A 107,015-nucleotide genomic window follows, 5' to 3' on the forward strand; every position below is an offset into this window, starting at 1 on the left:
GGGCGGCCAGAGGCCAGTGGGCAGCAATAGACACACGCGGACAATCTTGGAGGAAATGAGAAAATGGGCTGGGGAGGAAGCAGGCAACTTGGAAAGCTTTATTTGTTGTTTGATGTGCCTTAAAAGGAACATTTGAATTACACAAAAACTCGTAGCACGACATGTCTGTACCTTATATGGAAATTAACTAATGCTCTTGAAAGCCTTCGGAGGCTGCCTTATGGTTGTGCTTTCAAAATACCGTGTAGGGTGGGGTAAGCCGAAGAAATCATAGAGGAAAATATTCTCTTTCTTCTCGTTTATGTCTTTCAACAAGGGTTTAATAAGCACACACTAAGTACCAGGAATTATGGCCGGTGCTGGGGATAACGAACCAGACGCAGGTTGTGCCCTCAGAGAGAATGCTCTGGTCTTCTTCAAATGGGCACCCCAGTAAGTGGTGGTGACGGGAATGCTCTATTCTGTCTCTCTCTTTAGTAGCACATGGTCGTAAGAGAAGATAAATTTAGGTTGAAGCTCTATTTAATTTAAGATCCAAGTCAGCGGGGCCAGAAATATTTACTGAATGGTGTTAGGGTTCTCTCTCTTTTTTCCATATATTCCTGTGGTCAGGGCACCATGGGTGGGGTTGGCAGAGAAGCTGTTCGATCACAAAACCACCAAACCAGCAGAACACAACAGAACACCCTAGTCCGGCTCAGTCCCTCTTCTTCATACGCTAACTTGGCTCCAGGGGTGGGGGGAGGGAGGGGACATCGCGCAGAGGGAGGGGGGACATCGCGCATTTCCCAGCTACTGGGAAAAGAGGCGCAGTAATCTGTTTAAAAGCTGTCATTGCTATGGAAACGGTTTCCACCATGGCTGATGGCCGCATACGCGTCCTCTTGCATTCAAAGGACACGCCGCAACTTGCCATCAGAGCATCAGTACAATGCCACCAGGCAGTGGTTTCCTTCTTAATGTTTTCTCCAGAAAACTGCCTTGATTTGGTCACCCCTTCCCTGGAACCAGCGTGCCCTGTGCCCAGAGGGAGGGAGCAGTAGCTGCAGCAGCCCCAAGGGCTGGGAGAGGCTGTAGCCATCGGAGCGTTTCCCCAGACAGACTCCAGGATCTCCCAAGGCCTCCGGATTCCAAATCCAGGGACTCTTCCCATGCCTCGTCCTTCCTTATGGGGGGGGGGGGGTACTGCAAGGGGGGGGCTGCAGCACTGGATACCGTGTTCACACGCCCCCTCCGTGCTTCCCGCAACTCTTCCCCCTCCAGGTGGTGATGACCCAGCTCAGCCCCCTCTCTCCCCTACCCCTGCTCCTCCTCTGGAACACTCCAAAGATTCTGTCTGCCAGCACCAGCCCCAGGAGTTGAGAGCGTGTGGCTTGCCAAGGAGGCCAAGCCCACCCACCTCCAGGGAGACACCCTGGAAAATCCTCCCTTTGGCCAGCGTGTCCTCAGACTTTTAAAGCCCTGCGAGGATTGTGTTTTCACACACACACGCGTGCTCACACACACACCAAATTCTATGGGTGCTGAAATTAAATCTTTGCGGACTTTCTGACTGCAAAATTCCGCCGATCCAGAACTCATCAAAGCAAGACCTCCTCCTTCCTTCCTCTTTTTACGTGTGTTGCACCCCAGCTTTGCCTGGGCGTCCACCCACATGCACCCCGTCGGGGAATTTCACCCTGTCCTGGATGCGCTTCCAGACCCGTGACCCTGAAACTGCAGCAAACTGTTGCCGCACGGAAACCCAACCGCTCTCGTAAACTCGTTTATGGCCTTGGCAGAAAGCGGACTTCAGAACAAAGTCCAAGTCTGCTCAGGAACACCCAAGTGATGTGCAGATCACGGGACTTCTGATAAGACGTGACACAGGCCAGTGACGTGTTAAAAAGAACAACCACCCACCAGAGAAAGCACACGGGGCTGACCTTGAGTTACTGTGGGGCAGGAAGTTTTCTGGGGTTTTTCTAAGCATGCTGACACTTTTGTTTTCTTTTCTCGGTTACACACTGACCTCACCCGTACACCATTCTCCAGTTTATTCATCCGACTACATTATCTCTAACTGCTCTGGTGCCAGTTCACAGGGATATTCTGCCGCCCCGCCTCTCCACCCCTGTGCTTCACACAACAAATGTTTAACAAATAGCTGGCCCCTCTGAGGGAGCGTGTGTGGCACCCACATGGGGGCCCAGAGTCTACACCCACAGACACTCACTGCTATAGACTGAATGTCTGTGCCCCACCCCCCAGGTTCTTGTATTAAATCCTCATGCCCCAGTGAGATGGTATTCGGTGTGAGACCTCTGGGAGGTGATTAGGTCACAAGAGCAAAGCCCTCATGAAAGAGACTGGCTCCCTCCCCCATTCCACCACGTAAGTGCACACTGAGAAGCTGACTGTCTGTGAACCAGGAGGCCCTCACAAGACTCCAAATCTGGGGGTCCCTGGGTGACTCAGTCGGTTAAGCATCCAACTTTAGCTCAGCTCACGACCTCCTGGTTTGTGAGTTCGAGCCCCGCATCGGGCTCTGGGCTGACAGTGCAGAGCCTGCTTGGGATTCTCGCCCTCTCCCTCTCTTTCTTCCCCTCCCACATGCGTGGGCACACGCGCGCGCTCTCTCTCTCTCAAAATAAAATAAATTTGTAAGAAAAAAAGCACTTAAAAAAAAAAAAAAAACAAGGGGCACCTGGGTGTCTCAGTCGGTTAAGCATCCGACTGCAGCTCAGGTCATGATCTCACGGTTCGTGGGTTCGAGTCCTGCGTCGGGCTCTGTGCTGACAGCTCAGAGCCTGGAGCCTGCTTCCGATTCTGTCTCCCTCTCTCTCTGCCCCTCCCCTGCTCACACTCTGTCTCTCTCTCTCTCCCTCAAAAATAAATAAACATCAAAAAAAAAAAACATTTTAGGGGCACCTGGGTGACTCAGTCAGTTGAGCATCTAACTTCAGCTCAGGTCATGATCTCACGGTTCATGAGTTGGGGCCCCGCATCAGTCTCTGTGCTGACAGCTCAGAGCCTGGAGTCTGCTTCGGATTCTGTCTTCCTCGCTCTCTGCCCCTCCCCCCGCCAAAATAAATAAACATTAAAAGAAAATTTTTAAAAACACCAACTCTGTTGGCACCTTGTCCTTGGACTCACAGCCTCCATAACCGTGAAGAAATAAAGGCTTGTTGTTTGAGCCCCCGGTCTATGGGTCGCTGCAGCCTAAATGGGCTCACATATTCTTGTGTCACAGAAGCACACCCAACACACATAAACCTATGTGGATTCATAACACCGTGTAGGTTTCTTGCCCCAAATGCAAGGGAATAATTGAGCTCATTTGCCACACACCCCTCCCCCCGCCCCACTCCCATGTCTACCTCCAAGTTCAGAGACAGGACCTGAGCCTGCCTGGTTCCCAGCTGAACCAGAGAGGCTGGCAGTGGGAAACTGAGTCTCTGAAGGGTTGAAAGACCTGCCTGGGCTTCCACAGCTGGGAAGCATTGTGAGCTGGGGCTTGAATCCACCTCTCTGGATTCTAAATCCTTCCTTCTCTCTCCTACACCCGGTGGCTTTCCGTAAATATGAACACACACACAAGGACTTAAGGGTGAGCAAGCCTGCTTTCCACACCAGGGAAGATAACCACGTCTACACATAGGCATGCCGTCACCTGTGTACATGGAGTCACAGGTCTACATGTACCTTCGTACAGACACCTGTGCCACACAGGCAAAGATTGTAAACCCTAGGCGCGGCTCACAGACCCCTGGGCTGGAAGCCAATTAGTAGGCTGAAGGATCAAGGGCTGTACCCTGAGGTCACACTTACTGCTCATCGGCACAGGTGGCCCCACGGACACTCCAAAGTCCTGGAGTAGGAGTTCTGTCCAAGTTCAAAGCCTTCAACCTGGGCTCCCACAATGATGTGGGTCCCACCCACAGCTCACATCCCCCACATACAGTGTAGTGAGGGTCTTCTTGGGAAAGACCCTCCACCTCCACTGGCCAGACTCAAGTGGGGGACAAGGCTGTCATCTCTTCTTTCAACACCAGACCCATCCTCTACCCATGCCCACCTCTCAGGTGTTAGATGGTAACAATTCAAGGTATTCTTTCTCCTTTCTGGGGCTCCTAATAGGCTCTGAGCGCCAGAAGGGACCTGGAAGTATCTAGCCCCACCTCCTGCATAGGACTCTTTTATGCCACATTCCCGCAGGGCAGACTTAGAACCCCTGCTGGAACATTTCGTGGAGTGGGAGCTCACCACCCTTCAAGGCAGAGCATTCCATTGTCAGCCAGCCCAGATTTTAAGGAAGCCCTCCTTAAAGCTAAGCTCAGCTCCTAAGCTCAGCTGAGACGGAGCTTAAGTCACCAGCGGCCGTCCTGCCTACCCCCGAGGGGAGGCCGTGTCACCCCTTAAGCAGTCTCTGTTCCAGTCCATCGTCCCCATCACCCCGGTATCTGGGCACCTCCTCTGGATATTCCCCTGCTGGTCCTTGCCCACTTCAGAACGTGAGGCTTAGGCCAGGACAGAGGCTCCAGCCAGGGCCCAACCACGGCAGAGCATGGCGGGACCTCTGCACGAAGCCTCAGATCACAGGGACATCTGAGCAACCACATGGCACCGTTGGGGGGCCAGCTCTGCCCGGGCCGACCTGCAGCATAGAGGGGTGGACTTTGACCATCTGCTTGTTCCTTATTGTCGCTGCCAGACACACTTATAGCTGGTGCTTATTTTCCAAAGGTCGGGCATTTGCACGTCCTGAAGATCTTTCAAAACCCAAAAGAACGAGCTCCCCGACGGCGGAACTTCAGGCGCTATGATACACCGTGGGGCAGACTTGGGCCGGTGCAGTGGGGCCCTCGTTGCCAAAGCTGGAAACCTCCTAAGAGGACTAGACTGCGTTCTGCTGATGCCCCATCCTGTCCCTACCCCATTGTGTCCTCTCTCCAAGACCACAGGCAGTGCAATGCTATAATCCCCCCTCAAATCCCTGTCAGAGCAGCAGGCCACCAGAACTCTTCACAAAATCTTCTTGTCCTTGGACGAAATTCCAAGAACATGATAGAAACCGAATCCAGCCATGGGTAACAATAACACCTCCTGCTTAGGCAAGGTTTCCCTTCGCTATGTACCTTCACATAAAGTCTACGACTTGACCTCTACAGCACTCAATAAAGAAATGAGCAACAGTCGGGACACTTGGGTGGCTCAGTTGGTTAGGCGTCCGACTTCGGCTCAGGTCACGATCTCACACTCCGTGAGTTCGGGCCCCGCGTCGGGCTCTGTGCTGACGGCTCAGAGCCTGGAGCCTGCTTCCGATTCTGTGTCTCCCTCTCTCTCTGCCCCTCCCCTGCTCGCGCTCTGTGTCACTCTGTCTCTCAATAATAAATAAACGTTAAAAAAAATTTAAAAAAAAAAAGAAAGAAATGAGCAGGAGAGATAGGTCATGCTGCTCCCATTCGACAGATGAGGAAACTGAGGCTCAAGGAAGTGAAATTCCTTGCTCGGGGTTGCTGGGCTAGTGAGTGGCAGGGCTGGGACTTGAATTCAGAGCTTGTAAGTCCGGCTGAGATGCCTTCACTGAAGTCTGCTCTTTCTAAAGATGAGGACACTGAGGCCTAGAGAAGGCCCAACAAGCTGGAGCAGAACTGGGGTTAGACTCAGGGTTTGAGTCTTGGGTCTGCTCTACTTTTAGGACCCCCAAGATGTCTACCCACTACTCCGGCCCCCTAAGGAGAGAGTATCGTCCAACGAACCTCAGACCACAGAAGTCGCTCTTTTCTGTCGCAGGACACCTTCGGCCAGGACCTCCAGACCAGGGGGTTCTACGTCGGGTACCCTCGCATCGTCTGGGTCCGCTCCCTGTCGGCTGGAAGTCGTATCGAAGGGGAGTCCTCCTCACTCTCCCAGGAAGGAGATGCCGCTATTGCTGTTGTCACTTTCCAGTGTTTCAGAAGATGCTCTGGCCCCGGTCCCATGTATATATATCCTAACTTCCAGGAGCTGAGCTCACGGGCAGCCAATCCAGAGAGCCGAGGGCCAGTGCACGGCAACCTTGGCCAGTTACGGCCCCGTCCCGTCCTATCACGGGGCTGCTTCCTGCTCTTCCAGCGATAGGAGGCTTACCTCAGCTAGGAGAGAAACGGTTTCACTTGACACTTCCCTATCACACCCAAACCTCAACAAGAAACCAGTGCTCAGAAAAAAAACAACCTTAGACCTGGCTGGAGGAAGGCCAGTCCTTGGAAAAGAAAACAAGTCCTTATGGGGAATGCAGGTGGCGGGGGGGGGGGGGGGGGGGGCGGGGGGGGGGGGGAGAAGGACGAGGTAGTTTTTATCACCTCCACCTTCAGTTCTCTCCAAAGAGAGAAGGCTCTAGAAAGAAAGGCCACTGAATGCGACACATCCATCCTTTGAGCTGGAGGAAAAACTCAAAAGGAGGAGTTGATAAGGGGCACGTTTTCCAAATCCCGCCATCCCTGGATAGAGTCGCCATGAATCTTGACAGAACATCTTAAGAAGTCTTTGGGGGGTGTGGGGGGGGGGGGTGCCTGGGTGGTTCAGGCGGTTGAGTGTCCGACTTTGGTTCAGGTCATGATCTCACAGATAGAGAGTTCGAGCCCCGCGTCGGGCTCTGTGCTGACGGCTTGGAGCCTGGAGCCTGCTTCGGATTCTGTGTCTCGCTCTCTCTGCCCCTCCCCTGCTTACACTCTCTCTCTCTCCTTCAAAGACAAATAAACATCAAAAAAAAAAAAAAACAAAAGCATTTTAGGGGCACCTGGGTGACTCAGTCAATTGAGCATCTGACTTCAGCTCAGGTCATGATCTCACGGTTCGTGAGTTCGGGCCCTCGCGTCGGGCTCTGTGCTGACAGCTCAGAGCCTGGAGCCTGCTTCGGATTCTGTGTCTCCCTCTCTCTCTGCCCCTCCCCCGTTCATGCTCTGTCTCTCTCTCTCCCAAAAAAATAAATAAACGTTGAAAAAAAAAATTAAAAAAAAATAAAAAGCGCTCATTATTCCAAGACAGAGACGGCGGAGCATGAAACCCACTGCAGGCCTTTCTGAGTGCCAGCCTTGTGCCACTGTACAGGTCACAGGGCCACGGAGGGGACTCTGATGGGGACAGTTCCCAATCCGTGTTATGAGGAAAGTAGAAGAAGGGAGAGGGGGGAAACTGAGACAGAATAGTTTTTGAAGATTGTATTTAAATATAACCTAGAGAGGGGGCACCTGGGTGGCTCCGTCGGTTTAGCGACCGACTCTCGATTTCGGGTCAGGTCATAGTCTCAGGTTCATGAGTTCAAGCCCCGAGTCATGCTCTGCTCTGCGCTGACGGCTCGGAGCCTGCTTGGGATTCTGTCTCCCTCTCTCTCTGCCCCTCCCCTGCTCATGCTCGCTGTCTCTCCAAATAAATAAACGCTTATAAGTAAATACATAAATATAACCTAGAGAAAAGCGCACAAATCATAACCACCGAGAATTTTTACGAAGAGAATGAACGTGTGGAACCAGCGCCCCGATCAGGAAACGGAACCCAGCACGTGCTTCCCCCCTGGTACCGCTACGGGGACCTCTCACGGTTTAGATTATTTTGGCCCGTTTCGGGGCACGGGAACCAGGCTGCATGTTTGTTCACGTCTGGCTTCTTTCTCTCTAGTGCAGGTTTCAGCCCCGCTGCCCGGAGCCACATTTGTGCGTTTCTCAGACTGACAATACCAAGTGTCTGCGAGGATGCGGGGGGGCCCAGAACTCTCAGGCGCTGCTGGAGACCGTGGAAACTGATGCGACCACTTCGGGAAATTGAGGGGCAATGTCTCCGAAAGCTGGACAGACACCCACCCCTCCGGCGGGGGCACGTCCGTTCCTAGATGCAAACACAACAGAAACGTGTGCGCAGGCTCCCCCATAACAACACTTACAAGAGGGCTTATAGCAGCACTATTGGGTAATAGCCCCAAACTCAAAAACTTGAAAGTACTCCAAGGCCCTGTAACAATAAAATGAACAACAGTGACGTATTCACAAAATGGAGAATTTTCTCCCCCCTCCCCCCGAGAGTCTACCTAGTTGTTTTTTCAGAAAGACTATTTACCCTCTGCTGTGGCCTCCGTATGCAACACGGGGACACAAAAGATAAACTTGGTCTCCAGCGAAAATTAAGGTATTGATTTAAGAAGGGCAGGTAGAGGAGAGTGCTCTAGTTTCAGGAGCCAAGAGAGGGGCAGTTCTGAGTGATGTATTTAAAGAAGAATTTTCACGAGAGGCGCTCAGATCTGGGGTTAGAATCCCAATTCCCAGAAATCCAACTGTCATCCCAGCAAGATAATTTGCCTTATGGAAATGGTGATTCCCGGGAGCAAAGAGCAGAGATCGCGGACACGCCCTCCTTCCCAGGGGCACACCCTCTGCCGGGAAGCCACCAATTCAAAGTCCAGCTCCAGCCCTGTGCGGGCCCTCCACTCACAGAGCTTCCTGGAAAGACATCTTCTTTGCCCTCAGTGAGAGGTACCTGGACACTATGACCTCACACTTTCCCAAGCCTGGTCAGGGACCAAGGACCAAAGTCTTCTGGCCTCAGAATTTCTTTAGGCTTCTGCACAAAATGACTGAATTTAGGTGCTGGGCCTTAGTGCTCCATGAATCTCCATTCCCATCTGTTCTCCCCTGCCTCAGTGACTCTTTCTGTCCTCCAGTGGCTCCGAGAATCTCCCCATCCTCAGTTGTTTCTGGGTCCCCACGGCAAGTGGGCAACTCAAGGGACCATCGTGATGGCATGGCTTTGACTTTGGACAGAGCTGTGCTGCAGGCCAGCTCCTCGCCTGTGGTGGGCATACCAGTAATAGTAACAACAACAGCCGTTTGTGCAATGTTTACTGTATGTCGGGACTCGTACTAAGCGCTTTTACGTGTGTTATTTATTTTTGTCCCCACAACAAGGTTTATAAAGTTGATATTGTCATTTTACAGACCTGGAAAGTGACACGCAAAAGCACAAAATGTTTAAGGGACATGGTTAAATGGCAAAAGAAAACCTGTCCGTCTCCAAACAGGTCATTAACCGTGGCCCCCTAGTGTTCTGAACCTCAGTTTCCATAGCTGTGCAATGGGAATAAATGATACCTACCGACTTGGCAGAATTGCCAGGAAAGTTCAAGAAGGTGATTCTCATGAGCACCTCACCTGAGGTACATAGTAGGCATTCGGGCAGTGGCGACACTGGGTGTAGAGGAGCCCACGATGAGGTCTCAGCTGAGGGGCTGTGGACCACACCTCTCTCCTGGGGCTCTGGCCAGCCTTTCACCCTCTCTGTATCAGTAACGATACAATTATTGGTCAACATTGGTGAACAATGTCTTATACCTTGGCTCTCACCTTGGCTCTCCTGACATTTGGGGCCAGATAATTATCTGTTGGGTGGGCTGTCCTGTGTATGGTAGATCCTGGCCTCTACCCACTAGATGTCGGGAGTCATCCCCTTTCTGGTAGTGAAAACCTAAAATGTCTCCAGATATTGCCAAATGTTCCCTGGAGAGCGAAATCACCCCCAGGGAAGAACAACTGGCTTAAGCAATGACATGTAATGATCTTAACCAACTGGGAGTCCCTGAAGGGAGATAGTTCCAGGTGTGGTGCAGCAGCTTGATGATGCTAACAAGGACCATCACCTCATGATCACAAGATGGCTGCCACAGATCCCACTGTGCCACCATCACATTCGAATTCCAAGGTAGACAAGAGGATAAAAGTGATGGTGTTCTGTGAGGCTTCACCTTTAATCTGAAGAGTTTCCCCAGACACTTCTCAGCAGATCTCTTCTATGTCTTGTTGACTAAAACTGGTTGTATGTCCATCCTTAGCTGCAAGGGAGCCTGGGAAATGACCAGGCAGCCAGGGAGAAGTGGGTAGGAAATGATGTGGGTCCCCCCTGACATGGCGCTATGGGCACTCTTCATACCTGTGAAAATTGTTTTTCTGTCTGCTTTCCTCACTTCACGACAGGGACCTCCTCAGGTTTTCCTCTGTGTCCTCAGAACTTAGTGCTCAGCACTGAGAAGGTACTCAGTCAATGGTCATTGAATGAATGAGTGAACCAATCAATGATTTCTCCTCCCTCTCTTCTTTGCTTGTATCACTAAGAGCCCTATGCAGGCAATTATTTATTCACATGCAAACTAAACTTGGCTTAACTGCAAACAAGCCCATAATGCAAACGATAATGCAAACATCTCCCAGTTCCTTCAACAAGCAGGGATCCTCTGGTCATCTGACTTGCTGTTCTCTTTGCCCAGAATATTCTTCCTGCCACCTCCAACCTCCCCTCACCCATCTTCACGCGGCCAGCTCTTTCTTACTCTGTAGGTGTCTGCTTACACGTGACCACCTCCATGAGCTTTCTCTTATCTCCCCAGTGTGGCTCAGAGACCTCTGCTATATTCCCCTGGAGCACCCCCCCCCATGTTGTCTCATCCTAGGAATTGTCACCCTGGGTTGTGACTTCTCCCTGGTAGGACAGTAATCGCCCATGGGGACCAGAATAGCACATTCTTCACTAGTAGGTTCTCCATAAACTTTTGTTGATTAAAAAATTTATACCAGGGTTTGGCAAAGCTTTTCTGTAAAGGCACAGATGGTGAATATGTTCAGCTGTGTGGGCCACAGGACCTCTGCTACAACTACTCAACTCTGGGAACAGAGTGAGTGAGAAAGCAGCCATAGATAACATGTAAACAAATGATCATGGCTCTGTTCCAATAAAACCGTATTTATGGGCACTGAATTTGAATTTTATGTAAGTTTTGCATGCCATGAAAGATTATTCTTCTAAAAAATCTTTCTTTCGACCATCTAAAAATGTAAAATTCAGGGCGCCTGGGTGGCTCAGTTGGCTGAGCACCTGATTCATGGGTTCGGCTCAACTCATGATCCTGGGGTCACGGGATCGAACCCCACATGGGGCTCGGCGCTGACAGCGTGGCACCTGCTCGGGACTCTCTCTCTCCTCTCCCCCTGCCACTCTCCCCCACTCCAGCTCTCTCTCTAAAATTTAAAAAAAAAAGTAAAAATCATTCTCAAAAGCTCTTGGGCCATACAAAAAACAGGTGATAAGCCATAGTTTACCGACACTAATGGATACTGAGATCACATGCTTTGGGTTTTCCAGGTCACTCTCAGGGATACATCAGAGTCACTGACAGCAGTAATACAACCGTATTTCTTAATATCAAGCAATAAATTAAACTTAAAAGTATATCATATGACTTTGCCATAACATCCAGTAGACTGTGTTTTAAGAAATCAAGGACTTGGGGCGCCTGGGTGGCGCAGTCGGTTAGGCGTCCGACTTCCGCCAGGTCACGATCTCGCGGTCCGTGAGTTCGAGCCCCGCGTCGGGCTCTGGGCTGATGGCTCGGAGCCTGGAGCCTGTTTCCGATTCTGTGTCTCCCTCTCTCTCTGCCCCTCCCCCGTTCATGCTCTGTCTCTCTCTGTCCCAAAAATAAATAAACGTTGGAAAAAAAAAAAAAAGAAATCAAGGACAATTTAAGATTAAGAAACTGCTACTGTCAGGGAACCATGTCAGCGGGCTTAAACAAAATTGACAATTTCTATAGGCAATCCCAATGGGGATTTTTTTTTTCAAAAGATGGATTTTTTTTTAAAGTTTATTTATTTATTTTGAGAGAAAGAGAAGGCATATGCAAAGGGCAGAGAGATAGGGAGAGAGGGAGAGAATCCCAAGCAGGGTCTGCACCAGCAGCACGGAGCCCAACGTGGGGCTCGAACTCACGAATGTGAGATCATGACCTGAGCGGAAATCATGAGTCTGATGCTGAACTGACGGAGCCACCCAGCAGCCCCCTGCCAGGGGGATTTTTTTTTTAACTAAGAGGCTATTTCTTTTTCATGATAAAATTATTTATCTTAAAACATATCCAAAATATGACTTAGATCAATGAAAGTAACCACCGAAAAAAACAGTGCTTTGGGGCGCCTGGGTGGCTTAGTCATCGGGTGAGCATCCAGCTCCTGGTCTATGCCCAGGTCATGATCTCACAGTTGGTGGGATCAAGTCCTGCATCAGGCTCTTGCACTGTGCACAGGGATTCTTGGGATTCTCTCTCATTCTCTCTCTCTCTCTCTCCTCTTGTTCTCTGCCTCCCCCCACTCTCTTTCTCTTTCTCTCTCTTTCTCAAATAAACTTTTTTTAAAAAAGAAAAAAAACGTGGTTTTTTAAACTGGGTTTCATGTGTTACACGACTCTGAAGCACTGAATGGTAGTGAAGCGATGGGGATACCGGAGTTTCCATGCTCTGCTGCGGATACGGGGCACATGGACTGGTGTCCGTGGTACCAGGATGTAGCAATTCTACTCCTAGAAATTTTCACATGGCTCTTTAAGGGCATGTGAACAAAGGGGCTGCCGCAGCACTATTTGTGGTAACAGAGAGTTAAAAGATCCGGGGAGGAGGACAGATAAAATTCTTCTACACCCTGAAGAATTATTTCCACAATTAGAGGCATCTGATTGGAAGAACAAATAGCAATATGGAAGCATCCTAAAAATGTAGCGAAAAAAAGTGAGAAACAGAATGAGATGTTTGGCGAAAAAAAGTGAGAAACAGAATGAGATGTACCAAATAACACTATGGAAATGAAGAAGATAAGCAGGCAAAGTGACAATGCTGGGTTTGTAAGAATACATGGGAAAAGATACCCATTGAATAGACGAGCAGGGTTGTTTGGCGGAGGAAGGGCTAGTTTGGCAGCGGAAGATACACCTGGGATAAACGCACATAACACAGGGGCACCTGGGTGGCTCAGTCCGTTGAACGTTGGACTTCAGCTCAGGTCATGATCTCATGGTTCGTGGGTTCGAGCCCCACGCTGGGCTCTGTGCTGACCGCTCAGAGCCTGGAGCCTGCTTCCGATTCTGTGTCTTCCTCCCCTGCTTGCACTCTGTCTCTTTTCCTCTCTCTCAAAAATAAATACACATTTAAAAAAAAAAATTTTAACATATATAACACATGCCAGAGGGGGTCTTACAGGCAAACGAGGTACCACGAACTGTACCTGAGGGCCAGGTAAAACAAAACAAACACACAAGCAAAACGAAAATAAGCAAGAAGGACATAAATCTCTCCAATCTGCACGCATCATTACACGATAGTGAAATATCAGAGGTATTTCCAGTTGAAACCAGGAAGAAAAGAAAGAGCCAATTATCTCATAATTGCTGAACATTGTTCCGGGAATTTCTGACCAACACAGCAAGACCCGAGATGGAAATAAAAGTTATACATAAAAGGTAACTAGGTAGGTAGATGGGTAGATAGATAGAGATGCAGATACGCACATACGCACAGATACAGATTTTATCAGCTTCCAATGTAGCCAACTTATGCCCATGGAGCCACTTAAAAAAATCTTTTCAAATATCTTGTCAGGTTTCAGCCAGGATGCACAGTGAATATTCCTGGCAGTATTTAACAACGCCACGGACCCAAGGGGCATTCCCCCAAAGGCTGCGAAAGATGATACCTGCCAAAGATCCAAAGCCACTCTCCAAAGGTAGTTAAATAAATGAAAGACTTAGACGAGTCCCCCTGGGGCTGGCAATAGACCCTGCCTGCAAATGGGCTGCAGCCCACATTCCTGTCCGGCCATATTTGGGGACCTCCAACATGATGGCTGCCAAGTTCTTAGGACACAAAACAAGAAAGTAACAGCTACCCAGGAGGAAAAAGGATCAGTAACCAATGGATTTGGATTTGGAAAGGAAGAGACAATGTGAAATTTGATCTTCGTCTCTCAACTGAGCAGGGCAGGGATTCGGGAGAGCTGACCCTCGTGAGAATTCTTACCTTTTGCTGGCTGTGGCCAGCTTTCCTACGATCCCATCGACAGGATCTAAAGCAAGTGGGGTTTAAAGTATGGAGTGTGTGAGGCGCCTGAGTGGCTCAGTGGGTTGAGCATCTGACTTTGGCTCAGGTCGTGATCTCACAGTTTATGAGTTCAAGCCCCACATCAGGCTTGCTGCTGTCGGCACAGAGCCCATGCTTCAGATCCTCTGTCCCTTTCTCTATGCCTCTCCCCGCCTTGTGCTGTCTCAAAAATTTAAAAAGATGATAATAAAAAAATTTTTAAATCCCAGAAATTAAAAAAATAAATAAATATTAAGTACAGGGTGTGGCTCTGGCATCTAGCCAGAAATTGGCAAGATTTCCCATTTATTTTATTTTTTTAAGTTTATTTACTTTGAGAGAGAAAGAGCAAGTTGGGGAGGGACAGAGAGAGAGAGGGAGACAGCGAATCCCAAGCAGGCTCCGCGCTGACAGCAGAGAACCCAACGCAGGGCTGGAACCCATGAACCATGAGAACATGACCTGAGCTGAAGTTAGACTCTTAACCAGCTGAGCCCCGCAGGTGCCTCTCCATTAACTTTCATTTTAATTTCCCTTGACCGTTTAAATCGCTGGTAGCAGTTTACCAGAAAATCCCTCAGATCCCGTCCGCCCACGGGAGGGGGTGTCTTTGAGGGGTCGACACGGGGGCATCTGTAAGACCACCAACAACCGACTTTTGTTTACAGTACTGTGGTCTCTTCAGAGTGGAGACCAATCAGACGAAGGACCGGTAGAACAACGACTCAAGCGAAGGAGAGTAGAAGGAGAAGGGGGAGGGACGTCAGTCTCACGGCCCTTTGTGTTAGGTACCTCATGCCTTTAATTTTTCATTAGCCTTTTGCAATGAATATTTCAATAAAACTGTTTTGGAAATTTGAAGCCCTCCAGGGGCTTCTGCATGCCAATTAAAATAGGTGTTCCTTGGGGCGCCTGGGTGGCGCAGTCGGTTAAGCGTCCGACTTCAGCCAGGTCACGATCTCGCGGTCCGTGAGTTCGAGCCCCGCGTCAGGCTCCGGGCTGATGGCTCGGAGCCTGGAGCCTGTTTCCGATTCTGTGTCTCCCTCTCTCTCTGCCCCTCCCCCGCTCATGCTCTGTCTCTCTCTGTCCCAAAAATAAATAAACGTTGAAAAAAAAATTTAAAAAAAAAAAAAAAAAAAGGTGTTCCATGTCCCATTCTGTTTGTTTGATTTGGGAACCCTCGCTTTCGGATGCAAGTTTTTTTTGTTTTTGTTTTTGTTTTTGTTTTTTAGAGAGAGAGAGAACGCACGAGCAGGGGAGAAAGACAGAGGGAGAGAGAGAGAATCTTGAAGCAGTCTCCACACTCAGTCAGCACAGAGTGGACTCGGGGCTTGATCCCACGACCCTGAGATCACCACCTGAGTGACATCAGGAGTCAGACGCTCAACCAACTGAGCCACCCAGGTGCCCCTCGAGTGCACTTTTTATTTTTTTTATTTTTTTTAAACTTTTTTTTTTCAACGTTTATTTATTTTTGGGACAGAGAGAGACAGAGCATGAACGGGGGGAAGGGCAGAGAGAGAGGGAGACACAGAATCGGAAGCAGGCTCCAGGCTCTGAGCCATCAGCCCAGAGCCCGACGCGGGGCTCGAACTCACGGACCGCGAGATCGTGGCCTGGCTGAAGTCGGACGCTTAACCGACTGCGCCACCCAGGCTCCCCTCGAGTGCACTTTTTAAATGAATGATCCTGTCTAATTGGAACATTTCTCATAATGTCTGTTGTTCTAGGTTGTCTTCCGTGAGATTAGTCCATGCACATGAAGAGAGACCATAATTGTTTTAACATGAAACCAGCCATAGTTGCTAAGGAGGCATCCTTTAAGCCATCCTTAAAGCATTTAGATGACTGGGATCCCATTTTTGAAGTTTTCCGGAGAGCAAAGAAAAAAATCTTAGATTGCCTAGGGGACATGCCCGACTGGGGTTGACTTTGGTTTTGTCTGACAGTGTGCCTTTCACGGGATACTCCTTTTTCCTGGCAGACAGCCTCTGCCCTAGTTATCTGACCTGTGCCCAGGTGTCCCTCGTTGCACAGCATTTTCTTGCTGGTGGCAAGGGCCCTACCGTGAAACTTGCTCATCCATGATCACCTTATCTTTACCCCACAGCCTTGTGCTGCAGAGATGGCTCTTTCTCCCAGAAAGGCAGCACGTGCTGTAGCAGCATCGAGGTGCTCAACCCATGCCCATCGAGTTTAGTTGAATCTTGCTCTCAGGAAAACTCACAAGTTTAAATCTAAACCAAGCGCATTCTAATTCATAAACCAAGCACATTCTAAAATCAGAAACCAAGCGCATTCTAAATTCAGAAACCAAAAGAGTACTCACCAGAAGGACAATCTGTCCTTATCCAAATCCAAAAAAAAAAAAAAAAAAGAGAGAGCTCAACCAAAAGGAGAGAGCTCGAAATCAGAGAGGAGACTCACAAAACTAGAAGCGGAAGGCCACTCGTGAAAGCGTTGAGCTCAAAGGGCTCAGTGCAGGCGACTTTCTTGATTCTGAGGCTCTTCTTCCCTGGGGCAGGAGGGCCATGGCTTTCCGATCTCACTTTTGACACCATTGAATGTCAGCCTAAAGAAGGAGGTCAACTGAGGCAAGCTCAAGTGATCAGAAATTTGAGTTTATTTTGGAATAGCAGAGGAATTGCAATTCAAGAAATATATGCCTTAGCAAGCTTCGGGGGAGACCGCTGAGGGCTTGGGATGGGCTGTATTTCCGGTCAAGGAGCACATAGACAGGAGGTGCAGCCAGGGTCCGAGCAGTGGCTTTCACTGGCTTGAGGATAGGGAGAGATTCTTGGCAGATGTTCATGGATTAGGACATAAGTCTTGGTCTTCTGTAAGTCTGGCATTTAATGGTTCTTAATTTCTGTTTTTCTGAGGGTGCATGTGTGAGATTCTCCGTTTCATATCCTTTGGTTCTATTTTAGATTGAAATCCTTTCATAATTTAGATACAGAAAGGCAATATCATGATCACTTGCAGAAATATAATTATACAGCCAAAAAACTGGGGTCAGTTGAAAATTTTTAGAATTAATAACACAAAAGAGCCTGTGTGCAAAATAAATACACACACAAAAAGTCAAGTTTTTCTAGTTAATGTTATTTATAATATTTTCTATTTACTATTTAATTTCTATAGAACCAGCTAGAAGGTGTGATGGCAGAAAACATTGCAGCCACAACAGCAGTGTATGAAGATTGTATGAAAAGAAAGTACGAGATCTATAAGCAGTATAAAAGATGTGAGAAAATACAGAAACATCCATATTCTTTTTTTTTTTTCCAACGTTTATTTATTTTTGGGACAGAGAGAGACAGAGCATGAATGGGGGAGGGGCAGAGAGAGAGGGAGACACAGAATCGGAAACAGGCTCCAGGCTCTGAGCCATCAGCCCAGAGCCTGATGCGGGGCTCGAACCCACAGACCGCGAGATCATGACCTGGCTGAAATCGGACGCTTAACCAACTGCGCCACCCAGGCGCCCCGAAACATCCATATTCTTAAAAGAGAATCTTTTAAGAATCTTAAAAGAAACATCCATATTTCTTAAAAGAAATAAAACCTCCAATTCTCTGCTGGTTAATTTATAGTTTATCATAGTTTCAGTTAAAATTCAAAAGAATTTGACAGAATTGTAATTTATTTAAAAAAAATTTTTCCTTTATCCAGCAAGTCTGTCATTTAGAATAGAAGGAGAGATAAAGGTCTTCCCAAACAAACAAAAACTGAAGGAATTTGTCACCACTAAACCAGCCCTACAAGAGATCCTAAGGGGGACCCTGTGAGACAAAGTCCCAGAGACATCACTACAAGCATAAAACATACAGACATCACAATGACTCTAAACCCGTATCTTTCTATAATAACACTGAATGTAAATGGATTAAATGCGCCAACCAAAAGACATAGGGTATCAGAATGGATAAAAAAACAAGACCCATCTATTTGCTGTCTACAAGAGACTCATTTTAGACCTGAGGACACCTTTAGATTGAGAGTGAGGGGATGGAGAACTATTTATCATGCGACTGAAAGCCAAAAGAAAGCTGGAGTAGCCATACTTATATCAGACAAACTAGACTTTAAATTAAAGGCTGTAACAAGAGATGAAGAAGGACATTATATAATAGTTACAGGGTCTATCCATCAGGAAGAGCTAACAATTATAAATGTCTATGCACCGAATACCGGAGCCCCCAAATATATAAAACAATTACTCATAAACATAAGCAACCTTATTGATAAGAATGTGGTAATTGCAGGGGACTTTAACACCCCACTTACAGAAATGGACAGATCATCTAGACACACGGTCAATAAAGAAACAAGGGCCCTGAATGAGACATTGGATCAGATGGACTTGACAGTTATATTTAGAACTCTACATCCCAAAGCAACAGAATATACCTTCTTCTCGAGTGCACATGGAACATTCTCCAAGATAGATCATATACTGGGTCACAAAACAGCCCTTCATAAGTTTACAAGAATTGAAATTATACCATGCATACTTTCAGACCACAATGCTATGAAGCTTGAAATCAACCACAGAAAAAAGTCTGGAAAACCTCCAAAGGCATGGAGGTTAAAGAACACCCTACTAACGAATGAGTGGGTCAACCAGGTAATTAGAGAAGAAATTAAAAAATACATGGAAACAAACGAAAGTGAAAATACAACAATCCAAACGCTGTGGGACACAGCGAAGGCAGTCCTGAGAGGAAAATACATTGCAATCCAGGCCTATCTCAAGAAACAAGAAAAATCCCAAATACAAAATCTAACAGCACACCTAAAGGAACTAGAAGCAGAACAGCAAAGGCAGCCTAAACCCAGCAGAAGAAGAGAAATAATAAAGATCAGAGCAGAAATAAACAATATAGAATCTAAAAAAAACTGTAGAGCAGATCAACGAAACCAAGAGTTGGTTTTTTGAAAAAATAAACAAAATTGACAAACCTCTAGCCAGGCTTCTCAAAAAGAAAAGGGAAATGACCCAAATAGATAAAATCATGAATGAAAATGGAATTATTACAACCAATCCCTCAGAGATACAAACAATTATCAGGGAATACTATGAAAAATTATATGCCAACAAATTGGACAACCTGGAAGAAATGGACAAATTCCTGAACACCCACACTCTTCCAAAACTCAATCAGGAGGAAATAGAAAGCTTGAACAGACCCATAACCAGCGAAGAAATTGAATCGGTTATCAAAAATCTCCCAACAAATAAGAGTCCAGGACCAGATGGCTTCCCAGGGGAGTTCTACCAGACGTTTAAAGCAGAGATAATACCTATCCTTCTCAAGCTATTCCAAGAAATAGAAAGGGAAGGAAAACTTCCAGACTCATTCTATGAAGCCAGTATTACTTTGATTCCTAAACCAGACAGAGACCCAGTAAAAAAAGAGAACTACAGGCCAATATCCCTGATGAATATGGATGCAAAAATTCTCAATAAGATACTAGCAAATCGAATTCAACGGCATATAAAAAGAATTATTCACCATGATCAAGTGGGATTCATTCCTGGGATGCAGGGCTGGTTCAACATTCGCAAATCAATCAACGTGATACATCACATTAACAAAAAAAAAGAGAAGAACCATATGATCCTGTCAATCGATGCAGAAAAGGCCTTTGACAAAATCCAGCACCCTTTCTTAATAAAAACCCTTGAGAAAGTCGGGATAGAAGGAACATACTTAAGGATCATAAAAGCCATTTAGGAAAGCCCACAGCTAACATCATCCTCAACGGGGAAAAACTGAGAGCTTTTTCCCTGAGATCAGGAACACGACAAGGATGCCCACTCTCACCGCTGCTGTTTAACATAGTGCTGGAAGTTCTAGCATCAGCAATCAGACAACAAAAGGAAATCAAAGGCATCAAAATTGGCAAAGATGAAGTCAAGCTTTCGCTTTTTGCAGATGACATGATATTATACATGGAAAATCCGATAGACTCCACCAAAAGTCTACTAGAACTGATACAGGAATTCAGCAAAGTTGCAGGATACAAAATCAATGTGCAGAAATCAGTTGCATTCTTATACACTAACAATGAAGCAACAGAAAGACAAATAAAGAAACTGATCCCATTCACAATTGCACCAAGAAGCATAAAATACCTAGGAATAAATCTAACCAAAGATGTAAAGGATCTGTATGCTGAAAACTATAGAAAGCTTATGAAGGAAATTGAAGAAGATTTAAAGAAATGGAAAGACATTCCCTGCTCATGGATTGGAAAAATAAATATTGTCAAAATGTCAATACTACCCAAAGCTATCTACACATTCAATGCAATCCCAATCAAAATTGCACCAGCATTCTTCTCAAAACTAGAACAAGCAATCCTAAAATTCATATGGAACCACAAAAGGCCCCGAATAGCCAAAGGAATTTTGAAGAAGAAGACCAAAGCAGGAGGCATCACAATCCCAGACTTTAGCCTCTACTACAAAGCTGTCATCATCAAGACAGCATGGTATTGGCACAAAAACAGACACATAGACCAATGGAATAGAATAGAAACCCCAGAACTAGACCCACAAACGTATGGCCAACTCATCTTTGATAAAGCAGGAAAGAACATCCAATGGAAAAAAGACAGCCTCTTTAACAAATGGTGCTGGGAGAACTGGACAGCAACATGCAGAAGGTTGAAACTAGACCACTTTCTCACACCATTCACAAAAATAAACTCAAAATGGATAAAGGACCTGAATGTGAGACAGGAAACCATCAAAACCTTAGAGGAGAAAGCAGGAAAAGACCTCTCTGACCTCAGCCGTAGCAATCTCTTACTCGACACATCCCCAAAGGCAAGGGAACTAAAAGCAAAAGTGAATTACTGGGACCTTATGAAGATAAAAAGCTTCTGCACAGCAAAGGAAACAACCAACAAAACTAAAAGGCAACCAACGGAATGGGAAAAGATATTCGCAAATGACATATCGGACAAAGGGCTAGTATCCAAAATCTATAAAGAGCTCACCAAACTCCACACCCAAAAAACAAATAACCCAGTGAAGAAATGGGCAGAAAACATGAATAGACACTTCTCTAAAGAAGACATCCGGATGGCCAACAGGCACATGAAAAGATGTTCAGCGTCGCTCCTTATCAGGGAAATACAAATCAAAACCACACTCAGGTATCACCTCACGCCAGTCAGAGTGGCCAAAATGAACAAATCAGGAGACTATAGATGCTGGAGAGGATGTGGAGAAACGGGAACCCTCTTGCACTGTTGGTGGGAATGCAAATTGGTGCAGCCGCTCTGGAAAGCAGTGTGGAGGTTCCTCAGAAAATTAAAAATAGACCTACCCTATGACCCAGCAATAGCACTGCTAGGAATTTATCCAAGGGATACAGGAGTACTGATGCATAGGGGCACTTGTACCCCAATGTTCATAGCAGCATTCTCAACAATAGCCAAATTATGGAAAGAGCCTAAATGTCCATCAACTGATGAATGGATAAAGAAATTGTGGTTTATATACACAATGGAATATTACGTGGCAATGAGAAAAAATGAAATATGGCCTTTTGTAGCAACGTGGATGGAACTAGAGAGTGTGATGCTAAGTGAAATAAGCCATACAGAGAAAGACAGATACCATATGGTTTCACTCTTATGTGGACCCTGAGAAATTAACAGGAACCCATGGGGGAGGGGAAGGAAAAAAAAAAAAAACAGGTTAGAGTGGGAGAGAGCCAAAGCATAAGAGACTGTTAAAAACTGAGAACAAACTGAGGGTTGATGGGGGGTGGGAGGGAGGAGAGGGTGGGTGATGGGTATTGAGGAGGGCACCTTTTGGGATGAGCACTGGGTGTTGTATGGAAACCAATTTGTCAATAAATTTCATATAAAAATAAATAAATAAATAAATAAATAAATAAATAAATAAATAAAATTTTTTTTTTCAACATTTATTTATTTTTGGGACAGAGAGAGACAGAGCATGAACAGGGGAGGGGCAGAGAGAGAGGGAGACACAGAATCAGAAACAGGCTCCAGGCTCCGAGCCATCAGCCCAGAGCCTGACATGGGGCTCGAACTCACGGACCGCGAGATCATGACCTGGCTGAAGTCGGACGCTTAACCGACTGCGCCACCCAGGCGCCCCGACAGAATTGTAATTTAGAAACTGGCAAATTTTCCATGGCTATATTTCACTGGAAAACTTACAGGTAAGTTTACTGTAAAATTTTTGGAAGATAAAACTAACTGAGATTGGGGCGCCTGGGTGGCTCAGTCGGTTGAGCAGCTAAGTCCTGATTTCGGCTCAGGCCCTGGGTTGGGCTCTGTGCTGAGTGCAAAGCCTGCTTGGGATTCTGTCTTCCTCTCTCTCTCTCTCTGCCCCTCCCCTGCTCACCCATGCATGCTCTCTTTCTCTCAGAGTAAATAAACATTTTAAAAGATGAAATAATTTGCAGATGCATTAAGGCATTACATGTAAAAATAACGCCACTTAAAAAAGCTTAAAAAATAAGTACATAATTAAATTTGAATGAAGGACTTTGTAAGAATAAAAATCATAAAGAAGGACACCTGGCTGGCTCCGTCAGTCAAGCATGTGGCTCTTGAGTCATGAGTTCAAGCCCCACATTGGGCCTAGAGCTTACTTAAAAACAAAACAAAACAAACAAACAAAAAAAAACCACACACACACACACAATGAGAAGAGTCATAGAAGAAAAGAATGATAGATTTGACTTAGTCAAAATGATAAGACTTCTGCAAATCAGAAACACTATCAAAGGTTAAAAGGCGATCAACCAGGGGCGCCTGGGTGGCGCAGTCGGTTAGGCGTCCGACTTCAGCCAGGTCACGATCTCACGGTCCGCGAGTTCGAGCCCCGCGTCAGGCTCTGGGCTGATGGCTCGGAACCTGGACCCTGTTTCCGACTCTGTGTCTCCCTCTCTCTCTGCCCCTCCCCCATTCATGCTCTGTCTCTCTCTGTCCCAAAAATAAATAAACGTTGATAAAAGGCGATCAACCAAACTAGGAAGAACTATTTGCAACAAATGATACAGGCAACGGGTTACTCTTCTTATTTTAGAAAGGATGAAAAATGAATACAAATTTAAAAGTAATCAGTAAACACATAATACATGTTCAACTTCACTGTTAATGTATAGTTACACCTTATATACACTGTGTATTTCCATTACATATGTTATGACACATTAAGTAGAAAACTCGGGATACAAAATTGCACATGCAGAATAATGTAAATGATATTACAGCATGCACGTGGGTTTTTTTAATGGAAATATAATCACTTCAATATTTTAAATGACTTTCATTTGGAGTGGAATTGCAGGTGATTATTTTTTTTTCTTTTGCCAAATGTTCCACATTTTCTATAATACATATGTGTTACTTACAGGCCACACTTTTTAATGTTTATTTTTTTAAGAGAGGGAGAGAATCAGGCAAGGGGCAGAGAGAGAGAGAGGAGACACAGAATCCAAAGCAGGCTCCAGGCTCTGAGCTGCCAGCACAGAGCCTGATACGGGGCTCAAATTCTCGAACCGTGAGATCATGACCTGAACCGAAGTCAGACACTTAACCAACCGAAGCCACCCAGGCTCCCCTATATGCTCCATTTTTTTAAATTAGTTAACAGTATTTTCCTGGCTTGGTCCCCCCACCAGGCAAACTACAGAAATGGGTACCCACTTCGGTAAAGAGGGTGTTAGGGGGGGATTCCTGGAGTATCTCACTCAGCGACAGCTTCCAGGTTGCCGTGCCCCATGGAAACTTCCTTCCTGTCCACCCAGGGCCTCAGACACGCTGCCCTGGGTCTGCAGGCCAGACCTTCTCTGTCATGATCCTACTCCCAAAGAGAAGGCCACGTGGTGTCTCCAGACACTGAACAAACCCAGCTCAAGCCTTCCCATCTGAGAGCGTTGGTGGGCATTCCCCACCAGCACGAGGAGGCCAGGGAGTGGACTTTGGATTTCCAGAGGGGAGGAGGGGAGCAGAGGGGAGGAGGACTTTCGAGAAGGCCCTTGCTCCTCAGAAGCTGACCACCGGCCCCAAAGTGCCCATCTACTTCCCCGTCTCTTAAGCGCCCTGGTGTCTTCTGCAAAAGGGCCCCACTATGCCCACCTTCCAGCCAGGTCTGAACTGGCTGAAAGGCTGCACCTTGGCTCCAGGAGCTGGCAGCTCTTTTGCAAATATGAGATCATGCAAATTATTAGAGAGAGATTTGCGGCATGCCATGACCAATCCCCGTAGCCGGAAGGGCAACGAAAGCAGAAGCAACGTCCCTCTGTCTCTCCCTCCCTCTCGTTCTCGCTCTCGCTCTCGCTGGGTCCCTGTCTGTAGTGAGTTGAATATTGACCCCCCCGAGAGGATATGGCCAAGGCCTAACCCTTGAAACGTGGGAATATGACCTTATTTGGAAAAAGTCTTTACAGATGTAATTGTGTCGAGAACCTCAAGATGAGATCATCCTGGATTTAGAGGGGGCTCTGAATCCAATGGCAGATGTCTTTAGAAAGACAGAGTCGCTGGGGCGCCTGGGTGGCGCAGTCCGTTAAGCGTCCGACTTCAGCCAGGTCACGATCTCGCGGTCTGGGAGCTCGAGCCCCGCGTCAGGCTCTGGGCTGATGGCTCAGAGCCTGGAGCCTGTTTCCGATTCTGTGTCTCCCTCTCTCTCTGCCCCTCCCCCGTTCATGCTCTGTCTCTCTCTGTCCCAAAATAAATAAACACTGAAAAAAAAAATTTAAATTAAAAAAAAATTAAAAAAAAAAATAAAAGATTCGCGAGTCACGGAGGTACATGTGCATCTACAAACCGAGGAATGCCAGGGCTTGCTGGCCACCACCAGAATCTAGGAGAAAGGCGTGGAATCCACTGCCCTCAGAGCCTCCAGGGGGAACCGACCTGCTGAAACCTTGATTTTGGATCTCTGGCCTCTTACAAAAGAATGTTTCTGCTGTGTGAAGCCCCCAAGTCTGTGGTAGTTTGTCACAGTAGCTACAGGAAACAGATACACTCTCTTTCACACCCGGCTGTTCAGCGATCTGGGTCTCCAGGTTCCGGAACCCCCACTGGAACTCTCATCCAGGCTCAGGGTTCATCTGCCCTTCTCCTCCGAGTCAGGAACCCACTGGAATATTCCCCTTCCTGCTAGAAGGGAGCACTCAGAAGCGCCCTGAGTCAATCACCTTGAGGGTCCTGCAGAAGGGTGCATGCCGGACAAATGACAGTACCGTCCTGCCACTTTCAAAGTGTTCCCTTCATGGCCCTAAAAAATAAGCAAATACAATGAGCTACGAGGAAAAATAATTAATGTTGAAATTTAAAAAATGTAAAACCAGTACCAAAGAAACCAAAGCCAAGGCAAGACATTACTCACAGGTCTGTCTGCCCTTATGACAAGGTTCTTAGTCAGCTCTGACCTTCCCACTAAGTTCAAGGCAGGACCAGGTTTTCACCTGCAGGTGTTGTCCACAAGGTGATACTTGAGGGCCAGTCCTTTCTGACTGCTTTGGAATTCCCTGGGGAATTTGATCGGCTATTAGGATCTTGGATACTAGGCCCAAGCTGGAATAAGCCACATTTCAGGGAAGAGGCAGGATTTTACACTGGCAGAATAAGGAAGATCACTTCACTCCCACCGGGGAACCCGAAACCAAGCAGTCCAGGGCAGACTTTGAAGGTCTTATCTTATCAAAACAACAGCCCCCTGACGGGCAGGGAAGCCTGTGGGCCAACTTTGCTGGGGGCAAAGCAAAGAATAATGTACGAGAATAAATGTGTCTGTGTGTAACTTAATACACTGGAGGCCACCGGCCATGTAACACCCCCCCACACACCTTAGAGATAGCCATTGTTTTGAATAAGCCCTTCTGGGATCGTTTTTTAATAGCAAATACCATAGCATCACATAATGCTATTATTACATTCACAGATAGGAACATCTAGGATACACTGTTTCACAACTCGTCCTTTCTTTCTTTTATTATTTTTATTTTATTTTATTTTATTTTGAGGGAGAGAGAGAGAGCACGTAAGCATCCACACAAGTGGGGGAGGGGCAGAGAGACAGAGGGAGAGAATCCTAAGCAGGCTTCACGCTCAGCACAGAGCCCGACGGGGGGCTCAATCCCACGACCCTGGGATCATGACTTGAGCCAAAATCAAGAGTCCAAAGCTCAACCGACTGAGCCACCCAGGCACCCCCCAATCGCCCTTTCTTGTTTATGTTCCTCTGTGGTGGTGATTCCACAATAAATTCCACAATAAATTGTGATTCCACAATAAATTGTTTCTTAAGGGAGTTTGGGCCCAAAGAGTAGGGGAGATTCCTTCTTCCTTCCAAGCTCCAAAGAATTTTTTTGAAATTTTTTTTTAACATTTATTTATTTCTGAGACAGAGAGAGAGCATGAACAGGGGAGGATCAGGGAAAGAGGGAGACACAGAATCTGAAACAAGCTCCAGGCTCCGAGCCGTCAGCACAGAGCCTGACACGGGGCTTGAACCCACGGACTGCGAGATCATGACCTGAGCTGAAGTTGGACGCTCAACCAACTGAGCCCCCCAGGCGCCCCCAAAGAATTTTTTTTAACTGAATGAGTGAAAGGGTTCAGAACTCCAAGAGACCGTCAATACCCAGGACAGGAGTTCAACAATGTCCCTGTATTTCCCATGCATTTTAGAATATTTAGAAGAATATTGCATTTCACCCACATTGGCTTCTCAGCCTTCCACTAATGACCTTTCTCCTTCTAAGAGCTGGAGTGAAATTCACAGGCCCCACTTGCACCCCAACCTAGACAGGCAGGGGTGTGGGGAGAGGGTGAGGAGGTGGATCAAAACCAGCTGTCGGGAGTTGGTCCCTGCTTCCCTCTCCAAGGCTACACCCTTCCCTCTTTTGAACCCAAGGTATTTGACAATTAAGACATCCAAGTTCAACTTCTCCTTTCTCACTGGGGGCACTGAGAGGTGAGGAAGATCCTCATGACTTCTTGGAGGACACAAAGTCTAGAGAATATCCCGTGCTTCCAGTCTGATTCCTTGGTATAATTTATATCAACTACCTCGCAGAACAAAATAGTATTCCACTGTATTTATTTATCCAAACCTTACTGCTGGTCATTTGGGCTTTTCCCAAGTTTTTGTAATTGTAACCCAGGGCTCCAGGGACTATTTCTATAAAGATATTTTTGCTTGTATGTGAGAACATTTCTGAAAGGTGTTTTCTCAGAAGCACCTCCTTACCCTTCCAGCCGTGGTCGCTGAGAGTGGCTGGTTCTCCACGGTCGCTGAGAGTGGCCGTGGATGTGGGTCGAGGCAGCTTCACTGTAAACGTCTTTGCCACAGACATCTCTACCGCAAGCATTTTCACTGCATAACTACTTGGCTGAAGGCAACGTTGCCATAAAGATAAAATAATTCAAAATGAAAGAGGGACATTCAAAAAGACAGAATGAAACAGGAAAAAAATGAATAGAATCACCATAAGGCAATCTGCTGCCAAAAAATAAAAGAGGAACATTCATTAAAAGGCATAACAATGAAACTCGGAAAATGAATAATGGAATTAAAAATATTGTGAAATACAAAATATTTTGAACACATTCGAGATACCTAGTGTAGATTCACAGCAACCCTGCACAATTAATAGATTTTGTTTTGTGGATTGTACCTAAGTACGCGCCTGTCTTCAAAGTCTCTCATTCACAGGAACACAGGGGTCCCCCCCTTATCCACGGGGCGTATGTTTCAAGACCTCAGTGGTTGCCTGAATCCTAGGAGAGTACAGACCCCTATATATATGATGTTTTTTTCCTATCCATACACACCTATGACAAAGTTTCATGTATCAATTGGGTGCAGTAAGAGATTAACAATGGTGGCTCATAATAAAACAACCACAACAATATATTGTAATAAAAGTCATGTAAATGGGGTCTCTCTCTTTCAATGTATCTTACCACGCTGTGCTCACCTTTCCTCTTGGGATGATGTGAGATGATAAAATGCCTACGCGAGGAGACCGAGCGAGGACAATGACATAGGCGCTGTGACACCACAGGAGGCTACTCTTGACTTTCCAATGACGTAGGAAGGAGAATCATCGGCTTCTGCCACTGTTGACTAGGGTAAATGAAACCGGGGTTAACCAGGATTGTGGAAGGCAAAACTCCGGACAAGTTGGGGGGGGGGGGGGGGTGGCAAATATGGTGAAGCTGCCTTGACCCACGTCCACGGCGGGAGTGGGTGTGGAGAACCAGCCACTCTCGGCGACCACGGCCGGAAGGGTAAAGAGGTGTTTCCGGGAAGACATTTTTTTTTTTTTTTTTTTTTGCTTGTTGATTCATCTCCTCATTCTGCATCACGGGGTTTCTTCTGCATTAAAATTTATTTTCATTAAGAGAGGCATCAGTTTCCAAATACTAGGATGCATATTTGTAACTGAGCTCTGTGTCGCGTCGTGAAAGCCTTCCACACTGTTCTTCGTTCTTGGCATATTGGTGCACGTCTGTCGACAGAAATGTGGAAGAAATGCCAGTGCTGGAAAGCATTTCTAACTGAGCATTGTGATCACTGTAACTGATACGTTATCAGTTTCTGGTGTAGTATAGTGTGCGGTCTGCTTTACACGCTATTTCACACTTGCCAGTAAGCTTTCTCACCGAACTTTTTATCAAAGAGCTATACATAGTTGTTATCACCCACTATTTTAAGACCACCATCTCTACTCAACACTGTGTAGACCATTAGGAGAGCGAGCGAAGTTTTATATAACATATAAACGGGAAATGTGTCTGGGGCGCCTGGCTGGCTCAGTCGGCTAAGTGTCCGACTTCGGCTCAGGTCATGATCTCAGGTTTGTAGGTTCAAGCCCCGCATGGGGCTCTGTGCTGACAGCTCAGAGCCTGGAGCCTGTTTCGGATATGTGTCTCTTTGTCTCCGTGTCTCCCCCACTCACATTCTGTCTCTCTCTCTCTCTCTCTCTCTCAATCTCAAAAGTAAATAAAGCTTAAAAAAAATTTTTTTTAAAAAAGGAAATGTGTCAATGGAGAAATGAAACCAAACGCCAACCAGTTGTTTCATCTCCTATGGCAAAATCACCTTATGACCAGTTAGTTATGTGACAAAAATGTTTGCAGCGAAAACTCTTGCCGCAAAGATGCTTACGGCAAAAATACCGGACACAAGTAGACACTATTGAGCCTGTTCATTGTTGTTGGTATGATGAGCCACTCTTGTTCCTGATGCGCTTTTAATTATTCACGAAGCGAAGCATCTTCTCAGATGCTTCTTACCGCTGAGTTTGTGGTTGAGCAGTTGTTGGTTCTTTACTGAAAAAAAAAAAAATTCAACATATTAAGTTATATTGTTTCCTCCGGGAAGTGCTCATTATCCTCAAGAGAATACGTGGAAGCTCTTACTTCCTATAACACACAGGAGTTTCGCACTTCCTGCAGAAAAGGAGACTATTCATTTCAGCAACAGCCAAACACAGAGCACTTGAAGTCACATCCGAGGACTCATCAGAGGAAACCACTTCTCCTGGTTTCAAGGGCTTGTGTTCGCAGGGCTTCAGAGGTAAATTTAAAGACTCCACACACAGGAAAAAGTCATTTCACGCTGCAAATATAAATTTTACACAAGAAAAAAAGAAGAGAGAGAACATCAGTTGTTCAGTGCAAGTGAGTTTTGAGCCAAAGGAAATGTCAAAATCTTGATATAAGGAGGCTGGTCTTTTTTTTTTTTTTTCAAGTTTTTATTTAAATTCTACTTAGTTAACATATATGGTAGAATTAGTTTCAGAGGTAGAATTTAGTGATTCATCACTTACATACAACACCCGGTGCTCATCCTTTAAGTGCCCTCCTTAATGCCCATCACCCATTTAGCCCATCCCCCACCCACCTCCCTCCATCAACCCTCAGTTTGTTCTCTATAATTAAGAATTCTCACAGTTTGCTTCCCCCTCCCTCTTTTTTTCCTTCTCCTATGTCCATCTGTTTTGTTTCTTAAATTCCACACATGAGTGAAATCATATGGTATTTCTCTTTCTCTGATTGACTTATTTTGCTTCGCCTAATACACTCCAGCTCCCTCCATGTCGTTGCAAATGGCAAGATTTCATTCTTTCTGATGGCTGAACGATATTCCATTGTATATATACCACATCTTCTTTATCCATTCATCAGTCGATGGACATCTGGGCTCTCTCCATAGTTTGGCTATTGTTAATAGTGCTGCTATAAACCTCCAGGAGCATGTGTCCCTTGGAATCTGTATTTTTGTATCCTTTGGGTAAATACCTTAGTGGTGTAATTGCTGGACTGTAGGGTAGTTCTATTTTTAATGTTTTGAGGAAGCTCCATGCTGTTTTCCAGAGCGGCTGCACCAGTTTGCATTCCCAACAACGGTGCAAGAGGGTTCTGAGGAGGCTGGTCTTGATGGATTGCCCCCATTCATGTCCATGCCTTCCTTTACCTCACAGGCTGAAAAGCTGAAACGTACACTTCCCACCCTCCTTTGCTGCTAGAGTTTCAGATGTGAATGAGGCTCTGACGACTAGATGCTGTGGCCCAAGATTTGGGAGGAGCAGGTGAGATGGGATGTGGGGACAAGCAAGGTCAAGAGAAACTGTGTTCTTCAGCATTCCAGCCTGTGGGCACCCCTTCATGGAGCAAGGGTAGCCCTTGATGCCCAGGTCACAGGAATCATGGTGGCGTTCCAGATCGCTGTTGGGGGGCCACAACTCAGAACCCACTCCTCCACCCCTTCTGATGACTTTAAAAGCCTCTAATTCCTTTACTGCTACAACCAGCTGGCACAGCTTCTCTTTCCCCCAACTGCACCCGGACTGATACAGCTCACAAATTCTTAACTCCACGGAGCCGGGCAAGATACGAGGAAAAAAAAAAAAAAAGAAAAAAGCACGGACATAAGGCAATGCTGTCATGAGTCATGCTTAGTATGGATTTCCTAGTCAACACTCTAGTCAGATGACCTCGTCCCCGTAGAAAATTTGACATGTGCAGGAAAGGCCGAAGAACACAATCAAAATCATCTGTTACTCCACAGAGATCAAATGTTGATGAGAAGCAAACATCCAGCCCCACTGAGATGTGGTCCCAATGGGCCTGGCTGTTGCTGCTGTATGCAGAATCACTGGGCTGGTTTGGGGGCTCACGCTTACTATCGAACGCAACGCTACGGAGCCGCGCCCAGCCCCTTCCCAAGAGTAAGGGAGAAAAGTTGGGGCACTAGAATGTGACAAAATACGCTATCTGCCTCCTAGTTCTAACCCACTTGGTGATGGTACCAGGAGGCTGAGTATCTGTGCTCTTTCCCTCTCCAATCACCCCCCGCTGGCTCCCTTCCTGGAGGGGGTCCTCCATAACCCTCTAGCTCAACCTACAACCTAAAATCGATTTGTCTCCTGAGTTCACCTGGGCCTCTTCTTTCCACCTTTCATCCAAGGCCAGAGTTTCCTTCCAGAGACCTCTTTCCTCTCTGTCCAAGAGAAAATAATGTTAATAATAGCCGTCATCTATCGGATACTCTGAGCCACGGAGCAGGTACTCCTTGTAAGAACCCTACAAAGTAGAAATTATTCTCAGGTTACAGATGAGAGGCTCAGAGAGGTTGAGTCAATTTCCCAACACTCTACAACTCCTAAGAAGTAGAAACAGTGTTCAAGCCCACAACCATCAGGATGACAAGCCTGGTTTTTTAATCCTTGGGCTCTGTCCCACTCTTAGGGGCCCGGCAAAGTGCCTCTGACCTGCCGCTGTCTTTGGGGAAGCTGTCGCTCCACACAGACGTCTGTTTGCTCACACTTTTTTTCCCCTTAAGAACATCTTTATTGAGATCTAATTCACATGCCAGAAAATTCACATGCCATAGTTCTTAGTATATCCAGAGTTGTGTATCAATCGCCACTATCAGATTCCAGAACATTTTCACGGCTCTGAAAAGAAATCTCATTCCCATGAGCAGTGCTGTCTAGGACTCCCTCATCCCTCCCTCATCCCTATAGTCCCTGGAAACCACTCCTCTACTGTTTGTTTCTATCGATTTGCCTATCTGGACATTGCGTGTAAATGGAATCACACAACCGGAACTTTATTCCTTTTTATGGCCAAATAATACTCCATTGTACAGATTCCCACATATTGTGTATCTGTTCATCAGTGGATGGACATCCAGGTTGTTTTTACTTTTTGGCTGTTGTGAATCATGCTACAAGGGGCATTTGTGTATGGATTTTTGTGTGGACCTATATTTTCAATTCTCTTGGGTATGTACTTAGGAATGGAATTGCTGGAGCATATGGTAAATCTATTTTACCTTTTTGAGAAATTGCTAAACTGTCCTCTATAGCAGTTGGACCATTTTACATTCCCACCAGCAATGTAGGAGGGTTCCAATTTCTCCACATGCTTGTTCCCATTCATCTTTGTTTTAAAGTTTATATTTATTTAATTTGAGAGAGAGAGAGAGAGAGAGAGAGAGTTCATGTAGGAGAGGGGGAGAGAAAGAGGGAGAGAGGAAATCCCAAGCAGTCTCCACACTGTTAGTGCAGAGCCTGATGCGGGGCTCAAACTCATGACCTGCAAGATCATGACCTGAGCCGAAGTCAGACGCTTAACTGACTGAGCCACACAGGTGCCTCACCATCTTCATTGTACCACCCTTGTAGGTGTGAGGTAGTATCCCACTGTGCTTTGGTCTGTATTTCCCTAATGATCAATGATGTTGAGCATCTTTTCATGTGCTTTTTGACCATTTGTATATCTTTTTTGGTGATTGTTCATTGTCTCTTCAAGTCCTTTGCCTGTTTTTAGTGGGGTCATTTGCATGTTTACTATTGGTTTGTAAGAGTTCTTCATATTTCCTGGGTATAAGTCACTTGTCAGATATAGGACTTGGTAATATTTTCTCCCATTTTCTGTTCTGTCTTTCCAACTTCTTATTTTGATGAAATCCAATTTACGTTTTCTTTTGTTGCTATGCTTTTGGGGTATCATTTAAGAAACTGTTGCCCAATGCAAGTCATCAAGATTTACTCCTGTGTTTTCTTCTAAAGGTCGTATAGTTTTAGCTCTCATACATATGTCTTTGATTCATTTTGAGTTAATTTTTGTATTAAGTTGGATTTTGTATTGAGTTAAATTTTGTATATTGGTGTGAGGTAAGGTTACAGTTTCACTCCTTTGCGTATGGATACCCAGTTGTCTCAACACCATTTGTTGAAGAAACTATTCTCATTGAATAGTCTTGACACCCTTACCAAAAGTCAATTGCCATCGATGTATGGGTTTATTTCAGGATTCTCAATCCTATTTCATTGATCTACATGTCTAGCCTCATGCCAATACCACACCGTTTCCTGTAGCTTTGCAATAAGTTTTGAGCCTGGGAAACGTGGGTCCTCCAACTTTGTTTATCTTTTCAAGATTGCTTTGGCTATTGTTCTGGCTATTCAGGGTCACTTGCAGTTCCACATAAATATTAGTATCAGCCTATCCATTTCTGTAAAAAAAAAAAAACAGTTGGAATTTTTATAGGGATTGTATGGGATCTGTAGGTCAATTTGTGAGTACTGCCATCCTAACAATATTAAGTCTTCTGATCCATGAACATGGGATGCCTGCCCATGTCTTTAGGTCTTCTTTAATTTCTTTTAGCAATGATGTATAGTTTTGAGAGCATATTTCTTGTTCTTTATTTGAGTTTCTTTGTAAGTATTTTATCCTTTTTGATACTATTGTAAATAGAATTGTTTTTAAATTTCATTTTCAGACTGTTCGTGTTAGCATATAGAAATACAGTTGACTTTTATAGGTTGATCTTGTATCCTGCACTTAATTGTTCTAATAGATTTTTTTCCTCTGCCCTTTTCATATACGATATCATATCATCTACGAACAGACATAATTTTACTTCTCCTTTTCCAACCCGAATGCCTTTTATTCCTTTTTCTTGCTCAATTTCCCTGGCTAGAATCTCTGACATGAGGGGGAAAGTATCTACTCTTTCACTGTTAAGTGTGATATAGCAGCAAAGTTTTCATAGATGACCTTTACCAGATTGAAGAAGTCCAATTCTATTCCCAGATAGGAATATGTTTTTCATGAAAGAATGTTGTATTTTGTCAAATGATTCTTCTGTGTCTGTTGAGATGATGATGTGGGTTTTATCTTTCACTGCATTCGTATGGTATATTACATTGATGTTCATAAGCTCTTAGTATATGGGTTTGAGAGAAAAGTAGAGCTGTATTTAAACAGTAGGCCTCTAATCCCTGACAGGAGGAGACTGTACACAATGGAATCAGTGACTATTCCTGAAAATATTTGATGTCACACAGTTAACTGCCCCGAGTGCCAAAGCAACAGTTCTCCGATTCATCCCAGACAAAGGACAACCCCCCTCTCTGTCTGAAAACCTCTAGTGATAGGAAACTCACCTTCTAGGACAGACAGAAGTGGCAGGCCTGGGAGCAAACTCGAAGTGTGCCAAACAATTTTTTGACAAGAGTCAGAGCATTCTTCATTGTGTAAGACAGAAACCCCAACTCAAACCAACTTAAGTGAAAGGAGATTCGTTAGAAAGCTATTGGGGTTGTCAAAGAATTGAAGGAAGATCTTCAGGGATCGCGACAGCTCAGGGCTCCCAAGGACTGGAAACGGACAACAGGTCCTGTCATGACTTCCTCTCACCTCCCTGCTTCTCCGTAACTTCCCTGCCAGCTCTAGTCAGAAAAATGCCAGGGAAGGACTCTGATTGGCCTGTCCTGGGTCACATGCCTTCTCTGGAACGATCGCTGTGGTCAGGGGAATGAGTTTTTCTCAATGGCCCCGCTCGGGTTGCGAAGGCTTTTCCCAATGCCAGGGGCAGGAGGCTGTGATGGAGTAGGAGAGAAGTTGCTCCCAGAGGCAAAATCAGTTGCAGGAGGATGGCAAGAAGGATACTGGGCTGACGCCCGCATCATCCTCTTGCCAATCCCTTTTGGGCATCACCCTATGAAGACTCACTCTTCAAGTAGAGATGTGATATGAAAGGAAATTCGAGGAACTCCCTTACCTCCACTGAAACGTCATCAGGTGACTTTATCAAAGAACTGAGCCCTAACACAGAAAAGCTTACAGGGTAGGACCCAAGGCGGCACACGTATTAGTTTTCTAGGGCTGCCATAACCAAGTTCCACAGACTGGGAGGCTTAAGCAACACAGATTTACTTTCTTTTGGTTCTGGAGGCCAGAAGTCCAAGGTTAAGCTGCTGGCAGGGCTTGGTTTCTTCTGAGGCATCTCTCCTTGGCTTACGGACGGCTGCCTGCTTGCTGTGCCCTCACAGGGTCTTTCCTCCGTGTGCACACATGCCTGGTGTCTCTCTGTGTGTCCTAATCTCCTCTTCTTGTAAAGACACCAGTCAGATTGGATTAGGGTCCACCTTAATGGCCTCGTTTTACTTTAGTTACCTCTTTAAAGGCCCTATTTCCAAATATAGTCACATCCTAAGGTATTGGGATTTAGGGCTTCAAGAGATGGATTTGGTGGGGTGTGGGGAGAGGCGCAATGTTATCCACAGAAGGAAGTTAGAAGATATGTAGCAAGGGGTACTTCATGAGATTACTTTTATTTTGGAGCCAGCAAGAGAAACCTGCACTTGAGTTCATGGGTAAGGAGCCAGGTAGCTCAGGACAACCAAGATACCATTTGCAGTCAGAGAGGCCCAGGCAGAAAAGCCAAAAAGCACAAGGGTCAGAGTCGATGGGGCAGAGACAGGTGCCCAGCAGAGAGCCCCTTCCATACTGTGAGGAGAGGCACCCAGGCTGGGACTCCATTCCCTAGCCCCTCTGCATCTATGTGTGCCCACCTGCAGCGGTCAGGATCACGGCAGGAAACGGAAGGCACACTCATACCGGACAAGTATGAAAAATGTAATAATGAGACCATTTACAAGGACGCATGCAGGGCGTAGGGAGAGCAGCAAATGATGGTGCAGTTTCCTGGGGCTGCCAACAGTGGGCAGTGGTTACCACCCTTCAGTCTAAAAGGGCAAGCGGAGGGAATGGGAACACAACTTGGAGGGAGTGACCATATGGAGAGGGCAGTGACAGAAAAGTGGCCTTTAGTAGAAGAACATGGCCAACCTATAGACCTGGTTGGGACTGGGGGAAAGTCCCCAGTCAAAGAGAGACCGGAGGAAATACACACCTTGGCCACACTCTCCGGTTTTTCTGCCAGTGACTTCCTTGACCAAACCCAACTCAAGCAGAAGACCAAAGAGCCCTTTGGTGCAATCCGTACAGGTCCGTCTCCTGGCCACGGAGCAGGATAAAGAAGGCTGGAAGTGGAATGAATAAAGGTGGAAAGTCATTCAGTAAGAGCAGGAAACATATCTGTATGCTACTTGCCTGAGTTCTGACAATGGAATGTGGGCAGAAATGATGGATGCCCCCCCCTTGCTCTAACCCATGAAAACACCCTCCCAATCTTCTATGCTCCCCCCCCCCCCCACCTGCTGGCTGGAGGTCAAGCCCCCATGGCAACCACATGAAGAAGATAATAGTGGTGCCTCCATCGGCCTGAGTCCCCAGATGACTTCGTGGAGCGAGGATCCCCTCCCCACCCTACCAACCAAACTTTGCATGTTAAATGTCTACCATCTTCAACCACTGAGACTCCAGTTTATGTGCCACAGCTAGTGTTACCTTAACTAATACAGTAGAAGCAGATTAATCAGGACTGACTTGCTTAGAAGAGGAGCCGGATTCTGATCTGGGCATGTCCAAGTTACTATAAAGTCAATTGAATGAATTTACATGATCAGAAAGGCACTTCATCAGGCTGAAAATAAAGATGTGGTTGAGCCACAAAGCCTTTGTTTCTGCTCTTTCTTTGGGCACCTGCCGTTGGCTCTAGATCAGATCTTCTGCTTTGTCAAAGGTCCTTTTCTCTTTTTGTGGCTGATCGAGATCCAAGCTGGTGAATCATTCACTCTTCAGCCAGGAAAACATAACATTCTTTATTGCAAATCACTTTAGAGTTTGTGCAAGGCTGGAGTTGGGATGATCTGCTCCAAGGGTTGGAAAGGGCCCTGGATGAAAGCCAGGACCCAGACCCTCTGGCTCCCTTGACACTTCTGATCTTCAGTGGTCCCATCCCTCAAACAGGATCAGATCATCATCCTCATAAGGGATCGTAGGGAGAAAAGTGCTTTGTCAGATGCTTCAGAATCTGTCTGGAGACTTACACACCATGTCCAGCCACCTCCAGCCATCTGCTCCCTGATAATCTATCTACCCTCCATCCCAGGCCACAGGTAGAGAACCTGAGGGTGTCGCTAGCCAGAGTGTGTGACTAAAGGGAAATCCCTTCCTGATAAGCACTGCTGGGATTTCAAGAGCCATACTTAGAACTCTGGGGCTTTCCAGCCAGAGTGCTTTCAGTAAGACACAGTACTTTCTTGAGTTGAGATGTTTAGATGGGCCTGACCTGGAGGGTTGAGGCGTGTTCAGGAGAATTTATGACCTCATTGGCCTTAGCTTGTGGTTCTCGCACAGGCAAAAGAGGCAAACAGAGCTCTGCGTCAATCTGATCATGTCCTCCCAGCCAGCCCACATTATTCATATCCATTAAGATTGCATCTGACTGCACGTAACAGAAACTAATAGAACAGTGTCTAGCTGAAAAAACACTCAGAAAGTCTATCCCACTTTCACGATGGGAACCGCTGGCCAAGGAAAAGGGCTCGGAGAGACAGACTACAGGGGGAAATTGCAGTAAGTGAAAAAGATTTGCTCAGACTTCCCCATTTGTCACATCTCTGACCGCTGAATTTAAAATTGCCCCCCCCCCACTTGACTCTATTGTATTAAAATTGCCCCCCCCCCACACTTGACTCTATTGTATTTTCCTTCCGGGCACTTACCACACCACCTGACATCAGATGCAGTATTTATTGCTTACTTATCTGTCTTCCCTAGTTTCTAGAACAGTGCCTACCTTACAGTAGGTACTCAGTAAATATTTGTTACATAAATGAATACATCATTTCATTTACAGTTTCTCAACAACGGAATGTGGCAAGCAGGATAAAAGATGCCGTTAGCCACTTTACAGATAGGGAAACCGAGGCCCAGAAGGTTGACTTCAGAAAAGCCACCAGAGAACTCAGGTAGCCCCAGTCCTTTTGATTCCTAATCAACCTTCCCCTCCACCACCACTGCCTCCCCGGAAGCAGGGGAGGGGGGAGGTAGAGAGGCTTTTGACACGCCCCAGACTTATGAAAGATCTCATCTGGGCTCTGCTCAAAAATTTGATAAATTACTCAGGGATAAGGTGATAAGAGAAGGAGACCCAACAAAGAGCCTGGGACTAGGGATTTTAGAAGCCAGTGGCCTGAGGGTTGGGAAAGGAAAGGGGACATTATCCCTGAACAGGTAGCTTTTTGGTGCCCTCGATTCCACCCCCACGCCCCCAACCCCCACTATTTGCTCCCAGAGGTGCTGAGCTCCCCATCTGCGGACGTGTTTAATCAAGGGCTGGATGTCCACTTACGGAGTAGACCCGGGCTGGAAATGTGTATTCACACCCGCAGAGAAGGCGGGCTCACGGCAACACAGGATACTGTCAACAGGCAGTGGGCTCCGACACCCGCCCCAAAAAGAGGCCTTGCGCCACCTGGTGGACGGGACTTTAAACTGCAGGCCTTTCCAGGGAGAAAAGCCCACCGCCCGAGTGTCCCCAGAATCCTGGGCCATGAAGACACGATAGAGGCTCTCCCAGTTTCACAAGGACCTGCATTCATTTGTGAGAGCTCAACAAGGCCTCTGCGCTGGGTCAGGCACCAGTAGGCTTCAGAGAGGCCACTGTTACGGGGAGGATTTATTCACGGGACTCAGGGCTTGCTAAGGCATGTCCCTGGGATTGGAGGGAACGCATCCCTCCTAAACTTTATTCCAGATTCCTGGGAAGACAAACTGAGAAGCACTTGGCAGGAGGAGGCTCATTTCTTTGTTCTGCTTGTCTTTGGATTTGGGAGTGACCTTGAATTGTCTTGGCCAGGAAGTAAGGTTTCCCAGTTCTGTTCTGCACGAGAAGCCACCCACCACACACACACACACAAAGTAACAACGATTTAAAAACAAACAAAAAATGCTGGGCGTCTGGGTGGCTCAGCTGGTTAAGGGTTAAGCACCCGACTTCAGCTCAGGTCATGATCTCTCGGTCCGTGAGTTTGAGCCCCACGCCGGGCTCTGTGCCGACAGCTCAGAGCCTGGAGCCTGTTTCAGATTCTGTGTCTCCCGCTGTCTCTGACTCTCCCCCCGTTCATGCTCTCTCTCTGTCTCAAAAATAAATAAACGTTTAAAAAAAATTTTTTTTAAAAACAAAATTTTAGGGGCCCTTGGGTGGCTCAGTCAGTTAAGCATCTGACTTCAGCTCAGGTCATGATCTCACGGTTCATGAGTTCAAGCCCTGCATCAGGCTCTGTGCTGACAGCTCGGAGCCTGGAGCCTGCTTCCGATTCTGTGTCTCCCTTTCCCTGTGCCCCTTCCCCACTCACCTTCTGTCTCTGTCTCTCTCTCTCGCTCCCAAAAATAAACATTAAAAAAATTTTTAAAAAACTCTTTTAAAAGCTTTTGCCCCGTGGACACCATATCCTGAAAGATTCTGTGTACCACAGTGCATATTTTCATTATGTTTATTATCCTCTTGCATCATTATTGTCATCAAAGGCCTTTACAGCCACCAGTGGGAGCCACCGAGGGCCTCAGCCATCAGCATTACCACAGGGCGTTCATTTAATTGAGCAAAAGTGTAGACATTTGAAAGCTCAGTGGGCCAGGGCCGTCCCATCTGAGGGGAGTGCTGGGTTCGTTCAGCCCCCCTAAAACACTGAAGCGGGCTCCGGCTCTGGGCCAGGCTTCCTTCTGCTCTGGGTGGTGACGCCCAGGGGGCCCAAGGGCAGTGGGCGCCCTGCCCCAGGCCAGCGGCTCCTCTCACCACTTCTTCTTTTGGTTTCACTTCAGTTCTGGGGAAAAGGGCATGGTTTTAATTAACCATGCATCCCAAGCCTGGTCCTGGGCGTTAGAGGCCAGCCTGGTTCCCTTGAGGCAGGACAGGCTGCTAAGTCATCCGGTGGGTGAACACTCGAAGGCTCCCTGTGGACTCTAAATAATGATTTTTCCTCACAGCATCCGCCCCGTGATGTGGGGCATGTGCAGTTGGTGCTGTTGGGACCCAGAGGTCCTCATGGGTCAACCACGGGACGGCCCCTCCCTGTCCCCAAAGGCTGTCCCTTCACCCTCATGAGGGTGTCAGCCCCAACCCTGGTCTGCTCTCCTGCCTTAGCAAGCAAGGTTGAACCAAGCACATGACTTGGGGACCCTTTTGCACCCCCCACCCCCCCGCAAGGGATGGGCTTCTGCATTCAGCCCTGCCACTGATTCCCCTGGCCCACCCTCAGCTTATGGTGATCAGAAAGCCCACAGCCCCACCACACACCCAGGCCCCCCAGAAATGGGGCAAACAGAGACAGAAGCCCATAGGATCCTTTTTTTTTTTTTTTAAGTTTATTTATTTAGATGGGGTGCCTGGGTGACTCAGTCAGTTAAGCATCGGACTTTGGCTCAGGTCACGATCTCAGGGTTCGTGGGTTCGAGCCCCTCACATAGGGCTCTGCGCTGACAGCTCAGAGCCTGGAGCCTGTTTGGATTCTGTGAGTTCTGCCTGCGTGCGTTCTCTCTCTCTCTCTCTCTCTCTCTCAAAAATAAACAAACATTAAAACAAAAATTTTTAAGTTTATTTATTTTTGAGAGAGAGAACGCACCCGAGCAGGGGAGGGGCAGAGAGAGAATCCCAAGCAGGCTCCATGCTGTCAACACAGAACCCAACTCAGGTCTCAATCCTGAACCATGAGATCAGACCTGAGCCTAGATCAAGAGTGGGACACTCAACTGACTGAGCCACCTGGGTGCCCCTGAACCTTCTTAGACACCCCCTGTCTGGCACCTCCCGAGCAGAATTCACCCATGCCACTTTGTCCACCACTGTCTCCGGTGGGCATGCCTCTCACTGAACCTCTCCCTGGGGACTGCGACAATGTCTGTGTGAACTTCCCAGAGGCAGGGCCACACTCTCTTCGTATGCCACCAGCATCCCTCCCCCTATCAGCAGTTAACTCACAGTGGTTTTGGAATTTTTAAAAATTTGGTTCATCATTAAAATATTTTTAAAATACGCACATTCTGATTTCAGAACAACATACTTTCTGTATATATATAATTTTGTTAATGTTTATTTTTGAGAGAGAGAGAGAGACAGAGTGCGAGCCAAGGAGGGGAAAAGAGGGAGACACAGAATGTGAAGCAGGCTCCAGGCTCCGAGCTGTCAGCACAGCACCTGACGCGGGGCTCGAACCTACGGACCGCGAGATCATGATCTGAGCCGAGGTCGGACACTTAACCCACCGAGGCACCCAGGCGCCCCAGAACAACATACTTTTTTTTTTTAATGTTTATTTATTTGGGGGGAGGGTGCAAACAGGGGAGGAGTGGAGAGAGGGGGACAGAGGATCTGAAGCAGGCTCTGCACTGACAGGCTGACAGCCGAGAGCCCCACGTGGGGCTGAACTGCGAGATCACGACCTGGGCAGAAGTCAGATGCTCAACTGACCGGGCCACCCGCGTGACCCCAGAACAACATACTTTTTAAACTCTTCCCCCAAATCGTGGAGCTATCCCTGTGGCAGATGAGTCCAGAAGTCCCAATGAGGGGCCAAGCCAGCACAGAGGAGGGGACCGGACTCCTTCTGAGCCAGGAGCACCTTCACGTTCACCGCCAGATGCTGGAGAGTTGGGGGTATGAAGACCTTACTCTGGAAACGTACGTGTTTTCTGTTCAGGTCTACAAAACTTCAGAGAGAACACTTGGGTAGAAAATGTGGATTAACCTCACGGGGAGGGACCAGAGGAAGAAGCCAAGAAAGGTCGTCGCCACTAGGCTCCTCCGCGAGAGATGATGGGTCACCGGCATCGAGGAGCCCGAAGTGCGGCAGAGTCACCAGGGTTGAAGGAAGCGCTAGATGTCGTCACAAACGTACACCGTGTTACATGTCAATCATCCCTCAGTAAAGCCAGGGGGGTTGTGGAATTTCCTTGCGAGGGAAAAAGACTGTTGGCAAGAATCCACATAGCAGAGAAAATGGAGAACAATGGAGCCTGTGCTCCTGGGTTAGTGCGGTAAGTGGTTTGACCGGACGGAGAGAGTGACTGGTGTCATTTATTTCATTAATGAACCTCTTAACACACTCACTTTTGAAATAAATTGTTTATCGGCTGCTGACTTTAATAGTATCTGGCAAAAAAAAGAAAAAGAACAAGACAGACATGGCTGGCTCCTTTTTCAAATCATGAGAATATATTTCCTGCTCTGTAAAATCATTTGTGAGGAAGCCCATTCTGACATGGTTCCAGTGACCCATCACTTTTCAAGAATCCGACTATGGAAGAACTGGATGTAAACCCAGAGCCTCCCCTGACGCCAGGTACACAGCAAGTGCTCCATTGATGCCGGTGGAGGGAAGGGCTGAATGAATCCTTTCATTCCTGTCACCGAGGTGTATGTCCCAGACTAGCGCCTGGGGAGATGGGGAAAGGGTGGAGATCCCCCTCCCCGGGAATGAGTGGAGAGGCCAGGGCTCCGGGCTCCTCCGGGCTCCTCCGGGGTGGTAGACTTCTGCCCAACCCAGGCCCCAGTGGTCCCAGCACTGGGGTGAGATTCATCACCCCCTGGGTGAAGAAGACACAATCACTGGGATGAGCAGCTGTTAACAACCATTAACAAACACATCCGCAGGCGATTGCCAACGGTTCCCTGGAAGAAGTAACCTATGAGACCCCATTAGGAGTCAGCAGGCTGAGCTGGGCTGCGTGTCCTTGAGCAGGTCAGTCCCCCTCTCTGGCCTCAGTTGCCTTTTATCAATAAAAGGAGTCTGGGCACGCTGACTGTGACAGTCTTTCCCAGCCCAGTTGTGTAGTTCTGGGTTAAAGAGGATGAGAAAAGCTATGGGGCATGGGTTCATCCTGGAACAAAGTCAAGGAGATGGAACAGTCTGAAGGAAGATGACAGCGGCCAAGGATTTTCCTACTGAACCTTTTGGACAAGGCCACTTGCCCGGCCTCCTCTGGTGTGGAACTGTCGAGGGCCCCGGAATGGCGGGGGGGGGGGGGGGGAGGGGGGGCGGGGAACTAAGCCAGGACATAAGCCCCGCTCAAGAGTGGTCACAGTTCTGAGGGCTAAAGTCTGAGAATCCTTATCAGCTTCTGCACAGTGATTCAAAGCCAGTTCAGGCTCAGCCAGAAGGGGGATTTCCTGGCCTGCTGGGGGCGAGACGCAGGAGTGGTTTCCTCCTTCCAAGAAAGAAGATGTGACTATAAGAAGTTCTGTTTTCAGCGAAGTGAAAACACTCCCTTCCCTTTCTCCCCCAAACCTTACTGGAGGGATCGCCGGGCAGAGGTTCTGACCCCCTCGGGAGGCCCCAGCCAGTTTCGAGGCAGGGGGAAGGGGGGGGTATGGAGCAGAGAGAAGCTGAACCCATAGCACAGAGGCATTTCCCTGCTTTAGAGCAGCTCTGGGTTTGCAGAGTCCTCTTGGCTAACACGGATTCCGTACTCCTTACAGAGCAGGTGCCCACTAAGCATGTCACAGACGCTGTCTTAGGAAGATTTCCTGCAATGCTAAGAGGTCAGGGCAGGACTAGCCTCTGCATTTTGTGGCTGAGAAGCCTGAGGCTCCAGAGAAATGAAACAACTTGCCCAAGGTCACACGGCAGGTCCAGGAACGGGACATAGGAAACCACAGGTGGAGAGGGAGTGGAGATCTTCACTCGGTCACTGTCACAGAGGCACCAAAGTTCCGAAAACTCGGGAAATGGAGGTTGGGCCAAGTGAAATGAACTGTTCAGCAGAGACGCTGAGGGCAGAGAGGTAGGGCCACGGCCTCTGCTTGAGAAGTGCCCAATACATTCAGAGTCACTAAAACCAACCAACCAACCAAGTAATAGCACTGGGTTTTGGAGACACATCCCAGCTCTGCAAACCTCTGCCTCCATTTCCCCATCTTTACACTTCAGGGGTTTGGAGTGTGAATTGAATGACATAAATTATAGGAAGGACCCTTAGCACAAGGCCTGGCACATAGTAAACACTTAAATGTCAGTTACCATTATTATTACTAAGACTGACAAAACAATACTCCTTTTTCCCAGCCAGGATCAGCCCCCTGAGGTCAGGTTGTCATGAGCTCGTCCCTTTCACAGATGAGGAAACTGAGGTCCAGTAAGGGATCTCCGCTTCCTTCTTCTGTAAGTTGAAGGAATTGGGCTGGATGCTCTCACTCCCAAGCTGGGCAGGCAGCAAGGGGTAGGGCAGAGAGAGGGATCACTCCCTGCACTCCACTGAGCCCCAGGGCTGCCCTACCGAAGAATGATGCCCCCCCCCCCACCATGTCCTGAATGTGAGGCTTCCCAGTTCCCAGCCTCCCAGGTGCCCAGGCAGCTTTGAGGTCAGAGACAACAGCTGTGATCCCTTGAGTGCAAAACCTGCTGGGGATCCCTGCTGCCCTGGGAGGGAGGAGGAGGCCGCCGTGTGGCCAGGTGCCTTCCAGGGAGACTCGGTTGGTACCCAGAATCCACCTGCCCCTCAGGGAGAGACTTGCAGCATCTCCTCGTTGAAATCCAACCTGCCCTGCTCCGGGCTCTCTGGTTGCTCCCTGTCCTGGACGACCTTCCTGGGCGTCTTCAGAAATCTGGAATTTGGGCCCCAGGAGCAAATCAGCCCTTGCCCTAGCCGCAGAGAGTTTCCAGTCCACCCAAGCCCAGCCCTGCTTCCCCTTTTCACCTCGGCCCCTAGGCTATTCACCTGAACAGGAGCTTCTGCCCAGGTTCTTTCTTGATGATGTTCAGCTTATAGTAGTGTCGCAGGGCACGTGACATCTTCTCGTAGGTCATGTTCACCCGGTTCTAGAAGGCAAAGCAGTCCCACGTCACCCTCCGCTCCCTCCCTTGCTCCTTCCTGGCCTTGGTTTCCACACCTGGAAAGGAGCAGGTCCAACTGGACGGTTTCTTAAGCCCCTCAGCCCAGGGTTCTGTGAGGGGTTACAAGAGTTCTCTTGAGTTTGGGAGGAGAAAGGCAGGGGAAGGTCGGAGGACAAATACGGGGCTGGGAACCACGGGGCAGGAGTGAGTCACACATTGCGTTTAAATAGCCAATGTCACAAGTAGTAACAAATAAGTATATATCTAGTTGGAAATGACGACAGCTAGCTCGGTAAGGGGCATATAGTAAGAGTAGCTCCCCACAAGCTGCGCGACTTTAGCCAAGGTATTTCCTTCTTCTCTCTCTGAGGGGTGGGCAGTGCAGAGGAAGGGCAAAGAGGCTGGGTTTGGGGGTCAACATAAAGCAGCTGCGTGACCTCGGGTAAGTTTCTTTACCTCTCTGCATCTGGTTCCCCGGGTTTAAATGAGGATAAGAACATCCATCCCACAGGTTTGTTTGAGGATTAAATTAGCTAATCCATAGAGCACTTAGCACAATGCTTGGCAGGTAGTACACGTTCATGGAATGGAATTGCTGCTCTCTGGGCCTCAGTTTCCCTCCCTGTACTATTTGGGGATTGGACCAGGTAAGCACGCCCGAACTTTAGTCCATTGCATCCTTCCAGCCCCCAGACCACTGAGAGGCAACAAGAGGGGAGCATTGAGCCACACTCTCTGTGTTCAGCCCCCGCTCTGCCATCCACTGCCTGCAAACTCTTGGAAAAACTGCTCTGTGCCTCCATTTCCCCTCTGACGCCTACCTCATGACGTCTCCTGGGAATTAAATGAGTTACTACAGGGAAAGCTCTCAGAGCAGCGCGTAGCAATCAAACGCTATGCCATTTTAAGAAATGCTATCTCCTGTAGATCACCATTATCGCTAATAGTTTTTTTTTAAGGCTCCTTTTTTAGTTAAATGACTTTATTTATAGACAAGGACACTTGCTTTATATCACCAGTGTCAATCAAGAAACTGACATCGTAGTTAAAACTTTTCATCTTCAGGGGCGCCTGGGTGGCTCAGTCGGTTGAGCGTCCGACTTCAGCTCAGGTCACGATCTCGGGGTCCGTGAGTTTGAGCCCCGCGTCAGGCTCTGGGCTGATGGCTCAGAGCCTGGAGCCTGTTTCCGATTCTGTGTCTCCCTCTCTCTCTGCCCCTCCCCCGTTCATGCTCTGTCTCTCTCTGTCTCAAAAATAAATAAATGTTAAAAAAAAATTAAAAAAAACCTTTTCATCTTCATTCTTACTAAAATAAATACTTAATTATTAGATTTGGAGTCAACCACCTAAAGTCGTCTGGCAGGTGCCCTTTTTAGGTATAGGCGTCCCTCACACTGGGAATGCTGGCCCCAGGGGTTCCCAGGCCTTTCCAGCCCTGACGCCTGATGCTCCCGCAGGGCCTGAGACCTGGATCTCTACCCCAGCTGCCCCCCAGAAACCAGTTTCCTCATCTGGCCCAGCCGCCCCGCAGCAGACGTGGCATCACTCATGGAAACATGCTTTGAAGGTCTCATGGGGCGCCTGGGTGGTTCAGTCGGTTAAGCATCTGACTTCAGCTCAGGCCATGATCTAGTGGCCTGTGGGTTCAAGCCCCGCCTCGGGCTCTGTGCTGACAGCTCAGAGCCCGGAGCCTGCTTCAGATTCTGTGTCTCCCTCTCTCTCTGCCCCTCCCCAGCTCACACTCTGTCTCTGTCTCTGTCTCTGTCTCAAAAGTAAATAAACATTAAACAAAATTAAAAAGGTCTCAAGTGCTAAGCAAGTAGAAGGCAAGATCCCTGAACTTCCCCATCCTCAAGAAGTAACTTCCTGTCCCTCAGTCTCTCCTAAAATAAAACCATCCCGACACATCTGGAGCTGCTGGTGAAGCCCCCGTCCATTGAGGACCATCCCTTAGTGCTGATGGGTCCACTCTGACCCCCTACCCTGTCCTCTTCTGGATGTGTGGAGGTCATCCCACCTGGTGGGTGAGGTTTACCTTGTGGTTTCCCCAGAGTCTGGCAAGCCCGTTTGGATCCACAACTCTGAAGATCTTGGCGTTCTTGTCTTCCCACCTGATGTAGGGCTCGTACCTGGTGTCAGAGAGCAGCTGGTACACATAATCCCACAGCAGCCGGCAATCTGCAATAGAGCACAGAAGGTAGGGACAGGGCACTCTCCTGGAGCTGTGAGGACAGGCATTAATTAGTAAGGTGCTTTGGGGCTCATAAGGCCCGGGCCCAGCCATGCGGCAGGATGGTCAAGACGACAATACTACCAGAAACAGCCACTTGTGGGGCGCCTGGGTGGCGCAGTCGGTTAAGCGTCCGACTTCAGCCAGGTCACGATCTCGAGGTCCGTGAGTTCGAGCCCCGCGTCAGGCTCTGGGCTGATGGCTCGGAGCCTGGAGCCTGTTTCCGATTCTGTGTCTCCCTCTCTCTCTCTGCCCCTCCCCTGTTCATGCTGTGTCTCACTCTGTCTCAAAAATAAATAAATGTTAAAAAAAAAAAAAAAGATCAAATACTTGTGTCTCAGTGACCCCCAGTTGTTTTTGATCCAGAAGCCAGGCTCCTGGCGGCAGAGGGAGCCTGGGAACAAAAGCTTAAGTCCCCCTACCTGGGCCACCTGGCTGGGTCATTTCAGGCAGGTTACCTAACCTCTTCCGAGCCACAGTTTCCTTGTAGGGGATGATATGACAATTAAGTAACATAATATATCCCAAACTCCTTAGCACGGTACCTGGTACAGAGTAAGTGCTCAAAGAATGTTAAGCACTATTCTGTAAAAGATCAAATACTTGGGGCGCCTGGGTGGCTCAGTCGGTTAAGCGTCCGACTTCAGCTCAGGTCACGATCTCGCGGTCCGCGAGTTCGAGCCCCGCGTCGGGCTCTGGGCTGATGGCTCGGAGCCTGGAGCCTGTTTCCGATTCTGTTTCTCCCTCTCTCTCTGCCCCTCCCCCGTTCATGCTCTGTCTCTCTCTGTCCCAAAAATAAATAAACGTTGAAAAAAAATTAAAAAAAAAAAAGAATTGGGCTCAGAGAGGGGTTGGACATGTCCCGGGCACGGAGCTCCTCAGCGGCAGGCAGACCAAGGAGTCTAACTGTTAAACCCATCCTGTCAAGCACCCTGGTGAGAGGCCTGGGAAAATCAAACATGCCATCATGGAGAGCAAGCGGCAGAGGGAGCCTGGGAACAAAAGCTTAAGTCCCCCTACCTGGGCCACCTGGCTGGGTCATTTCAGGCAGGTTACCTAACCTCTTCCGAGCCACAGTTTCCTTGTAGGGAGATGATATGACAATTAAGTAACATAATATATCCCAAACTCCTTAGCACGGTGCCTGGTACAGAGTAAGTGCTCAAAGAATGTTAAGCACTATTCTGTAAAAGATCAAATACTTGGGGCACCTGGGTGGCTCAGTCGGTTAAGCGTCCGACTTCAGCTCAGGTCATGATCTCGCGGTCCTCGAGTTCGAGTCCCGCGTCGGGCTCTGGGCTGATGGCTCAGAGCCTGGAGCCTGCTTCCGATTCTGCGTCTCCCTCTCTCTCTGCCCCTCCCCTGTTCATGCTGTGTCTCACTCTGTCTCAAAAATAAATAAATGTTAAAAAAAAAAAAAAGATCAAATACTTGTGTCTCAGTGATCCCCAGTTGTTTTTGATCCAGAAGCCAGGCTCCTGCCCCCTCTGTGGTCGTCTTAGAATAAATGGAGTTACTCTGCCATGGCTAACCAACACACCTTTGGAAAGGCAGCCCGTTTATCTGTCAGTCTGTCTGGCAGCCTGCTAGTCAGCCCTTTAACGATGAATGTAGAAGGGAAGTGTGGCTCTGGAGCCAGACCGCCTGGGTTCACGTCCCAGCTCTGCCACTTATTGCTGTGTGATCGATCGTGGGGGAGCCCCTGAACCTCTCTGTGCCTCATTTTCCTTACCCGTAAAATGGGGCTAATAATACCAGCCTCAAAAAGCCAACGTGGGATTAAATACAAGCCTCAGAATCGCACGTGGCACATAGGAAGCACCCAACCATTTATAGATAGATGAATAAATAAATAAATAAATAAATAGCCAGGGTGGCTTAGTCAGTTGAATGTTCGACCTTGGCCCGGGTCATGATCTCGAGGTTTGTGACTTTGAGCCCCACATCGTTTAAAGGAGAGGAATACTCCCCCGTTTTGCACTGCTGGTGGGAGTGCAAACTGGTGCAGTCACTCTGGAAAACAGTTATGGAGGCTCCTCAAAAAATTAAAAATAGAACTAACCTATGACCCAGCAATAGCACCACCAGGAATTTATCCAAAGGCTACAGGAGTGCTGAGGCATAGGGGCACGTATACCCCAATGTTTACAGCAGCACTTTCAACAATAACCAAATTATGGAAGGAGCCCAAATGTCCATCAAGTGATGAATGGATAAAGAAGATGTGGTGTAGGGGCGCCTGGGTGGCTCGGTCGGTTGGGCTTCCGACTTCGGCTCAGGTCACGATCTTACGGTCCGTGAGTTCGAGCCCCGCGTCAGGCTCTGTGCTGACGGCTCGGAGCCTGGAGCCTGTTTCAGATTCTGTGTCTCCCTCTCTCTCTGCCCCTCCCCTGCTCATGCTCTGTCTCTCTCTGTCTCAAAAATAAAATAAAAACATTAAAAAAAAAAAAAAGAAGATGTGGTGTATATATACAATGGAGTATTACTCGGCAATCAAAAAGAATGAAATCTTGCCATCTGTAGCAATGTGCATGGAACTAGACTGTATTATGCTAAGCGAAATAAGTCAGAGAAACATAAATATTATATGAGTTCACTCATATATGGAATTTAAGAAACTCAACGGGTGAGCATAGGGGAAGGGGAGCAAAAATAAGATAAAAACAGAGAGGGAGGCAAACCGTAAAAGACTCTCAAATACAGAGAACAAACTGAGGGTACCTGGAGGGGTGTTGGGTGGGGGATGGGCTAAATGGGTGATGAGCATTAGGGAGGGCATTTGGGAGGGGCACTGGGTGTTCTCTGTAAGTGATGAATCACTAAATTCTACTCCTGAAATCATCATGACACTATATGTTAACTAACATGGATTTAAATTAAGAAGAAAAAAAGAAATTTCACTGAATATCTAACCAAAAACTAAAATAAAATATGTAGAAAATAAAAAAAAAACAGATTTTAAAAAACAAAAACAAAAAAATAAAGGAGCGGAATACTCACCCATGCCAAGCCCACTGTCTGACTAGGACTGGCTGAACTGGAGACAGGGTGGGCTTGGCAATCCTGGGCAGCCCTGACTGCTGTGGCTAGATTGTGGCCAGTACACAGGACAGTCACCCCGCACTCCAATAGCCCAGCACAGACCCTCTCATCACCCAGCTCAAAACAACCCTCCTCCCTGTCACTCGTAACCCTCTGGGACTTGGCCTCCTCCCTCCTGGCCAGGGGCACACAAGCCTCCTACTCACCAGCGATCCTGCCATCAATGGGAGCCTCCGGCATCATGGGGGAGGAGCAGGCTCCCTCAGCCCTGCAGCTGAGCTCTGAACAGTGAGATACGTTGAGGGAGTCCTCCCTGCCAAGGGGCCACCTGGCCAGGTGGCTCAAGGAGCTGGCAAACCCCAGGTGTGGTGGCTGCTGCAGGAGACCCGTTCGGGGGGCCAATTGAGGTCGCCCAGTCCCCTCTGTAAGCAGATGAGCACCGTTGATTCTGCGGGCCCAGGGCCTCCCCCAGCCCCTCCATGCATGCCTGGGATCCCCGTGGGGCAGCACTCCTAATGCTTTTCGTCTGTCCAGTTCCCAGCTGGAAGGTCAGGGAGGCAATGGAGGACATGGGGGAGGGCCAGACAGCCCAGTGCTAACCCCAGCTCCCAGCAGGCGAGTGACATAATCTCTCAAACCTGTTCCCTCATCTGTAAAGTTGTTTGCAAAGCCAAGGGGTGACAGAGCCACATCCAGAATCCAGGTGCCTTGTATCTCAGTCCTATGTCCTCTCCATCCACCCAACAAATATTTACTGAGAACCTTCTGTGAGCCAGGCATTGTTCTAAACTTCTTGGGGACATATCACTGAACTCAAAACAAGCCCCTGCCCTCATGGAGCTTATATTCTAGCAGTGGGGGAGTGGGAGATTGGAAAGGGAGGGAGATGGTTGAAATAAAAAAGGAAATAGAAAGAGTACACAATGGGGCAGGGGGCGGGGGGCGGGAATAAAGCACTCTAAGGCAGATAGGGAATCCCAGGAAAGATAGAGAGCTACGTGATGGTAAGGGAAGGCCTCACTGACGTGTTAACATCTAACAGACATCTGAAGAAAGTAGAGGAGTGAGCTATGTGGGTATCAAGAGGAGCGAATGCCAGGCAGAGAGAGCAGCGAATGCAAAGGCCCTGAGGCAGGAGTGTCTCTGGTTTGTTCCATGAACATGGAGGCCAGAGTGGCTGAAGCAGCAAGAGCAAAAGGGAGAGGGGCGGGGGAGGACAGCAGAGGGCAGGAGGTCATTGTAAAGACTGTGGCTTTGACTCTGAGTGTGAGGGGAGCCATTGGAAGATTTGGAGCAGAGAAGCGACACGATCTGCCTTATGAATCTCTCTGGCTGCTCTATTGCGGATAGATCATAGGAGGTCAAGAGCAGAGCAAGGAGACCAGTGAGGAGGTTCTCTAGAGGTGATAGAGGCTGGGCCACGGACAGCAGTGGAGGTGTGGGAAATGGTCTGATTCTGGATAGATTTTTTTAAGTTTATTTATTTTTGAGAGAGAGAGAGCAGGGGAGGGGCAGGGGGGGGCGGGTAGTGGGGACAAAGGATCTGAGGAGGACAGCAGACGGCCCGATGCGGGGCTCAAGCTCACGAACCACGAGACCATGCTCTAAGCCAAAGTTGGACACTCAACCAACTGAGCCACCCAGGCACCCCTGGATAGATTTTGAAGGTCGAGTCAACAGGACTTGTTGATGGTTGGGATTCTGTGATTTGGGCAGGAAAGAGAGAAAACAGTCAAAAGTGACATCCAACGTTTTGGCCAGAGCAATTGGGAGCATGAAGCTGTGGTTTGCTGAGACAAGGAAGCCCAGGAGAGGAGCAGGGTTGGGGGGAGGGACAAGAATCAGGTGTTTGCTTTAGGAGCTTTTAGGGTTGAGATGTCCACTGGACATTCCAGGGGAAGTGTGGGGTGCAAACGTCTGGAATTCACAGAGGTCCGGGTATCTGTAGGAATCATCAGTACCAGATGGTATAAACGCCCAATACTACATGAAATTACCTAGGTCTGAGTGCAGATAGAGGAGAGACCCCCTGAGTCTGGGGCTACCCCAACATTTAGAAGTAGGGGAGCAAATGAGAAGCCAAGAGGCCGAGAAGGAGTGACCGTGGGGTGTTCTGGAAGCCAAGGGAAGAGTCTGAGGGGCGGTCATGAGAGGTGACAGTGAATGAGGACCAACATTGGACGCGGACATCCCCACGTTCAGGTCTCTAGAGTCCCTGACAAGGGCAATTTCCACAGGGAGATCGGGAGGAGAGGAAATAGGGACACCAGAAAACAACACTTGGCCAGAGAGGAGAGCAGAGAACTGAGGAGATGGGAGGCTGCAGCCTGGAGGGCTGCCAGGAGGCTCACAGGGGCCAGAGGTGAGGGTTGAGGAGGCAGGGCAGAGGGAAGTGGGGCTCGGCCCACACAGCTGCCTCTTCCATTCCTTTGCCTGGAGGAAGCCCTGCCCTCCCAGAGGTCGACTGAGGGGAGGTCCCAGAGCTCCAAGAAGAGCCTCCCTCACCTTCCAGGAGGGAGGGGCAGCGCTGAGGGGGCATCTTCTGCCTGAAGTCCCCTCCGAAAAAGGGCCCACACACCAGGGCTTGCCGCCGGGTCTTGATGTACTGAAGCAGCTCATACAGGACGTCACCTGGGGGTGGGGGCAGGGGGCAGGTCAGTCACCTGCCTCTCAGGGGGCGTCAGCCACAGCTTCATGCAGACGAGATGAGAGGTGGCAGGATGGAAATGGGTAGGGAAGATGAGAGCCACGGGGAAGGGGAGGGGAAGCGACAGCAGGACAGGACACTGGGGACTCTGCAAACAACAGCCAAACAGCTTCCTGCAGGCCCGCTCTAGCGAGGGGCGCCCCGGGAAACATTTACGGAAAAGGGGACATCCGCCATGCTGGGAGGTGAGCAAGCTCCTCCAACCAGTGCGTCCATCATCCCCCCCCTGGGCCTACCTGGGTCTCTGTCAGCACGTTTTAGAGGGAAGCCAGCGAGTTTCCCTGACCTGAACCAGGTGCACGAAGCCGGAAGTCATCCTTGGTGAGGATGCAGAGGGCTCGGCCGTTCATCTCGAAGCCGTGCTCCCCCGTGCGCTGCAGCGAGTACTCCTGCTCGGCCCAACGCAGCCAGTGCAGCACGTCCTCCCTGCTCCAGAGTGCCGGCTGGATGCCTGCAACCACCGTGAGGACGGGGACTGGGAAAGGGCACAGGGTGGGGGCAAGGGCTCTCCCCTCAATAATCGCTCATGCTTGCACTTCAGGAGTGTCACCTCCGCCGAGAAGCCCACCCTGAACGCTACACCTGAGCAGATGCTCTTCTGTCCTGCCCCCCACTTTGTCACCACGTCCTGTTCTCTTCCTTCCTGGCACCTTACTCTCCTTGTCATTACATTTGACGTACATGTTTAGGTCATTACATTTGACGTACATGTTTAGGTTTGTCATTATGCCTTATGTTTGTGTTCAGTTATTTTTTTTTTTTTAGTTTAGTTTTGAGAGCGTGCGCGAGAGAGCATGAGCAGGGGGAGGGGCAGAGAGAGAGGAGACAGAGAATCCCAAGCAGGCCCCGTGCTGTCAGCACAGAGCCCTATATGGGTCTCGAACTTACAAACAGTGAGATCGTGACCTGAGCTGGAGTCAGGAGTCAGACGCTTAACCGACTGAGCTACCCAGGTGCCCTGTGTTTGCCTATTTTGTTTTTGGTGGCTCCTCCTACCAGCCCAGCCTGCTTTCCAGCTATTAACTCAGCAAATGTTTACTAAGGAACTATTATGTGCCAGGCACTGGGCGGGATGTGCTGGGGCACGTTGTTGTATGTATTCAGCACCCAGGACGGTGCCTGGACCATAGGAAGTGCTCCCTAAACAGGTGTTGACCGATTGCATGTATGATTAAACGGTCCTACAAAGAACGTGTGTTGCCGTTACTGTTTTCCCAATGAGGAAGCTGAGACTCCCAGAGGTTAAGTGACTAGCCTCGGGTGACACAGGTAGCACAAGGTACGGCCGGGCCCAGAATCCAAGTCCGTCTGGCTGCCGCACCCTTCAGCTCTAATGAGCCAGCTCAGGTCTGGGCTTGCTCAGGGAACCGCCCAGCGGACAAGGAAGTCTCCTGCACCCATTTCAGCGTGTGTGTTCTTCTCTCTGGAAATACCCAGACAAGCAGTTGCTTTATTTGATTCCTTCCTATGCTTCTACTCCGCCTGGGTCTATTAGGCAGCCAATGCCAAATATTTACCCCACTAATCTGGGTTGTGTTTAACAAGGCCACATTATGGCTTTCTGGACCCTTGGGACTCTTGCCTTCCTAGGCCCCTTCCTCCCCTAAAAAATATTTAAAATTATATTTTATGACTGCATTGCATAAAGACGAGTGCATCGTGATATATTAAAACGTTTTCTTCTGCCTAAAAGTTCATATTTTTTCTCTTGACTTCATTTTATTTTTTAAATTTGTTTAATGTTTATTTATTTTTGACAGAGAGAGAGAGACAAAGTACGAGCAGGAGAAGGGTGGCAGAGAGGGAGGGAGACATAGAAACCGAAGCGGGCTCCAGGCTCTGAGCTGTCAGCACACAGCGTGATGTGGGGCTTGAACTCATGAACCGTGCGATCATGACCTGAGCCAAAGTTGGAAGCTTCACCGACTAAGCCACCCAGGTGCCCCTCTCTTGATTTTAAAAGCAGTCAGAACATTTTTGTGGGCCCCTAAACGTATTGGAGCCCCCCAGCCTTGTGCCCACTGTGACGGCAGCCTGGTGCTGCACTTTGTGTGGTTCTTGTCCTCCCGAGAGCTTTTCAGCCCTGTCAGGACCCTGGCCACGTGACAGTGGAAGGCGCCCAGCTCATCAGGGCTGGTGTGACAGGTAGGAAAACTGAGACGGAGGAGGTAACTGTCCAAAGACTAAACCAACCTGTGACTGCCTTGGTCCCAAATCAGCGCAAGAGAGAAAAACAGTTTTCCCGTTTACCAAAAAAGAAAACGTGCATCTGCTTGATCATCGATGCAGCCAATATCGAATGAGCACTGGCCATGTGCCAGGCGCTGTGCCACAGCTGGGGACATGGCCCAGGGGGAGGCTGGCAGGAGCGAGGCAACCAATGACTAAGGACCATTCCTGCTCAGCTGCACAGAGGGACGGGGCTCCAGGCTACAAACGCAGAAAGCAGGGCAACACAGCCCGGCTTGGGTGGAAGGAGAGGCTCCCCTTACTTTATTTTGGGACCTGAGAAGGAATAATAAAGAGGAAATATCTGAAATTGAGTAAAAAATTAAGGGGAGAAAAAGAATAGAAGTGGCAACTGACCTTTGCGGTGTGCAGTACCATCAAGATCTGATGCTGTTACCTAAGTATCATTGGGACAGATCACTGGCAAGTATCATTGGGACAGAAGGAGCCAGGAGATGTGTGTATGCTTGCACGCGTGCACACGCGCGTGCGTGCGTGTGTGTGTGTGTGTAAATTTAATACATGATAGAGATGGGATTTTAATTCAGTGGGAAAGGATGGTGAACTTAAGACAGGGTAAAACCATGACTGGTTTGCCACCTGGTGAAAATATATTTGGATCTTCACCTGTCACCATTTATCGAAAGCCGTTCCAGGTGGATTAAGACCTAATGAATACAACGATAGAAACCTGAATAGAAGTGGAAATAGGGGGTGCCCGGCTGGCTCAGCCAATGGAGCATGTGACTCTTGATCTCGGGGTTGTATGCTCGAGCCCCACACGGGGTGTGAGGTTACTTAAAAATGAAATCTTTTAGGGGCGCCTGGGTGGCTCAGTCGGTTAAGCGGCCGACTTCGGCTCAGGTCATGATCTCGCGGTCCGTGAGTTCAAGCCCCGCGTCGGGCTCTGTGCTGACAGCTCGGAGCCTGGAGCCTGTTTCAGATTCTGTGTCTCCCTCTCTCTGACCCTCCCCCGTTCATGCTCTGTCTTTCTCTGTCTCAAAAATAAATAAACATTAAAAAAAATTTTTTTTAAATGTTTCAAATAAAATCTTTTACTTTTTTAAAAAAGTTTATTTATCTTGGGAGAGAGAATGGGAGCAGGGGAGGGGCAGAGAGAGAGGGAGAGAGAAAATTCCAAGCAGGCTCCGCACTGGCAGTTCAGAGCCCAACGCGGGGCTCAAACACACAAACCCTGAGATCATGACCTGAGCCAAAACCAAGAGTTAGACATTCAACTGAATGAGCCACCCAGGCACCCCTTAAAAATAAAGTCCTTTTGTTTTTATTTAGAAAAAATTCCTTAATGTTTTATTTATTTTCAAAAGAGAGAAAGAGGGAGAGTGAGCAGGGGAGGGGCAGAGAGAGAGACACACACAGATCTAAAGCAGGCTCCAGGCTCCAAGCTGTCAGTACAGAGCCCAACGTGGGGCTCGAACCCAAAAACCCACAAACCGTGAGATCATGACCTGAGCCGAAGTCGGACACTTTACCAACTGAGCCACCCGGGTACCCCTAAAGTCTTTTTTTTTAAGTGGAAATAGGAAACCCATATGCATTAAACATGGGTAGGTGAGCCCTCAACCACGACAGGAAATTCAGAGGTTATAACAAGTGAAAGATACATTTGATTACGTAAGTTGTGTGTGTGGTAAAAGACACCATAAACGAAATTAAAAGAGGACAGAATAAAGGGAAATATTTACAATGCAGACAACAGATAAAGGGCTAATGTCAGGGCGCCTGGGTGGCTCAGTCGGTTAAGCATCTGACTTCAGCTCAGGTCATGATCTCAAGGTTCACGAGTTTGAGCCCCTCGTCAGGCTCTGTGCTGACAGCTCAGCGCCTGAAGCCTGCCTCAGATTCTGTCTCCCTCTCTCTCTGCCGTTCCCCTGCTCTCACTCTCTCACTCTCCCTCTCTCTCTCAAAAATAAATAAACATTAAAAAAAAAAAAAAAGGGCTGGGACGCCTGGGTGACTCAGTCGGTTAAGCGTCCAACTTCCACCCAGGTCATGATCTCACAGTTCGTGGGTTCAAGCCCGCTTCGGCCTCTGTGCTGTGTGCTGAGGGCTCAGAGCCTGGAGCCTGCTTCGGATTCTGTGTGTGTGTGTGTGTGTGTGTGTGTGTGTGTGTGTGTGTGTCTCTGCCCCTCCCCCGCTCATGCTCTGTCTCTCCCCCCCCTCTCAAAAATAAACAAAGATTTAAATAAATAAATAAATAAGTTTTTAAAAGGGCTAATGTCTATCACGGAGGAAGAGCATCTCTACACTGATTTTTTTTTTAAGACAAAAAAAATCTTACCAGCAATTCACGGTGGAGCAGGATTTCTCAGCCTCAGCACTACTGACACTTTGTACCTGATAATTCCTCCCTGTGGAGGCTGTGCTGAGCTTTGTGGAAGGCTTCCCAGCATCCCTGGCCCCCTGCCCACTAGATGTCAGCAGCAAACACACACACACACACACACACACACACACACACTGCCCAACAAGAGTGACAACCAAAAATGTCTGCAGACATTGCCACATGTCCCCAAGGGAGAGGGGCAAAACCAATGCCAGTTGAGAACTTCTGCAGTAGAACAAATCCACTAATACTCAGGTGGCAGGACGTGACACCTCACTGGTCCCCGACAGGCACAATCAGAGAAGAGTGAGATATCATTTGAACGATAGCGCCCACAGCTGGCAGGAATGCAGGGAACAGAATGCCTGGCTGATGGAAATAGAAATGAGGAGCCTCCGCGGGAGGTCTGTCCAGTGGCTGCAGAAGTGACCGAGACACAAAAGCTGCGTGGTGTGAAAGCTGGAGGCCACCCGACAGTGAGATTCAGGAGTGCCAGGGGCAGGCCTATGAGCCAGCCAGGGCTTCTGGGGCTCTGGGGGCCAACTGGCCATTGCATTTTTTTTGTGGGATTGCCTATTCCATGATCTTGGAGGCTGTCGACCTGAAAATTCAAAACTATGATCCTGAGTCAGAAGGGTGCGTTGTCCCGTGTGTGGCCAGAGGGCTGGGATGGATCCCACACCCCTCTCGCTGTCCTGCCTCCATGGAAACACTAACACTGCACGAAGGCGGGGACATCGTGAACTTGGCAGACAATATCAACCACAGGTATGGTCCTGCTACCAGGTCCAGAGACATGGGCAGGGGACTTCCCATGCTGTCCCCGAGGGACTCTGAGGTCCCACAGTAGCACTTGAAAATGAAGCCTGTCATCACCCTGCAGTGGGATTTGGTTTTTCTTTCACTACCTCTTGCTCACTCCTACCCTCACCTTTCATCCCTTTACTGCCAGCTTCTCAGGTCCAATAAATACAGAAAAGGGACCTTCCTGTTCCTTATGTCTTCAAAGAATCCCCAGGTCAAAAGGCTTTCCAGTAGGACTCGAGACCCCAGGGAAGGACCAAGTTCCAAGCTCGGATGAGCCACCCAGCTCTGGGCTAAATCTCCAACCCCAGGATCTGGGTCCCAGCTCGGCCCCTTGCTAGCCAAGTCACCTACAAGCTGCTCAGACACTCTTAGCCTCAATTTCCCCCTCTGTGAAATGAGATAAAACACTGCCTCACTGGGCTACTGTGCTGTTTGAGGGGCAGGGTGGCGTAGGGGTTAGGAGCCCAGGCTACATCTGTACAATCCAGCAACTCACCCCTGAATGAAGACCTAAGAGCCGTGGTGGGAATACACCCTCCGGAAGACATGTATGCGAAAATCCGGTGGCTCTATTCATAGTAGAAAAGAACTGGAAACATCAGGCAGAGAACGGACAATCAAATTGTGATGTTTGCGGACAATGGAATGCTGCTCGACCATAAAACAGAGTACAAGGGGCTGCTACATGTGACACGTGGATTAAAGCTCACAGATACTACGGTGAAGGAAAGAAGCCAGGTGTAAAAACACAATCAAGAATAGACGCTAGTCTAGGGAGAGAAGACAGAATAGTGGTCGCCCTTTGGAGGGGAGTGGCCTGGGGAGAGGCGCAAGGCACCTTCCTGGGGCGCTGGAAATGCTCTAGCTCCTGATCTCAGTGGTGGCTGCTCAAGTGTATACATGCATAAGCATTTGTACACTCAAGATTTGTACACATGACTGTATGTAAAGTATGCCTAAAAAAAAAAAAAAAGGAAAAGGAAAACCATGCAACAGTAAGGATCGAAGCTGGTGCCAGGCCAGCTGGAAGCTGGCTAAATGACCGTGTTTCCATTTCTTCACCTGCAGATCAAGGGTGACAAATACAGTACTAGCGACGTGGGGCTGTCACGGGATTCTATGAGATAATCAATTTGAAGACCAGGGCCTGGCAGGTCGTATGCACTTTCCAAGGTGAGCGGAGCTCTTGCTGTTAGCTGGGGTGACACGGGTAAAGTGCTTGGCACAGGGCCCAGCACACCTCAGAGCTCAGCAATTGCTGGCCAGTGTGACCTAAGGTGCCCACCGCCCCCGCCCTCCAAGACGTCTTCCTGACCTGGTTACTGGGATGAGCCCAACTGAGTCTCCCCTTACTGGTACAACCACACCCAGGGGCTTCACCCCAGAGCAGCCCATGCTTCTCCCTCTCTTGGCTGTGACCCACCGTATTTTCAGTTCCTCACACCAACCATCTTTGCCTCTCAAGACTCCAGCCTGATTATCACTTTCCTCTCCCTGCCCCAGCCACTGGCTCCCTGGGGATTTCCAGCTTGGCTAGTTCTAAGCTTCTGGGACAGATCTGGACAGAGACCCTAGCAGGGGAAGCCGGAGGGGCTGTGTATCCAAGACACCATTGGGGGGGTTGCGTATCTCCCTAAAGAGTTAGCACTGTCTCCCACGCACACCCAGAACAGGGTGGGACTTGAAGGCCCCCCTCCCCATCCTGGGCTGCATCTCCCTCCACTGCCCTTATCACTGAGCTTCCAGCTTCCTTATGTAGTCACTGCAGCCCCCGCTAGAATGTCAACTCCTTGACCACAGACTTTGCCAGTCTCAGTCACTGCTCTCTCCAGCACCTACAGCAATGCCCGGGACATAGTAGATGCTCAATAAATATAAATGGCCTACATGATTGCGCTGAAAGACTTCCAGGCATCCTGATCTACCCCTCTCTGGCACCCTAGTCCCACCCCAACCAGGTCTCTCTTCCCACAACACCCCTTTCACTCTTTTGCTCAAGAAACTGACGTGGCGGAGCGGCTGGGTGACTCCGTCAGTTAAGTGTCTGACTCTTGATTTTGGCTCAGGTCATGATCTCACGGTTTGTGAGTTCGAGCCCCGCATCTGGTTCTGCACTAACAGTGTGGAGCCTGCTTGGGATTCTCTCTCTCTCCCCCTCTCTCTCTGTTCCTCCCCCACTTGTGCTTTCTCTCTCTTTTTAAAATTAACTTAAAAAAAGGAAGGAAGGAAGGAAGGAAGGAAAGAAGGAAGGAAGGAAAAGAAAGAAAGAAAGAGAAAGAAAGAAAGAAAAGAAAAAAGAAAAGAAAACAAAACAAAACAGAAGAAAAGAAAAGAAAAAAAAAGAAACTGACATGGCTCTCAACTCTCCACCCCAGCAAGTCAACACTCCTCTGTCCTTGTTTCAAGGGAGCTGCCCCTCCCCCCCATCAAAGCTATTTCCCGGGTACTCTCCTCACCACACCCCCACAGTCTGCTAGACAGAGTGACTTCCAGAACAACAGAGCTGGGCCTACCTTTAACAATCAAATCAGAACTAACAGTTGGCTTCTACCTGGCAGGGTTCCAGGAGGAACGTGGGAGACGGTAAAGTGCTTGGCCAGTCCTCTAAAAATGGGAGCTGTCATCATCCCACATTGGAGGCTTTTGCTCAGACTAAGTGACAGCCGCAGGTTTGGAGGTACCTGGGTTTGAATCCCAGCCCCACCAGTTTCCTGGGGGGTGACTATGGAGAAGGTAATTGTCCCGATTCCAAGCCCAGTGTTCACATCTGTAAGGTAGGAATGATAAAAGAAGCCACTCTCCAGTCCTATTTAAGTGTACTCAATCAGTGCGTATGATGTGCCCGCCGCAATGCCTGGTCCAGAGTAAATACTCAGCAAATAGTATTCACTATGATTATCAGCATCCTCACTGGTGGAGCCCGCCTGGAAATAGAGGGACTAGCTGGTTTCTCTGCCACAATGGCTGCAGTTTAGCAATCACCATTTTCCGTGGTTTACTGAGTGTCACTGTCTGTCCGGAGTCCCCTCAAATCCATCACCCTATTGTCTATCCTGGTCGTCCTGGCTGATATCGCTTTTCTTGGTAACCACATTCAGTTTCATGGTCACCAGGCCGTGGGGCAGGGCCTGCGCATACGGTTGTGTGGTGTCCTACACAAAGGCACCACTAGAGAGAAGGAATGGGAGGGTATGGGAGAAGCCAACCCACGCCCCGGCTGGGTGTGGCTTGGCTTCTTCCCAGAGGAGGGGTCTTTTCAGTCTGCACAGAGATGCGCATGGTCTAGCCCAGACCCCGACTTTAGGGAGCAGGAGGCTCTTTGTCCCGAAGTTGCTGGCTTTGGGAATCTCCCATCCGTTTGTGGTTTGCCATATTCCCTTTCCCTGTCAGGTGACAACATCACTGTCAATACTCAAAGCTTCCCAAACACCCACTTCTAGTCTCCAGCCTCCCCACTCCACCCCACCCCGCCTCTCCCTTGGCTCCTGCTTCCACCTAACTTACTGCTTCTCTTGCCTTGATCTAGGGCAGTTCCTCAGACCATTCTAATTGCAACCCGCAGTAAAAAAAAAAAAAAAAAAAAAAATGCATTTTACATCATGACCCACACAAGCATGTACTTATAACGAGCCAAAACAAAGTGTTCATGAGATCACAGCTACCTTTACTATTTATGATGTACTGTGAAATGTTCTATTTCATTAAAAAAAATTTTTTTTAATTTTTTAAAATTTATTTTTGAGAGAGAGAGCACGAGTAGGGGAGGGGCAGAGAGATAGGGAGACAAAGGATCTGAAGCAGGCTCTTCGCTGACAGGGGCAAACCCGATACGGGGCTCGAACCCACGAACCGTGAGATCATGACCTGAGCCGAAGTCGGACATTCAACCGACTGAGCCACCCAGGCGCCCTGTTCTATTTCATTTTTTTTTAAATGCTTATTTTGACCCACTAAACTGATGTCACTCCTTAGTCCTGGCCAAATGCTTCGTTTTTTGTTTTAAGAAGATAGAAGTTTATTGAATACACCGCAACGAAGGGGCAGGCAGGACAGCAGAGGAGGGGCTGTCTGCCCTGACCAAACACTTGGGAAAGCACTGTTAGGACACAGCTTTATAAAATGCGGCCCTTGAATGTATTTCCAGGAGCAGCGGTGTCACCCAAGAGTTTACTAGAGGTATAGCTTACTGGAGGCTCACCCTAAACCTACCGAATCAGAATCTACATTTCAATAACGCTCCCAGGAGACTCACGTGCACGCGAAAATTCGAGATGCCCTGGTCTAGGATGGCAGGAAGCCACTCTGTCAGAATTGACTGTTGGGGCGCCTGGGTGGCTCTGCAAGTTGAGCATCCCGCTCTTGATCTCGACCCAGGTCATGACCCCATGGCCATGGGTTGGAGCCCTGCGTCAGGCTCCATGCTGACAGTGCGGAGCCTGCTTGGGATTCTCTCCCCCTCTCTCTGCCCCTCCCCCACTGGCACTCTCTGTCTCTCTCAAAATAAATAAATTAATTTAAAAAAAAAAAGAGAATTGTACACATTAACATAAGTGCCTGGGGACTCTCTATAAGTGAAGGCTATGAACTTGAGCAGCAGCGTGAACACCTGTCGGAATACCCCAAGGGACCTTCTCCTGTGTTGTATGCTGCGAGGGCGTTGCAGAAACGTGTCCTCCCTCTGCCCACGACGTCTGAAAATCAGACGTGGCGCTCTATGGTCTCTGCCCGTGGCTTGTTTACAACTAGGAGCTTTGAAAGTCAATTTCTAAACGCAGAGATCTCAATTCTTCTGCAGCCAACCATGGGAAGTTCACAGAGATTTTTTTTTTTTTTTCCCCAGAGAATCAGCTCCAGGAAAATGTGGCAGCTCAGGACCAGGAACTAAGAGTCTGAGGCATGAGGCCCCATCTGGCCGCTAGCTGCACAGAGTCTCAGTTTCTCTGTCCTCAAACGCGGCTGTGCTGGTGACCATCTCAAAACTGCCTCCTCAAAATCCCCTGAGCTGCATCACCACCCCCAAGACCCACTCCCTGGGACCTCAGCCCGGCTCCCGCAAGTGGTCCCAGGACCTGTACTGCCTTCACGGCTCCCGACTCACCCCTGACCTTGGGGAGACCCTCTTGGATGCAGCCTGGGGGAGGGAAGGTATGAATCCCCTTCCACTCTCCACTTCCGCAGAGGGAAGCCTCATTGTGAGTCTCCTTTTGTGCGTGCAGAGCCTGGGGGATCCAGCCCCTCCGTCTCAGCCCCCTTCCTGTCACTAGACAGGACAGTCACCCCCAGAGTGGACTCTGCCCTGCTCTACCGCACATCTTTGTCGGGCAAGTAAACACGGAAACGTAAGCTCTGCAGGGAACTTGTGTGAGCCACTTGGCACCCACTCACAAAGCTAAGCAAGATTTGTTTTGTTCGTTCACCTTCCTGCTGAGGCAAATCACCCTGCTGATGAGAAGAGGAGCTGGAGGTGGAGGAGGGAAGGGGGGTGGGTGACGGGGGGAGGGAAGGGGGGTGGGTGACGGGGGATAAATGTCAGAGAGATGCCCAGCGAGGGAAACTCAATTGCCAGAAATGTAAGAAAGGGGCATGACATCACCACAGCCGTCTGAAAGGTCAACCCCTCACTGGGGGGTCAGCAGTTCGCTCATCTGGGACGCTGTTGACAGGAAAATGAGTCATTTAGCGCTCCCAGTCTTGGAAGACGGCTAGATATTTACCAAAGGCCAGGACTTGTTGCCTGAATACTTTCAGAAGTAAATATGAGTCATGAAATCTAAGAAGTACAGAGGACGCTGCTGGTGCCCTGCCCATGGCCCCTGGCGCTCACCTCTACTCTCTGATGGCCGCCAGATGTCGAATGTCAGCACCTGACTCTGCGCCTGACTTAGCCAGCGCAAAGGGCAACTTGGAAAGGGAAGGTGGGGATGAAGCCGAGCCAGGCCGGCTGGGTTTGCTAGCTCCTTCCCAAAAGGGGGTCTTTTCAGTTTGCAGTGGAGTCAGTGGAAGCAGCCTCACCCCATCACGGATGGGAGGCAGGTGAATGAAAACCCAGCTTCCTTACCCCCGGGCTGGGACAGCTCAGGGTGTGCTCTCACTGTCCCCAACAGGTCCCCACTGGTACTGAGCCCCAGTTGCCCACCGTGCTACAATTTACATTTAAATTGGATTTCAGGAGCACCTGGATGGCTCAGCCGGTGAAGCCTCCGACTTCGGCTCGGGTCATGATCTCACAGTTCACGAGTTCGAGGCCCCCATCAGGCTCTGTGCTGACAGCTCAGAGCCTCCTTCAGATCCTCTGTCCCCCTCTCTCTGCCCCTCCCCAACTCGCACGCACACACACTCTTATTCTCTCTCAAAAATAAATAAACATCAAATCAAATAAAAAATAAATAAATTGGATGTCCTTCGCTCCTCTGTGGGGAAGTACTTCAGGGCCTGTTTCTGGAGAAATGTAGCCGAAGGCAGTAGGACTAGTACCCCAGGAGGTCTAAATCGGCACCCTGAGTTGAGTAACCAGGGAACAGGCTGGCTGAAGAGAAGAGAAAATTCTTTTTTTTTTCTTTTTTTTTTTTTAATTTTTTTTTCAATGTTTATTTATTTTTGGGACAGAGAGAGACAGAGCATGAACGGGGGAGGGGCAGAGAGAGAGGGAGACACAGAATCGGAAACAGGCTCCAGGCTCCGAGCCATCAGCCCAGAGCCCGACGCGGGGCTCGAACTCACGGACCGCGAGATCATGACCTGGCTGAAGTCGGACGCTTAACCGACTGCGCCACCCAGGCGCCCCGAGAAGAGGAAATTCTTGTCACTAGAAACGTGCAGGAACGCCTGGTGACCGTCTCAGAGCGGCCCCACCGAAAGGGGCTTCAAAAAATTAAAAGTCTGGTGTAGTTGTATTTGCCAAGGTGATGACTACATTTTCTAAAGCCCCACTCCTCTTATATCCTCTTACCCAGTAACTCTGAGCTAGGCACCCCAAAAGAGGGAGGTAACTGAAGGTTACTTGACTTTGGGCAGAACACAACTTTCTGGCCCCCAATTTCCTTATTTGGAATACAAGTGAATTACCTGAGGGACACCTCAGGTCTCTACAGTGTTGATCTTCTAGGACTTGGTGTGCCAGTTAGGAGAGTGGACTTTGAATATGGGGAGGTAACGGGGGATGATAGAGGGCCTCGTGGGACCTGCAAATAAGCCCCCCCAACCACCACCGAGGCTTGGTGTCCTCAGCTGCCATGAGATGTCATCAAAGGTCCTTCTTCACAGCAACACTCAGGGTCTTCAGCTCTGTCCCCAAAGTCCCATTTTTCCTCATCACCACGGTTTGGGTTGTGAACAGAACCCAAATCCTACCCTCTATGTAACTGTTGCCAAACATCTCCTTGGAACAGCCCTGAGCTCCAAGCTACCTACCGGTCAGGGCTTGCACTCGGACAAGACGAAACAAGAGAGGTTCCTCACAGAGCCCCTTGCCCCTGTCCCCACACCACACTCCCGCTTCCCTCCACTGCTGCTCTGAGGCGTGAGGGCACCCATGTTCTGTGGTTCTCTCGTATCCATGAGTCCCCGTCTTCCCACAGGCTGCGTTCCTCGCTAAGAGAATGCCACACTGTTTCCGGCAAAGGCAGCCAGGTCCCCCCAAGGCCTGTGAAGTCATGCCCGCTGCTCGGTCCTGTCAGCAGCTCAAAAGGTAGGTCGTGGCCAGGAAATCAGAAGGGTATGAAATCAGTTAAACAGTGTTCCAGCCCCTGGATGAGCCGAGCAAGAAGTGGCCTGGATGCTTCACAATCCCAGTCAGATGGACCCGCCCACAGCCGCCCCAAGAACCGCCTCCCCCGACCCCAGATTAAGACCTCCCACTGGCAGTCAGCTTGCTGCCTATCTTACGATTCCCTTGGCTTAGGAAGTACATTTAAAAATCTCTTAGAGGGGCGCCTGGGTGGCGCAGTCGGTTGAGCGTCCGACTTCAGCCAGGTCACGATCTCGCGGTCCGTGAGTTCGAGCCCCGCATCGGGCTCTGGGCTGACGGCTCGGAGCCTGGAGCCTGTCTCCGATTCTGTGTTTCCCTCTCTCTCTGCCCCTCCCCCGTTCATGCTCTGTCTCTCTCTGTCCCAAAAAATAAATAAACGTTGAAAAAAAAAATTTAAAAAAAAATCTCTTAGAGGATTATCAGCAGGACCAAGGGTTGGCCTTAGCATGGAGAGCCCATGTGCTCTGGAACATGTCACTTAGCTTCTCCACCCCTCAGCTCTGGCAACTGAAACAATCTACAGCCTGTTCTATGGTTAGGAGTTTCCTCGGGAAAATGAAATAAAAAGATATGGCCAATATGTCTCCCATGGCTCTCCTTGGGTGGGTTTGATTGTTTTACATATTCTTCTGCTTCCCTGCCATTTCCCAATTTTTGACAATAAGCATATGCTACTTTAGGAACAATAAAAATGAAGCATAATCGGGGCGCCTGGGTGGCGCAGTCAGTTAAGCGTCCGACTTCAGCCAGGTCACGATCTCACGGTCCGTGGGTTCGAGCCCCGAGTCAGGCTCTGGGCTGATGGCTCAGAGCCTGGAGCCTGTTTCCGATTCTGTGCCTCCCTCTCTCTCTGCCCCTCCCCCATTCATGCTCTGTCTCTCTCTGTCCCAAAAATAAATAAACGTTGAAAAAAAAAATAAAAAAAAAATGAAGCATAATCATTTAAAAGAGAGTTCTACATACATACAACTATGGTTCACTGTTTCACCTCATCTGGCTTCCTCATTGGCAACATCCCCAATCCTTTGTCTTTAGGCTGGAAGAGACCCCATAGCTCATTTGATCCCAACCCTTATCTTACTAATGAGGAGACTTCTCGTCTTCACCCTTGACCATGGCAGCTGCCTCACCGCAGTGAGAATTCACATTGACCTCCTCTGACTTCCTCACCAAGGAAAAGTTACAGAAAACCCAGCAAAGAAATAGCAAATGGAGGGAAGGTAGTCTCTTGGGTAAGAAGTCCATGTGTCACATTTATGTCCTTTAAAAACATCAGCCTCTGGGGCTCCCGGGTGGCTCAACTGGTTAAGCATCTGACTTTGGCTCCGGTCAGGATCTCACAGTTCATGGGTTCAAGCCCCACGTCGGGCTCTGTGCTGATAGCTCAGAGCCTGGAGCCTGCTTTAGATTCTCTCTCCCTCTCTCTCTCTGTCCCTCCCTGGCTTGCATCTTGTCTCTCTGTCTCTCAAAAATGAATAAACATTTAAAATTTTTTTTTCAATAAAAAATATAAAAACATCAGCCTTTCTCCTCCCCTCTACTCACGGAGTCTTCCTGGCAGCTTGCAGATTCCCCCTTCACCCAGCAAGTCCATTCCAGCTTCACATTTGGCCTGGGTGCCTGGGGGTGGTGTGGCTGCCTCGGGGCTCACGGAAAAACTGGCCAACTCTCCCTCCTAGAAAGTAGAAAAGCCGGGGCAGTCAAAGAAGAGCCTTCTTGGTGAAGGCTCAGCCATCCTTACATGTATTAAGATATTTTTTTTTCCAATGGAAAGAGCAACCATCTGCCTTAAAGGTAGGAACCACGTATGTCTTCAGCTTGGTTCCTTCGACATCTTGTACGCAGCGGGCACTTGATCAATTTCACCTTTCTGATTCAAGTTTTTCAGGAATGTGCCGAACCCCACCAGAAGGCTCCCCTGCCAAGATCTGATTGTACGCTGAAAATCTAAGAGCCTAGGGATGCTCTCTGGGACCTTGGTGAGAGGACACAGGGGACCTGAGGGGCCAGGATAAAAAGATCTGAAGTCGGAAATAAACAAGCAACCAAGTAAATGCTGTTTTCAAGAGAGAAAAGGGAAGGATAAATTTCTAAATCCCAAGGTCCCACCAAGGGAAGCCTATATCTTTACAATTTTACAACCAGCTTCGCCCCAGAGGTATTCGGTTCATCCGTTAGGATGAGGGCATGACAAAAGTGACAGGATTTTGTAGAAACAGGAGGATCCTTGGGACTTATGCCCAGTCACAGGTGCCACCCTGTGAAAAGCAAAAGTGAAACCAGTCCCAGCAAGTCATTTTCCCGATCTAGGATCTTCAAGAGCATTACCTTCATCTCTTGGTGTCCGAGGAGGGCAACCTGCAGTGAAAGACTGGGGATTTGGAGCCACAGAGCAAACTCCAGAAGCCTGCAGAGGAGGATTTGACAACTTTTGGGGTAGCTCTGAGGGCATTTCTGGCTGGGACCCAGCCCCCCTGCTCCCATGGGTGCTGTTTCCCAGGTAATCCAGCCTCCAAGGTTGCCACTGGGAGGGAGGGCTTGCCAGGCTGGAGAAGGGTCTAGGGTCTAGGGCCTGATACTCACAGGAAGCCCCTCGTGGACTCTTCAACCCTCTTCCAAGCATTCTAATACCAGCCAATTCCAGGGTTTTAACTGCCTGGGAAATGCCAGCCAGGGAGCTACTGAGAGGGGTCTGGGCCTCAGCAGGAAGGCCAGGGAAAGGTCTGATAAAATATGGATATGTATCTGAAACTTGATCATGGAGAGAGGAGGTGGAGAAAGGCCTTGGAGGTGGGAGGAGGGAGCCCAGCTCTGGGGCGGTTCTGAGGCTGCTGGGGAAATACGGCAAAGGCAGAGGGACTGCTAAGGAGTGAGGGGGTGGGGGGAGGCCTCCGCGATCGCGTTTGCCAGCTGTGAGGGTCTGGTTTGTGCAGGAACCTCCTGGGACATCACAACTGGTTGATGGAGCGGTGAGAAGAAGGTGTGGCGGAGCAGTATATAACACAGAAGGGCTGGAGGTGAGTTAGGAGGAGAGAGGGCCGGCGAGAGAGGGATGGAGGGTGAAGTTTGGTTATGTGTTGGAAAGCGAGATTCCAGCCAGGAAAAAGCTCTGACAAAATGAGTATGGAACTTGATTGAGGTAATGGAGAAGGGATGGGGGGCAGGAGGCTCAGTTCGCGCACTGCGCACTGCGGGCTTCAGCCCAGCCGCTGGGCTCTTACCTGCATCACAGGTGGAGAGGTGAGGGAGCCACCGGCTGTCCGTCGTGAGCGCTCCGCCGGCTGCGGCTGCTGGGCCTCCTTCCCCCAACCCCTAACTCGGCTCCCCAAACTGGAAGGTGGCCTAGGAGAAAATCTCTTTCGAGAAGAGAAGCGCCGGGTGGCCTCGGGTTCCCGGGCGAGCAGGCTCACAAGGGCGCTCCGGTAATCTCTATCCTTCCGGGAAACGAAAACGAAAGAGCGGGATCCGGCTTCCACTCCCGCCCCGGCGGGCTCCGGGGAGGCAGGGGCCGGCCCTTGCGGGAGCAGAGCCGCGGGCGCTGTCTGCTTGCCAGCCCGGAGGCGTCGGTCCTGCCGGCGTGCCCCCGCCAGTGGACGGACCCTCCTCGGGCCAGCCTGGCCCTGGTTCCCAGGGGCATGGAGGTGAGATGCTGCGGGATCTGGGGAGCCGAAGGAACCCCTGGTCTTGGGCTCAGGACAGCAACAGACCACCTTCACGTCACCCCTGTGTGTCTCCTCATTTGGATGGGGACGGGTCCTCCGATGCTGTCCGCCTGGACCAGGTGCCTCGCCCCTTAGGGATGGGTGACTTTCTTGGCCCTGACCCCAGCCTCTGCCTGCCTTTTGGCCGGCGGAGCCCCACCATCAGAGGGGCTGTGGTACCCCCTGCTGCCTTAGACCTCAGTACTCAGTGGAATCCCCCTACACCTTTTCCCAGGCCGCTGGCTTCTCCAGGCAAACCAACACACTCACCCGAGGAAAAGGAGAAAGCCTGACCTTGTGCAGAAATTCCCAAGGGGTAGATGCTGTTGCAAATGCTTACTTAGCACTGATACGCCATGAGCTCCTAGAAATTAGTAAGAACAAGGCCAGAAACCCAACAGAAAAAGGAGCAAAGATATGAATAGAAAGTCCTCCTAAAACAAAATGCTGAATGGCCCCGGAATATAGAAGATGCTCAGACTCACTCATTATTAAGGTGTGCAAAATAAAGTTTTCTGAGATATCATTTTTTTACCTGTTAATCTGGCAAAAATTCAAAATTATGTCATTAGACATAATCCACTGGAGAGGCCGAGGGGAACAGAGAACATTGGGCAAGCCCACGGAAAGTAGTAAGACAAGATCTGGCAAAGTTACAAATGCACGTACCCTTCGGCCAGCAGTCCCACTGCCGGAAACGTATTCAATGAATCCAACGCACCTATCCAAAAATGTACATGTTGTTTATTTCAGCATGGCTTATGATAAGGATCAATTAGAAACGATCCAGGCGTCCATTAAAAGGGGGCTGATGAAATAAATTATGGTAGATCCATTTAACAGAACACTGTCTCATCTCTCTGTGAGGGATGGCAAGTCCTCCAAGAGGCAGTACAGCACAGTCTTTAGGAACCTAGACTCAGGACAGTCCACCCGGCTTAGAATTCCAGCTGTCATGGGGCGCCTGGGTGGCTCAGTCGGTTAAACGTCTGACTTTGGCTCGGGTCGTGATCTCCTGGTGCGTGGGTTTGAGCCCCACATCTGGCTCTGTGCTCACAGCTCAGAGCCTGGAGCCTGCTTCGGATCCTGTGTCTCCCTCTCTCTCTGTCTCTCCCCGACTCACACTCTGTCTCTCTCTCTCTCTCTCTCTCTCTCTCAAAAATAAACATTAAAAATTTTTTAAAAAAAGAAAAAAAGAGCAAGAGTTTTCATTGAAGCCTTTTTATATGTTTTGATTGTTAACCATGGGAATAAATACCTATCAAAAGAGTAAAAATAAATAAGAAAGATGTTTAAAATTTTGTTTAATGTTTATCTATTTTGGAACTGTACAGGCATGGCCTCAGACAAACTGAAAAAAATGAGGACGTTTCCCTTTGGAAGGGAATGCTACATATGATCAAAATCTACAAAATTCTGAACCCATATGACAGAAACCAGTGGAACCCCTCCTTCACAAAAGGAACATGCACAGGTGTTTCATGCTCAAAAATATAACAATATTTATTTCATTTCTTAAATTATTAATTTTTAAATAACACTCTTCCTACAAAGAACTCAAAATGTATATATAGAACTTATAATTTATAACCGGAAACTTTCTTAATGCTTCCAAAAGGGGGAGAAGAGAAGGAAGGTGAGGTAGACGGAGAGGTCTAAGAACAGGGCACTGCAGGTCTGGACACAGGCAACAAGGGTGGGGCCAGCAGGTTGCTGGAGGGCCCAGCACCCAGGGAAGGGCCAGGAGAAAGCACCCATTTCCGTGACCTCTGCTTTGAGAACAAGGTTCAATTTCACTCATGAAAGAAGATGCTTCAGGTTGCTTTACAAAGAGCACCGGGGACCGTCCACAGCACTGGTGGCAGAATTCTAAGTGGCAAGGCCCCCTGGGGCTTTACCGGGGAGGCAGTCACAGACGTCTCACGGCAGGTGGCTCTGAACAGACAAACGGCCAGTGAGTCTGCAGTCCTCCAAGAAACCAGGCGTGAACCAACAGTGATGAGTAAAAAGAGAGGGAGACAGAGAAGGGTCTGCTTCCATCTGCCCCAGTGGGATTCTTGTTTTCTCAGAGGTTAGAAGGTGGCATTTACATTTCTTTCACATCCAACGGATATTCCAGAGAAAGCGCTGCAGTGCGTGAACTCCTCCAAAGAAAACCAAGACACAATGAGCCAGTGCCTCCCTGACTTCCTGTTGAAGAAGATCCTGTTGAACAGAAGAGCGAGAGAGAAGCTTTTTTAAAAAGTCGATAGAATAGGGGCGCCTGGGTGGCTCAGTGGGTTAAGTGTAAGTCTGACTTGGGCCCAGGTCATGATCTCACAGTTCGTGGGTTCGGTCGGGCTCTGTGCTGACAGCTTGGAGCCTGGAGCCTGCCTCGGATTCTGTGTCTCCCTCTCTCTCTCTCTCTGCCCCTCCCCAGCTCATGCTCGCACTCTGTCTCTGTCAAAAATAAATAAACTTAAAAAAAATGTTTTTTAAATCGATAGAATAATCCAAAGGTAGAAACTCAATATTAATTCAACGAATGCCACAAACAAGCTTCCTGGGCTGCTTTATGAATTGTATGAGCAGGAGGATATCTGGGTCTGTTCCTCCACCCGCCTTGGGAAGCTTCGTCTGGATTTATCTTTTCCATCCGAACCATCCGCACATGGGGGCACTCTTTCCGGGGCTGGTAACCTCTGCCTCTGGCTTTGCAGGGCACTTTCTTAGTCCTTTCAAAGAAGCCAGGTGTTTGCTTTGGGGTTGGAAGAACTGATAGGACTTAGATGAGCGTAGGGGGGAGTGAGTATGAGCGAAGTGGGAGGTGACAGCACAGCAGGTTTGCGGAGGAGTAAGTAAAGGCCGCTGTTTATTCTGGAACATCAGAGAAGAACACATGGCTCTCCCTGGCCCTGCCCCTCCTCCTGCAGTCTGTTCACCACACAGCAGCCTTGGTGAACAGTGAAATGTGCCCCCTGTGCTCAGTGCTCTCCCATGGCTCTGCTTCAGTCCTCAGGGGGACCTGGGATCCTGCCTACTCTGCCCCAACCAGCCGCTCTGACCATAGTTTTTACTACTTTCCCCCTTACTCAGCTTCCTTCGCTGCCTCCTTGCTCTTCTTCAAACATGCCAGACATGCTCCTGCCTCCGCGTCTCTGCTTCCCACCCCCCTTCCGCCTCCACTGCTCTCCCCCTCCAGAGATGCACGGCTCCCTCCTCCACCTCTGTCAAGGTTTCACTCAGAAGTCATCCTCGCAGTAGTAAGGCCTTCCCCCTCTACTTAAAATTGTAAACCCCCCAACACTCCTCCTTCCTTTCCTTGCTTTATTTTTCTGCACAATATTTGTCATTGACTGATAAACTGCATACTTTATTTGTCTGCTTATAGTCTGTCTCCCCTTTTAGGATGTAAACTCCAAGAGGGGCCCCTGGGTGGCTCAGTTGGTTAAGCGTCTGACTTCAGCTCAGATCATGACTTCACGGTTTGTTCAAGCCCCACATCGGGCTCTGTGCTGTCAGCACAGAACCTGCTTCAGATCCCCTGTCCCCCTCTCTCTCCACCCCTCCCCTGCTCTCTCGCTCTCTCTCAAAAATAAATAACATTAAAAAAATTTTTTTAATGTTTAAAAAAAACAAGCATATAAGCTCCATGAGATCAAGGAGTTTTCTCTCTTTTAATCACTGCTATATCTCCAGCACTTAAACGGATCCTGACACATAATAGACAGTATTCTATAAATATTATTTATATAAATGAATGAATGAATGAATGAATGAATGATAAACCAACAGTGGCAAGCTAAAGAATTTAGACTTTGTCCTGTCAGCAACTAGGAATCATTAAAGGGTTTTTTTTTTCTCTTTTAAAGTTGGTATCAGTTAGGAAAATGGAATGGATTTCCTTCCAGCAAGGTAGATGAGAAAAGGCACAGAGCACCAAGTCTCATATATTTAAATTCCAGCTTTAGCACTTAATTGCCAAATGACCTTAGGTCACCTAATCTCTCTGAACCTCAACTGCTTCTCATGAAGTACTAATCCACTAATCCATAGAGTTATTGAGAGAATTGACTAAAACACATAAGAGTCTCTCAAAGAGTACCTGGAAGAAATTGTTTAATAATAAATGTTAGTTTCCCTTCCCTCTTTTAAACAAACTAAGAAATTCCGTATGCATTACTGTACCGGTCAGGGTCCCAGAGGAGACAGATGGCACACTCAAATTAGGATAATTCAGGGACAGTTAAATAAAGAGACAGTCTACAAAGGTGGGGAGCACACAGGTGGCGCAATACCACGTGGGCTGGTAACGTCTGAGTTGTTGCCTGTAGTGTTGGGGATACGGGGTGGCACAGTTACTAGAACCCAGAAGGAGAGAGTCCTATGGAGATAAAATTCCAAAGACACATTTAAGATCCTAAAAGCAATGGGAAGACTATTTTAAAACATAGTTTATATCTAGGAAAAGTACATGCTCCAGATTTAACAAAAAAAAAAAAAAAAAAAAAAAGACCAGGTCCTTGAACCAAAATCCCTCCAAAACCCTAAATAGCAAAACAGAAGACGTTATTTTGAGAATCAAGGCCTGCTTGAAAACAAAGAACACTTGCTTACGTGAAAAGAACAAGAGACCAAGCTTTGTAGCAGCTCAAGAGAGATCTACTCGCAGACAAAAGCAGAACTTGGTGAACTCCTTGCTAGGGAGCTCCAAGCGCAAGAATGAAAGTTTCCTTACGCCAAAAGCAGGAAGACATCCGGAGGATCAGTGTGACCGCTTGATTAAACAGAATACAAAAGGTGAATCCGCGACGACTAGATACAAAAGAAATACATCATTCCAGATTTGAAATTCTGCCGCAGTTGCTTGATTTAAGTCTTGAAGCAGCAGAGTAAAAAGCCTTGAGCATTTTAGAGCCACACTTAGGAGGAATTTTTACTATTATTTTTTAGACGCACCGTGAGCTACTTAAAGGTGACCTAAAGTGCAATTTTGTGGTCCAGGCCAAGGTAGCTTTCAAAGCCTAGGGCAAAGCCGACTTGGTGAAATGCTGCAGGAAACGCTAGGGCAGGCATAAGGATAGACATATAGATCAATGGAATAGAATGGAGAGCCCAGAAATAAACGCTCACATTTACAGTCAATTAATTTTCGACAAGGATGCCAAGGCAATTTAATAGGGAAAGAATGGTCTTTTCAACAAAGGGTGCTGGGACAACTGGATGGATACCCACATGCAAAAGAATGAAGATAAACTTTTAACTCACAGCATACACAAAAATGGACCAAAGACCTAAATTTAACAGCTAAAATTATAAATCTCTTAGAAGAACACATAGGTGTAAATCCTCATGACTTTGGATTAGGCAATGATTTCTTAGCTATGACCCCTAAAGCAGTAGAAACAAAAGAAAAAATAGGTAAAGCGAACCTCATCAAAATTTAAAAGTTCAGTGCTTCAAAGAACACCATCCAAAAAGTGAAAATGGGAGAAAATATTTGCAAGTAATATATCCAATAAGGAACTTACATCTAGAATGTATAAAGAACTCCAACAGCTCAATCATAAAAAGACAAGCCAATTTTAAAATGGGCAAAGGATCTGAACAGACATTTCTCCAAAGAGACATCCAAGTGAGCAGTAAGCACATAACAAGATACACAACACTAGCCATCAGGAAAGTGCAGATCGAAACCACAATATGAGGGGCGTCTGGGTGGCTCAGTCAGTTAGGCATCCAACTTCAGCTCAGGTCCTGATCTCTCGGTTCCATGAGTTCCAACCCCACATCGGGCTCTAGGCTGACAGCTCAGAGCCTGGAGTCTGCTTTGGATTCTGTGTCTCCCTCTCTCTCTGCCCCTCCCCTGCTCATGCTCTCTCTCTCTTTCTCTCTCTCAAAAATAAATAAACATTAAAAAAATTTTTAATGATAACTTTATGGAAAAATAAAATTTATATACTGTATAATTTTCCTGTTGAGTAATGTACAGCTAATGGTTTTTAGAATATTCACAGAGCTGTACAACCATCATCAGAATCAACTTTAAGTTCAATTATTTATTTATTTATTTATTTATTTATTTATCTATTTTTCAACGTTTTTTATTTATTTTTGGGACAGAGAGAGACAGAGCATGAACGGGGGAGGGGCAGAGAGAGAGGGAGACACAGAATCGGAAACAGGCTCCAGGCTCCAAGCCATCAGCCCAGAGCCTGACGCGGGGCTCGAACTCACGGACTGCGAGATCGTGACCTGGCTGAAGTCGGACACTTAACCGACTGCGCCACCCAGGCGCCCCTCAATTATTTATTTTTAAGAGAGAGAGAGTATAAGTGGGGCAGGGGCAGAGAGAGAGGGGGACAGAGGATCTGAAGTGGGCTCTGCTCAGAGAGCCCGAGGAGGGGTTGAACTCACAAACTGTGAGGTGCCCCTCATTTTTTAAAAAAAAAGCTAGGGAGTTCAGTGTCAACTTATTAAGCTGTAGGGGTCAATTTAAGACACAAGTAAATTATAACGTCAAAGGCAAGGGAAAGAAAGAAAGGGAGAAAAATGGAATAGGAGGCTACGGAGAGCAGTGACCTCTTGATTGGGTTGAGGCAAATACAGAAAATAGTTGGTTGTGATTTGTCCTCTGTCCTCTTCAGAGAAAAAATTAGAAGGAACCATGAGTATTCAGAATTAGCAGATAAAGAGGCAGGGAAGATACACTAAGGGCTTTCCTAGAATGCATAAAGTCCAGTCATCAGTGAAAACTTTCCTACAGAGGAAACTGTAGTATAGAAAGGAAATGGTAAATATCTCGAGCATGCTGGTAAATGATCCATAGCACAGAGGTGGTCAACTCCAACTGTTTTGTGGTCCAGGGCACAACTATTAAAAGGGCAAAGGCAGAAAACAATTTTTTGTTCGAGTTAACATTTATTGATCATTTTCCGTGGGTCAGGTTCTGTTCTAAGTGACTTACAAAGATTATCTCATTTAATTTTCACAACAGCCTACTCTCTGCTCGGCAGCCAGTACCCATTCTAAATGTGAATCAGCTCACAAAGCTCTCCTGCTCTCCCTCTCCAGAAGCTTCCTTATCCATAGGGTAAAACCCAAACACCTTATCATTGCCCCTACGACTGAAGCCAACTCCTGGACCTCAACTCACTCCATTCCAGCTACTCTGGCCCCCCTCGCTCTTCCTTAGGCCTGTTCCTATCACACGCGCTCCCTGTTCCCCTGCCTGGAACACTTGTCCCCCAGGTATTCCCATGGCTCACTCCCTCACTTCCAGTCTCAGCTCAAATCTTGCCTCCCCAGGGAGGCCTTCCCTGATCACCCATCCAAAGTCACTCTCCATCACTCGGTATCCCCAATCCTGCTTTGAGCCTGCATCCCTGCCTGACTAGTCATCCGCTTTACTGTTCAGCGCGAGGTCAGTGAGAGCAGGCTCCCCTTCCGTCTGGCTCTCTGCTGTAGCTACCAATGCCTGGAACTGAGTCTTGCATATAGTACGCACTAAATAAAATTTGCTTGGATGCAATCGGTCCGTCGGTATTTTATTTGACTCTCTGTGTTTCTTCCCTCTTTGTTTCCTTCTTACTTTCAGGAGTGTTGTTGTTGGAACCGTTCATTCATGTTTTGTCTCAGGGAACGTTTTACCTGGGGGAAAGGCTGAGTATTAGCTGCATTTGAACCAGAGCATAAAAGGGGACATGGCATCCCTGAAACCAGCATGGTGGCAGCAGCCGTGATGAATCCTCACAGGACAGGTACTTTTGGGGGGAAGAAGTCGGGCTCTGAGGGGCAGCCCCCTCCCCCGTGGAGCCTCACATATCATTCTCTCTCCACTGCCGACTATAGGTTATTCTAGTGGACTTGAGCTCCTCTAAGATCTCAAACAGTAACCATTATTCTTTCCCTTATTATCTCATATAATAATCAGCAGAAACAAAGAAATCAGCAGGAGTGGGGCTTAGATCATCACCTCTGGGTCGGTTCAAGGAGGAAAACCACAATTAAGGGTTTTCTCCTCCCTGAATGGGCATTAGATTCACCTGTGGAGCTTTTAAAGTACCTGATGCCCAGGCCACACCTCTTGACAATAAAATTAGAATCTCTCAAGGTGGGGCCCAGGCATCTGTAGTTCTTAAAACTTCAACGGTGATTCTAATACGCACCCTGGTTGGAGGGTGTGGAGCAAAGTCTCTCGCACTTTAACGTGCATGCAAACCTCCTGGGGTGTGTGTAAAAAAGTAGATCCTGACTCTGGCATTGTGGCTGGGGCGTGAGCTTTTGCATATTTGACCAGATGCTACATGATGCTGATGTTGCTGTCCACGGACCACAGTTTGAGTAACAAGTGTGAGATCAAATATTGGCTTTGACTCAGGTTCACAATTTTCAGATCTAATGTTTCAGCATTTGGACTTTATTAATCCTCATGTTCTGCTAATTCCTGGGCCTCCCAGCCACTCGGCAGTCATTGTTGTGTTTGCTCTTCCTTCCTACATGACTGGCTGTTTTGGAGGAAACCGAAGACGTACCTCTTGAACCATCCCACGATCGATGCTGTCCCCAATGTTTCTTAACTGCATGGCCAACTTGTGGATTATTTCCTCCTGGTGATGGTTCTGGCCAATGCTACTCTCCTTGGGCTGAGAAGGCAGATTGTGATCTACATTGAACAGAAAAGAGTTCAAAAGAGAGTATTAACTATAAATCACTCACCACTAGTCACGAAAAACTGTCTTAGACAATGAAAGGGATGAAATCTCATCATCGATGACTATAGAAAAGCAAAGCCTTGCATTGGAATAGATTAGTTCTGTTCAATAGGAACATAATTCAAACTACACATTAATTTTAAATTTTCTAGTAGTAACATCAGGCAAAAATATTTTAGTAATATATTTTACTTAAGACAATACATCCAAAATATTATCATGAAACATATAATCAATACAATTTTTTTTTTTGAGAGAGAGAGAGAGAGAGGGAGAGTGAGAGCAGGGGAGGGGCAGAGGGAGAGGGAGAGAATCTTAAGCAGGCTCCATGCCCAGCATGGGCTTGATCTCACGACCCTAATATCATGACCTGAGCTGAAATCAAGAGTCAGACGCTTAACCAACTCAGTCACGCAGTCATCCCCAAATTATTAACAATATGTTTTGCATTTTTTATAGTTAAGTCTTTCAAATCCAGTGTTTATTTCATACTTACAGCACATCTCAATCCAAGTGCTATCTTTTCATTGGAAAACCCTGATCTGTATTTGTATTTCATGAAACTTACAGTTTAAAAGGTAGAATCACATATCCAAGTTGTTAATATATATATATGTGTATATATATATATATATGTATGTATATATATATATGTTGTTCCAAATATACTTAGTTTCCCAACAATTTAATCAAGTATCAGTTTTTAAACTTTAATTGAAAATAAATAAAATTTAAAATTCAGTTCCTCAACTGGCCACATTTCAAGCACTCAAGAAACAAACACAGTTAGTAGCTATCATCCTGGACAGTACAGATCTGTATCTTTATAGTTTTGTAAGATAGAGCTTTCCATTTTAATGCTTATATCCATGATCCTTGAATGAGTTCCTCCAAACTTTATTTGCTTCCAACAACCAATAAGTGTGTTTTTTTAACACACACACACACACACACACACACACACACACACACACACAGAATGGGGGAGGGGCAGAGAAAGAAGGAGACACAGAATCTGAAGCAGGCTCCAGGCTCTGAGCTGTCAGCACAGAGCCCAGTGAGAGATTTGAACTCACAGATCGCAAGATCATGACCTGAGCCAAAGTCTGATGCCTAACTGACTGAGCCACGCAGGCTCCCCTAACCAATAAGTGTTTTTAAGCAACACTATGAGTAAACTACTGCACTGAGTGCTTTGGGGAACTTATAAAGACAAGGTTTCTGGGGTGCCTGGGTGGCTCGGTCGATTAAGTGTCCGACTCTGGCTCAGGTCATGATCTCACGGTCCGTGAGTTCGAGCCCTGCGTCGGGCTCTGTGCTGACCGCTCAGAGCCTGGAACCTGTTTCCGATTCTGTGTCTCCCTCTCTCTCTGCCCCTCCCCCGTTCATGCTCTGTCTCTCTCTGTCCGAAAAATAAATAAACGTTGAAAAAAAATTAAAAATAAGAAAAAGACAAGGTTTCTGTCCTTACGTTGCTGATAACCCACTGATTAGGGATTAAACAATTAGCAAGTGCTTCAGGAATACAGAGGAGAGGAAAATATGTGCTAAAATAGATATAAGCTGTATCATAGATACAGCAAATTATGCATTGAACCTGTTTTGTTTCAGGACTTTGAAAATTTGAAGGACTTTGATTTTTCGGGCTTAGTACTGAGAGATTAAGTCCTGTCCTCAAAGAGTCTAGCAGGAGAGAGACACAAACCACAATTCAACATGTTATAGTAAGTAAAAGTAAGGTCTGCACAGAGGAGCCGGGGCAGATGTCCCAAAGAAAATGATAACTGAGTTCAGCATTGAAGAAGGAAGGATGAATAAGAATTAGCCAGGAGAAGAAGAGAGAGATGGGGAGATGGGGGCGGGGCCAGCTGGGAAGGAGTGGAACGAGACCTTGCCAACAGCAGCAAGTGTCACATGAGCAAAGGCATGGGGGTAAAAGGCAGTGAATGATGGGACAAAAAGGTAGGTAACAGAGTAGGCAAGAGCAAAATCATGAAGGCACAGTGAAAGGCTGGGACTTCATCCAGTAGGGCAGGGGACCCACTGAAAGGTTTCAAGCAGGAAATGACTTGATCAGATTCGCTCCTAGCTCTTACCCTCTGGGATCAGAGTGAAGATGGGCAAGACTTAAGGCAGGGAATGCATTAAAAGGCTACTGCAGGGGCGCCTGGCTGGCTCAGTCGATTAAGTATCCGACTTCGGCTCAGGTCATGATTTCACGGTTCGTGGGTTCAAGCCCCGCATTGGGCTCTGGGCTGACAGCTTGAAGCCTGGAGCCTCCTTCAGATTCTGTGTCTCCCCCTCTCCCCCCCATCCCTCCCCCGCCTCTCTAAAAAATAAACATTAAAAAGAAATTCTTTTTAAGGCTACGGCAAAGTGCTGCAGAGAGATGATAAGGAGTTGCCTAAAAATAACTAGCATACTTACCACATGCCAGACCGTATACGCATTATCTTACTGACTACTCCCTCACAATGACCCCCATGAGGTCATTACCCCATGCTACAGATGAGAGAGTTGTGGTTTAGAGCAGTGCTTTTCAGACTTGGTTCCACCCCAAGGAATCCCTTGGGGAGGCTTTTAAAACTCCCACTGTTCGGGCCTCACTCCAATCCAGCGAAATCAGTTGAGCCAAGAATTGGTATTTTGTTTAAAGCTCCTCAAGTGGTTCCCATGTGCAACCAGGCTTGGGGATGGGGGGGGGGGCGGGGCAGAGGGGGGGGGGTTAGAGGGAATGAGTAACTTGCCAGTGGCCGAAAGCGTGAGAGCCAGGATTTAAACCCAGGTCTGCCTGGCTCCAGAGCCCATGCTCTTAAACCTCAGCATACAGAGCCTGAACTAGTACTAACCTGAAACAGTACTAACAGAGGTGGAGTGGGGAGAACAGATTCTATAAATGTTTAGGAAGCAGAATAGGCTGGAATTTGGCAAAAGATTTGCTGAGAAAGGTGAGGGAAAGGGAAATTCTTACTTTGCTAGCTCAGGAGACTGGAAAGGTGATGGCACTATCAGCCTGGACAGAGAATGAGGGTCGAGGGAGGACAGGTATAGAAGGCAGAGGAGGCAGGCCAAAAGAGGAAGAAGAAAATTCGAGTTCATTTATAAATTTAAGGTACCTGTAGGACATCTTAGCAGACATCTGGAATATATCTGAAGCAAATAATAATAATAATAATAATAATAATAATAATAATAATAGGAATATACCTGAAGCTCAAGGGATGTCAGAACTTAAAGATTTAAGAGTTATCATTTATTTATTCAATAAAAATGCAGGCGTGGATAAGATCTTTCAGAGTTTATGCAGCTGATGGATAAGACTGATGGCTAACAAGATAGGCAAAGGAACAAAAGCCCACAAAAATGACTGAGAAGGAATAGTCAGAGAGGTACATGGGGAATCAGGAGAAACACTATAACAGTATTTTCTAACCACCTTTCAATGCTTGTTGAAAATTTCCTTCTAAACTGTACTAATGGGCATTGTTACTTGGTTAAGTATGGTATACAGAATATGACTGTGTATGTGTCATTGTGTGTGTTGTTGTTGTTGTTGTTGTTGTTGTTAATGGTGATGATTCAGAATGATTCAGGTGATTCAGAATCCTGAAACACACCTTAAAGTCCTTTCATTAAAGATGCCAATCATTGTCTGACTTGCCCACACCCCCTCCCAAAAGAATCTGCCATATTGCCTAAGCAGTCTAGCTCCTTCTCCCATGTCCCCACCCCAACCCCAGACCACAGCTGTTTAGATCAGAGATGGACACCTGAGCCAAGAACGTATCATCCACTGGCTGGCCAAAAGAGAGCAGGGTCCCTTCCTCTCTGTTCAATGTTTAGGAGACTAAGTTCAGGAGACTAAAGGAAAAGTTGGCAGCGGGACCAGGAATGCCACGGGATTATGTTGGGCCCAGGATAAGTCAAAGCCTTTGTAAGTGAAAATCATGAAGGGGAAGGAAACATTTGAAGGAGAGATGGAAGAAGCTGATAGAGAAGACCTAAGCAGAGCAAACACTTATAAAGAAAGCAAGAAAAAGAAAAGACTGGCCCCAGAACTGCCTTAGAACTTGAACCCTCCAAGTTCAGTTCTCTTTCACAAGCATCCTCACCAGCAACCACAGCTTTCTGGAGGTGACCGGAGTAGGTTTCTCTTCCCTGTAACCAAACAAATAATCATAAATATCTATGTCAATTATCATTATCCAGAGCTGTTGAATATAGATAAAACTGTGTAAGAAATAGCGTTGGCTATACATTGGCTTCAGGATAAACTCTGAAAGTAAAATTTAAAAACTAGGTTCCTGACGCTAGAGGCTTTTGTTTTTGCTTCTGGTCATTTACCCACTCCTCACAAAAGTCGAATGCAAAATGGATTCAGGGCTCTCTTGTACTCAACCTATTTAGTCAGAATTATTTGTTGACTAAAGAGAGTCAGTATACCTCTCCTACAGACATTTACACAGCAAAACAGTTATACCACCACAGTATAAGAAATATTATAAGATTACAGGAAAGAAATTACTAAATCAAAGGTCTACAATAGTCATATGTTCTCTTAAATACAGAGAACAAACTGAGGGTTGCTGGAGGGGGTGGGGGTGGGGGGATGGGCTAAATGGGTAAAGGGCATTAAGGAAGACACTTGGGATGAGCACTGGGTGTTATACGTAGGGGATGAATCACTGGAATATACTCCTGAAATCATTATGGCACTACATGCTAACTAACTTGGATGTAAATTAAAAAATAAATTGGGGCGCCTGGGTGGCTCAGTCAGTTAATCATCTGACTTCGGTTCAGGTCATGATCTCACAGTTCATGGGTTTGAGCCTCACATACGCCTCTGTGCTGACAGCTCAGAGCCTGGAGCCTGCTTCTGATTCTGTGCCTCTCTCTCTGCCCCTCCCCTGCTCATGCTCTCTCTCTCAAATATAAATAATAAACATTAAAAAAATGTTAAATAAATAATTAATTAATTAATAAATAGTTAATTTGAAAAATAAATAAATAAAAATAAAATAGTCATATGTTGGAGAAGTGAGAAGTCTTGTGACAAGATAATCAAAATGAATTAAACAAAAAAGTAAACCTTTATTATTTTCCAAGTATTGAATTTTTACTTTTTTTAAAAAAATATTTATTTATTTTTAAGAGAGAGAGCGAGTGTGCATGAGCAGGGGAGGGGCGGAGAGAGGGGGACAGAGGATCCAAAGCGGGCTCTGTGCTGACAGCAAAGAACCCGATGCAGGGCTCAAACTCATGAACCATGAGCTCATGACCTGAGCCAAAGTCAGACACTTAACCAACTGAGCCCCCCAGGCACCCCCCAAGTATTAAATTTTTAATACAGAGGGAGATATATATCCCCACACAGAATTCTGAAAATAAAATCATAGTCTAAATGGCCTACTGGGAGATTTGGGACAATCATGTGGTTAATCCTTTTGCAAGAATAATTCCTTCATAAAGCAAATAATAAGCCTCAATGTAGTGGAATTTTAAAAAACATTGCTATGTGTTGTGAGTCCTACATAAGCAACTTTGACCAACTGTCCTTTCAGTTGCATTTTGGAAAACTTTTAAGCAAACATGCTTCTACGATTTTATAAGTGTTTCTCTGCTGCTAACTATAATGTGAATACTTTATTTTCTCATATGGTGATCACTTTCAGAATCTTGATTTTGTTCACTAAAAATAGAGGCATAGGGACTTCTGGCTCAAGAGTGAGCACAAGCATTGGTCTCCCGTTTCCCCTAATCCCTCCCAAGGCACAACCAAAATGGATGTATAAAAAAAGAACAAAACCACAACAGTGAAAAGAACGGGAGACTGGGTCAACAGCAGATGAGAGATGTGTACGTGTTTCTGGAAGGCAGAAAGCAAATGAGACAAGAGGACAAATGAGCCAGACAGAGAAAGCGCCAAGACCCCACCACACGAGCTCCTGAGGCTTGGAAGCCCATTTACTCACTAAAACCCCAAAGCTGGGAGAGGGAGATGAGAGATTGGAACTCTGATGAGGATCAGCTGTACCAATTGGTCCCTCAACACCCCCAGGCCGCTATGCCCTCCACAAACTTCAAGCAAAAAAGAACCCCAGACACTCTTCTCTAACAGAAGAGAACGAATCTTGTGAAGGAAGCGAAAGCCTTTTTATGAATGTTGGTGCCTCAAATTAAAGGTCTCCTTGGCGGAAGGGAAAAAAAAAGGTCTCCTTGTTCTAGCATTTAGGGGACCTGGGGCCAGAAAATGAGTTCCCTAATTCATGTCCCTAATGCCCACTGCCAAGTCAGAGCCCTCCTATGCCCCCGTATGAGTCCCTACTCATTGGGGAGCCAGTTAAGCCTAGTGGTAAAATCCTGAAGCCAGATCACTTGGGTTCGATTGTTAAATCCACTACAGATAACGCTATGTAACCTGGGACAAGTTATTTAATCTCTCTATGCCTCAGTTTCTCCAACTGTAAGATCGGAATAGTAATGTATTATTTCATCAACCCTAAGCTTTTTACTGCCTCCAGACTCAGAATGCGTTTTACATCCTAGGCATGTCATATTTCAGCAACATTTTCCTTCTTAGTAGTAAACAAAATGATGGTATATTTTACAGTTGATGGAATATCAAACTTAATGAAGTATCGTAGTAACTACCTCATAGAGAGGTTGTCGAAATGATAAAATGAGTTAATACATTTATCCCCCACAGGGCAGTGCCTAGAACTTGGATAAACACTACATAATTGTTAGCTACGGCTGCTAAGAAAACAGTCCTACTCACACGACAGCAGAAAAAACCCACACCAGCTACACAGTCCATATTTCTTTAAAATAACAAAGGATCAGGTGCCTCGTTAGCGCAGTAGGTAGCGCATCAGTCTCATAAAATAACAAAGGATCACCAGCAATTGATAAGGACCACAGGATGCAAGAGAAATACCCGAAAACAAATAAAATTAACCCCAAGAGAAACATAGAACTCAGGGAATAGAAGAGTAAGTTTGCAAATTCTAGAGTATATATTTTGAGAGATTTCAGAAAGTATTACATTCGAGAAACAAAAGAGAATGCTATGGAAAAAAGAATAATCCCCAAACAAGATCTTACCAATTTTAAACATATGATTTTCAAAATCAAAAATAAAATGGATGGTCCAAAAAAATAAAGTCAAGGAAATCACTCAGGAAAAAAAAAAAGAAGATTAAAAAATATGAGAGAAAAGATAGGTGATATAGAGGGCCGATATGGAAAGACAAGCATTTGATTTATGGGAGTACCAAAAAGAGATCAATAGAGGGGGTAAATTTCAAACCAAACAGTGTAAGACAGCTTCCCAAAGCTGAAGGTCACCAAACTTCAGACTAGAAAGTCCCATGTGCATGGACGCAAGCACACACACACACACACACAAGCCCCACCAAGTTCTCAGGACCACAAATGGGGAAGTAAAAACCTCACTTCTAGAACATATTGAAATTTCAAAACACCAAGCATAGGAGATGCTAAAAATCTCCAAAGAGAAACATGGATTAATTTGGCAACTGACTTCCCAACAACAACAAATACTAGAATATAAAGGCACAATTTTTGCCCCAGAATTTTATAAAAAATTATTTTCTTTTGGGGCACCTGGGTGGCTCAGTTGGTTAAGCATTCAACTTCGGCTCAGGTCATGATCTCATGGTTCGTGAGTTCGAGCCCCGTGTCGGGCTCTGTGCTGACAGCTCAGATTCTGCTTCAGATTCTGTGTCTCCCTCTATCTCTGCCCTTCCCCCACTCATAATCTGTCTCTCTCTCTCTCTCAAAAGTAAATAAACATTAAAAATTTTTTTTAATTTTTTTTATAACGTTTTTATTTATTTTTGAGACAGAGAGAGACAGGGCATGAATGGGGGAGGGTGAGAGAGAGAGGGAGACACAGAATCGGAAACAGGCTCCAGACTCTGAGCTGTCAGCACAGAGCCCGACGCGGGGCTCGAACTCACGGACCGCGAGATCATGACCTGAGCCGAAGTTAGCTGCTTAACCGACTGAGCCACCCAGGCGCCCCAAAAATTTTTTAAAATAAAATAAAATAAAATAAAATAAAATAAAATAAAATAAAATAAAATAAATATTTTCTTTCCTTAAATAGATTTCATGCCCGGCATGGAGACCAACATGGGGCTCGAGCTCACAACCCTGAGATCAAGACCTGAGCTGAGATCAAGAGTCAGACGCTTAACTGAATGAGCCACCCAGTACCCCTAAAAAATTATTCTCAACCTAGAATTCTATGTCTAGCTGAACTCTCACTTATATGTGAGAGGTGAATAAAGACATTTGCAGATACGCAAGGGCTCGGGAAGATTTTCCTCCCATACAGAATTTCTTAGGAAGTCTCCCGAGGGAGTATTCCAAAAACCCAGAGTATGGTGAAACCAAGAAAGAGAAAGGAGATTTAGCAGAAGGTGAATTCAACCCGTGTGAAGGGAAGTCCCAGGATGACAGAGGTACAACAGGCCTACAGAGCACCGAGATTGGAGCAAGAGAACAGCCCCAGGAGGGAAGTTCCGGGGGCAAGAGAGACTTGCTAAAAACTGGGGGAAACTCAAAGCAATCGTCACTACAAATCATGTGGCGGAAGAGAAGGAAAGGCAATGAGCAAGTCCAGAAAACAATAAAAGGTCATGCAGGAAGTTTATGGTCTGAATGTGAAGCAAATTAAACTGTGGCCTAAGTTGAAAATGAAGGAACTGCTTTATAGTTGCTTCCAGCAGGATAGTCCTGTGTGTTAAACTTCACGGTACTCTACCTGTACGACTGGGCCAAATTTTCAGCGATCGCCGTTTCAGTTCCTTGTTTCATTACTGGGAAGTGATTATTCTCAGGAAAAAATCATTCCAGTACTTATCGATTTGATTCCTGGTAGCTACTATCCCTAACTCCCAGAGTCTTGCACAACCTTTTACCTTTGGATGCTGACACAACAGGTGGACAAAAACGAGTATGAAGGTTTTGAAGTCTTGGCCTCTCTGCTTCCAGATTGGAAAACACCTCCCCTTTGCAGAGACAGACCAGTTCGCCAGAACACAAGGCCTCACCTCCAACTCGGTGTGACCTTTTCTCTTAATTGAGGAAAGTGGCTTCTTTCAGGAGAGCTTTAAGCCATTAGCTAATGCTTTAGGTTCAGCCACTTTCAACATCTAAATCTGTCGAGTGCAAAATCAACGGCAACTGCCTCCTCTCAAAGGACAACCCTTTCGTAACCAGTTAAACACATTGTAGTTGAATGTTCTATCGCTAGCAATCGCGAATAATTTCAAAGTTTGCAACTGAAGTTTGCTTCAATTTAGCGAGAATACTAATCAACCGCAAGAAGGCTCAGAGTATCTTACCAAGGTCAAACTGCTCTTTTAAAAAAGGACCTGCTGGGGGCGCCTGGGTGGCTCCGTGGGTCAAGCGTCCAACTCTTTTTTTTTTTTTTTAATTTTTTTTTTCAACGTTTATTTATTTTTGGGACAGAGAGAGACAGAGCATGAACGGGGGAGGGGCAGAGAGAGAGGGAGACACAGAATCGGAAACAGGCTCCAGGCTCTGAGCCATCAGCCCAGAGCCCGACGCGGGGCTCGAACTCACGGACCGGGAGATCGTGACCTGGCTGAAGTCGGACGCTCAACCGACTGCGCCACCCAGGCGCCCCCCAACTCTTGACTTCAGCTCAGGTCATGATCCCAGGGTTGTGGGATGGAGCCCCGCATGGAGGTCAAACTCCACGTCCGGCTCTGCAACGGCAGCGAGGAGCCTGCTTGGAATTCTCTCTAACCCTCCCCCCCACCAAAAAAATAAATAAATAAATAAACTTCTTAAAATTTGTAATTAATGAAAAAGGACCTGCTGGTGTCAGCCAGGACTGAAGTATAGCGAAAGAGAATGGGCCATTCGGGAGGGACGAAAGGGAGTTTTCGCGACAGTGAAGTGTGAGTTTGAGCCACCAGACTAGATTTAGCATCAAGAAGTGGCGGTTATTCTTCCAAGGGGAGAAGGAAGGAGAGAGAAGGAGCAGTAGCAAGAGGAAGAGGTCTGTTGAAGGAATTTGCTAAGGTGAGAGAGTCTTGAGCGAGTTTGTAGGTTGAGGAGAGGAATGAGAGCAGGAATAACGTAAGTGGGAGACAGAGCAGGGCAAATTGTTGAGGCAAAGTCCCAGAGGTTTGGGAGCAATGAGAATGAAATCACACAGAAAGATTAACTGTATGTTTGCTGTTGTTATCGTTGTTGTTTGTTTTGTTTCGTTTTGAGAGAGAGAGAGCATAAGCAGGGGAGAGGAGCAGAAGGGGGGGGGGAGAATTTTAAGCAGGCTCCATGCTAGCCTGGAGTCCTACATGGGGCTCCATCCCACAACCCTGGGATCATGACCCAAGCCGAAATCAAGAGTTAGATGCTCTGCGCGCCTGGGTGGCTCAGTCGGTTAAACGTCCAACTCCAGCTCAGGTCATGATCTCACGGTTCCAGAGTTCAAGCCCCATGTCGGGCTCTGTGCTGACAGCTCAGAGCCTGGAGACAGCTTCAGATTCTCCCTCTCCTGTCCCTCCCCTGGTCTCACACACACACACACACATACACACACACACACACACACACACTCTCTCTCTCTCTCTCTCTCTCTCTCTCTCAAAAATAAATAAAACATTTATTTTTTCTTTAAACATTTTCTTTAACTTTTAATGTTTTATTTATTTTTGAGAGAGAGAGAGAGAGAGCAGGAGTGGGAGAGAGGCAGAGAGAGAGGCAGACACAGAATCGGAAGCAGGCTCCAGGCTCTGAGCTGTCAGCACAGAGCCTGGTGCGGGGCTCGAACTCACAAACCGTGAGATCATGACCTGAGCCGAAATCAGCCACTTAACCTCCTGAGCCACCCAGGCGGCCCTGGAAAGATTAACTTTGAATCAAAGGCGAGGGCCAGTAGTTCACCCTTCCTTAGAGACAGAATCGAAGGAGGTACGATGTGACGTTCCCATAAAGAAGTCTGGATTACGGGAAAAGGAGGTTCGGTTGTTCACCCCAACGACATCAATTTTGTACATGCAGCAGGAAACTAGGCCATCTGCTGAGAAAGAGGGGGATCCTGAAGTGGCTGAAATTAGTCACTAACAGAAATGGAAAAACAGAACTGGCCAGAGTTGTATAACAGGAGCTAAAGACAACCATAACCATGCCCAACCCCACAAAAAAAAAAAAAAAAAAAAAAAGAGAAAGAGAAAATATGTATATAACCTTGATGTGCATGCTCTTTCCAGCTAATGGTGTCCTAAACTTAAATCTAAAGAAAAGAAATTTTGGGGGTGCCTAAGTGACAAGGTCGGTTAAGCACCGACTTTGGCTCAGGTCATGATCTCTCGATTCATGGGTTGGAGCTCTGTGTCCAGCTCTGTGCTGACAGCTCGGAGCCTGGATCCTGCTTCAGATTCTGTGTCTCTCTCCCTCTCTCTTTGCCCCTCCCCTGCTCTTTCTCTCTCTCTCTCAATAATAAAATAAACACCAAAAAATTTAAAGAAAGAAAGAAAGAAAGAAAGAAAGAAAGAAAGAAAGAAAGAAAGAAAAGAAAAGAAAAGAAAAGAAAAGAAAAGAAAAGAAAAGAAAAGAAAAGAAAAGAAAAGAAAAGAAATTTCTATCCTATCCTCACATAGGGGAGGCTTCAAGGCTTGGCCCAGTTACTTTCTAATTTCCTGTTCTTAGGCAAGATACTTAGCTTCTCTGTGCCTCAGTTTCCTCATTTGTTAAAAAGGACTTTAAGATGGGAATGCAAGCTGGTGCAGCCACTCTGGAAAACACTATGGAGGTTCCTCGAAAAACTAAAAATAGAACTACCCTACGACCCAGCAATTACACTACTAGGCATTTATCCACGGGATACAGGTGTGCTGTTTCGAAGGGACACATGCACCCCCATGTTTATAGCAGCACTATCAACAGTAGCCAAAGTATGGAGAGGGCCCAAATGTCCATCGATGGATGAATGGATAAAGAAGATGTGGTATACACACACACACACACACACACACACACACACACACACACAAAGGGGTATTAGCAATCAAAAACAATGAAATCTTGCCATTTGCATCTATGTGGATGGAACTGGAGGGTATTGTGCTAAGTGAAATTAGTCAGAGAAAGACAAAAATCATATGACCTCACTCATATGAGGACTTTAAGAGACAAAACAGATGAACATAAGGGAAGGGAAACAAAAATAATATAAAAACAGGGAGGGGTACAAAACAGAAGAGACTCATACATATGGAGAACAAACTGAGGGTTACAGGAGGGGTTGTGGGAGGGGGGATGGGCTAAATGGGTAAGGGGCACTAAGGAATCTACTCCTGAAATCATTGTTTCACTAGATGCTAACTAATTTGGATGTAAATTGAAAAAAATAAATAATAAAATTAAAATAATAAATAAATTAATAAATAAATAAAAAGGACTTTAAGATTATTATGAATATTAAAAAATTATGCTCACAAAGTGCCTGGTATACAATAAGCCCTATATTCTATGTCTTCGCTTCTACCACTGTACTTGGTATTAGGCGATATTTCCGTAGGTACAAAAATATAAACTGAGGCTATCAGTTTAGGATCAGCTGATAGACAAAGCATGGAAGAGTTGCTTGTGGCTGAAGGTCAGAATGTAAATACTAACAACTCTGGCCATACAAAAATAAAAAAGTATAAGGGACAAATAGCAGGATGTAGAAAGCTGAGAGAGAAAAGGACAGGAAACTTAGTATCTGCATCTTATAAAATGGGGAGTCATGTGAAATAATAGTGAAGAGTGAATAATAGTGCTGAAAACACATGAAATAATAAAGAGGAGTTTAAGTTACTTAAGTTTACAAAGATAACACAGAAGTATTGTAATAATAATTTAACTATCAAACATGAGAAGAGAGGGTATATAGAGTATGAACTAAACCTCACCTGTCATGTTAAAGGATCAATGAGAAACAAAAGAACCAATGAATGGCACCAATTTGATAAACCAAGAGACAAAGCAATAAACACATTATTTGAAACAGTAATTCTCAACTCTGGTTGCACATGACTACCCACTTGGAGACTTAAAATTTTTTTTTTGTTCTGGGGACTAAAACTACGTATAGATATTTTTTTTAAGTTCCACAGGTGATTGTAACATGCGGCCAGGGTTGACGATCACTAATCTACCCAACTGGAAAACATAGCCAGTTAAAGAGTTTCCCTTCCGGAAACAGGACAGTGGGATAGGTGTGGAGGTGAAAGGAGATGATCGATATTAACTTAGCCTTCATTCATTCATTCATTCATTCATTCAACAAATATTATAGAAGGTCTTCTATGTGGCAGGCACTGCTTCGGGCCCTTTTTCACCATAAACTCTCTAGTACCGTTTGATTTGTTTTCATGGACATGAGTGCTTGGAAAAAATGTTTCTAATGCAACAAAAACACCGCATTTTTACCTGAATCCTCATGTTTAAATACACTGGGCAGCTAGCAAGAACCACTTCTGCCTGAGTAGAAAGTGTATCACTAATGCAGGGTGGTACAGGTGGAAGAAAACAATCTTTCACAAGGGGACAGCCAGGCTGTGACCCGACTGAGAAAAGACAAAGGGAATAGAGTAGCCACCCCACTGCACAGGCCCCCTTTTCCTGCTGTCAGATGCGACTGACACAGGGCTGCCTGGCTGGGTTCAAAAGTAAAGAGCTCTTGGGGCGCCTGGGTGGCGCAGTCGGTTAAGCGTCCGACTTCAGCCAGGTCACGATCTCGCGGTCCGTGGGTTCGAGCCCCGCGTCGGGCTCTGGGCTGATGGCTCGGAGCCTGGAGCCCGTTTCCGATTCTGTGTCTCCCTCTCTCTGCCCCTCCCCTGTTCACGCTCTGTCTCTCTCTGTCCCAAAAATAAATAAATGTTGAAAAAAAAATTTAAAAAAAAAAAAAGAGCTCTAAAGGCAATGGTCCCCAGAGTCCCTGAACCCTACAACAGAGTAAAGTGGGAGGGAGAAGATAGGAGGCAGGGAGGGCCAGGGTCTCAGTGCATTAACTCACCTCAACCAAGAGTAAGCCCCAAGTAGGTGGCTTACACAGTAGGTGAAATATATGGCCCTTTGATAAAAATTGCGACCATAATGCCTGTCATTTCAGTTTCTGTTGTTTTCAGCAGCAGCATGAGACATATACACGTTAATGAGATTCTTATCTCAGGCCATTTTGCAATAACACCCTAATGATTAGTGGACACCCCACCAAGGATTATTTGAGCGTACCAGTGAGGGCTGAGGGCTCATCCAAGAGAGAAGGTGCCCGGAGAGAAGAAAAGGCAACTGAGTAGGGAGACCCTCCAAAGGGAGCACACCTACTTCGAAATGGGTTTAGGGCCAGCCCTGCCTGTGCCAATCAAAAGCATAATGATTTGCATCTGTTAGTTTAACTGATCAACTAACTGTCACCCGGGAAACACGAAATCTAGTATTTGCGTTAGGAAGACGGAATACAAGTTGGATCCATGTCAGTAATGGACATTGGGAGAAATGAGGAGCTATATGGAAGCCAACAAGACTTGGGTAGCTCCGTTGGGGAGGCAAAGGTGCAGAAAAGGAAGAACATGGAGATAGGACGCCACAAAGGACTGAGTGTGCCAAAGCAAGAGATGCATTTTGCATTTTGGAACTCAACATAATAACTATTTACACTTTGTGCATGTCTGAGGACTGTATCTATTTCATAACTCTGGGACCTAGCTCAGTGCCCTATACATAGAAGGTACTCGACAGATATTATTGATTATGATTATAAAGATGCAGTTACATAGGGGGTGGAGAGATTGGGACCGAAAATAAGCTGACAGTCCAGAACCTGGAGCCTGTTTCGAATTCTGTGTCTCCCTCTCTCTCTCTGCCCCTCCCCAATCATGTTCTGTCTCTCTCTCTCTCTCTCCCTCAAAAATGAATAAATGTTTATATATATATACATATATGTATACATATATATATATACATATATGTATATATATATATATATATATATGATTGGAAACAACCCATATGTATATTAAGAGTAAAATATTTAAATAAACTATATGTTATATTCACACAATGGAATATTATGCCATTGTAAATAAGAATGACATTCTGCAAGTATTAATGCACAAAGATCTCCAAATCATGTTGTTAAGTGAGAAAGCAAGTAAAGATAGTGTGCTTTGCATGCTACCTTGCCTCTAAAAAGAGAGAAGGTATAAAAACCTATATTCGCAATTGTTCATATTTGCATAAAGAACCTCTAGAAGAATGCCCAAGAAACAAGAACAATGGTTGACTAGAATAAGGAGTGTTAAGAGTGGGATTTTGAACAGACGGGGAACAAGAATACAAAAAAGACTTCTCACCATATGCCTTTTCATATTCTTTAGTTTTCCAACCATGAAAATATTTTTTTAAGCACTTATATAGCACTTGGCGTGTCAGCCACTGTTGCAAGCCATTTAAAATTAGTAACTCATTTATTTTTAATGTATTAACACAAATACTCAAAAGTTAATTTAAAACGCATCTTAGAAGTGTCATAACTGTATTGTGGTTATGCAAAAAATAATCTTTGTTCTTAGGAGACAAATTATTTAGAGATGGAATTATTTAGACATGAAACTAGTATCTCATAACTTTATCTCATAACTTTCTTCGTAGCAGAGAAAAACATGTGCACATGCATCCATATGTGTGTATATGAGTATGGAGAGAGATAAAAAGATAAAGCAAACGTGTCCCCTCAAAAAATGATAAATCCAGGGGCGCCTGGGTGGCTCAGTCGGTTAAGCGTCCAACTTTGACTCAGGTCATGATCTCACTGTTTGTGGGTTTGAGCCCCACATTGGGCTCTGCGTTGACAGCTTTGAGCCTGGAGCCTGTGTCTCAGATTCTGTGTCTCCCTCTCTCTCTATCCCTCTCCCCCCCGATCTCTCTCTCAAAAATAAATAAGCATTAAAAATTTTTTTCTAATGATAAATTCATGCAAAGGGTATATGAGTAACAACAGGCTTATTTGTGCAACTTTTTTGTCGATTTGAAATTTTCCAAGGTAAACATTGGAAGGGAAAAAAATATCTCAGAAAAGTCCTTAAAAGTTAGATAGAACATTTCTATTTAGTTTCCATAAACTCTTTGGACTTGTTTTCAAGGCTCTTAGAATATATCTCAACTTATCTGTCCAGACTTCTTACACTGCTGGACCAAATCTTACCTTTGAATCACATCTCAAAATTTACTTTCTCGAGATGTCTTTTTTTGAATTTTCCAAAATAATATGATCTCTCACCACTTTGCATACCTACAGTTTTTTCAATTTTATTGTTATATGAAACAAGAGATGATAATGCCTAATAGATGAGTATGTTAACATACTTAGCTATTTTACACACATTGTCTATAACAATAATTATAGATCATGAGTTAATCCCCAAGAATTTAACAATTGAAAGAAAAAAGAAGTGTCTCTGATAACTAAGAGGCAAGATTAATTTATGTGTAGTGGAAATGAATGAGATGGGCAGTCACTGGAAGGGGAGAGGCTATCAGCTCTCCCTTGCCCAAGCTTCTCCCTCTGCCTGCAACTCCCACCGCCCTTAACGCCTTCAGGTCTCAGTCCAGGCGTAATCTCCCTGCCGGGTTGAAGCCCCATTATAGCATCTGGACCTCTTCTCAGCCCTTAGCACATTGTATTTAACATTAGTATGGGTTTTTTTTTTTTTTTAATGTTTATTTATTTTTGAGAGAGAGGAGAGAACAGGGGAGGGGCAGAGAGAGACAGGGAGACACAGAATCTGAAGCAGGCCCCAGGCTCCGGGCTGTCAGCACAGAGCCTGATGTGCAGCTCTAACTCACACCGGGAGATCATGACCTGAGCTGAAATCGGACGCTCAACCCACTGAGCCACCCAAGCGCATTAGTATGTTTAATTGACTACTATCTGCCTCCATTACCAGACTGTATGTTCCAGGAAGGAAGGGGCTGTTAATGCTTTTGTTCACCAGGGTCACCCCAATATCTAGCACAGTGTCAAATATAACAGGCCCTAGTATTTTTTTTTTAATGAATAAAAAACTAAAGTGCGTCCATCAGGAGGAAGAGGGGGAGAGTTGATGAGCCTTGGAAGAAAAAGAGAGGGGCAAAAATGAGCATCCAAGCACTCTCAAAGGGAAAAAAGAGGCTGAATATCTGGATTCTACTGGCTTCTACAATCAGTATATCCCATTTATACTACTTACATACATACACACATACATGCACACATGTGAACATAATTCTGCCCTTTCCCACCAATAATTATCACATTTTTAGAAGTGGGAAAGGCCTCTTTTTGCTTTTACTAACTGTTGTTCTCCCAAGAGTTTCTCATTTCCCTGAAATGACCCTATCAGGGTGGTTGTTCTGGAATTCCCAAGAGCCTACCCATCCCCTCAACTTTTCTAAGAAAAAACAGCTTTAAGTTTCCCCTACGAAAATTATGTTTTCTTTCTCCAAAAAGCTACGTGTTCATCCGTGTTTATTTCCCTAAAGTAACAGAGACAAATTTTGGCTTCAACGAGTCACTGAATAATGACTGGTGATTTCCATTTCCAGTCTGTGTCGCAGCCTGGCACAAAAGCCACTGAGGGGATAACGGGACTTTTCAATAATCAGCTTCCTCAGAAGGAGTTTTACACTGGGCAGTACTTAAGACTTTTTAAAAAAAAAATTTTAATGTTTTTATTCATTTTTGAGACAGAGAGAGACAGAGCATGAGCAGGGAGGGGCAGAGAGAGAGGGAGACACAGAATCTGAAGTAGGCTCCAGGCTCTGAGCTGTCAGCACAGAGCCTGACGCGGGGCTCGAACTCACGGAGTGTGAGATCATGACCTGAGCTGAAGTCGGACGCTTAACTGACTGAGCCACCCAGGCGCCCCCCACCCCTTCTTTTTTTTTTTTTTTTTTAAGACAACTTCCCCAAGCCCTCCGAGCGACCTTCCCTCCACCTCGGCGAGACCGACCACCCGCGGCGCTGCACCCGCCCCTTCTCTGGCGGGAAGGCGCGCGCCCGGCCGGCGGTTTGGGCGGCATGGGTCACGTGGTCCCGCTGTGGCTAATGAGGGACGCACATGGCGCGCGCGCGCGCGGCGGCCAGAAGCGGTCTCCCGCGCGGGCACCGGCGCGCCTTGTTCCCTCACGGCGACCGACCCGAGCGTGTGACCAAGAGACTGGGCGCCCGGAACACCCTGCCGGGCACCTCCGATTACCCTGCGGCGTGGCGTTCTTGACGCCGTACTGACACCTCCGTGTCCCTCTTACACCTCCCCCTTCATTCTGCACACCCCCCTTCTCTAAACGCTTCAGCGTTTGGGGGAGAAACGCGCTGCTGGCTCCTGGGCCAGGGAACGAACGGAAAGGACCTGGGAGGCTTGGGCCTGCTGCCACCTCACCCTGAGCGACCCCTTGTCTCCTATTGTTTGGCAGTCCTTGGACGCACACCGGTGGCCCACCAGGCTACAATACTTGTCACAAATGAGATTTCACAGTCATAATAAAATGAGAGTTCTAGGCACGGAAACAAACACGTAGATTCGGCTGTTGGCTGTTACTCTAGAAATCAAACTTAGTAGCTTTATTAATTCAGCCTCCTTATGCTTTCGAGGTGAAACTGATGAGGAAAACATCTTGGGGAAATGTGGCAACCGCCCACACGGCACCTCTGAAGGTGCTTGAGGAGGAAATCTGCGAGGATCAAGTGGCATAGCGAAGTGTGAGAACATACCGAGAAAAGTTTACAGTAAAATATGCGTTCCAGAACAGTGATAACGATTGCACAACTTTAGGAATATGCTAAAGGTGACAGAATCTCAGGCTCTGAAAAATTATTGTTGACATCTGCACAAATCAAAATTCAATATTTTAGTCAATTTAGTTCTTCCTGGAAAACAGATACCATGTCTGATATGGTGGCTGGAGACTATCAGCCTGAAATGTCCACCTTCTCAGTGGCATATAATTCTTTTGAAACTGGATAGTAGTTTGAGATTTGCTTTAATTCTTCCTTTCGGGTGTCTAGCATATTCTTTTTTTTTTTTTAATGTTTATTTATTTTTGAGAGAGAGAGACAGAGTGCAAGCGGGGGAGGGGCAGAGAGTGGGAGACACAGAATCCGAAGCAGGTTCCAGGCTCTGAGCTGTCAGCACAGAGCTGGACGCGGGGCTGGAACTCACAACAATGAGATCATGACCTAAGCTGAAGTAGCACGCTTAACCCACGGAGCCACCCAGGGGCCCATGGCTAGCATATTTTTAATCAGAAGTCTAAAACCCCATAAACTTAACCCCAACACTCTCTAATGCTCCTCAAAATATAAAACTTTAATTTTCCAACATTCAAGGGCATCTAGGAATCGTGCAAATTTTTGCAAAACAAAAATGCAAGTTTATCTTTCCTTCATGTTCTTTCCTACATCGGCAAAATCAAAGAGGAATCGAAACTGAATTTTCCCTGCTTAACATTGCCGGGTCAAGTTACAGACATGTTTTCGTTAAAGGACAAATTGGATCTGTCTTAGTTAATTTGCGATCATCTTCATGAGTTGTCACATCAACAATTCAGAACTAATAGAAACTAAGATTTAATACCATGAAGCAAAGTCAGTTTTAGATTTTTACCACCTAAGAATATTGATGAATAGATTTACCACTATCTTCTCACAATTAATGTTTAAGTAATCTATTTAATGTCCAATTTTATGTCCTCAACACCAAGAAAAATATTTATCTCAGCTTAAGGCAAGTAGTATCTTACCTGGGCTTCTTGACATGGCTGAAACTGGCTGGGAGCTAACAAGTCGGGTCATGTACTCCTTCTGAAAACTGTATTTCACCACAGGGATTTGCAACAATTTGTTACTTTGGGAGAGGGATTCAGAAGTTCTTTAGGTTCACAAACAATGGCATCATGTTTTTCTCTGTTGAAAAATATATCTTCAGAGAATTTCCCCCATCCGTATATATTCAGTATGTTTGATGAATATTAATGTTCCAACCTTACAAGCAGCCTTTATTCTATGCATGAAAGGGTTATGGTTTTGAGTGGAAAATGGAACAGGGTAATTAAGGTCTTTTTCAACTTAGATAAACATCTTTCTATGTTGTTCCTCTTTAGATCTAACACCACCCCGCATTCTCATCTCCAAACAGTTTTCCTTCATCTTTTCAACAGCCACATTCTACCAAGACAGCAGTCTAAATCAGTATGCATAGATAAAGGGAGACGAATTAGTGTAGCCAAAAGAAAATAGATTAAAAACCTAGAGACGGGGAGGATTGGAGATGAAATACATTTTGTCCTACTACCTTGTGTGTGATTTTGTATTCTCTTTAATTCTCCATATACATGTAGTCCGTCCCTACAGACACTAATGAAGACTATTCTCCACCCCCCCGCCCCCTTTTTTCCAGTATCGTAGCACCAATCCAATATATTGAAGAATTGAACTGAGATTTTCATTGTTTACCAGTACACTTAATTCTCTTGACTTAAAGGTTGGCCACAGAGTTTCACTTTCTAGTTTTTTTATTTTACCTTCCAAATCTAAGCAGTTACGGGAAAGGGAAGGAATGGTTAAGAGAAGCCAGACAATAAAGAACAACCAAAGAAAGTAACAGGAGAGGCCTTCAAGAGCCTTAGATCAGTGCTATCCAGTAAAAGATGTGAACCACATATGTAATTTTAAGGTTTCTAGCAGCTACACTAAAGTAAAAAGAAACACGTGAAATTGACTTTAATGACATATTTTTTAACCAAATATATCCCCCAATAAATCCAAATGTTATCATTCCAACAGGTGATCAATACACAAAATTATTAAAGAAATATCTTACATTCTTGTTAATGTACGTCTTCAAAATCCAGTATATATTTGACACTTACAATACATCTCCACTCAGACTAGCCACGTTTCCGGTGCTCAGGAGCTACATGTGGCTAGTGGCTGCATTGCAGCTTTAGGCAAAAAATCAAGAACTAAAAAGAAATGACTGAAAGTAAAGCAATAGGCAGCTTTCTGAGCTATGCAAACCAAGAGCGGGTGGGAATCATCGAGAAGAATTCTGACTCAGTTTTCAAATGTACTACATTTTCCAGTGCAGAATGCTGCTTGAATATTGTGAGTTTTGTAATTTGGGCCAGGTTACGGAAGAGGGAGCTATGGGTTGAAGGGTTGTAAGTGCCTGGGCATTTTTGGTATCTTGGGCAGTTGGACAGTATTTTTTACATCTCTGTGACTTATTTATTTTATAACTGAAAGTTTGTACGTCTTCATCCCCTTCACCTATTTGAACAGCTTGACATTTTAGCTATATTCATCAGGCAAACTTCTGATCCTAATTTGACTTCTCAAGTAAACTTTACATTGGAAAAAGGACATGCTCTCCAGCTACTGCATCACGGCCAAATCAGCCCTGAATAAAATTATTAAATTAGTAATTAGTCGAAGTTGACAGTCAAGATACAGAGTGAGGTTCTTATCTGAAAAGAGCCAGATAGCCTTACCCATCAGTCCATTGCGAGATTGTCATTTTGTACTATGTATTCGTATGACATTGCTAGAGAACTCAGAATAAAATATGTAATCATGACCTTTTAAAATAAACAATCAAAATAAAGTAAACAATCAAGAATGTTGGAATTGAGGGGCGCCTGGGTGGCTCAGTCAGTTAAGCATCTGACTTCGGCTCAGGTCATGATCTCACAATTCACAGTCTGTGGGTTCGAGCCCTGCATCAGGCTCTGTGCTGACAGCTCAGAGCCCGGAGCCTACTTCAGATTCTGTGACCCCTACTTTCTGCCTCTCCCCTGCTTGCGCTCTGTCTCTCTCTCTCTCTCTCAAAAATAAATATTAAAAAAAAAAAGAATGTTGGAATTGATTTTCCCCAAATAGGTTTTCATTATCATTTTTCCCAAACAATTCTGCAGGATGTTGAGAGGTTATTTACTGAAAAATAATCCATAGTAATTATATTTTTCATCCAAAATATACTTTTAAATATATGTAAGAAAAGCACTATGCTCTTTTATAATTAGATAATTAGATAATTGCCTTTAGGAAATAGTGTGCCTACCTGAAAACACCAGCAAATCCCATGACTCATGAAAGCATGATAATGGATTTGCACATGGAAGAGCAGCAGCTAGTGATCTGATGCATGTTGTCTATTTAATAGTCATTGGTTTATGCTTGTCTTATTATTTCAATATGCATTTAGATATTTTTCACTCAATAAATTATTTTATCTACGTCGGAAGTTGTTCTGACTTAAAGTTTAAAGTACATATGAGACTAGAATTTAAATTAAAAAATGGGGGTGCCTGGGTGGCTCAGTCAGTTAAGTGTCTGACTTCAGCTCAGGTCGTGATCTCATGGTTCATGAGTTTGAGCCCCGCGCTCTGTGCTGACAGCTCAGAGCCTGGAGCCTGCCTTGGATTCTGTGTCTCCCTCTCTCTCTGCTTCTCCCCTGCTCACGCTGTCTCTCTCTTTCCTTCAAAAATAAATAAACTTAAAAAAAAATTAAAAATAAATGGGGGCGCCTGGGTGGCTTAGTCGGTTGAGCATCTATCTGACTTCGGCTCAGGTCACAATCTCGCGGTTCGTGGGTCTGTGCTGACAGCTCAGAGCCCGGAGCCTGCTTCTGATTCTGTGTCTCCCTCTCTCTCTGCCCTTCCCTTGCTTGTGTTCTCTCTCTCTCTCTCTCTCTCTCTCTCTCTCAAAAATAAGTAAACATTTACAAAAAATTAAAAATAAATACATAAACATTTTAAAATTTTAATAAAAAATGAAAATAAATAAAATCCTAAAAAATAGGTATGAGTGAAGTTTTTATCATTTCTTACAGCAAGTAATTCATGTATGGATTTACTCGTTTTTATTTTATTTTAGAGAGAGAGAGAGAGAGCATGAGCAGGGGAGAGGGGCAGAGGGGGAGAGAGAGAATCTTAAACCCAAAGTGGGACTCTATCCCACGAGATCATGGGATCATGACCAGCCTGAGATCATGAACTGAGCTGAAATCAAGAGTCAGATGCCCCACCCAGCTGCCCCAGGATTTACATTTTGCTGCCTATGTATGCTAAGCTGAATAATGTCTCCCAAAGATGTTCACATCATAATCCCCAGAACCTGTAGATATTTCACCTTATACAACAAAATAGATTTTGCTGATGTGGCTAAATTAAAGCTGTTGAGAAATACCTAATTATCATGGATTATCTGGGTAAAACCTAATCCTGTGGGTCCTTATAAGAGGGAATCAGAAAGGTCGGAGTCAGAGAAGGAGGTATGACGATGGAAGCAGAGGTCAGAATGATATGAGAAAGATTCTATGAACCTACGAATAGAGGAAGCCTCTGGAAACTAAAAAAGGCAAGAAAAATGATTCTCCCCTAGAGCCTCCAGAAGGAATGCAGCCTTGCCAACCTATTTTATATTTCTGACCTCCAGCACTGTAAGATAATAATAAATTTGTGTTTTGGTCACTCAGTCTCTGGTCATTTATAACAGCAGAAACTCATACACTATGCTGATCTGAGTGCACGTTACTATCAGTACATTTTAATTTTACTTTTTTTATTGTTGTAATGTTTATTTATTTTCGAGAGAGAGGAATGGGCAGAGAGAGAGGGAGACAGAAGATTCTAAGCGGGCTCTTCGCTGACAACAGAGGGCCAAATGCGGGGTTCGAACTCACAAATCATGAGCTGAAGTCGGATGCTCAGCCAACTGAGCCACTCAGGCACCCCTAGTACATTATAATTTTAAAAGTGTTCATTGTAAAATAAGTTTGGAGATGGACAAGAGTCCATATTATAGTATTTCTGTAACAATAATTGAACAATCATAAAAACTAAGATCGTTAAACTCTAAATAACTACTTCTTGGTTGGTAGTAACTGTGAATCCAGCTACAAATCTTTTTTTTTTTTTTTTTAAGTAATCTCTACACCCAACTTGGGGCTTGAACTCACAACCTCAAGATCAAGAGTTGCATGCTCTACTGACTGAGCCAGCCACGTGCCCCTAGCCACAAATTTTTATAACGAGTAACGTATGTTGATTAACAATGAAAAATATATATATATATTAATCCCCTACTAAATGCTAAGTATTGCACTAGACACAGGGGATATAGCAGTCAGCAAGACAGAAGTGGTCTCTTCCCTTGTGGAGGTAACAATCTAGCAGGGGAGGCAGACATATATACTTAATTAGAATCAAGGTAGGTATTGTGAGAATATACTATAAAGAGTGGACCTAACCTAGTCTGGGGGGTCAGACAGGACTCATCTAAGAATGATGTTTAAGCCGGGATCTAAAAGATGACAAGGGGGGGGGGGGCGCCTGGGTGGCTCAGTCAGTTGGGTGTCCGACTTCAGCTCGGGTCATGACCTTCCAACTTGTGGATTGGAGCCCCGTGTTGGGCTCTGTGCTCACAGCTCAGAGCCTAGAGCCTGCTTTGGATTCTGTCTCCCTCTCTCTCTGCCCCTCCCCTGTTCACACTCTGTCTCTCTCTCTCTCTCTCTCCTCTCACAAATAAATAATAAAACATTAAAAATAAATAAATACAAGATTACTTGGAATTGGCCAAGAGGGAAGAGGAGGGAGGGAAAAGGAATGTGTCAGAGAACCAGTACACCACATGCAAAAGCCCAAAGGCAGTCAAGAATTCAAGGCACTTGAAGAACTAAAAAACAGTGAAGGCTTTTCAATTCAAGATAGCAGAGATCTTCCCCTATCACTTCTCTCAAAAATAACAAGGAAGAGGGGCGCCTGGGTGGCTCAGTCGGTTAAGCAGCCGACTTCGGCTCAGGTCATGATCTCCGCGGTTCTTGAGTTCAAGCCCCGCGTCGGGCTCTGGGCTGATGGCTCAGAGCCTGGAGCCTGTTTCAGATTCTGTGTCTCCCTCTCTCTCTGACCCTCCCCCGTTCATGCTCTGTCTCTCTCTGTCTCAAAAATAAATAAACGTTAAAAAAAAAATTAAAAAATAATAACAAGGAAGAAAAGGAAAAGACAGATTTCATTTTGATTGAACTGGTAGTCACCCCAAACTGCAATGCGTGAAAATAGAAAATGGAGGATTTAGCAGACGCAAAGAAGGTCAAGCCAAAGTGGTTGGAGAAGGAGAAACCAAGGAGAAGCAAGGCAGGTCACCCCGAGAAACCCTGGGAAGACTCAAGAAGTTAGAGAAATGGAGATGGGAGGAATGTAGTGCTGAAAAGGGAGATTTGTTTGAAAATTTGTTTAATAAGTGGACAGATCCCCACATCCCCACTCCACCTGATATCATTAGGCTACTCCTTTTACCTCCACAGGAAACAGGAAATGTCACCTCTGGAGAAAGTAAACCAAAGGAGTTCTAGATGTGGCAACACTAGACATAGATCAGAGTAAGAGGGAGATATCGAGAGGAATGAAGTCTGAAACTGAAAATGAGACACCCAGTCTGTTTCTTCTGCTCAGACACGGACGTTTGCAGCCAAGTTCTACTGTCTAGCAAAGAATAAAGGATACATCTCAGCAAAAAATGAACCATGCCAGAAAAAAAGAGCCACAGATACTGACATTTGGGGGTTCCTAAAGAAACAGCCTTTAACTGACAAGACTCAAACACACACTTGGGGCCTCCAATCAGCTTTTAGGACTTCACTCTTAATATATGAATGGACAAAAATCAACAGATTTTTCTCAACAGAGAAAAACCTTCCACATGAGAAAGTAAAAAAACCTCCAATATGTAAGAATCAGGAAAAGGAATCACAAAAAACAGAGACAACAGGGAGCATAAAAATACTTCCAAGAAATTATAGTATCATCAGAAAAATATTGTATCCAGGAAACAAGACCAGGATCCTAAAAGAGGAAATAGTCTAAGGGGAGGAAAGAACAACTGAAAATTACAAATATTAAAACAAATTAATATTCAGTAAAAATCATATGTTGAAAGATAAAGACAAAGAAATCCTCTGAAATAGAATAACCTTGGAAATTGTTACAAGTCAGAAAAAGTCATGCGAACATTCTAAAAAATAACTGACTAATCTTTTTAAAAAATTAGTATTATAGACAGATAAAATGGTAGGCAGATGGGGAACATTACTCTAGATTTAAAAAGACTAAAGAAATAAAACAACAAAGCGCAATGTGTGAACTTTGGATTCTGGCTTTTTTTTTAAAAAAAGAAAGACTGCTATAAAAAAAAAATGGTATTGAGGAACTAATGTTACTTTTCCTGGACACAATAAAGCTATTACAGGAATACAGAGATTGCCCTTATTTTTATTTATTTAGTTTTTGCCCTTAATTTTATTTATTTAATTTGTGCCCTTATTTTTAGGATTTACATTTTAAAATATTTGGGGGGTAAAATGTCAGGTTGTCTGCCACTTACTTTCAAATGAGTCAGTAAAATAGTTAAATGAATAAAGCATATATGAGGAACCGTTGACAATTTGTAATGTAAATAGTAGTTATACGCGTGTGAAATATACTACACCCTCAATTTTTCTTTATGTTTTAAATTTTTCAGAATAAAAGCTTAGAGATAAAGTCATGAACAGATCTAAAATTTAGTAGACCTTTGTGTTAATTCATAAGAGTTGTGGCCTCTTTGGAAAAGAGTTCAAAATGGAATGAAACAGTAAATAAATTGGCTGAATCCAATCAAGTGAGGTAGCTATTATAAGTTCTAATCAGATTAGAAAATTAGTTCATGATATAACTGAAATCCTCCTTAGTTTTGGTAGAACAGTTTGGGTGTATAAAGGCCAAGTGAAACCAAACCTATATTTGCGATATCCAAGAGAAACTGGCATACGAGAGAACTAACAATCACTCACATTTCTGAAGGAGTAGAACTGATTGATTAGAAAACAGGATGATAGGGAGATGCCCAGGTTTTTGTTGAAGCAGATAAGTCGATTATGGTGGCAGTTACTAAACCAGAGAACTCCAGCACAGAATTAATACTTTGCCTTGTTTAGTGGTAGATTTTATTTGGGGAGAGGGGTGTTGGTGACAGGAAATGGTAAATTGAATATATTCAATGCTGTCCCTGAATGGAAGTCATTCAAGTAAAGATATTAAGTGAGCATTTGCCAAAACAAATTTGGAGCTCAGAAGAGAGATCAGGGCTGGAAATTTAAATTTGTGAGTCATTATCCTAGCAAAGATGAGAAATGCTACATAAGTAAAAAGAACACCCTTGTGTTCAATCACTTAAGAGAATATTTCTTGAATTCCTACTATGTGCCAGGTTCTGTGCTAGATGCTAGGTTACAACAGTGACCAAAAACTTTATGGTACAGAATATACAGGTGGACTCCACTGTGGGCAGTACCAGTCCCCACGGGGTGTTGTTGAAAATGTTGTTGTGTATTTGTATAGTGATATTAGTAGAGGTTTATATTCAGATTTAACAGGGCCAATCAGGTACCCTAGACCTACTCCAATGCCTGTCAAGATTCTGCCCACCCCCCCCCCAAAATTGTACTGCAACCTGTTCCTCTGGCTAGTCACAAAAAATAGGCAAAAAGTCCATGTATAATTATCTGAGTTTAGAACTTAAATCCGTTTCACACATAAACCCCCAAATTATTTGTGTGGGTTTTACATACACCGGATTTTCTAAGAATTCATCTACAGCATAAATCCAGAGAAATCAAGAGAAACATATTTTCACTGTTATTGTTTTTCTGAACTTTACCAAAATGTGTTTGCTATATCTGAAAATCAGATCATAGACTACAGCGCCGCACATGGTAATTGAGCTCCTAGTTTAACATACCTTTTCCAGACTGTATTTGTGGCTGTCACATTCCCAGTGATTCTATGTATAAGTGCAACCAAATGACTACTTAATTGAGTCTTCTCTTGTATTAAGCCTGAGTATTAGCATACTGAAATATGTACCATTTTATGATAACTGCTATTGTAAATTACTTTCCTCTCATTCTCCTCTATGAGAAGGGTGTTATATAGATTTTTTAAATTGGATTTGTACATAGTTCCTATGAACCATGCATGTCATTCCAGGAGAGAAGAGGGGGTGTGACAACATAGTTGTTTTAAAAAGTGACTTTCAAAGTGTTCTATGGTCCTTGCATTGTCCCAGAAGACGTAAAAGTACAAACATAAATTTATGTTATATCTAGGAAGCTATACTTTTTATATTATATAAAGTTAGATAGACCCATACGATTATTGGCCCCATGTTGCTTCAATGGCTCCATGAGATGGGGCAGTAATGACAGTGTGCTAGTTCCAACCCGGGCCTGAAGGGGCCTAGAGTGTCTCTGTTACACACTTGCCATCTCCAGGAGAAGAGTGTGCCCTGGGGAGCTGCTGCCCTTCAAACCGAGCACCAGAAAGAACATAAAACAAAGACAGTAACATACCAATAGGCTAGAGTTAGGGGTTCTTTTTCCCAGAGGAAGAGAATTAGAGACTCTTTATTCCACTCTCTATTTTCCAAATTTT

General features: G+C 46.3%; 2 protein-coding genes across 8 annotated transcripts; both read right to left on the bottom strand.

Annotated features, from left to right (window-relative positions):
- Window positions 1-35,531: 35,531 nt before the first annotated feature.
- ETV7 (ETS variant transcription factor 7) lies at window positions 35,532-69,531 on the bottom strand. 7 transcript variants are annotated; one of them, XM_045057453.1, is made up of 9 exons: window positions 68,648-69,256; window positions 68,393-68,471; window positions 67,610-67,739; window positions 53,221-53,385; window positions 52,733-52,858; window positions 50,434-50,649; window positions 46,991-47,133; window positions 44,840-44,940; window positions 35,532-36,261 (listed from the first exon to the last, which is right to left on the bottom strand). In XM_045057453.1, the coding sequence occupies exons 2-9, from the start codon at window positions 68,396-68,398 to the stop codon at window positions 35,871-35,873; spliced, it is 1,278 nt and encodes a 425-aa protein (XP_044913388.1). In that variant the 5' UTR covers window positions 68,399-68,471; window positions 68,648-69,256; the 3' UTR covers window positions 35,532-35,870. The 7 variants fall into 7 exon arrangements, with proteins under 7 accessions (XP_044913388.1, XP_044913386.1, XP_044913389.1 ...); XM_045057451.1 differs by lacking the exons at window positions 68,393-68,471; window positions 68,648-69,256 and adding an exon at window positions 69,286-69,531; XM_045057454.1 differs by lacking the exon at window positions 68,393-68,471.
- A 1,521-nt stretch (window positions 69,532-71,052) lies between these two features.
- Window positions 71,053-98,397, bottom strand: PXT1 (peroxisomal testis enriched protein 1). The gene is made up of 3 exons (XM_023253921.2): window positions 98,292-98,397; window positions 78,279-78,409; window positions 71,053-71,970 (listed from the first exon to the last, which is right to left on the bottom strand). The coding sequence occupies exons 1-3, from the start codon at window positions 98,341-98,343 to the stop codon at window positions 71,863-71,865; spliced, it is 291 nt and encodes a 96-aa protein (XP_023109689.2). The 5' UTR covers window positions 98,344-98,397; the 3' UTR covers window positions 71,053-71,862.
- Window positions 98,398-107,015: the final 8,618 nt, after the last annotated feature.

This window comes from Felis catus, chromosome B2, assembly GCF_018350175.1.
Source record: "Felis catus isolate Fca126 chromosome B2, F.catus_Fca126_mat1.0, whole genome shotgun sequence".
In the NCBI taxonomy this organism is placed as follows: Eukaryota; Metazoa; Chordata; class Mammalia; order Carnivora; family Felidae; genus Felis; species Felis catus.

Coding starts and splice junctions, on each gene's coding strand:
- ETV7 (XM_045057450.1), bottom strand. CDS start 68,548: ATGGGAGCAGGGGGGCTGGGTCCCAGCCAGAAATGCCCTCAGAGCTAC. Junction 53,386..67,609: donor CAAGCTGCCAGGAAGACTCC/GTGAGTAGAGGG, acceptor CGGTGGTTGCAG/GCATCCAGCCGGCACTCTGG. Junction 47,134..50,433: donor CATTGATGGCAGGATCGCTG/GTGAGTAGGAGG, acceptor GCTCTATTGCAG/ATTGCCGGCTGCTGTGGGAT.
- PXT1 (XM_023253921.2), bottom strand. CDS start 98,343: ATGACCCGACTTGTTAGCTCCCAGCCAGTTTCAGCCATGTCAAGAAGC. Junction 78,410..98,291: donor AGCCATGTCAAGAAGCCCAG/GTAAGATACTAC, acceptor TGTTCAATGTAG/ATCACAATCTGCCTTCTCAG. Junction 71,971..78,278: donor ATCGTGGGATGGTTCAAGAG/GTACGTCTTCGG, acceptor TCTGTTCAACAG/GATCTTCTTCAACAGGAAGT.